The sequence below is a fragment of the Hyperoodon ampullatus genome (genome assembly GCF_949752795.1).
Source record: "Hyperoodon ampullatus genome assembly, chromosome: 1".
Taxonomy (NCBI): Eukaryota; Metazoa; Chordata; class Mammalia; order Artiodactyla; family Ziphiidae; genus Hyperoodon; species Hyperoodon ampullatus.
In genome coordinates, this window is record NC_136914.1 from 60,203,967 (window position 1) to 60,348,145 (window position 144,179).

The following is a 144,179-nucleotide window of genomic DNA, read 5'->3' on the forward strand; positions in this document are numbered from 1 at the left end:
GACCTCCCCACCCCATCCCAAGCAATTTGCAGAAATCTCAAGGAAGACATTGGATTTTCCAGAGGGTCAAAGTCATCTTCTCTATATCTTAAAGGATAGAGATACCCCAGTTGCATCTGGGTCACATTTATATAATGTCCCTTTCCTTCTTGATCTTGCCAACCACCATTTTCCTAACCATATGCTCTTCAGGAATGTAACCACAACTTTTGGTAAGGGTTGCTGTTCGTAAGGCAGCAGAGTACAGCAGATAGGAGCAGGGATTCTAGATCCAGACACGTTGCGTTTGGATCCTGGTTGTCACTTACTGTGTGGCCTTGGACAAGCTAATTCACCTTTCTGAGCCTCACTCAGTTTATTCATCTATAAAATGGGAGTGATTCTCTACCTCATAGAGCTTTGGGGAACATCAAACACAGTACCATATATAAAATACGTACAACAATTCACATAGTGTTCTCTGTGAACTAGCTAGTACCTAAGTCCTGCCTCAGTGCCTGGTAGGAACTCAATAATTGGTATGGATCAGTATTGTAAAGTGGCCTGTGAGTTCCCACCCTCTGCTCTTATCTACCCAGAACCCTGGGAGACTTGGCTCAGGGATGAGCAGAGCCCCATCTACCACCTGCCCTTCAGTCCTCTGGAACCTAACAGAACCAGGGGAGCCCCACATGGGGAGGCTTTCTCCAAGGGAGTCAGGATGGTTTGGTACAGCTCATCCCCCCTCCTGGAGCAAACTACCCAAGAACAGACCTCCCGGTAGGAGAGCGGAACTGTCCTCTTAAGGGGAAGACAGTATTTTAATAGCCTCCATGTGATAGGAAAACCGGTATTGCTGTTGAGGAGGTGCGGGCCGAATCTTTGAACTCAGGGGCTCTTCTTGAGTGAGGTGGGCAAAGTGGTGCGAACTCCTCAGCCCTCTGCCTTTGGCTTTGCCGCCTTCTCTTCTGGGTTCTGGCTGGAGTGCACGCGAAGAACTTGTGCTTTCCCAGTGTTCTCTGGCGGGGGGCGGGGAGGGGGAACACAGCAGGCAGGAGAGCATGAGGGGCCAGGCCCCTACCTGGGAGCTGCCCAGGAGATCTGGGGAGACCCCTTCTCCCCGCCAGGCCCTGGTGGATGTGTGCGTGCCTGGGTCAGGCCAGGCTTCTGCTCGGGCTCTCCTGGCAACCTGGGAGGGGTTGACTCCCTTCCCCCAGCCTCACCACCCTCTTCTACATCCAGGTCACAGATGTCTGAGCAGTACCTACTCTGTGTCAGACACGCTGCCCGGCACACAGGACCCTTTACAGTCTAGTGGGGGAGAACAGTGTACATCGAGAATACCTGTCCTCTCCTCTCCCCTCCAACCTTCCTTCCCCTTCCCCCGCACCCCGCTCTGGTCTAAGGTACCCCCTCCTCCCTGGTCTCCCTCATCCCCTCTGGGACCCCACAGTCCATTCTCTACACAGCAGCCAGAGGGGTCCCACCACACCCTGCTGAGAACCCTCCAGTGAACCCCATGCTCTCTTTATGAGACCACATGCCTGGCCTTTCCCACAGGCCGGCTCTGCCCACCTATCTCATTCCTTACCACTGTCCCCAACCCACAAGGCTCCGGCCACCCTGGCCTGCCTGCTCTTTCACCAACACACCTGGCAGGTGGAAGCCCTGCTCGCAGGCTCTCCCTTGACCCAGAGAGAGCTGGATCCTTCCTGCCTTTCGGCTCAAGGGGCCCTCTCCCCACCCTGCCAGTCCTCCTGATTCTGCCAATCGCCCTGTCATTTTCCTTAGGGCACCCATCTGCCTCAGGTGTCTTTGTGGTCTGCACTCCTCTCCCTAGGATGAAGCTCCATGGCGGCAGGAACTCGTCTCCAAATTCTCCCCCAGTGATCCCAGAAGCTAGCACTTAGGTACTAATTAAGGATCTGCTGAACGAATGAGTGGATGGATGGATGGATGGATGGATGGATGAAATGAGCTGCTTCTTTGGGCAGGGCCCCATCTCCAGGGGGTCCTTGTATCCCCTGAGGAATCTAGCCTTGGTGGGCCTCTGTGAGCCCCCAGTGACCTGCTATGTGGACTCTTACCTGGTTTTTCGCATTTTAATAGAGGTGGTGTCTTCGTCGTCTTCAGGGATTGGCTAAAACCAACACAAGGAGAGGCTGGGAAGGTCAGGCTGGAGCCATGCAGCCAGCCGAGTGGCAGGGTGGGCAGGGAGGTGGCGAAGGTGCCCCAGGGACAGGCAAGAGCCACCCCTCCTGAGAGCCAGCAGGTGTCTGTCCAGGGATGTCCCCACCCCAAGCAGGACCCCAACAACTGTGACTCCATCGCCCACTGTGGCCACAGGGAACCAAGACCCTTCTGTAATGAGCTGTAGAGAGGCCACTGCACCTGCCCTCCCTTGGCCTGCTGCTTCCCTGCAGACGGGAAGACTTCCTGTGTGAGTGGAGAAGACAGAAACTCTGCTTCCCTAATGAATTACTGAGGAGCATGGATAACATTCATATCTTGTATTGACTTTGCACTCAGCAAGCCTTTTGATGCACCCGATGTAATTTTTCCTCCCTATGATTCCAGGAGAGGGTATTTTGAGAAGGTGAACAGAGGCTCACAGATGGGAGGTGGCTTGCCTAAGGTCACAGTGAAGCTGCCTTACCACTGTGCCACCCCTGGTCTCAAAGTGGAAAAGAAAACCAAGTCCAGGGCCAGAACAAGCACCCACACCTTCAGCACATCCAAGCCAGCACAGCACGCCGCCCCCTTCTCACCAATCAGCCCACCCGCCCTCCAGCCACTCCCAAAGTTAACATTCCCTAATGCTTCCCATTTCTGACTTCCACTCCTGACTTTCCCCACCCTCTCATTTGCTTGTTCAAATCCTATCCATCCCAGCAGTGTCCCCAGGCGCTATCAGACATACTTAGGGGACTGTTGGAAATACACATCTCCGCGTTCACCCCCACCCTACTGTGTGACAATCTCTAGGCATCTGTCTTTTCAATAAGCTCCCTGGTGAATCTGAGCGCTGCTGGGCTTGGAAGTCAGATAAGCCTAAGTCTGAACCCCAGCTTTTCTGCTGCCCAGCTGCGTGATTTGGGGCTGTCATTCAACTGTTCCTGAGCCTCAGTTTTCTCATCTGTAAAATGGAGGTAATACTGCCTCCGTGGGTGGCTGTATGGACTAGAAATGTGTTAAACACCCAGCGGTGTCAGGCAAACATAGTGGGCACTCAGGATTGCTGGTCCCATGGCTGACACTCAGGCCCCACTCCCCCGCTGTGTGCGGACTTCCCTCATCTTCCCTTTCCCCAGCTCATCATTAATCCTTCTCTCCAGCCATGCAGAGGACTTAATACCGGCATAAAGGTACTTCTGCCTGCCTTGTGTCACCATTCCTTCTCTGCTTGTGTCTTCCCAAAGACCAAGAGCTCCTGGAGAGATAGATGGGGCTTACCCAGCCCTGTCTTGCTATAACTGACACAGGTCACCCCCTCAGCATCCCCACAGCTGGCCCCTGGAGTCTGGTCTGGCAGAGTAAGCTTTCAAGCCGCATAGGTAGAACTGCGGGGGGGGCGGTCCAGGGGAGAGCACGGGCCTCTTCCTCCAGGACAGGCTTAGACAGCCCAGGCTCTGGCCAGCACCGGGCTCCCTCCTCTGGCCTCCACTGGCCTCACCTGGGAGGACAGGTGGCTGAATGTTAGGGAGGAGAGGGGCAGCTGAGGGGTGCGAAGCCCACCTGTAGGGTAGCTGTTGCCTCTCTTGAAGTGGTTCTTGAATTTCCTGGAGCTGGTTCAGGAGTTTTTCTGCTGGGATGGAGACTAGGGCCTGGGGAAGGAGCTGAGCCACTGCTGTCTGCAGGAGGCCTAGTGCCACGTCTTTCTCTGTAAGCACAGGCGGGGAAGAATCCTCAGGGTCAAGACCTTGGCCCCCATCCTGCCGCCAGGTGGGAAAGTCAGGGAGCAGGGCCTCCAGCTCTCCTGCCCAGTGGGACCAGACGGCTCTCTCTAACCATCTCACATTCTGTCCTCGGGGGCCCGTGGGGAAGGCCACACTTCTCTGGCCCCTGTGTGTGCAGCGTGCCTCGGCCTTCCACACCTCTCTCGAGTGTACCTGGTTCTTGGTCCACCTGCCACCACGCCCCCTGGCCCCCTGGGAAGCCTGCTGGGGACCCGCCCTCCCCCCACCACTCTCCCGTCCAATCAGTTCTCTGACTCTCATCATTCCTCACCCTCCCACTTAGATACACCCTCCACCTCCCGCCCCAGTGAGTATGTGTACGTCCATTTACGTGTTCATGTGCACGTGTGTGTGTGCTCTTATGTACGTGCATTTGCATCTCTGTGCATGTGCGTTTCCCACAGTGGTAGATTAAAGGCCGAGTCTGCTAAGTATGGTCTTTGAATGTCTCCCTCCCAGGGGCCGAGGCCTGCGGTCAGTGTGGAGGAGGCGGTCCCCTCTACGGAGCAGGGTCCTGGAAACCCTGCTGAGGAATGTGGAGGAGGGAGCAGTGACATTGTCTAGCTGGAAGAGATTAGTTTGGGGCTCCAAAAAGGAGGAGAGGCCCCCATGTAAGGCCCTGGGGTGGGAGCCGAGTGACACCTGAGTCCTGCAGAAACAGTGGACACAGCCCTCAGCGGTCTCCACTCAGATGAGGTTCTGGGCCCGGGACTGTGTCCTCACCCTTGGGGGGCGCGTAGAGTAGCCAGAACTGGATAGCATTCAAGGAGTCTGTTTGCAGGATTTGAGAAAGCAGCTCCAGGATCTGTGGGCAGGAGGACAGGCCGGGGTCAGCTTGGCTGGACAGCGTGTTGTAGCTGGCTGCACAGCTGCCTCCCCCGTGAAGTGGTCTCCCAGAGCCCTTGCTTGGCTAGACGGGTCCCCACGATGGTCCCTGCCTTCATTCCGCATGGGACTTTACACTTTGTAGAAAGCTTTCTCTGCCTACAGCCCTGGAGGAAGATTCTTAACCTCCCACTGGGCAGATGAGGCATCTGAGGCCTCGAGAGAGGAGGACACCTCGCAGAATCACCTCAGAATCAGACACCTGGACCCCTCATCCCTGAGCCCTACTTGGGCTGGTTGTACCCCAAAGTCCCTCACTGGGAAGGCAGGGTCAGGGCTGGCCCGTCAGCTCCTCAGAGACGCACCGAGTCCCGAATGCTTGGGTCCTTGGTGTGGGGATTTCAGGGACCCCATGGGCCTCCCTTCCCTGAAGTTCCCAAGTTCAGAGATAGGAGATGTTAGCAAAGAGGTGGGGTGATCCCCGTGGGCGGCCTGAGGGTCGGAGTCAGCTGGTTCTGTGCCCTGCTCGGCCGGGGGCTCCTTCCCGCCCAGAGCCGTGTGCTCTTCGCTCCCAGCCGCCTTCTCAGCCTTCTCAGCCTCCGGCATCTCTGCTACTTCAGGGCCCTTTCCCCACAGCGTCCTCCAGTCAGGGATCGTCGGCGAGACCTCCAGCTGTGTCTTGGAAGGGCGATGGGGCTCCCTAGGCCAGGCTGCTGCTGGCGGCTGTGCCTGTGTGGAGCTGGGGCCCACGGGGGGAGGCGGAGCCCCCGGAGTCCTAGGAAAGTGGGGTTCCCTCAGCGCTTGGTGGTCAGTCTCCCCAGGACCCGAGGGGCGCTGTCAGTACCCAGCAGGTCTGCCTCATCCCTCGCAGAGCGGGAGCTGGGCCGGGCCTCTCCCCAGGCCTGTGACTGCTAGGCTGCCCACCCTCACCCCCGGGTACCCGCCCCCTGAGGTGACCCCCGCCCCCATCTGCCCGGGGTCCCTCTCCATTCTCCGCATCCAACTTACCTGCCCTGTGCCCCCTCCCCACAGGACCTGAGAACCTACTTCCAGGGAAGGTGAGGCCGCCCTATGGTGGAGAAAGCACTGTGTTCTAGTCCCTGCTATGCTGCTCCCTCTCCGGGGACCTGGGCCATGGGCTGTCACCCAGCAGGGCCTCAGCCTCCCCATCTGTGGAATGGGGTCCTGTCTGCTCTTATCTATTCCCTGAACTGTCGTAAGGCTCCAAGGGGACTGCGTGCTTTAAAGCACTGGTCACAGGGAAGGTGCCAGGATGCTGTCATGGTCTGGCCTCTCCTGGAGAACGTGTGCGCCTTTGAACAGAGACTCTCACTGCCTCGCCCACCAGCACGACCCCTGCGTGCCTCTCAGGCCCCCATGGGGCACTCGAACACGGAGGAGGGGGCTTTATGCTTCGCTGCAACACAGACCAGATGGCTCCAGGGTGTGGGGAGGTGGCTGCAACCAGCCTTGCAGGCTGCGTGGGGCAGCAGGCTGGGCGTGGTGAGGACACGCCAGGCAGGGCCTCCACCTCCAGGCTTCTCATTCCACCGCCGTGGCTCCCTTCGCTAACACGTCCGGTGCCGCAGCTGGACCAGACCTTGTGACAACGTGTCCATGCTCCCAGTTTGGCTAAATCATGGAACTAAGGTCCCGAGAGGGAAAAGGACTTAGAGAGGGAAAGGCTCAGACGGAAAGCTAGAGGCAGCTGGGGATTGGAATCCAGGCTTCTGACTCCCAGGTCTGGGGTTTTTGAGCTTCGTGGTCTCAGGCACAAGGCTCCCTGGGAGAAGCCAGGCTTGAAAGCAGTTTTCAAGGGTCCTAGTTGGATCCCTGTGAGCCTGGGAGCAGGTACCACCATGTTCTCTGCCCTCAGACTAGGGCCTCTGTAGGGTCCACAGCCCCCAACCTTCCCAGTGCCTCACCAGCAACTCCTGATCCTGTAGGATGAAGGTCTGGTCTCCTCCATCTCTGCTCGCAGGGTGGTTTCGTATGCCCTGGCAGGAGTGGCGGCGGGCCATGGCCCGGGTGGAAGCAGGGATGAGCCTACCAGTCTCTGCTGAGTACTTTGCCCCCTTCTCCTGCTGAGGCTCCTCCTTCTGCTGGGAAAAAAGCAGCCAGAGACTTTAGGCAGAGAGGGAGAAAGAGGAGAAAGCAGAGGGGACAAGGGGGAAAAGAAGAGGAGGAGGCCAGGGACCCAGGATATCAACCAGGCCAGCCCGACCCTGTCCTAGACCCCTCTTGCCAGTGGGGCGGCCCTTCCATTATAGCTATTGCTCTTCCTGCTGGAATTTCATTGAATGTTGGCTCCCCACCATGGTTCTTGGGTGGTCCTTGTACTTCTTCTTGGGTAGGCCCTCCCCATGCCCCTCCCCCCAGCCCATCAGAGATTTGAAAAGAGTATCCTGCCTTGGTGTAGGATACTGTCCCCCACAGCTTGCCATCCTTTCTTTGCCCTGGGAAACCTTCCTGAGCCAGGCCTGTGGGCACAAGGCCTAGGACCTCCTGCCCCTGGAACTCCAGTTAAAACTGGTAGTATCCTTCTCCCCATTTTAAAGATAAGAAAACTGAGACCCAGACAGCTTAGCTGAGTTGCCCTGAGTGTCACAGCGAGTTAGCTGCAGAGCAAGGATGAGAACTCTGTCGCCCAAGACAAGGGCAGGACCAGACTCAGCCACAAAGGTCTGGGCCTGTCCTAGGACCAATTTCAACCACCTTCAAGCTGCCTCCCACTTGTCCTTATTGGTTTAACAGCAAATAGCACCCAGGAGGCCACCCCCGTTCTGTCTGAAATTCTTCAGGGATTTTCCACTCCTTCTCAGATTAGACACGAAACTAAGTTCAGAAATGAGAAACAAGCTGATCTTGCCTACGTCCAAAGTCAGCCCTTCTCCCACCTTCTCCCTCAATGCTGCCCACTTGTACCCTGTTCTTTAGCCTTCTGGTCTCTAAAGATGCCCTGCATTTTCCAGCTTGTGAGCCTTTATGCTGTGTGCCTCCACTAGGTACGCCTCTCCCCATCTGCTTCTAAACTATGAGCCCTTCTTGGATTTCTCCACCTGGTACGTTCTGTCCTCTGAACCCTCACTGGGACCCTCTCCCTTGGGTTGAATTCATGGGCCCCTTCCCCTGTGCCAACAGTAGCGCCTCTCAGGAAGGCTCGCTCTACGCTGATCTGCTGGAAGCCACGTGGGAGGGATTTAGTTACAAAGGAGTGAGTCCATTTCATCTCCTCTCAGACAGCTGCTTTGTTCTGCACCCACCTCCTTGCTCTTCAGCTCATTCTCCTTGGTGAAGACGGCCACCCGGGAAGCCAGGTCTTTCAACTCCTTCTTCCAGGCCTCTGGAAGGAGGGGACGAGATCCGGCCAACTGATATCTGGGGCTCTCCTCCTTGCCCTCCCTGTACACTGGGGGTGGGGAGAACTGTAGGTGGAAGAGCCTCCTCTCCTCCCCGTCTTACTGCCCTGCATCTTAAAGGGAAGGGTAGTTTCACAGGGGAGGTGGTGCCCTTGAGGGAAGGAGTAGGAATCACACCACTGGTGGGTTGGTGGGTGTGGTGGCTACTGATATTGGTGTCCTAGCCTGTGGCTTTACTGGGAGATGCTGGAGAACGTTTGGCTACATGTACCAAGATGTTTGTGATTTAGTCTAGCTTTGCCTCTTTTTTTTTGCGGTACGCGGGCCTCTCACTGTTGTGGCCTCTCCCGTTGCGGAGCACAGGCTCCGGACGTGCAGGCTCAGCGGCCATGGCTCACGGGCCCAGCCGCTCCGCAGCATGTGGGATCTTCCCGGACCAGGGCACGAACCCGTGTCCCCTGCATCGGCAGGCGGACTCTCAACCACTGCGCCACCAGGGAAGCCCTAGCTTTGCCTCTTTTAGGAGCCCAAAGCCAGGACAGAGATTCAGTCGATATGCTGGGGCAGTGACTCCTGGCGAGGCTGGTGACGAGCACTGCAGCAAACCTTCCAAGCCCCTCCGCCCCTTCCCCGGGATCCTCCCCGCCCTTAAGGGAAAGGGAAAGGCTTGGCAGAGCAGAGGCCTCTGAAATGATGCCCTCCCCCTCCGCCCCCCAACACACTATCGATGGCTGATTGTTCTGATTGGCTGGTGCCTGAGCACACAGGTTACGAAATACAGTATTTCCAATACTGTTCCTGGCTAGAGCAGTAAGTCACATGACTGTTGCCCAAATCTGCTTGTCCTCTGCTTGTTATGACTCCTCAGACACATCAAAGCCAAGCAGGGGTGCATTTCTGAGGACCTGGGGTTGGGGAGTAATGCAAATGCAGCTGCCTGAGGAAATAAGGAAAACAGTGGGGTTCCCCATCAGACCCCACTGACCTAAGAGCAATGGCCCTTTCCTTCTCAGGCACCCACCCAAACCAGGCACAGGTATAACCCCAAGGTAGAGGGGCTGTGGCCCAAGTACCCACCAGAAGCAAGCCAGGGATCCCGATTGGACTGCGGGTCTCCAATGGGGGCCGAGATGGTGGGCATCCCGATCAGAGAGCGGGGTAAGAGTGTGGCTTGAGGTGAGGCGGCCAGAGAGGACTTGTCCCTGACAACACAGACAGGCTTCCTGGTGAGATCTGTGAAGGGTGAGAGGCTGTGGGAAGGGGGGCCTGAGTGGACCCCAAGAACTCCGGGGGGCTGGGAGGAGGCTGGTGATCAGGGGCAGCACTTGGCCCACTTCGTCCAGTAACCACAAGCCCCAGAGATGGCGAGAGCTGGGAGGGCCTCTGTAACCACTGCGACCTTACCCCTGGGGACACTTAGAATGGCAGCGAAAGGATGTGCTCAGGGTCACGCAGTGAGTCAGGCAGAGGTCAGACGGGAACCCGGGCTTCCTGAGACCCTAGTCCTGGGGTCCTTTCGGTGTTCTATGACAGGGCGGTGAAGTGCAAGTGTGAGCACACAGAGGCAGGCAGCTTAAAGAAGGGGATGTGGGGACGGGGGCATTAAGCCACAGTTTGTGATGAGAGGGGCCTGGACTCAGATCACAGAGAGAGACCCTCTGGATAAAACTTCATGCCATCTGTCGGGCTTGCTGGGCTGAGTGCAGGGCAGCCTGGAGGTGGTAAGAGACATTTACATGTGAGGACCCTCTGGTCTAAGGTTTGTGTGATGTTATAGCATCATTAGTTAAGCTTTGGGGAACAGCGTGGTTAGGACTTACCGTGGGTGCTCACTCTGTCTTCCTGAACACTTTCCTTTGGTGCCAGGACCTCTCACTCTCCTGGGTCCTCCTAGCTCACCAGCCGCTCGGCTACTGCTTCCTCTTCATCTCCTCAACCCCTTAGCCTTGGGGTCCCCAGGTTCATGCCAGGTTCTCATCCCCTGCATCTACATGGTCCCCTGATGATCCCATCCAGCATGCCACTTCAAATACCACCGCCATCTGAGCGGCTCTCACGTTGGCATCTCTGCCCCAAATGGACCTGACTGCCTACTTGATACCTCCCCTCGGACTTCTAAGAGGCATCGCACATGTTGCATCTCCCACGTCCCAGACCAAACCCCTGACCCTCCCCACCCTCCACTGGCCCCTTCTGTGGGCTCCCCTGTCTCAGCCAGTGCAACTCCAGTTTTCCAGTTACTCAGGCCAAACACCTGGGAGTCAGGCTGCCTCCTCTCCCCTCTCGTACTCTGTTTTGAATCTATCAGCAAATCCCGTTGGCCTTACCTTCTGTATATCTCTAGAGCAGGGACACTAACTCCTCCACTGCTACCTCCCCAGTCCAAGCCACCATCCATTCAAAAGCCAGTAGATCCCTTCTGCTACTTCTTTGCTCTCAACCTTCCAGTGGCTCCCGTCTGACTAAGTGAGATGGCTTAAGGGTGACCACGGTGAGCTCCAAGGCCCAAGCGATGTGCGCCCGGCTGCCTCTCTGTTGCATCTCCTTTCTCCCCACTCCTGACTCTGCTCCAGCCACACTGACTTCCTTGCTGTTCCTCCAACAGAGCCAGGATGCTCTTGCCTCAGGGCCTCTGTCCTTGCTGTTCCCTCTGCCTGGGACACTCTTCCCCTGAGATCTACATGGGTCATGCCCTGTCTTCCTTTATTCTTTGCTCAAATGTCATGCTTTTGGTCAGGCCTCCCCGTATAGCCTTGGCACTTACCACATCTGACACCTTATCTACTTCCTATTCTTCCCCACCAAAGAGATGGCTCCGTGAGGGCAGGGACTGTCTGTCTCGCTCACTCTCATAACCCCAGGACCTAAAAAACTGCTTGACCCATAGTTCACACTCATTAGATATTTGGTGGATGAATAGCGGAGTGGATGAAATGGCCTGAGTTAGACAGGAGAGTGCAGCTCTGCAGGAGAAACTTCCTCCCTTTCTCTGATTTGTAAAATGGGAGAATCGGCAATGACGTAAATCCCGTAGGGCTCGGCAGTCTGCCCTTGGACCCCCGCACCCTGCCCCTGACTCAGGTCGCGTCTTGGCTCGGCCAAGCGCGGGCTGGGTCCTCCCTTTCCTGCACGCCTTCCCCTGTCCCCACCTCCGGCCAGGCTCTGGCCTTCCCCAGCCCTACCTTGGATGTGGGTCACGTGCTGGAGCTGGGGGTGGAGCCGGGAGAAGAAGGGGTGATGGCTGAGGTGGCCGAAGCGGTGGGCACCGAGAGTTTGGGGCTTGGAGGTCCTCAGTGCCTCTCGGATCAGCTTGAAATCCACGATCCCTGGGATCATCAGTTCTTTCTGTGGCCCGCCGTCCGCGTGGCTCCTTGGCCTGCACCCTGACTTCTTCTCGGGTTTTGGCTCAGCCCTTGGCCTGAAGGAGAGGGTCAGGGAGAAGCAAATGGAGCCCCCTGGCAGCGGTGCCCACCTGAGCTTATTAGAATCCATTCCTGAGATGCTCTGAAATCTGGTTTCCGGGATTTCACCGCCACCCCCGTGACACCAAAGCTGACCCTCCCCCAGGGTCCTTTCCCAGCCATGCCATCCAGCCCCAGGGACCCTTCTGTCTTCCTACGATGCCTGAGCAGGGAGCCAGGACCCCAGTTTTCTCTCAGAAACCATTTCTAAAGCCAGAAAGAGAAGCCATAGACCCACCTACTCATCCAAATACCTGGACTGGAGCAAAGGTACATTATATACACCTCCAGGGCTGGGGGGCTGACCCTAGCATGGGCCTCTCCCCAAGCCAAACTGTTGGCAGCCCAAGAGAAGCCAGCTATGGGCTGTCACCCTCCCCCTTTGCCCTCAGGGGAAGTTTTGGCCCAGACTCAGCGTCCAGGGGCCAAAGCTGGCGCCAAGGCCAGATTAGGCCAGCGAGCCCTTTTCCCGTGGGGGCCCCTCCCGGGAGATGCAGAGGTGACAGGGCGGCTGTCAGGGCTGCGTCGCTGCAGGGAAGCCTCAAGCTTTGCTTCGCTTCGCTGGAGACAAGCGTCTCAGGTTCTCTGTCTTCCACCCGCACCCCTTCCCTCTCCTGAGGACGCTGTGCTTCTGCCCCTGGAGGAGGCGATGGAGTAGGTCCAGCGAGGATCCAAGGTGGGCTGCTGTCCGCCAGGGGCCTGGTGGGACCCCCTGCCTGCTCACTGTCTGCTTTCCCTTCCGGTGGTCCTGGCTGAAGGGAGTCCCTCTGGAGGAGTATAGATGGACTCTGGATATGCTAAGCAAGGCGTTTTGCCCCGGGACCCTCTGCAGATCTCGCTGACCAGGCCCCTGAGGTCCCTGTTCCGTCCTCGATTCGCCTGTAAGGGGTCTGGGACTTAAAGAAATAAAGCAAACCTTCTCTGAAAGTCGCTGTTAGCTGGCTTCCCCTACCCCCAACTAACAGGAGAAGTCAGCTCCTGAAAACCCCTGGAACTTCTGTGCTCCTGCCCCCTGCCTGTGACTCTCTCCCTACCCAGGAGGGGCCCTGCTGGTGACTTTGCTAACTCAGGCCTGAGAACCCACTGGGGGCCTGGCTGATGGCAGTGGAAGGTGATTTCCACTTGGACCCTCAGTTTGCTGAGTTCCTTTGTCTTCTGCCCACCCCGGCCCCCTCCACCTCCTTGGTCAGCAGGGAAGGCATTTGGGACCTTACCTCGTCAGTGGATGCTCTGCCAATTGGGTCCTCACTTCCGTAGCCATTGTAAGGCATCTAACAGAGTAAGGACCGGTGAATTTAATACTAGTGTTGAAGATGGATAACAGGAACTCTTGTTGACTGGTAGTAGGAGTGTAAACCGGAACAGACTTTAGTGGAAAAAATTGGCAATATCTTATAAAATTGAACATTTGCATGCCATATCATCCAGCAATTCCTCTTCCAGAAATATACCCCAGAGAAACTCTTACAGATATGCAAAGGGGGCTATGTGTAAGGAATTCAAACCAACATTGTTCAAATTAGCAAAAACCTGGTGACAATCTAAATGTCCAGTGGCAGAAGAATAGATAAATATGCTGTGGTCCATTCAGACGATTGAACATTACATTGCAACAACAATGAATGAACCACAGCTACACACAACAACATAGATGAATCTTACAAATGTGATGCTAAGTCCAGGAAAGCAAGTTGCAGGAGACCATGTAGCCTGAGATGCTTTTTAAAGATAAAGTTCAAAAGCAAGCAAAATTAGAGGACTTCCCTTGTGGCGCAGTGGTTAATAATCCACCTTCTAATGCAGGGGACGCAGGTTCGAGCCCTGTTCAGGGAACTAGATCCCACATGCATGCCGCAACTAAGAGTATGCATGCCGAAACTAAGGAGCCAGTGAACCGCAACTAAGGAGCCCACCGGCCTCAACTAAAGAGTACACGTGCTGCAACTAAGGAGCCGGCGAGCTAAAACTAAGGAGCCTGCCTGCTGCAACTAAGAGCCGGCACAACCAAAATTAAAAAAGAAAGAAACAAAAAGCAAGAAAAATTATCATAAATGTGAAAAAACAAGAAAAAAAAGCAATGAACGCTAAACACAAAATTCAGATAGAGGCTATTTCTGAGGGCAGATGGGAAGGGGAGGTGGAGAGGAGAGGAGTAAATATGATGTGTTGGCGGTGGTGTTCTAGTTCTTGGTTTGAGAAGTGCATTTACTGGTGATGACACGAATGAAAGATAATAGGTGTTAAAGCCAAGAATTGTGATTAATCTAAATCTATGGATCTGTATATATAGTGCTGGGGTTGCAGGTGCCAAGGATGGGGTTGAGGCAGGAAATCAGTGCATTCTGAGAATTAACCGTCTGAGTCATAAAACCTGCAAGGGACCCCAGAGATCCCCCAGGGCCAGCCTTCCATCAGGTAAGGGTGGAGGGGAGTGGACAGCACTGCCTGAGATCGGGTAAGAGGAGAGAGTTTGAGATCAAAGAGCAAGGAGCCAGGCATCCTGAGTCAAAGTCTCCTGATCTTTGCCTAAAGAGAAAACCAGTTGGCAGGGCTTCCTTTGAAGGAAGTTTGGACATCCTTAATGATGGGGGCTAGGCTCTAGAGCACTTAGATGCTGCAGGGTTGAGGACAGGGCATTGGGATGCCCCATACCCACCTGTCTACAGGAAAAAGATTCGATAGAACAGAGACTTTTAAATACTTTTGACGGTGACCATAGTAAGAAACTCATTTTTACATCATAACCCAATTCACACACACAAGTGTGCATGCATTTGTGTGTGTATGTGAAGCTGAAGCAATTCTTACCCTTGTTATATATGATGCATACTGATAGTTTCATCCTATTTTTTGTTTTCATTTTGTCAGTGTTAGATGCAAACTATTAAGTTGATTTTATAAGCCACTAATGGGTCATAGCCCACAGCTGCTGTGAAGAGGTCAACAGAGCCTCTAGTGCGCCAGGCCTGCCTTTTCCAGAGCAAGCCAGGCTGGGGCCCCACTGCATCTGACCCTGACCTTCCTTCCCTCTCTCCCTGGGCCCCCAGCTGGCCAGGCACAAGGGGCCTGAAGGCTGACACCAATGCAGAGACAGAACTTCCCTTTTCCCCTCTTGGCCCCTCTGGGTCCTCCCCCAGGCCCTGGGCTGTCTGGAGTGCCCATTTCCTGCCCTGTGGAGATCCCTGGACTCACGGAGGAAAGTGGCCGCTATAGCATGTGGGTGAGTAGCCCTTGCTGCCCCAGCAGGAAAGAGCAAAAGGACACATCAATGGGAAGGCTCGTCAGTTCTGTGGGTAAGCCTGTCGCTTTGTGACTGCATGAGCCAGTGGTTGCTAGGTTACCTTGCCCCACAGCTCCAGAACCCACTCCCCAGCACCCCTCTCCTCACCCCCATCCAGCTCCTCTTACCCTTCCTGGTGGGTCAGGAGGGCTCACTTGAGGACCTGCTCGCCCTCCCTCCAAGCTCCCTTTCTATCTCCCATTCAATGGGGACCAAGGGAGAAAATGAGAATCAGGGGCTGGTTTCAGCCAGTGAGCATCAGGCAGAGAGAGAAAAACTGGCCAAAAAGTTTGGTTGGGCTGGGTGCCAGCTCTGTCAGCCTCACTGGGCTGTCTGCCACCACAGAGAGGGTCTGTCTCCATGCGTCCTATTTCTGGGGATTGATTGGCAGAGAGCTGTCTCTTAGATGGAGAGGAGGAGGCTGCCAACAGGATCCAAAGCATCCCTGCAGCCCTACTCTAGGCAGGTTACCTGGGTGGGAGGACCCTGGGCTTTCAGTTCGGCAGGGGTTTCCATGGGATTCTGACACTCCCTAGATATGTCACCTTGAGTAAGTCGTCCGTACTGCCAGAGGTGTGGAGCAGTGGTAAGAATACTTGGTTCCAATTCCAGCTCTACTTCCTAGCTATGAGGCCTCAGACAATTTACCTGATGTCTCTGAAATACATCTTGATATCTAGTGGTATAAAACTTCATTGGAGAAAACTATTTTTTTTCTCCACTCTGAATACTTCTGACACCAGATGTATGGGTTTTTTCCCACACCAAGCATTTCCCCATTTCAGCAGGAACCAACTGGGTGTCCTACAAGTTTAACTTAATTCTGACACTGTCTGCCTGAAGACAGCATCAGACCCCCCAGGTTAAGGGCCCAGTCCCACAAGGCTGCCCCCATTTCAGACACTGAAACTGAGTGTCCCACTAAAACTAAGTTCCCTTACTGAGTTGATGATTAATCTCTCAATCCAAAACTTTATTCCCTTTCTTGTCTGCTCTGACCTCAATCCTGTGCTAACTGAACACTCATCGACCAGGGGCAGATGACTAAAACTGCTGTTGTCGATAACATGATAACATCGTTAATGTACTCAGGTTGCTACTATAGATATCATCATCAACAAACAAACTCAGATTGTTTCTCCAGGGAAGGTGAGATAACAGGCCCTTGAGCCATGGACCACCTGGCCAGAGAATCCAAAACCAGAGACATCCTGAGCCCCCAGAACCTGAATGTCACAGAAATGTCACCTGATGATGATTAATCCCAGCCGCTTTGTTCTTATCCTTCAAAACATCCCTCACTCAAAGACCAAATGGAGTGGATCTGAGACTTGTCTCCCACTCCCTTGCTGGTTGTGATGCTATAAAACCCTTACTTTGCTGCAAACACCCGCTGTCAGAATTTGGCTTTCTGTGGCTGCAGGCACATGAGCCCTTATTGGTAACACCACCAGTCTCAAGTCCAGGTTGTCATCTGTATTTCTGACTGACCAGTGTAAAGTTAGGGTTCTCACGATCCCCTCCTCAGGTTTGAAAGTTTGCTAGAATGGCTCACAAAGCTCAGGTAAATATTTACCTATGTTTACAGTTTATTGTAAAGGGTATTATAAAGGATACAGATGAACGGCCAGATGAAGAGGTACCTAGGTCAAGATCCCGTGTACAGGAGCATCTTTCCCTTTGGAACTGTGGTGTGCCACTCCCAACATGTGGACCTCTCACCAACCTGGAAGCTCTTCAAACACCATCCTTCTGGGTTTTTATGGAGGCTTCAATAGGTAAGCATGATTGATTAAATCATTGGCCATTGGTGATTGAGTCCACCACCAGGCTTGGTTTTGACTTGTTTTTATAGTTGTGAGGTTGTTTCCAGAGACAACATTGAGCAATCCCCTCAGGACCTTTTGCTGTCAACCAGAGACTTTGTAGTACTTCCCCTGGGGGATGTAGCCAGGATCAGAAGCAGGCATACAGCAATAAACAACTTGCTTTAAAGGACTGAAATTATTTGTATATTGGAGGGACTGGTAAGGATATTTGACCAAAATGAGTTTTTAATTGAGTCTAAGATGATGCAATAACAAGGCAGTGTTGAGTTAGATGTTTGACTGGGCAGCCAGTGGAAATGGTTTAAACATTTGGAGTACGTGAATTACATGAGAAGTGGATAGTAAGAGTGGGTATTTGAAATATGTCTGAATGAGTGGATTCCTTTGCAGTGCCCCCTGCAATATCTGTCCCTAAGTGGCAGGTGTTTCCTTGTACCCCAAAACTGAGTGTAGCAGTTCCCTCAAGCAGATACACAAGGACGAGCTTCAGGCTGCTTTTGCCCACCATGAAGCCAGTCGGCAGTGGACACCAGGGCTTTTGGAGGCTTCCCGACCCCAGTCACTGCTCCAACAGTTGGACGATCAGAGGGGACGTAAGGCAACTAGGAGTGGTCGTGTCACCCTGCCCTTCCCATTCCTCCTTTGTCAACCTATTGAAGTGTGGGGCTAGTTTGAGAATCTAGGTGTATTAATTTGCTAGGACTGCTGTAACAAAGGACCATAAACAGGGTAGCTTGAACAGCAGACGTTTATTGTCTCACTGTTATGAAGACTAGAAATCTAAGATCAGGGTGTCGGCAGGCCCGGTTCCTTCTAAGGGCTGTGAGAAAGAATCTGCCCAATGCCTCTGCCCCAGACTGGTGGTTTGCTGGCAGTCCTTGGTGTTCTTTGACTTGTAAAAGCATAGTTCCCATCTCTGCCTTTATCTCCACATGGCATTCTCTCTGTGTGCATGTATGTGTCTACATCTACCCTTTTTAAAGGACACCAGTTATATTGGATTAGGGGCCCACCTCACTCTAGTGTGACCTCATCTTGACTAATTATATCTGCAATGACCCCTCTTCCAAAGAATGTCCCATTCTGAGGTACTGTACTGAGAGTTAGGACTTCAACATATGAATTGTTGGGGGACATAATTCAGCCCCCAACACTAGGGTGGATATAAATAGCCTCAGCATGAATGTAACCACTCTATTGGTTACTGCTACAACCAACTCTATTTTGTGGGAAATGATCAGGTCAGAAAGAATCCCGTGGTTAAGGGAGAGGTACCCCAATCCTGCTCTAACAGGTTAAAGGTATAGCCCACTAGACATGGGTTAGTTTGTCTTGAGCTATGAATGTGACTTTTCCCCTGGGGCTGCTAGCTTGGTCACACATGGCAGCCTGCTGGTCAGGGCACAGGGTGGACTGTAGTTCTGGGAAGCTCCTTTTACTCTGTTTATCTCACTTTCCAAGAGTCCATCTTCTAAGCTCATGCCCTTGTTCTATCCTAGAACCAACTGTCTTCACTCTGCTGAGATGAAAGCAAAAGCCTGTACCTAGTCTGCCATTTGGATCTTCTTCCAGCCATGCTCTATACTATGTGGAGGAATTGTTTTAAAAAACAAATGTGATACGGTCAGCTCCTTGATTAAAAGGACCTCAATGGCTGCTTACTGCTCTTTCGATAAAGTTAGAAATACTATATCCTACAGGGCCCTGAGGTCTCAGGACACTTACCATCTCCATCTAGTTCTCAGTTGCATTTGTTTAAAAACAATTGAATTGGCCATACTCTGTTTCTTGATAGGGGTGCTGAACACTGATGTTCACGCCGTGAGTATTCATCAAGCTCTACTCTTTGATTTGTGGACTGGTCTGTTCATATAGTATATTCTGATGAAAAAACAAAACTTCAAAACAATTGAGTAAGTTGCCCAAAGTTCTGGGAGTTCCTTAGTCATATTCTTCTTTATGACCTTTTAGATCACTTGACAATCACTATGCAACTACGAATTTCTTTTCTCTCTCTTGGGAGAGAAAGATGGAATTAACAAAGAGGGGTTGATTCAGCAAGTTACATCATGGTCACAAGACAGATTATGCAAATTGAAACAAGAACACAACATGGTCCTACAATATGTTTGTGCTCTTTTTGTCCAGAAATTATGCTGGCTTGCTGTTTCCTGTTGCTAACTAAGGATAAAGAGTCATCACATGTTGCGTTTGCCTGCCATTCTACTTAAAAGTGCAGCACCCATGACATCCTGCTCCATGCCCCACCTTTCTATTTCCCATACTGGGCTTTGCTTCTTTTTCCATAGCCCTTGGCACCTTCTAACTTGCCATATAGTTAGTTATTCTGTTTATTTGTCTGTCTCCTTCCACTAGAATGTAAGTTGCATGACGGCAGGGATCTTTGTTTTGCTCAGTGATTCATTCCCCCACCCAGGATACTGCAACCTAACATTAAATAGTTGAATGGATGAATGAACGAGCCTGAGGTCTACATTCCCAAATGGTAACTCTCCCATTACCTGCTTGGGCCCCTGAAGTCATGTGCATTTGTACACCTGCCCTAGACATCTGCCCCTACTGACCTGCCTCTCCCTCCCCTCCCCGTAACTCTTGCCATGGTGCTCGCTGGCCTTCCTGAGCCCACCTCTGGGCCTCGGCATATACAGTTTCCTCAGCTGGAACACTCTTCCTGCATCTCTCTGCCTGGTTAACTCCTGCTCAGCCTCCCCTCTCAGCTCACGCTGTCCTTGATCCCTCTGCCTCGGTCCATTCCCCCGAGCATGGAGCATGGAGAACAACTGCCCTTAGTTTAAAAAAAAAAAAAAAAAAACTGGGGAAAATTTCTTTAATTTTGTAAGACATAAAATCTTTTCCATCTGCTTGCAGAGATGGACGCCCTCTCCTACCCTGACCCTGAGCTCGGGATATAGCTGCTGCCCGCCCAGCTGCCCAAAGCCCAGCTCCTCTGAGTGAGTCAGTCCTGGAAACCAGTTCTGCAGGGCCAGGCAAGGAGTAACCATGGGTCAAGGTTACTAATTGGCCCCCTGGTCCTCTGTTTACACAGGACTTATATTACTCTTCATTGCATCCCATCTGTGTCAACACTGAAGGGGAGGGAGAGGGAGAAGGTGCTGGCCTCCCAGGGCATTCTGGCCACACCATGCATCCTCAGCGCAAGACCAGGGCAGACACCCTCTCCAACAAAATAACTCTGTGATCAAGGGCCTCTCCTGGGACCCTGAGCACAGAGAAGTAGAGTTTCTAAACAGAGGCTTCTGGGAAGTATAACCCAAGTAGGGCATAGAGAATTCTAGACTGACAGAGTTGGAGAGCAGCTTCCCCTCTCTATCCAATTTTGAGCTCCGGAAATTGAGACCCAGAGAGGGTAAAGGGTAAATCCAAAGCCACACAGCATGTGAGTCTCAAAGCCAGCACGAGAACCTATAAGTTTCATCATGTTTTATGGGCCTGGGCTTCTAGAGCAGGAATTCTAGGTTCGGTTTCCACTAGCTGTGGGACCAAGGCATAGAAACTGATGAGAATGGATAGAATTTAGCAACTTTTATCTGGGGATGTTCAAAATACAGATGTTTGGGCCCCACCCCTCATTCACCAGGGAATGTAGGAAAGCCCTGACATGGGATTTGGAAAAGCTCCTTGGAGGTTCTGATGTGCCATGCTAGAAGGGAAGGACAGGCCGGATGATGCTGGAGTCCCTCCTAACTTGACAGATATTCAGCTGTAGATATTAACATGAGGCTTGTGTTAGTGTGCATTCCTGTTTTCAGACCTCAGTGGGACAGCTGGGCTCCCTAGAGGGAATCCCAAAATTTTAAGAAGTTTTGGTTGTCACAATGATGGGAGTAGTTCTGCTGGCATTTGGTAATGGTGATGGATGCTAGATGTCTCATAATGCAGACATTGCAAAGGCAGTCCCTCACAATGAAGAACTGTCCTGAGTCCTACACAGTTTTTTGTTTTTTTTTTTTTTTTTTTTTGCGGAACGCGGGCCTCTCACTGTTGTGGCCCCTCCCGTTGAGGAGCACAGGCTCCGGACGCACAGGCTCAGCGGCCATGGCTCACGGGCCCAGCCGCTCCATGGCATGTGGGCTCCTCCCGGACCGGGGCACAAACCCGTGTCCCCTGCATCGGCAGGCGGACTCTCAACCACTGCGCCACCAGGGAAGCCCTACATTTTTTTTTTTTTAACATCCTGCCAGAACAATCATGTAGGAGAAAAACCAGTTCATAGTCACATGGGCCAAGAACTCAATTTCACTTTCATACAAGAAAAAGTGGATTTCTTTAAAAACATGGTTTTATCGAACACTCTTCCTGGAACACATCTACCATGTTGAAAGTTGCAGGTAGGTTATCCTTCATTTTGTTTGGAGCTTTATCAACTCTTAATCCATCATTTTGGAAAATCACATCACCCATGGTAATGCTGCTCACATAGTACTAGAGTCAACAAGACAACACCTCTATACTGGACTGCATTTGTAGCTTTCCCGTTCAGAACAATTGTATGTAGTTGTATAAAAATACTAATTCAGCCTTATTTCAAAATGGCAAATATAAAGGAAAAAATGACAACGATATTAAATCTTATCTTCTCTTCAATGCATACTTATCCATCGTAAGTTCATGCATCTGCTAACTTCACGTAGGATTTTTTTCTGATGGCTTTCAGTTTTAAAGTTAGGACACTATATTGCTATGTAGGTAGGTAGTCACCCCTGTTTACGACATATATTTTGTAACGCCCATAAACAAGGGGTGTTGGGTTTAGTTGGTTTGGGTCTTACTGATCTACAAACACCAAAACTCTGCAGGAATATGATAGATCTGTAGCTCTTGGGTAAGCCTTGAAAAGGCCTAGGGTACACTCAACGGGGCAAGGGGCACGTTGAAAAGGCTAATCTACCGTCAGGATCAGGTCCTGATGGGGATTGAGCCAGACCTAGAGCAACGAGGTGAGAGAGAGCTGGGCTTGCTTTAGCCGGTCACAGAGCCTAGATTGGCATCTTATCTGAACTCCATCATGCACATGGTGGAGGAGGTTAGACTAATAGTTCTTGAGTGCCTACTGTGGATCGGGCCCTGTGCAGGGTACACATACCCACCCGCCCTCACAGTCCCAGGGTAGATGCTATTAAGCTTTGTTTTTCAACCAAGGAAGCCCAGGATCAGTTAAACCCACTCACCTGAGCCCACACAGTGATCTCTGGGTAGAGGCTCGTCTGCCTTCAAAGCTGTTCTGTCATCGCAGGCCCAGCTGGTTTCCTTTTGCCCAAGGAAGTTTGTATTTATTTGGTTTTTGATAAGCAGTCACTCTCTGGTTTTGATGCTTTGCTAGGAGTGATTGTGTAGCCTGGATAGCAACAGGGGGCTTCCTCAGGAAAGGTGGGCTTCCTTGGGAAATAACTTGTTTCTCAGGATCTGGCCTGGCCACTCTGACTTTTGGCTGAATTGGCACCTGGGACGTGTAACGCAGTGATCCACTGCACCTTGCTCTTTATCCCAGTGTGGCAACCTCTGGGCATGTGCTCCCTGCCCTGGCCGGCTCTTAGCACCCTTTTCCCCAGTGGCCGGTTCTGTCATGATCATCCCAGCCTGCTGTTGGGTGGTTTCCCGCCCCTCCTTGGGCAGGGCGTTTTAGGCTCCATGACCAGATGTCCTGCAGGGGGCTTTCCTGTGGGCCATTCCTTCCCAGGGGTGGTTTAGAAGCTGCAACTGTCCTGAGATCTGCCCACAGCCCTGTCCTAAGCTGAGCTTCCACAGAAAGTCCCCAGTTGGGTGGGTTGGGGGTGGCGGTGTCAGGGTCAGGAATGGAGGCATGATAGCATGTTCATGCTTTTTAGAGTGGGGACTGTGTGCTTGTGTGTAGAGGGAGGGGTGTCACTAACTTGGCCGTGGTTAGCTGCCATTTTAAGCAGAACCAGATTTGCCAGCATGGATTATTTTAAAAGAAGCCACGTGGGGAAAAAAGTCCAGACTATCTTCCTCCACATTCTGCCCCCTGCCATCCCCAGCCCTCTGTCATCAGCAGGTATTTCAGTTCTCCCTGGTCCCCCATAGACCTTTCTAATCCTCCCCCAATCTTTTTTTTATCCTGGAAGGCACCATGATGGCACCAAAGGCCAATTTGGGGAGCATTAGTTCTCCTCTTCACCCTCATACATTTTCTTCATCAACCTCCTTAAACCGTCCCAAACAAATGCACAATCTTAAAAAAAACACTGTGCTTTCTCTGCAGGCAGGGTGTTGAGGGAATTGCTTCTCAAGTTTTATTGCGCATATATCTCACCTGCGGATCTTGTTAAAATGTAGATCAAGATTTGGTAGGTCTGGAGTGGGGCTCCAGGAAACTGCATTTCTAATCATCTCCCAGGTGATGCCAGGGCCGCTCACTGGGAGACCACACCACGAGTATGGGAGCCCCAGCACCCCACCTCTGCCTTCCACCAGCCATCTGAGCCCCTCCTTTGTAGAACTTCTGAAGCCCCTGCTGTGCGAGCATCTGGGGGGAGAGGTGGACGTTTGTCCCCTCCTTAGCCATCACTCCTGCTTTGGCACATCCCTCTTTTCTCTGAACTGTAATTCTCTCTCATTTATATCCCCTTTGCTCTCTGCTCTCTTGCTTTCTCCCAAGGGCTCACCAATATAGCTAGGACATGTGAGTCTGATAGTCAGTGGGGACTTTGCTCCATTTTGTGATTCCCCCTGTGAAGGCTGAAGTTTTCTTTCTTAATCCTCATGCATCTTTTATCTATGGTCGTTTTCTAGTTGATGCTTCTCTTGTCATCCCTGATGTTAAGCTGCAGTCAGAGGGAGTTTGGGGAACAGGAGCAGTGGGCCTGAAGTCTCACCCCTGCCCCCCTCCCCGCACACACCCTCATCCAGGGCCCTTGGGCTCTGCCAGGAATTGCCAGGAGTCATGTTCTTTTCCCGGCCTTGGTTTCTTCATGCATATATTATGGGGTTGAACTGCAAATAGTTGAAGGCCCCTCTAGCTCTAACATTCTTTGATTCCAATTCATTAACAAACATATTTTAGGTCCTTCCTACAAAATCTGAAGACTTCACTTCCCATCCAAACTCCACTCCATTCTCCTGTGTGTCTTTGGGATGATCATTTACCTTCTCTGGGCCTTAATGTCCTTGTTTACAAGTTGAGAGATGATGAGAGTCACCTGATCTGGGCAAGTTAGGACATAAATATGGCCTTGGATGTAAAGTTGCCTTAGCATAGTTCTTGGCAAAGTAAGTATCTTAGCTTAGGCTGCTATAGCATAATACCACAGACTGAGTGGCCATAGACATTTATTTATCACTGTTCTGCAGGCTGGGAAGTCCAAGGTCAAGGTGCTGGCAAATTTGGTTTTGGGTGAGATCCTCTTCCTAGCTTGCAAATGGCTACAGTTTCACTGTGTGCCTGCATGACCTCTTCTTTGTGCATGGAGAGAAAGAGAGAGAGAGAGAGAGCGAGCGCCATGACAACATGGGCAAGTCATGAAACTGACTTAATAGTTAGTTCTCCTGGAAATGAAGGGTGACCTCTGTGATCCTGGTGGGTGCTCTCACTTGAATATCAGATGACTCCCAACATTGCTCACGAAAATAAAGTAGTATTGGTAGCATTTTTGCCCAACACCTATAGTCACTGTTATCCATTTTTGTGGGGAGAGGGGAGGATGGGGATAATATTTCCAATAAGGGCGTTTTCCTGTCGCTTTTCTTCAGGCATCGTTGACCTCGATGGAAGTCTCCAGGAAGGAGAAGGAGCAAATCTCTGAGCCACTCATTAAAATCGCAAAGGCCTCTCTAGAGACCCATCTTGAGTCATTGTTATGGATCAGTTTGCACAGTGCTCTGCAGGCTGACTCTCTCAGGGGCTCCAAGTGACCAAAAGTGACCAGCAAGTTGGTTTTTAAAAACGGAGACTGAAGAGGCTGGGTACCCTCTGGGGCGGGTGCGTTCCACCTTCTCGGAAGGCCTGGGCGCCGCCCCCGCCAGGCCAGCAGGCGGCGCGCACGCGCCGTGGGGCCCGGAGGAGACAGCAGGCCTGGCGCCCAGGCCGGGGCGTGCGCGTGACCGGCGGCGGAGCCGCGCACGCCGGGGCTGGGGAACGGGGCGGGCACAGTGGGAGCCATTTCCGGACGGGGCGGGGAGGGGCGGGGCCGCCGGCGGCCGGATCTCTAATCTCGGCAGCGGCGGCAGCAGCGGCAGCGGCAGCAAGAGACGCCGCCTGGGGAGCTTGCGCCCAGCGGCCCGCGAGTCGGTCTCGCGGTGAAGAGGAGCAGGGCCGGCGAGACAGTGTCCGAGGGAAGGAGCGCAGAAGCTGGCTCCCGGCTGAGGAGGTGGACGGGGCCGCCGCGGACCCGGAGGAAGGAGGAGGGTCCGGGCTGGGGAGAGGGAGGAGTGTCTGGACTGCGGGGGGTCCTGTTGCGGGGGGGTCCTGTTGCGGAGGGGTCCTGTTGCGGAGGGGTGAGGAGTGCTGGAAGGGCGAGGAGAGGAGGAAGGGCCAGGCCGGACCGAGGGGCTAGGAGCTCGGGGCGGGCTCGGGTTCGGGCTGAGGGTAGGGGCGCCGACCACCCGAGGTCTGAGTGAGTGCAAGGTTCGCGAGTGGGTGGGGGAGGGCGCCAGGGCCGAGAAGGAGCGGGGTCCGAAACTCCACTCGCCGGCGGGGTAGGAGTGGTCTTGGGGTGGGCAGGTTTGCTGGTCCTTCGCAGGGGAGGAGAGGGTTGTGGGGAGGGAGGGATGAAGTCGAGAACGAGGCCTACCTGTTTCTAAAGGGAGTCCACCGGAGGCTGGACCCTGGGACTGGACTGCTTGTAGCGTCTGCTCCTCGGCCGGGTTAGTTTGAATGGGCGGGGCTCCGGGCCTTCAGGCCCTGGTCCGCTGCAGGCTGGGCGTTTCCCCCGGTAGCTACCTGGGGGGATTGCTTTGTGGGAGGCTGGCTCTGGAAGCGTTTGGGCAGCTGTGGGAGGGAAGCAGAGTGCCAGCAGGATTCTGATTCGCTGCTTTGGGGTGCTGGGGTGGAGTGTGAAAGCTGGGAGTGAAATCTGAGCTCTTAGAGGGATAGAACCCTTTCTCTGAAGCTCTGGCGAATCTCGGCGGGCCGCCGGGACCGTTTAAACCGTTAGAAGTAAACAAACGTGGTGTTCCCTTTTGCAGAGGGGAGGCACTGAAAGGACGCCTGGAAGAGGAAGATGCCGAGTACGGACGTTCTGATGTTGGTGAGTCCTTTTTGCATCTATTCTCCTTGTTGTAAGTCACTTGTCGTTTACGTTTTTAGTCCGAAGGATGAGTGTGTAGATTTCACCTCTGATGCTTGCTTTTGGTAGCTAAGAGTTTCTTCCACCTTTTATTTTGGGTTTAATGATTAAGATGGATAAGTGACTGATTTAAGTGTATGTGTGTGTGTGTGTGTGTGTGTGTGTGTGTGTATATATATATATATGATGAATATGAAGAATCATTTTCAAAATTCTTGAAGTTGATTTTAATCTCTCCTTTCTTATACTACCAGAACAGTTTTAAAACTTCTATTAAATTTTGTCTGGATCTGCCGTGTATTAGTTTATAAGTATTTGTTTCCCAGACTAGAGTTAGGATTCCCTGGAAGGCAGATATCTTGTCTTATTTGTTTAGAGATGATAAACACCTGTCATGGTGCTTCTTGTATGGTGAGTTGTTTAATTGCTTAATTGAGCTGATTTGAATTTACTTTCTTCTGCTGTGCTGAGGGGTATGCCTGTTTTGGTAGAGGCTGTTTTTTTCTCCTCTCCTCTTGAGATCTTTCTGTGCTGTTTTTTCACTGAGCAGGGAAAATACAATTGCCAAATGAGTGTTTACCAAAATGACGTTTTATTCTTGGGACATTCATGATTCCATAGAGGCTCTTTATTGATTTTTATTTTTTTCATAGAGGCTTGTTAGTGTGAGGATTGTGAGGAGCCTGTGGTTTTCAAATAGCGATGTAGAAGTGTCTGCGTTTAGTTTTGAATAAGTCACTTATTTGAATCTGATGTCTTTTTGTGCAAAAAAAAACATTGATTTAAAACATTTCCTTTCCCTCTCTTTACAGTTCGTAGTTGGTAGCTGTCACTGGGAAACTGGTGAAAACTAACAGTGAGGTTTTTTTAATATCCAGTGCTGATGTCCTGTAGTGTCAAAACCTGTAAGGTCTGCAGGAGAGATTAAGAGGGCAACAAAGCTGTGATTAATTCTGGTTTGAGGTGGGGAGCAAGGATGATTTTTAGAGACATAGATAAATACTTGGTTTATCCACAGGTTCAGATGAAGAGTTTACCTAGAATAGTGTTTTTTGCCCCAGATTTCATGGATTGTCAGTAGATAATAAATTGTGTTGTGTAATTTCGAATTCTCATTACGAGAGCAATATGTTAGAAGAATTGGAAACTATTAATAAGCAAAAGGAAGCAACCCCCAATAATTCCACTACTCAGAAATAACCACTCTTAGCACCTTGCAGAATGATTTACAATAATTGGCAATTTCTGTTTTCTGTTTTATAAAGCAGTATGTATATGTAAATTAAGATTCCTGAATGTCAGTAGGATATAACTCCATGCCCAGCCATGTGCTTATTACTTCATGGGGCTGTGGGCTCCCTTTAACAGCCTGAGCAGTGAGTGCTTTTATTCAGAACGTTAACTTTGGAATCAGTTTGAAGTATTTCTCTAGCTATCACCACTAGTTTTCACTTCCTTATTTGAAAATCTAGATGTTTAGGGGTGTTGCTTTGCTCCTTGGTGTAAGCAATAAATTCATATAGATAACAGCTGGCCCTTGAATCATCACTCTCTGAAGACACTGTACATGTTGCTTGAGGTGCTCTCTCTGGAAAAGTTGTCCTTCTTTCTTTGACTGTCCTGTGCTAAATGGTAAAGAACCAATGACCAGGGCTGGGCTGTCAAGGGGGACACTAAACTGTAATGATCTGAGTTCAAGGTGTTTCTCTGTAGTTGCTTTGTACAGTATGATGTGTTAGACATGTTCTTGGTCCTCTAACGGGGAAAAAAGGACCCCAGTTAATAGAAGGTAACCTCAGTGTAGGGTAGCATATGGTAGAACCTCAGAATTACAAACAACCTTAGAAGTCATATGATGCAACTTCTTTCTTATATTGTACCTGAATCCTTTTTAGACTATCTCTGCTAAATGAATATCCAGTCATCCATACTTTCTCCTGGGAGAGTAAGATGGGCGTAAGCTAAGACATAATATGAGGTGGATTCAGGAATAATAATTTAAGTCTGATAGCTAACATTTATTGGGCACATATTATGTGTTAGGTGCAGAAATAGATATTCTACATACTCATTTAATTTTCCCAACAACTCTGAAAAATATGCTGGCATTCTCCTTTTATAGGTGAGAAACTAGACTTAGAGAGGGTACCATAGCAGTGAAGTGGCGGAGCTGTGTTTTAGCCACAGCTGGTTTGACTTCAAAGCCCTCTTTTTTTTTTTTTTTTTGGCTGCGTTGGGTCTTCGTTGCTGTGCGTGGGCTTTCTCTAGTTGCAGCGAGTGGGGGCTACTCTTCGTTGCAGTGCGTGGGCTTCTCATTGCAGTGGCTTCTCTTGTTGTGGAGCACGGGCTCTAGGCGCGCGGGCTTCAGTAGTTGTGGCACACGGGCTGAGTAGTCGTGGCTCATGGGCTCAGTAGTTGTGGCTTGCGGGCTCTAGAGTGCAGGCTCAGTAGTTGTGGCGCACGGGCCTCGTTGCTCCATGGCATGTGGGATCTTCCCGGACCAGGGATCGGACCTGTGTCCCCTGCATTGGCAGGCGGATTCTTAACCACTGCGCCACCAGGGAAGCCCCAAAGCCCTCTTTCTTATCTATTTTGTGATGCTGCCTCTGTGTCATATCCATCGAAAAGGATGGAGGTTGCTGAACTGTGTGACTGCTGAGAGCAGGTTTGTGTGGAGCAGGAGTGGGATAGCTCTGCCCTCTAGGGGACACTTCGGAAGAGTGGTGGGGATGCTTTTGTCTTGCAGTCTCCTCTTGTATGAACAGACGTTTTATTATACAAATCTTTGTGTTTCTCTTCCCTTACATTGCAGTTGGGGCGCTATATTGAAATTTTAAAAGTTATGTCTATAGGTATAATGTTATAATCTTTGAATTTCATTCCAGAATAAAGAGCATTACAAAATATTTGTTACAGAAGGGGGCATTGGGTCTGATAGGGTAGAAAGCCACTTTTGTGGACAGTATGCTATGGCAATAAAACTTGAAGATGGACTGGAGTCCATGTATGACAAACTTTGGATTCCAGACGAAGGTTCTTGGGCTGTCAGCCCTCAGTGCTTTCCTGCCTTTGATTTTGTCCTCATTTGATTAAGGGGTTTTGCCTGCCTTTTCCCATTTGTTCATTTATGCCACAGACTGTGATGCTTTCCACTTATGTCTCAGAGAGAATAAAATGAGTGAGTGTATTCATTCATCTGAGAATTGTGATGCTTTCAGAGGGAATTCAAGTCTGGAAATTTTTTAGCAATCTTTCTCCACTTTAGCAACCATTCTTTTCATCCATCTTCTCCTCCTTCCTAGTGCTAGGGGTCTGTATCGCTTTGTGAGTTGCCAAATACTCCTAGCTTTAACAACAAAAAAAAGGTACTTTATGAAGCTAAGTCTACTCCATAGACCCATCCAGATAGATGACTCAGAGTTACCGTATGCACTGTGGTAGTGCTGGGTGGGGTGTGAGTGATAAAAGTTGATCTAAGGTCGAGGTTCTCCGCCAGGGACAGTTTTTGCCCCAACCCCCATCCCCCGGACGTTTGGTGATGTGTAAAGACACTTTTGATTGTCATACTGGAGGAGTGCTAGAGGTCAGAGATGCAACTGATTGCCCTACTCTGCAGTGTAGTCCCTCACAACCGAGAATTACCTGGCCCGAAATGTCAGAAGCGTCCAGGTTGAGAAACCCTGGTCTAGGTTCCTTAACATAGGTAACAATATCTGTGCAGCCCTGGCATTCATGTGGATGGGGCAGTAGGTCTTTTCTTAGAGTTTAATGGGGCTGTTACAGTGATACTTGGGTTATTTTGCCCATGGATCAAGCTCTGCTACTTTGGAATATATATTGGAGAGCGTACAGCATGATATTCTGAAGCACAGTAAAAGTCCTAAGAAATGCTGTCTTTTGCAACATTTCTGCAGCACTGTTGATTTGGAAACAGTAAGCCTGTCTCAGTTTTGTTTTTCAGGTGTAAAAATCACATCTTTCCAGATATTAGAGCTTTATCTTTGACCCTTGAACCTTTTTCAAGGATGCTTTCTTTATGACTCTCAAATGGGATTTAAGCAATAAACTGAAAGATTGACACTAAAAGCTCATTTCTGTTATTTGAATCTGGTGTCTTACTTGTAGGCTTGTCTATAAGAAAGGGAGGATTCATTGGAACTGGTAGGACATTTCAATTTTTGTTGACAATTTGAGTGGCCATTGTAGGATGAGCACTGTTTTTGGCCTTGTTCCATTCTTGTAAATAAAGCAAAATATAATAAAAGATATGATAATTTCTCCAGCTTTTGGTCTAAAGGAAAGGAAAGTTATAAATAGATAAACCCCAAATCTCAGTCTTTGGCTTGGCTTTGTAGTCTGTGTGTCAGGAATTTTTATTAACGTTTACCTCTTAATTAGGCATTCCCAATCTAGTATTACATGTAGTTTGTACACATTGGTGGCAGAAATGGGAATCAGCCTGGGATTAAGACTTTTCCATAGGGAACTGATTTGTAGTAAATCAGTCCATATGTGGAAGCATACAGAATGCAATTACTGAGAGAAAAACCATGCTATGGGGTAAGGGGAGATAGGAGCCATTGGGGATGACGGAACAGTGCAGGCTGAAAGTAGTTTGTTGGGTCTATCAGGTATCTCCTGGTGCACTCCAACAGTGTGATTGCCCAGAGTTAAGGAACACCAACAGGGGTTGGTGAAACACTTCAGGGCTAAGAGCAATTGGCACCCTTAGGCCTGACGGAGCAAGAGAGGGAGTAATTTCTGGAACTTGAGAGAGCTTAGCGGAAAGAGAAGGTAACCTATGGGAATGCAACCACTTCCAACCAGTGGCCTAGCAGGAAGGGAATCAAGGGGAATAAACACCTCACATGTTTTCTTTTCCCACCCTCTGGTCTGCTGGAGCTTTTCATTGGTCAAACCCAACTGGAAACCAGAGGATACAGGAACCTGGGTGATTTAATTTATAGGACAGCCCCATGAAGCACATAACAGAGTTGAGGAAGGTTCGGTAGAGGAGTATACTGAAGTCAAGATCAAGTTAGTTTTGAAAGGTACAAGTGAGAAGATAGCGTTGGGGCAGTCTTGAAGAACGTAGGTCATGGAACGTTATAGAACAGGAATGTTCTCGCTGATAACAGAAGGATAGATTCAGAGGCAGAGAGTTGCCACAGCTTCAGAGCTAGTTTGTTCCCATAGTAGCCTTAGAATCTTAATTGCCGGAAGGGCCTTTAGAAATCCTGTAGTGCCACTTCCCTTCCCATGTGGGAATCCCTTCCACAATGCCCGGCCAGGAGTGGGTGCGGTATAGTTTCTCAGGGAGTCCTTTCCATTGTTGGACAGCTTTAAATGTTAGAAAGTTTTTATTTGTCCAAATCACTGAATGTATCAGGATTAGGTTTGGCTGAATATAAGAGAAAAATCTACAGAAATACAGATTTCTAAAAAGTAGAAATAAATTTTTCTAAAGTAAGAGAAATCCAGAATCAACAGTTGCTGACTGATACCGCCATTCCTAGGTCTTTGAGGAGGTTCCACCGCTCAGTGCATCCTCTCCAGGTCAGGATAGCTGCTTTGAGCTTGAGCTGTCAGGTGCGCGTTTCATTCAGCAGGAAGAGGAAATGGGAAGGAAAAGAGCTTGCCTGCTTTCTTAATTTATTATACAAACAGAAGAGTGTATAAAGCACATATCCTCATTTTAAAGAATAATAATGAAGAAAACAGTCATATATCTACCACCCAGGTTAAGAAATAGAGTGTTCCCCACCACCCCATGTGCCCCACCCTGGTTACATCTCCTTCCCTTTTCTCTACTGATACCACTCTACTATCCTGATTTTGGGGATAGTTATTCCCTTGCTGTTTAAGAAAAAAAATTGTGTTACCACCTAGTTCTGCATCCTGAATTTTAATTTTGTTTGTTTTTCAACTTGATACAGATGGATTTATATGTATTTTTTTAACCTTTAAGAAATTTGAAGTATAGTTAATTTACAATGTTGTGTTTGTTTCTGGTGTACAGTAAAGTGATTTGGTTATATATATAGATATATATGTGTCTGTCTATATTCTTTTTCAGATTCTTGTCCTTTATAGGTTATTACAAAATATTGAATGTAGTGCTATGTAGTAGGGCCTTGTTGTTTATTTTTTATATAGTCGTGTGTATATGTTAATCCCAAACTCCTAATTTATCCCTCCCCCCCGCCCCCCACTATCCCCTTTGGTAACTGTTAGTTGGTTCTCTATGTCTGTGAGTCTATTTCTGTTTTGTAGATAAGTTCATTTGCATGATTTTTTAGATTCCACTTATAAGTGATTTCATATGATATTTGTCTTTTCCTTACTTCACTTAATGTGATAATCTCTGGGTCCCTCCATGTTGCTGCAAATGGCATTATTGCATTCTTTTTTATGGCTGAGTAGTATTCCACTGTATATATGTACCACATCTTCTTTATCCATTCATCTGTTGCTGGACAGTTAGGTTGCTTCCATGTCTTGGCTGTTGTAAATAGTGCTGCTGTGAACATTGGGGTGCATGTATCTTTTTGAATTAGAATTTTCTAGGGATGTATGCCCAGGAGTGGGATGGCAGGATCATATGGTAACTCTATTTTTAGTTTTTTAAGGAACTTCTATACTCTTCTCCATAGTGGCTGCACCAGTTTACATTCCCACCAATAGTGTAGGAGGGTTCCCTTTTCTCTACACTCTCTCCAGCATTTATTATTTGTAGACTTTTTAATGATGGCCATTCTGACTGATGAGAGGTGATACCTCATTGTAGTTTTGATTTTCATCTCTTTAATAATTAGCGATATTGAGCATCTTTTCATGTGCCTGTTGACCATCTGTGTCTTTTTTGGAGAAATGTCTGTTTAGGTCTTCTGCCATTTTTTGATTGGGTTGGTTCTTTTTCTGATATTAAGCTGCATGAGCTGTTTGTGTATTTTGGAAAGTAATCCCTTATCGGTAGCATTGTTTGCAGATATTTTCTCCCAGTCCGTAGGTTGTCTTTTCATTTTATGGCTTCCTTTGCTGTGCAAAAGCTTTTAAGTTTAATTAGATCCCATTTGTTTATTTTTGTTTTTATTTCCATTTCTCTAGGAGAGAGGTTCAAAAAAAATAATGCTGCGATTTATGTCAGAAAGTGTTCTGCCTGTGTTTTCCTCTAGGAGTTTTATAGTATCCGGTCTTACATTTAGGTCTTTAATCCTTTTAGAGTTTGTTTTTATATATGGTGTTAAAGAATGTTCTAATCTCAATTTTTTACATGTGGCTGTCCAGTTTTCCCAGCATCACGTGTTGAAGAGACTATCTTTTCTCCATTGTATATTCTTCCCTCCTTTGTCGTAGATTGACCATAAGTGTGTGGGTTTATTTCTGGGCTTTCTATCCTGTTCCATTGATCTATATGTCTGTTTTTGTGCCGGCACCATACTGTTTTGATTACTGTAGCTTTGTAGTATAGTCTGAAGTCAGGGAGCGTGATTCCTCCAGCTCCATTCTTCTTTCTCAAGATTGTTTTGGATATTCGGGGTCTTTTGTGTTTCCATACAAATTTAAAATTTTTTGTCCTAGTTCTGTGAAAAATATACCATTGGTAATTTGATAGGGATTGCAGTGAACGATTTATATGTATTTTTGGTGATTTTCCTATATTGTCTAGTATTTGCGAGATTCATCCATGTTGTTGCATGTAGTTTATAGTTCATTCATTTTCATTGTTGTATAGCATTTCATTATATGATTACAATTTATTTAGCTAGTCCACTGATGATGGATATTTGGACTGTTTCCATTATTTCTTCTTGTAGTTCTATTAGATTTTGTTGTACATAACTTGATATTTTATTACTAGGTGCATCCAGATCTAAAATTGTTACATCTTATCTAGTGAGTTGTGATTTTTATCTAATAATGCTTTTTGACTTAATATAACATAGCAAATGAGCTTTTTGTCATGAAATAGGCAAACTATACGTGTTTGATGAATGAATGACTTGCCTGTTGTATAGGCAGAAACCTCAGAGCACTCATCCTAGCCTGTTCTCCTGGCACACTGTTATTTATGTGTCCTGTTATCCTACGAAGTGAACAAAGCACTTTTAAATTAAAAAAAAAAAGTGTGGAGTCTTCTTTTTGGAGGGATAACTTGTGTATAGTAAAGGGCACAAATCTTAATTGTACAGGCCAATGAACATTTGTATATGGATACATGTACTCACTGCCCAGATCAAGATGTGAAAAATGTCCAGCATCCCAGCAAGCTCCTCATATTCCTCCCAGTTGACACCCACCAAAGGTTGTCATTCTTCTCACTGTAGATAGTTTTGCTTATTTTTCAGTTTTATATAAATGGAAGCAAACAATATATTTTCTTTTGTGAATGTCTTTTGTTCTGAATGTTGATTGTATCTGTGAGTTTCAGCCATGGTCTGATGTAGCAATATTTTTAAGAATTATTGCTGTGTAGTTTTATGGTGTATAAAATATCAAAATTTATTCATTCTGTAGTTGATGAACATTTATGTTTCTAGTTTTTGGCTATTATGAATGACATTGCTACATTCTTGAACATGTCTTTTAGTAAACGTAAATACAATTGTTGGGTCGTGAAGTATACTGCCAAACAGGTTTCTAAAGTGGTTGTACCAGTTTATACTCCTATAGGGTTTTCTTAGTATATAACTTTTGGATTTAGCTTTGGGCGACAAGTCTTAACTTTTTGTTACCTGCACAGTGGAGAGAGCTTTAAGAACTCTTTCCTGAAGTAGTGTAGGTACTTCTAAAATGTGAAATGCCCTTTTCTTTGCGTTCTCGTTTACCTAGTCTGTAACTATTAATAAACATTTGATGGAAAAAAAAAGCGTGGTTCTTTTTGAGTATTAAAAGGGCTCTGTTAACAGCAGAGTTTAGATTTGTAAAACACCATTTGTAGCAGTTAATTCCAAGGCTGAAATCATAATCCTTTGGAACTCTTTGGAACCTAAGTAGTTGTGGATTATTTACGCCTTGTGCTCAGTAGTGGGAAGACCTTCTTTTTGGAGACTTTTCCTGAGAGGCATTTGAGTTCACTCCTTTGAATTGCATTTTGGTAGATGAGTCTAAAAAGGAATACATTAATCCTGCCTTGAGTTCCAGTCTTAATGGTGCTGAGTCTTTGAGACAGTTGAGGGAAATTGATAATTGTTTCAAATTCTAATGGGGAGGAATTGAGGACACATATGAGAATGCCATGGTGGACCTGCTCCTTGTTGAGCTGTATTGCAGCCAGGGTGGAAGAAAGCCTAGGATTAGAATATTACCCAGCCCTTTCTGATAAACTTAAGGTTTCAGATGCTTTCACATGAGTCATGACTGCAGCAATCAACAATAGTTTATCTGGATGACTGAAATCAGGTTTATGATCTGTAAACATAAGTAGGTAACTGGTTGAATCCTGTTTTGTTGGTAGGTAAGGGGACACTTGCAACCTTCTGATTGAATTAGATTGTGGAAGGCTGAGTTGATTTAACATCTGTCTTACAAAATTGAGGAGCAGCTCACTATTTACCTGCATTTATTACCATCATCTGTAGGAAAATACAGCATAGGCATGGAAATCAAACTACTTAAAGCCTCTCGCAGCTCTACCTTTGTGGCTTTGCCTGGAACATTGCAAAGGTCACTTTTCCTTGCTGCTAATTGAAAAGGAAAGGAAAATGTTTATCAGAGAATTCAGAGTCATCAAATAATTTGTGAAGTGTTTATTATCTGCAGTCATTTGCTCATTACCTTGCTGCATTTAATATTCACAACAACCCTGTGAATTGCTTTTTTCTTGTGAATTTTTTGTTGAATTATAACAATGGCATCTAGTTTTGTTTGCACATGAACAAAATCCAGTTGCATAGAGGTTCAAAAAGTGCCAAAGGTCACACAGCTAAGTGAGAGCTAAAGTTAGAGTAGAAGCCTTTGACACTCTCCAGACTTTCTAGGACACCACAGTGGCCTGTGTAAAACACTATTAACACGACTCTCAAAGAGTTCACAGGAGTCGTGATGAGATGTCAGTTCAGGACAATACTCAGAGGCGTCTGTCCTTTTCAGATATCCTGGGTAGTGGCTGGAGTATGTGTTCATGAAAAAACACAAAAAGTGTTTTTAAAAAGTTTCGTCATTTTTGCAGTTAGTAATTTTGTTTATAGATTCTTAAAAACTATACCTCTGGACAATAATGACCCTCTTTGTCTAGTTTATTCATAATTACTCTACAAATTTGTACGTTATTTTTAAGATACTTAGGGTTGCTTTCATTTGGAGTCCAAAGCTTTAATCTCTGTTTCTGGAATTGCAAAGTTTCTGCTATCTTTGGCCATATGGAAACTTTTTTTCAGCAAGACTTTTTTTTTTTTTTTTTTGGCCGTCCGTGGGCCTCTCACTGCTGTGGCCTCTCCCATTGCGGAGCACAGGCTCCGGACGTGCAGGCTCAGCGGCCATGGCCCACAGGCCCAGCCGATCCGCGGCATGTGGGATCCTCCCGGACCGGGGCACGAACCCGTGTCCCCCGCATCGGCAGGCGGACTCCCAACCACTGCGCCAGCAGGGAAGCCCCAGAAAGACTTTTTTTTAAAGAAAGTCTTTGAATCCAAACAATCTTAGGTGGTTGGTCTTAGCTAAGCGAACATTTGGTGAACGTAAATGGAATTGCTGAGTCATAATGCTTTTTTTTCTTTAAAGTATACAATCCAGTGGTTTTTAGTGTATTCACAGAGTTGTACAGCTGTCACCACAATTCAGAACATTTTCAGAAGAAACCCCTTACTCATTAGTAGTCATTCCCTCCCTGTCTCCTAGTCCTAGGCAACCACCAAACTACTTTTTGTCTATAGATTTCCTTATTCAGAACATTTCCTATAAATGAATCATATAAATACTACGTGGTGTTTTATAATTGACTTTTTTCGCTTAGCATGATGTTTTCAAGGTTCCTCTATGTTATAGCATGGATCAGAACTTCATTCCTTTTTATTATACTCATGAAGCTTTTCCTGAAGAATTGTAAGTAATGGATATATCCAGTGTTTCTATTTTGTTCTCAAAAATGTTGTTTGCTTTATATATAATAGGATAGTTTGTCATATTAAGGCTACTTCTATGATTCATTTTAGGGAAGGCATTATTATTCTGAGGAATATGGATCCCATGTATGACTGGCCTTCAGGATGTCCTGAACCCTTTGTAATTATTTGCAAGATTTTATATTCCTAAGCAGTTTTTGGTGGGGGAGGTTAGGGGACTGAGAACGTTTAGCTTTTGTTAAAAGATAATTTCCCAAAAAAGGTAACATCATGACACTCATACAGTTAGGAAATGAATACACACTTTATTTTACTTACAGTGTTCAAAGGAGAAGTCCAAAGAACAGACACATTTATAGATCAGGAATATTAAAATGAGTATGCAAATGGAGGCAAAACTAGTTTCTTCCATAGTGGAGAGGGAGGTCATTTGAACCTTTACTGGACGTGGCAGACTTTATATGTTTATAGATTAAGATCAGTTTGCATAGCTATCAGTTATCTACAACTTCCAGACTTGTAAAATAACTGCCATATAATCAGAATCAGAGGGATGTCCTAGACAATGTATGATTTTCCACTGGAAACACACATTTTCCCCTGCACTTTCAACAGATTATCCAAAAAGTCGGAAAGTCTTCCAAGTGTTAATTTTAAATTTAGAGTTTTACTTCAGTTTTAAAAAGCATCTCCTTTGTGACTAGATTTAGAAAAATGTTTGTATCCATTGAGTATCAGTCAGAGACCCAGGGATAGGTCTCTGGTTTATTCTTTTGAACAGGATTATTTGTTAGAAATCTCCAGAGAAGTAGCCTTTGCATCTTAACTTAGGTTACACTTTTGGACATATATTCAGTATTTCTCATCTCTAATATCAGCATGACTATTGAAGGGAGGGGATTTCTATAACTAGTTTAGAAAAGTCTAGCTTTTCTAAAAAAAAAAAAAAAGTCTAGCTATCTTAACTCTGACAAAGGTAGATAGATAATCCTATTAGTAAAAGAAGTACAGGAAGGGAGAAGCCTAGACAATTTCTTCCCCAGTTGTGGTATGCTCAGGGAAGTCAAGACTTCTCCTTTGTGTGTGAAGAGCGTAGGATTATTTCCACTAGACCTTGCTTATTCTCCAAGGGGTTCTCATTTCCAGTCTTTGGAGGATAATGAACTTCTTTTTTACTTTGAAAGGTAACTTCTGTGCACGTGTACAGTAAGTCATTTAGCTACTGACTTTAAGAGACTCTGGGAGTTCATAGCAAATTTGGCAACATGACACGTTCAGGTTTGCAGAGTACTTTTCCCCCACATCTTCCCTACTTCCTTCAGGCTGAGAATGTATTTACCGAGAAAACCCGTGATTGCCCTTACCTCTACATCCCTCAGCCTGTTCCTCTGCTTGTTCAGCTTAGTTTTATGCATTTCAGTCTTCTCTGCTCAGTTAGGCTCCCCATAGTACCTTTCTTGATAGACATCACAAAAGACGTGCTCAGAGTTGTTAGTTGACAGAATCAGCATCTGTCTTCACTTGATGCCTGGTCCTGACCATAAGTAAATGAATAAAAACTTTTCAGCAACCATTTGGCAGTCTTCGGGGCTGCCCACTTTTATGAACCCAGGAGCTTGGATTTTCTGTGAGTGCACTCCTAATGACTTGAGAACATTGCATGGCTGTCTCTCCTTTCTGAGGCCAAGATTGTGTCTCAGTGACGGGGTGCTTTGCCCAAATACTCCAGTGTTAAGTGTAGAGCAATTAGACTTTGTAAGTGCTTGTGAACTAGTACTGAGCATGTATATTTGACTCTTGAGGCATGGCTGGAAGGGAAATGTGGACAGTTAAGCTTTTTGAGATGAGCTTCTCAGATACTGGATCTTTTGACTTACATAGTAGAATTTTGGGGGGAGTATATGGTTTGCTCTTTACCTCCTAAGAAATGATGACTTGGTCCCTTTAAACATTTCTATATCACACAGTCACCTTTGGTTGGTTGGAATGACTGTTTGGTTTATTGCTCAATTCTTACTTCTTTAATGACCCAAGGGAGTTTTCCCTTTGAGCTTGTGATCTGTTTTTGCTGATAAACTTTAATGCCTTTTGAGGCTCTAAAGACAATAGTGTTTTCTTACCTGTTTACTTTGCACTTTGAAGTTCTGCAGAATGTAATATGAAAGAGAATCAGATTCAGTTAATTTTTTTTTCCATTTTTAGAGCAGAGGTAGAGTAAGAATAAATACTTAACTTTTAGGCTTTCTTCTGTTTTTTAACTTCACTCCCTTATCTGAGTCTCAGTCATTAGAGTACCATTTGATTTGAAGACATTCAGGCAGTGGATGAACTGGGTAAAACAGGTTTTTCTTTTCCTCAACAGCCCATTCCTGCTTTAAAGCTCAGATTTCTGGCTCTTCTGGAAAAACTATTGAGTGTTGAATTGTGCACTTGTATTAGAGGTGAAGAAAGTGGAAGGAAGAGGAAAACAAAATCCTTTTTTTCTCTGTAGCATTGCAGAGTGGAAGATTTTGATTTTCATTAGTATCTGGCCAAAGAATAAATATTAGCCATGAATAATGCGTTGATCTGTGGATTGATGTGGCTGGGCCCCAACTTTAACACTTACAGTAAAACTTGGTGGATGTCTTTTTACCCCCATCTAGTAATAGGTTAACTCAATTATTGGGTAAGTCTTTTATCAAAGAAGGGGATGGGGAGAGTAGGGGCCATGTTGTAGTGTAGAGAAAGGGTTCTTAATCAAGCAAGGATGTCTGTCACAATCACCTGGGGGATGTTTTTCAAAATATATATTTCTGGGCTCCACTCTGTACTTACTAAACCTCTGGGGTGGGTGTTCTGAAGAAAGCTCCTTGGATGATTTTGATGCATTCTACTGGTTAGCCCCCATTAAATCCTGGTGAAAGGATTGTTACTATTAAGGAAAGAAGCACCATCCAGTGTGGGTCTGGAAATGTCTTCTTTCAGTGATAGTCATTTTTAGAATGTTTCTTCTGGTATAAGTTGGTAATTAAGGACATTTAATGGGGGAAAATATCACTGCCTAATTGGCAGTTGGTTAAGTACAGTAATAGTTCTCAAAGAAGTTTTTTTGGGGGGAATGGGGGTGTGGATAGTGCCATTATGGGAAGTCTGCTTACAGAATCTTGTTCTCTCGAAGTGATTTAAGGACTGAAAGAGTTCCGTATCACTGGGGAGAGCCGTGGGCTAGTACTGATAGGAAAGTATCTTGTGATTGAAGAATTCTGAGTTTCCTGGACTGAGTCACTCCATCACGTCATAATCCTGGCCTCACAAAAATGTTAAGAGAATAAATCCTAAGTATAAAAAGCACTGAGATTGTGTTGAGGAAAATAACCTTAGTGTTAACTCCCTTCACTGCATTACAGAACCACATTCTAAATTTAAGGAAGCCAGGAGTGAAACCACTCTAAGACACTGGTTTTAAACCTGAAGGTCATGATCCATTTAGAGGGATGCAGAATCAATTTAGTGGGCCAAGCCTTTGAAAAAAGAAGGAAGAAATAGAGAAGAAATGTAAGTGTATCACAAGTAATAAGGTGTTAAGTATTATTTTGGAAATTTTTGTTTTGGTTTTATATCTTTCTGTTGCTGTGTGTGCTAGTTTGTGTAGTAAAATACATTTCTGCGGGACTGTATTGGAAAAGTTTGAAACTCGTTGGTCTAAAAAGTGACATGCCCTGGGACTTCCCTGGTGTCATGGTGGTTAAGAATCCACCTGCCAATGCAGGGGACACAGGTTGGAGCCCTGGTCTGAGAAGATCCCACATGCCACGGAGCAACTAAGCCCATGTGCCACAACTATGGAGTCTGCACTGTAGAGCCTGTGAGCCACAACTACTGAGCCTGTGTGCCACAACTACTGAATCCTGTGTGCCTAGAGCCTGTGCTCCCCAACAAGAGAAGCCACCACAGTGAGAAGCCCATGCACCACAACAAAGAGTAGCCCCCGCTCGCCACAACTAGAGAAAGCCCACGCGCAGCAATGAAGACCCAACGCAGCCAAAAAAAAACAAACCATAAGCTTTAAAAAAAAAAAAAAAGTAGCAGGCCCCAAATCTACCAAATTTGTAGACTGCTAATATCATGTTCGTGGAAGTGTCTTGCTCCCTTGAAGTGATTTGGGGGGTGAGAGGGTTCAGTATGAGAATAGTAGGCTACCAAGCTCCCATACATCCAGCAGCTGCCTCTTGTCTAGTGATGATTAGGATTCTTGAGTACTATTTTGATGTCCTTCAGGTATCTGCTAAAACCTAAATCTGTAGATTGAAGTGGGATGAATAAAAAGAGAAAGTCTGGTTAGTTTATTCATCCTTATTTGACAGTAGCTTCTTCAAAGTAGTTAATATTTTAAATCTTCACACTAAAGTTGATCTTTTTTCCTTTAATATTATACTTTTAAAAGATTTATGGTATTCTTTACTATCATTTTATATACATTCATTGGGCAAAGTATTTTGTTTTTTTCCTCTAGGGGAATACATTTCCAATTTTATAACAAAGTGTGAAGGAAAGAATGCTTTTTTTGTGGAAGTTTTACCAAAACTACTTTTCTGTTAAGCAAAGATTAGAGATAAATAGCCACAAACACCCACACATACCCACAGACACACATGTACACAGACACCTTATTTTGTGAATATTCTGTGTCCCTTCTAGATAAAGAAGTGAAGGCACAGATGGGTGAAATAATTTGCCTGGAGTTGCACAATAAGCTAGTGGCCTTCTTAGATGACCACTTATGGTTCTTGTATTTCCAGAGACACAGTGTAGAGATTAAGTTGAAATAGACAGAAACCTAAGTACTGTAATTATAAATAAATATGCAGGTGTATATAGACAAAATATATTTCTATAAGAAGAAAAATGTGGTGGGAAATAGTAGTTATAATTATATTAAGTTCTTGTGCCATCTCTGTCTAGATGTTTTTTCTGTAGTCATGACCTAGCAATACAATTTTGGTTTGTTGTATGTTACCATATATCCAAGGTATATTCTGCCAGGAACGTAAATTGTGGAAAGAAAATTCTTGGGATAGCACTGGATTGTAATGTGTTTAGTGATCCTCTGCCTGTGACACTGAGAATGAGGAATTGAAAGAGTACTAAATACTGGCAGGAGGTGTGGGTTCCTAGTCTCCACTCTGACACAAGCCCGTCTGCGTGAGCTGAGGTACACTGTGCTGCTTCGGGGCCTCTGTAAAATGAAAATGTGGGCTTGATCTCTAAAGTTCTCTTCAACATTTAGATTGTATACTTCCCCAGGGCTGGAATATTGCATCAGAACCCAGCCTGGGGTTGGTGCTGGTTGCAAGGCCCCAAGGAACTGCCTCATCCTTTTTTCCAAGGAGATAGCACACGTTACCCCACAGAGCCCTACAGTGCAGCGAGTTAGTGTTGTGAGGTGCTTCTTTGTTGGGACTGAGCCTAGGTTGTTTGTAGTAACCTAGAAGGACCTTGGAATGAGGCCAGGAGATATAATTTCTGTGACCAACTGGTTGCCCATTCAAAAAGCTTGCTAGGACCCATCCAAGTACAGTATCATTCTGTCACTGGAGTAAGAGAATATAGAAATATATCTCCTTGAGAGGTGTTTCTCTATATCTCCTCTTAAGGAGATATATTCAAGGACTCCCATTATCTTCTCATAGCAATTACAAAGAAAATATACTTTTGCTGAATATAATTTTGTAAATGTTAGCAAGGAATGCCTTCATATCTTAATAAGCTTTTTAAAAATGGAATTAGTTTGCATGTGCTGATTCTTTGCTCTTTCCCTAATACTAGTTATGTTACTTTTTCAGTCAGTGCTGTGATAATATCTACAGTCATCTTTTGCAGTTGGTAACCTCTATTTTCTGGGTGAACTAGGAACTAGAATCACCAGAGGAAAAGCTGATCTGTATGATTGTTCTTCCGTCATCCCATTCATACACACCATTCAACCATTTGGTTTGATCACAGCTTTAACACTAGAAGATTCTCTATAATAGTTGAAATTATGACATACCTTCAATGATGGTAGACTCCTCTGGTCTTTCTCTGGTCTCGACCAGCACTGCCACTGCTGTGCAGGATTGAGATTGTTGATAGCAACAGTGGGCTCTAGGGAATGGCCACCAAGAACTATGAGGGGGTTGCAGATAAACTGTGTTTCCATGGATAGCCCTCTGGGAACCCAGTACTTGTCTAATGCTAGTTACCTTATACCGCAGCCTAATTGCTAAGTGTATAAATGTTTTCAACAAACATTAGTTGAGCACCTGTCCTCCTTCTGAGCTTTCATGCTGCTCCTCGAACATTGCATGTAGATATCCAACAGGAACATAAACCTACAGCATTATCTTGTTCTCAGAATCTCCTCTACCATCTTTAGCTTCCCTTCCTCTTCTAGTCTGCCATGGTTAATGCTGTCACTACTTACCCAGTCTCTCAAACTTGAAAATCTGGAATTACCTGTATTTTTCCCACTCCATACTTTCTATATCTAATAAGTTATCAAACACTGTTCTAAAAATGTTTTTCAAATCCATACCATGTTTTGGCTCAGATACCATACTGCTTAAGGTGAAACCCAGTTTATTTCTCCCCTGGACTTTTTGTTTTTAATTTATTTATTATTTTTGGCTGTATTGGGTCTTTGTTGCTGTGCGTGGGCTTTCTCTAGTTGGGGCGAACGGGGGCTACTCTTTGTTGTGCACGGGCTTCTCACTGTGGTGGCTTCTCTTGTTGCAGAGCACGGGTTCTAGGTGCGCGGGTCTCAGTAGTCGTGGCTTACGGGCTCTAGAGCGCAGGCTCAGTAGTTGTGGCGCACGGGCTTAGTTGCTCTGTGGCATGTGGGATCTTCCCAGACCAGGGCTCGAACCCGTGTCCCCTGCACTGGCAGGCAGATTCTTAACCACTGCGCCACCAGGGAAGTCCATAAATCTGTCTTTTTAATGCTGCATAGTATGGGTACATAAAATGTATATATTATAGTTTATTTAACCATTTATCAATGGACAGTTATGTTATTTATATTTTTTCTTTTGCTGTTACAAAGAATACTGAAGTGAAAGTCCTTGAACATGTACATAGGTGCAATTATATAGATACCAAAAAGAATTTCTGGGTAAAAATGAATATACATTTAAAATATTAATAGATACTGACAAATCACTTTACACAAAGTACCTATCAATTTATACTTCCAATCTCTATGCTTTTTTTTTTTCCAAGACCATTTAAGATCTGGACCTAGTGTATTTCTCCCAGCCTCAGTTCTCTTGTAACTTGATGTGTTCACTCATTTACTTGGTCACTGTCAAGCCACTCTCCAAGCTTTTATTCAGTACAAATTGTTTGCCAGGCACCATGCTATATGTTGAGGATTTAGTGCTGGAGAAGACAGATATGGTCTCTGCCCTCATCTAGCCTGTGCTCTTACTACACAGACCTTTTTGCCATTCTCAGACTCTTTTTATGCATTTGCAGCTATTATTCTGTCTTCCTGGTATGACTTTTCTTTTCTTTTAACTTTTCTGCCTAGAGAATTTTTTTTGATCATTGTTAGATTTTATCCTCTGTCATATCTTCCTTAATCTCTCCTCAGGTAGAGTTAGATAGGCCTTCCTTAGTGATCTCTCTTAGCACTTCATTTACATCCTTTTTATAGTGTTTATCCTGAAGAGTTCCAATTACTTGTTTATATATGTGTGTGCCCATGTGTGTCTGCATGTGTATGTATGGACCTCTCTCATTAGATTGTAAGCTCAGTAAGGGCAAGAACTTAGGATATATACCTTAATGTTCCCCCAGCTTAATGCCTTAAACACTGGAGAAGCTTCATAAATGTTGAATAAGTGAGTGAATGGCAAACTGAAGATGAACTTATTTTGTACAGGACACTCGGTGGCTTGTGAATATGACTGGGATCCGGTCAGTCTTCAGGGACCTAACCATGTTGTAAAGGAGATGAGAAACAGATGAGTAGACTGCAAGGCACATTGTGATAAGCTCTATGTAGCAGCACAAATGAATGCTTGATGACAATTTAATGGGGGAGATTAATTCTCATGAGTTGGGTATTCTGGTAATTTTTCAGGGGAGAGGATTTTTTCTTGCTTGTGCTATGTATTGTGAGGGATACACATAATGATAAGATATGGTTCCTGGCTTTAAGAGTTTTCATCAAATCGGGGCTTAGGGCAGAGATTGGCAGGCTATGGCCTACGGGCCAAATCTGGCCTGCTTCCTGTTTTTGTATAGCCCATGAGCTAAAATGATATTTTAACTTGAAATTGTTTTTATAAAAAGAATATTTTGTGATATGTGAAATTACATGAAATTCAAATTTTAGCATCTGTAATTAAATTTTGTTGGACCACAGCCACATTCGTTTCTTTACCCACTATTTTGTGACTGCATTTGCGCTACAGCAGCAGAGTTGAGTAGTTGTGACAAGAGACTTTTGGCCTGCAGTGCCTAAAATACTATCTGGCCTTTTACGGAAACAGTCTGCTGCCTTTTGTGTTAGAGGACGGGAAAGATTCAAGTAGAGAAGAAGAGAAAGACATTCATATTGAGAAGATTAGTTGAGTGGGACAGTGAATACTGCAGTCATCTAGAAACTTTAGAGCTGAAATGATGATCTAGCTTAACCTTTTATTTATTTATTTTATTTATTTTTGGCTGCGTTGGGTCTTCGTTGCTGTGCACGGGCTTTCTCTAGTTGTGGCAAGCTGGGGCTACTCTTTGTTGTGGTGCGCGGGCTTCTCATTGCAGTGGCTTCTCTTGTTGCCGAGCATGGGCTCTAGGTGCGCGGGCTTCAGTAGTTGTGGCATGCGGGCTCAGTAGTTGTGGCATGTGGGCTCAGTAGTTGTGGCTCGCGGGCTCTAGAACGCAGGCTCAGTAGTGGTGGCACACGGGCTTAGTTGCTCCGTGGCATGTGGGATCTTCCCAGACCAGGGCTCGAACGTGTGTCCCCTGCATTGGCAGGTGGATTCTTAACCACTGCACCACCAGGGAAGTCCAATTAACCTTTTATTTTACAGATAGAAGATCAAAAACTGTCAAAATCCACTTGTCTGTTAAGGGGCAGTGTGCACTGGAGTTCTAGAGCAGAAGCAGGATGATAAGATTATTGCTGGGGTAGGGCCAGATCATGAGTGGCCTTGCCCTTGAAAAATGAGTTGAAGAGCAAACTAAGAATAGACTTCCTTTCTCTCTTTGAATGTAATATTTCTTTTTTCTTTTGTATTTCTAGAAGGCCTTTGAGCCCTACTTCGAGATTTTGGAAGTGTATTCCACAAAGGCCAAGAATTATGTAAACGGGCATTGCACCAAGTATGAGCCCTGGCAGCTAATTGCATGGAGTGTCGTGTGGACTCTGCTGATAGTCTGGGTGTACGAGTTTGTCTTCCAGCCAGAGAGTAAGTATACTGTCCCCCCTGTAAAGATACAGTGGAGTTACACTAGCTTTGGAACTGATGGCTAATGGACTGTACTCATTTCTTGCCTGGTTGGTTTGGTTCTGATTTTTAAAATCTGTTTAAATAGAAAGGACATTGCCTTCTGACTGGTAAAGCTTTAATAGGACTTGTGTAACTGTAACTGTTATGTTGATTTTTCTGGATTTGCAGTTTACATTAAAACCCCTGAGAGATTAGTCCTGGTAAGGATCCACAGAGTATGGCTTAAACCCTCTTCACTTCAGCTTCTTGCCTAGAACATAATTGTGTCACCTGGAGTTCCCCAAGCATGAGTTTGTTGCTTTCACTTTAGGCCATTGTTTCAATAAAGATTATGTGACATTGGAACAGCACTCATGCAGTGACCATTGGAATGTCTGCTATGTGTCAGGCACTGCCAGGCTCTAGGGATATCTATACAAGTAATACAGGGTCCGTGTCCTCTTGGAGTTGAACCTCTGCTGTCAGGGGACAGTACACTTTGAGCTTCCTGGGTAGTGACTCCAGGAGCCAGACTGACATGGGAAGAGGAGGCTGCTTCTCAGGGAGTATGGAAGATGAGAAGTCTATTAGTGATCAGTTAGAACATCCTCCATCCTTCCTCAGATCCTGCCCACACTCCCTGCACCCCTCCCTGCCTCCCACTGCCTGGTTGTGTGGATCCTCCATCCTTCCTCAGATCCTGCCCACACTCCCTGCACCCCTCCCTGCCTCCCACCGCCTGGTTGTGTGGCACCTCCTTACAAATTCTTTTCCCCTGCAGGCTGTGGTTTGTAAGTACATGGTAGGAGAGGTGATGGGTGCTCCGTACACTCCCCTGCACCCCTTCCTCACCCTTAGTAGGGTATCTGAGTTAATAACATTGATGAGAGTTGCTTGCCATTTCTCATTTGTTTTAAACTTCCATAACTATTTGCTTCCCTGGTAACATCTGTTTGAAGGGGCTCTTTAACTGAATACTGTTTCTGCTTTTCTTCCTCTTCCCCCAGAAAAGTCAACTTAGAGGCCAGATTCTGTTTCCTCTCTTTACCATGCAGACAGCCATCCAGCTGTTCTAGTAACATTGCCGAGTTATGGCCGAGTCAACATTGCACTTAATTAAAATGGAAATGAGACGTGACTGCCCTGTCTGAAGTTTAGCTCACTCCAGCTTTAAAAATCCTGTCTTCAATTTCTGTTCCTAGTCCGTGCAAGATTTTCTCATAAACTCTGACAAATTAGACAGACTAACCCTTGTGCTTCGTTTGCTCCGTGGTTTGGAAACGGACGCAACCCCTGTCCCTTCTGCTCAGGCTTATTCCTTTCCTGGGAAGCATTTGATTCAGTGCTGCCCACCATCCTGTCCAATTCCAGAGGCCTCTAAGGAGTAGCAGTAAATGTACTTCTCTCTTTTTTTTATTGTGATAGAATATACATAACATAAAATTGATCATTTTACCCATTTTTAAGTGGACAGTTCAGTGACATTAAGTGCATTCACATTGTTGTGCAGCCATCACCACCATCCTTCTCTAGAACTCTCTCATCATTGTAAGCTCTGTACCCATTAAACACAAACTTCCCACCACTCCCTCTCCCTGGCTCCTGGCAGCCACCATTCTGTGTACCTTTCCTTTTAAGACGGTGCATTTGTAAATCCAAACTAAGGCCAGAGATCTTGAGGTTTATATTTCTTTGCTGTGATTAGTATTAGCTTTAGGTATTTACTTCTGTTTTCCATTGTGCAGCCCTCGGTGCCCGTGTGCATTTTGCTTAACCAGTAGTTGAAGCAAGCCATCTTAGGTCTCAGGTACTTACTTGCCTTTAGCGTTCAAAAAAGAATGTGCTGGCTTCTGAGTACACCATGAGAAAATAAATGGGAGCAGTGTGTTAATGGTCTGTGGCATCTAAATCTTTGTGAACTCCAAGCCATTGTGGTTGTTTTATTTTTTTGCGGTACACGGGCCTGTCACTGTTGTGGCCTCTCCCGTTGCGGAGCACAGGCTCCGGACGCGCAGGCTCAGCGGCCATGGCTCACGGGCCCAGCCACTCCACGGCATGTGGGATCTTCCCGGACCGGGGTACGAACCTGTGTCCCCTGCATCGGCAGGTGGACTCTCAACCACTGCGCCACCAGGGAAGCCCTGTTGTTTTATTTTTAATAACATTTTTTCTTATTATAAAAGCAGTACATGTTCATTGTATAAAATTAGGCAATATAACTAAACCATAAGAAAAAAAATTCAAATCTTATTACCTAGAGATAACCACCATTTATGTATCTGTATCTCTTTCTATATCTGAATCTGGTTGAATCATATAAAATGAAGTTTTTGTCAGTCAAAAATTGTTGAATATTGGCAATTTCATATTGCTTTAATACGTATACACACACATTTTTTATTTTGTAACTTCCAACTTAAATTTTAGACACAGATAGAAATGTCTTCCCTCCAGAGATGGGAGGTAATTTTGATAGCACTGCCGATTTCTTCAGCACCTTGCTCATGTAGAAGTATCCCATGTATTACTGAACATCCAGTCACTTTTAGTATATTGCCTTAGAGGAGTCTAAGGTCCGTCTAGTGATAAATTTTGCTGATCTTCAAATTCCGGGTACCCTTCTGAGGGAGGAGGGTAATTGCGGAACACAGGACGGACATGGGTAGATAAGAACTGGAGGTGGCAGGAGGGTGGGGCAGGGCAGGGCTGGAGCCCTCTAAGGTGTGATCTCTCCTTTAATCCTGCTCCATCCTTACTAACTCATGTTGACTTAAACTGTGGGACCGTCTGCAGTTCATCAACAGAAATCTGAGTTCTGTGGTAGGAGGAGGTTTCTAGCCATGGCACCTTGAGCAACACCCTTAAGCCTGTTGGCCTGTTTCCTCACAGTAAAATGAGCATAATAATACTGCTTTACCCAGTCTCAAAGAGTGATGGGAGGATCGAGTGGCATAAGTGGTGTGAAAGGGATTTGTAAACTGTAAAGAGCCACGCATTGTCGTTCTTACACCGGCATTTCTTATTGTATTACCTTAAAACATTCTCGTTACTTTTTTTTCCTGTACCTCTGGGAAATTTTACTTTTGAGATTATCTTTTTAGGTCTTGACCACATAATCTTTTCATTCTCGATTTCTCCACCTCTGGTCTGTATTCTGTTCTTTTTACCCTGTACCATATTATCTCACAACTTTCACAAAATTAGTGAACTCTTTTCTCCTCCACCTAGTCACATTAATGTACTTTTGGACACCTGACTCAGCTTGCTGATTTTTAGACCTCTTTCTACCTCATTAATTAATTACTTCATCTATTAAATAAGGAAGTGGTTCTGAATCTTTACAGCTTTAACGTTGTTAGAAATAATCAAATAACAAGCAGCTTAACTATCCAACACTAAGTTATGCTCATTTGATGGACTACTGTGGTAACACTGAAAAACACGTTTAGGAAGAATTTTTAATAATGTAGAAAATGCTGTAAATGAGAAGAGGATATGATATTGTACATACAGTAAGATCTCAGGACTGAAAGGAAATACTCCAAAATTTAAACAAAAAGTAACAGTGGTTTCAGTCCCTTTGTCTTAGTCAGTCTGTGTCTTAGATACTGGGTTTTGTCCCAGACATTTACAGTGTTGACCTCAGTGCTAGGCACTTAGGGATGCAACCTAAGCAAAAACAACTAGTAAAGATGCAAGGCATCATATAATAAATACCCAAAGAAGGTACAGACACATTCTTTGGCTGTTGAAACACCTTCTGGCCAAGGAAATTGGAATTTCCCAGATCTCCTAGGAAAGCAGTGAAGTTCATTCAGTTCATGCCTTATATCTTTGCAGATATAGAAAGCCTATGTGTAGATTCCTTAGAAACTCACTTGGGATAACTGAAAATTCCTGTGTGCATTTGAAGCAGTGTAGAGGCCTGGGAGTCTAGGACTAGAAAAACAAAGACTTCAGTTAAATCCCCGCCCCATCACTGATTCGATCCGTGGCCTTGAGCAAGTTATTAATGCTTTGATCCTTAGCTGCCCTTGGATAGCAGGTAGTGCCTTCTTTGCCAACCTCAAAATCTTGTTGTCAGAGTCAGTTGAGATATACTGAACGTGAATTCATTAAAAGGCACGACTGTCTATTTAGATGCCATGTATTTATAACTATTGTAATTGATAGGATCAGAATTCCATATTTGTCCTGTGTACTGCCCAACAGAATGGAGTCTGATTGGTGTCCGTGATATTTGAAGGCCTTTTTAGGTCCAGAAAATGTTGTTGGGATGTGTGTTGAATGAGAGACTGGAGCATAGATCCTGAAGAAAAGCATGGGTTGGGCATTTGTTTTGAGGGAGAGGAGAGAAATGTTGGGCATCCGGAAACGTTGGGAAGGTAAGGAGCTCTGCAATATACTTGACCCAGCAATTCTCTTTCTGGGAATTTATCCTGTAGGTATACTGTCACGTACACATACGGTGTGTGTTACAAGGTTAGCTATTTCAGCATGGTTTGTGATAGCAAATATTAGAAACAACCTAAGTTTCCATCAGGAAAGGGCAGGTTAAATAAATTAGGGTACATCCATCTAATGGAATACTCTACAGGTATAAAATGAATGAGGAAGCACAGATCTTTTTTTTTTTTTTTTTTTTTTTTTTGCGGTACGCGGGCCTCTCACTGTTGTGGCCTCTCCCGTTGTGGAGCACAGGCTCTGGACGCGCAGGCTCAGCGGCCATGGCTCATGGGCCTAGCCGCTCCGCGGCATGTGGGATCTTCCCGGACCGGGGCACGAACCCGCATCCCCTGCATCGGCAGGCGGACTCTCAACCACTGCGCCACCAGGGAAGCCCGGAAGCACAGATCTTTAAAAGAATATTGCTAAGTAGAAGAACAAGGTCTAGTACAGTGCTGGAGTATGCTACCTTTTGTGTAAAAGAGACAAATAAGAACATACCTCTATTCTTACTTGTATATGTGTAAAGAAATTCTAGAAGGGTATCTAGAAACTAGTAGTAATATTAACCTGGGGGTAGGATGAGGGTCTGGGGGATAGATGAGAGAGCGAGTGTGTTTATTTTTTTATTTTTGAACCATGTAAATGTATTACTTATTCAAAAATTAAAAGGTTTTTTAAAAAAGGAAAGAAACTACCTTTGCCATCTGAGGGCAGGTGAGATTGTGGAGGACATGTTGAATAGTTCATACATTATGACTATCAGGTCATATAATCTGTGGAAATTTATTTGGATAATAGAACCATTTGTTTCTTTTAGGTTTATGGTCAAGGTTTAAAAAGAGATGTTTTAAGCTTATCCGGAAGATGCCTATTATTGGTCGTAAGGTAAGCAGAATCCTGTAGATTTTCCCTACCGCCTCCTACCCCCATGGTCATCAGACCTCTTTCTTTATAGTCACTGAAACTAGAAGTTCAAGGGAGCTGGGTGAGTTTTGTCCCCCACCTCCAAGAAACATTCGACAATGTCTGGAGACATTTTTGGATATCACAAGAGGAGGTGGGTGCTGTCGGCATCTAGTGGATAGAGGCCAGGGACGCTGCTGAACACCCTCCAGTGCACAGGTCAGCCTCCACAGCAGAGGACTGGCTGACTCAAAATAGCAGAAGTGCCAAGAATGAGAAGGCTGACTCCGCCCTTTCTCCAACGTATCTGACCGAAGGAGAAAGATGTTATTCAGGAGAAATTTGAAATTAGACAACCTGACAGAAGTGACATGAAGCTTTGGAGCAATATTTGGCTGAATTTAGACGCTTATCAGGGATTGAGTGCTTACTTGGTTTAGATCGGGGTTGGCAAACATTTCCTGTAAAGGGCTAGGTATGAAGCATTTTAGACGTTGCAGGCCATACCATGTCTGCCACAGCTCCTCACCCCTGCCCTTGCAGAGGGAAAGCAGTGATAGTACGATGGGTAGAGGAATGAGCCTGGCTGTGTTCCAGTGAGATTCTCTAACAGGCACAGGCCAAATTCAGCCTGTATGATTTGGCCTGTAGTTTGCTGATCCCAGGTTCAGAAACTTAGAGCAGAGCCATTCTCTTGCTCTTTGTTCATATCTGTAGTCTAGTATGTTCCCTTCACTGGATCCTCTCTATCCTCATCCACGCTCAGGATAAGGCAGTCACGTCTGTACCCTTCCCACAGATTCTTTATCACAGGTGAAAATAAACAGGGCAGGCCCCACTGCAGGCTCTAAGGAACGCACATGATCCTTGATGGCTTCATCTTCCTTGCTTCCCTGCCCCTCAACTTTGCTGCAAGCTTTCTTTCACTTCTGGCTTTCAGTTCCTTTTCCCCTTTCCTGGCCAAACCAGAAAAGATGGCAGTTATCTTTTAGCCTTTGACTGAAGTCCATTCAGACCACTGTGCTAAGTCTCCCAGAACTTTGTATTTTCAGGTTCATTTCCTGTGGGGAAGTGAAAGTAATAACTGGGGTGGAGAAGGAGAATGAGGGCTTTTATTTGACCTCTAATCATATTAAGCCCTAAAATTGAATCTACTTTAGTCCTTAGAAAATGAAGGGTAGGAGAGAGGGAAGATAGAAAGGATGGACTGATCACAAAGGATAATAGCTTTTCCCCGTATTATTCCCTGTATTTTTTCTGCCTTTATTCATCACACTTTTCCCCTTCAGTTTCAGATTTTGAGACATATAAATGCTGGGGTTCCAGAACCCATTAAATGTATATGATAACAGAATTGGAAGGTACTTAGAAACTGTATAATCACCTTTTAATTTTTAGATGCAGATTTTGAGGCGCAGAGACAAAAGTTACTTGTTTTGAGTGAGTGTGTGTGTCCCTCTGTCATTCATTGAGCACCTGCTCAGGGTCAGGTACTATTCTGGGTGCTGGGGACACAGTGGTGAACAAGGCCAAGTCCCTCCTCCATAGAATCTATATTTCAGTACTAAGGAAAGACAGAAAATGAATAAGTAAACAAATACTTAAGAATTTCACTTTGAAATAAATGCTGTGAAGAAATTAAAATGCAGTGGAGATTCTGAGGCAAGAATTGGGGTGAGGATGTGCTTGCTGTGCTTTCTAACATGCCTCTCTATCATTTTTGTCTGTTTTATTACAACAGCATCATCTATGCATGGAAGCTCAGCTTTCATAGTTCTGGTTACATTTATGCAGCATAATTCTTTATTTACAACTTGAAAAATACCTTCATGTCCATCACATGCCCTGGCATTGCCCAGGAGTGTGGACCATGCTTCCTGCCAATATCTGCGTGTTAGACTTTGCAGACATGTTTTAAAGGAGAGGCTTTCCCTGTGGTTTCATTGAGGGCCACGTCTAAGAAGACCTTCTTGGATTCTAATCATCCATGACACTTTTCATTACCTTTTAGTTTCTGTGATGCTAAAAATAAGCTCAGGAGAACAGGACACACACACACCCCCCCCACCCCCGGCCTAAGTTTGTTTTGTTCACTGTGTATCTCTGGCCCACAGTAGTAGTTCAACAAATATTTATTAAGTAAATAAGTGAATGAATGAAAGAAAATGTCTGATGAGGATGGAAACAAAATAACCATAGCTGATAAATGATGTAGCAGAAAGGACTTGAGCTCCTCCTAGCACTTAAGAGTCAAGCAGTGCAAAGCTGTCAACCTGAGGAGACAGGTGGCAGCCTCCCTGGCTCTTCCCAGCATGTCTTGTGCTTCTGTGTGGGGATTTGTGTAGGGCCTCCAGATTTCTGGTGTGCTCTGGGCGTGCCTTGGTAAAGGAGCTCATCCCTTGCTCAAGCACCAGAATCTATTTTACTGCTGCTTGGCCTGTTTTCTGGTTACTGTTCATGGTTCTACCTTAGTTTCTTTGGTGCACACACTGTAGCTGCTGCCAAGGGACGAACAAGGTCCAAATATCGCCCTCAGAGAAGTGCTGACTTTAGCAAATGCAAACCAAGTAAAGCATTGGTGAGGTCAACGTGGCAGAGGAAAAGGGTGGGGGTGGAGTAGGGAATTGAGTGTCTCTTTGACCTTCAGAGAGAAAGCTGACTTTTCAGACTTCTAAGAGACTATTGCCCAGGCCAGAAAATAGCTGAATGGTCAAAATGTCACCACACCTTTTTAAGAAAAAATACCATCCTTATTCTGAAGCACTTGTGCAGTGCCCAGCATTGAGCAGTTGGTTTGGTGTTGTAACTGGTTCTTCTACTCTCCGCGCTGTATTCTTCTAGCTCCCTATTAACTTTATATTCCTTATCTTTGGAGATCCAAGATAAGTTGAACAAGACCAAGGAAGATATTAGCAAGAATATGTCATTCCTGAAAGTGGACAAAGATTACGTGAAAGCCCTGCCCTCTCAAGGAATGAGCCCGGCTGCAGTTCTGGAGAAGCTCAAAGAATACAGCTCTATGGGTACGATTCTCAGCAAATATATGCTCCCTACTTCCTTAATGTGACTGGTTATTTGGTCATCATTTGATGTTTGCAGAGGTTAAGAAGAGTTCATCCCTGGTGCTTCTATATTCAGGAGGGCCCACTCCCCGTCTCAAAGGCTGAATTTCGTATTTTAAAAACTGAATTTATATAGATTCATCCTTCACCCATAAAGCAAACAAATCTCAGAGATGGTGGAACTTGGTTCCATTTTCTTTTCTAAGCCTGAATAAAATAGACCCGATTTGTTTTTCAGAAAGAGAAAATATCTAACAAAATGAAATACAGATTCATTATAGAAATTGTGAAATCCGTATAGAGGCACAGAAGAAAATAAGTCAGTATAATTTCATCCTCAAAAGATAAACACAGATGATATATATGTATAATCTCAGAATGTTAATAGTGTTTTGTGTAATAAGCACACACACGTACATATATGTATGCATGAGCACGTGTGGGAAGGATAAATGAACGTAAGTAGCTTAATGTTTAAGAGTACAGCCCGGATTCACTCAGCCTGGATTCACATCTGGTTCAGCCACTTAAAATATGGCCTTGGGTTGGTTACTTAACTTCTCTCTGCCTCTGTTTCTGTCTCTCTACTATGAGGATAATAACAATGGTACTTATCTGAAAGGATAATTGTAGAGATTAAATGAGATTATGCATGTAAATATATGATACCTGGTTTATAATAAGTACTCAATAAATGTTAACTATTATTAACACAAACATGTTTGTTACAAATTAAGATCATATTACAAATACCTTTTAAAAATAGGCTTTTTAGTTTGGCATAATTTTAGATTTATAGAAAATTTGCAAAGATAATAGATTTCCCACATACCCCTTACCCAGCTTCTCCTGATGTTAACATCTAAAATAATCATGGTACATTTGTCAAAACTAAAAAATTAACATCGGTACAGTGCTATCAACTAAACTACAAATTCTATTCCTGTTTCATCAGTTTTTCTATAATGTCCTTTTTCCTGTTCTAGGATCTAGTCCAGGATACCATATTACATTTTAAAATTTCTAATTGACATCTGTTGAATTTTTGACATCAGATGGTACAAAACTAGATACAGTGCAGGATTTATATATGATATAAAGCAAGGATTAACATTCTCTGAGGCCTGTGTATTAAAGATTTCTATGATTATGAGGGCTGGTTGGCTGCCCCATATTTCCTTCCCTTCCATTTTTAAGTCACTGTCCATTGCCATACTCTGTAGCCCCAGTAAAAGAACAGGAAATAAAACCATATATCCTACTTTTGAAATGCTGGTGACCTCTGGTCTGAAGACATACATGGCACAGACCAGTGTCCTCTAAAGAAAGAGGGAAAGTCAAACTGGTCACAAGCTGGCAGATCACGTGAGAATGAGGGGTTTGTCGGGATATTCACTACTCAGTCTTCTGCTCTCATTGGAACTGCAGATCTTGGCTTTATAGAGCCCATGGCAACAGTTTTCAGTTAGGGTGCTTCTGTAATTCTCACTACCCATTTTCAATAGGGCACAGCCATGTTGTCATAAAAGGACCTGAGACACCCACATGAACAGATTTGTTGGTATTGTAGAGTGTCTCCCGGGGAGCACCTCAGACAGGAAGTGGAAAGTCGGACCTTACATTCTGGTCAGGAACCTGTCCTCTGAGCCTTCTCCCAGTGATGGCTGTGTTCCTGATGCTGAGTGCTGCAGCAGAGGTTGCTGGAAGCAGGTGGCTAATTCTGTATGGGTTTCCAGGCCTGTCTGAAGGAGGGGTCCCTGAGGACAGGATGCCAATGGTTCATATCTCACCATGGTTTGTCTAGTCAGGGATTCAGTTTCCTGGCTCCAGCTCTGGTGATAGTATACTGAAATTCTGCACCTTCGCCTTACTCTTTTCTGCTAACTCTGCTCATAGCAGTTCCCACACTTCCTTTGACTGGCCAGGAAGGGAGAGAAGAAGGAAGCCACTGCCGAAAAAGGTCAAGCTGAGCCACACAGAGAACAGAAAAGGAGTACAGATAAAGGAAAATTGTTCTGCTGTTAGAAGGCAGTTGGGGATGATGACATTATTATTGGACTATCTTTACTGTACCCAGATGCTGTTCGTACCTTTTTCACACTGTTGTTGATGGTAATTGTTGACCGTTCATCTTTATTTTGCTGTGATAGCTCTTTATTGGAGTTCTTTTTCTTGATTTCATGTAAGAACACCTTTGGGTTTCCACTCCAACTTTTTTTTTCTTTTGTATGCAGAGGAGTTTCTTCCTATTTCTTCTTTATTAGAACCTGTCTTCCCAAAGGCTCCTGCTTACTGATCCAGTAGTCTTCCCTTTCTCTGTAGATGTCTTGTGGCAAGAAGGGAAGGCCTCCGGAGCGGTGTACAGTGGGGAGAAGGAGCTCACTGAACTCCTTGTGAAGGTGAGCGAGTGCCCAGTACTTGCAGGGAGTGTGTGGCCCTGCCACTTTAGATTACTGCATTTTTTTCTCCTTATTTTTGTAATTAAAAAAAATTACTTAATGAAAGTTTATTGTTAAAATAAACTAAAGAGGTTTAGCAAGTGTCTCTTTACCCAGACATAGGCGAATATGCATAATATTGATCAAAGACATCTTCAATCTGTAAAAAAAAGTAAAATGTTACTGTGTTTCCAGGCTTCATAGACGCCCTGTGTAGAAGGCAGATACTAGGGAAGGTAGTCCATCATTTGAGATTATTAATGACAAGATATATTTTGTTGGATCAGAAGAGACAAGGGATGGAAACTGGGTCATAATTTCCTATACTACATGAGTCTCAAATCACATGATCTGAGAATGAGCAGTGGTCTCAATTATAATTCAAATAATTCTCATTTTTTGTTGACTTAAAAATTGCCTTTAGCTTCTTCCACTTCTAATCAAATTTATTTTTTAAACCCCACTTTGTCATATAAAATTGGCATTGGACTGCTGTTCTCTAAGGTCTTTGTGTTTGATTATTCTGACTATGAAACTGTGCATACCTTACTAAATATTATAGGTTTTGCTCAGCTGTGTCTTGATGTAATACCCTGACCTTACTTCTACGCTTAAGAATGTTTCAGTGGCTTCCCATTATCTACAGGACAAAACTCAAGCTGCTCATGCAGCAGAAAATACAAGTCCCTTCGTGAGCCAGCTCCCACCTATTTTTTTCAACCATTCCTGTTATTTTCCCTCATGAATACTAACCATTGCCTTTTCTCTTCACTGAGTACACCTTGCTCCTATGTTGTTTTCCTTTCCCTTCTGTTCTAAGTGATGAATTCCTATTCATGTCTCAAGGTTCCACTGAACAGATAACCTCCAGACCACTCAGGATGTTCGTTATTCCCTCTTTAAGGCCCCTTAGCCTCATGTACGTACGTACATCTGGTATCACACTTAAAATAGTTGTGCCAGACACTCTACTTAAAGTGCTTCGCGTGCGTTATCTTATTTACTTATGGCTAGAACCCCATCAGATAGGTACTATGATTATCCCCTTTAGCATGAGGAAATTGAGCCTCAGAGAGGTTATCTGACCTAAGAATACACAGCTAGAAGTGATAGGTAAAGCTAAGATTTCAAACTGGGGCTGTTTGGTGTTTTAGTCTGTGCTTTTAACCGCATTTATACTTCCTCTCTTACCACATTGTAAAATAATTTTTATGCCTGTCTGTCTCCTCCACTATATTTTGATCTTCTTTAGATTGGGGAACATATCTTACCATTTTTCCAGTTTCTAGTGTTGTGTCTGATACCTAGAAACTTTTGTTTGTTGCGTGATTCTTTTTTTTTAATACAGTGTAATTGTCTTCACATCTGCTTGCATTTCTCTGCAGGCTTATGGAGATTTTGCATGGAGTAATCCGCTGCATCCAGATATCTTCCCAGGACTACGTAAAATAGAAGCAGAGATTGTGAGGATGGCTTGTTCCCTATTCAATGGGGGACCAGATTCCTGTGGATGTGTAAGTATATGCAGGTGGCATCCTATAATCTGATTTGTTTAGCTTAAAATGGAAGAGTTTATTCAAAACATTTTATTACACAAGTAATACATGATTATTTTAGGAAGATCCAGATTAACAGCGATTTTTAAAGGTTATGATTTTGTAATTCATGGAGTATCAACATTTTGGTAAATATAGATATATATTTTTTTTTTTGTGGTACGCGGGCCTCTCACTGCCGTGGCCTCTCCCGTTGTGGAGCACAGGCTCCGGACGCGCAGGCCCAGCGGCCACGGCCCACGGGCCCAGCCGCTCCGCGGCACGCGGGACCCTCCCGGACCGGGGCACGAACCCGTGCCCCCCGCATCGGCAGGCGGACTCTCAACCACTGTGCCACCAGGGAAGCCCTAGATATTTTTTTATCTTCAGTCTTTTATTTTGAAAAACTTTAAACTTACATTAAGTTGTCAGAATAGTTTAAAGAACATCCTAGATTCACTAAATATAAATATTTTGTCATATCTGCTCTCTCCTCCTCTTTCTCTCCCTCCCTTTCTTCCACCCATCTACCTACCTACCCACTTATCTATATAATTTTTTCAAACCATCCTATACTTTTTTGATATACTTGTTTTGCTTGAGCTGGATGTTTATTATTTTGCTATAAATTGAATCTCGGTTTAGGAGTAAAGGAAGAGGGTGTCATTGTATTTAAAGATGCACATGAGGATTCCTTCTTTCAACTATTCTTTCCAGTAGATGTTTGTTAGTTTTCCTAAACTGTGATTGATAAACTTCTGTTGAGGTTTGGTACCACAAACTGATATTGCCTTCTCTAGAAAAAAGTAAATTTCAGCTTATCAAGATAGTTAGATTTAACCCAGGGTGCTGTAATGGTAACCTAGAAGTGCTAATCCTATCATACCAAATACTTTTGTAATCATTAGAAAGTCTGCACATTTAATTTTGAAGGGCCCATCCAAAGACGAGAACATTTTATAGTTACTTTTTTGTTTTTTTCCCAATAAGTAGCATTGGGTTTTACTTTTAAGTTGGCACCATGAAAAATCAACATGTTCAAATACTCAGTAGCTAACAAAACTGGTATTCCTGGCATTCATTTTCCCCCCAAAAGTTCCAAAACTGTTAAAAACCCAACCATAATCTAGCAGTGGGTTCCCTTACGGCATTTAGATGAACGGGATGATGTAGAGGGGAGATGCCAGTATACGTACAGTACGTGGGTATTCTTCTGTGCCATTAGACTCTTTATGAACTTTTTTTAAAAGCCTCACTAAATATTTTTTTTTAATAATTTCTCTGAAGATCAGTTGCTCAGTTTACTTTTTTTTTTTTTAATGGAGTATAGTTGCTTTACAGTGTTGTGTTAGTTTCTGCTGTACAACGAAGTGGATCAGCTATATGTATACCTATATCCCCTCCCTCTTGGACCTCCCCCACCCCACATCCCACCCATCTAGGTCATCACAGAGCACCGAGCTGAGCTCCCTGTGCTATACAGCAGGTTCCCACCAGCCATCTGTTTTACATGTGGTAGTGTATATATATCAATCCTAACCTCCCAGCTCATCCCACCCTCCCCATCCCCCTGTGTCTACATGTCCGTTCTCTACATATGCGTCTCTATTCCTGCCCTGAAAATAGGTTCATCTGTACCATTTTTCTAGATTCCACATATATGCATTAATATATGATACTTGTTTTTCTCTTTCTGACTTCACTCTGTATGACAAGCTCTGTGAACTTTTAAGAGACCACAGGTTAATTTAAACAAGCACAAAAACAGTTTGGCCTTATCCAGTGAAGTTGAAGATACCCATATCTTATGACTCTGATATGCCACTACTTGGGATATATTCTAGAAAAACGTACATGTGTGTATCAGGATAGATGTATATTCATAGCAAAATTGTTCATGATAGCTAAAAACCGGAAATAACTCAAATGCTTATCAACAGTGGGGTGGATGAATCATAGAATAGTGTGTGTGTCAGTCTATTGTAGCTGTCACTCAGAATGATACTCAAATTACTCCATTTTTGGCCAGTGGGAACTTCTTAATTTTGGCTCCTGGGTCTTTTTGCGTGACTCAAGGAGTCTTTGCGAGCTTCCTCTCTTTCCTTCTTCTTTCTTTTGCACAAAATATTTTTATTTGATGAAATATTCCAGGTTTACCTTTTACATTTCCTGCTCCAGACCCAGAATCAGCCATTCGTTCAAGGAGCCCTAGTTCATTTATAGCCATGTAAAATATTTACATGGTTCCTAAGTCAAATTTATGGAATAAGACAGTTTTAAAAATTAACCAGAATAAAACCTGGAGAGACAAATAGACTGTTAAGAGACATGAATGATAGAGTGAGAAAGGCTAACACACCTCTAGTTGGTATTTAAAAGCAGCCAGAAAACATAGATAACCTGTAAAGGTTTAACTTTTAGAACAACTGATATTCTCAATAGCAACAATGGCTGGGGCAGTTGGGGTTAGAAGAAAGATGGGCTATGAGTTGAGAATTGTTGGAGCTGGGTGATACATGCAGGGGTTTTATTAATTCCCTCTTTAGCTGTGTATAATCTACTCTTTAGTTCTTCCATTGGGTTTTTAAATTTCATTTACTGTGTTTTTCATTCTTGAGAATTCTGTTTGGTTCTTTTTTTTTTTTTTTAATTTGCTTGGTTGTTCTTTGTAGTCCCTTTCCTTGTCTTATGCTTTATTTATTTAAATATATTACACATAATTATTTTATAGTCTGTCTGATAATTCCATTATTCATGAGCCTTCCTGTCTGCTTCTGCTGGTTTCACTTAACTCTGTCTTGTATCCTTATATTTGTGTTTTTTTTTTTTTTTTCTGTGAGTCACTCATTTTCTTGGAAACTTAACTTTGAGGCCTAGATTGAAGTTAAGTTCTTCCAGAGAAGATTTGTATTTTTGTATTTACTTCTGTCAGTTACTGGGGATTTGCTGGGAAGTGCTGCCACACTGGAGCCAATTTAAGTCGGATTTTCAGCTCACAGTTTTGTACTATGGAAGTCGTCTGAACTCAGACCACAAACTCAAATAAAAGCTGTCTTGGCATACATTCTTGAGAGATCCTTATTTTTCTTTACCCTGAGCATCTGGGTTGAGAAAAGTAATTTTTCTTGCTGTTCTCTTCCGTATCAGTGGGGTTTATTTCTTATACTGCTAAGAGTGTGGGTGAAGTCTCTGTTTTCAGCCATCCCCTCTTAGATTCCTTATCTTGAGCAGGCCCTACATTTATTTCCTGTTTATTTGTCCAAGTGGGAGTTTGAGGTCTAGATCTAGGAGTTGGTAATAACCCTCAAAGTTAAAACCAGCTTTGACATTCACTTATCTTGTAGGATTCTTGATTTTGCTTTGTTTGGGGGTTCAGTGTGTTCCTTTATGTTAACTCAGTGGTGGATGTAAAAATATTTTTTAATGTTTTATCAGGCTTTTTTAGTCGTTCTAGTTAGGAGGGTTGCCCAAGTATATTAATGTATATTGCTGGAAATAGAAGTTCCATGATTGTTTTTTTCCATGTGGGAGACCTTTGTATACTTGAAAGCCTCTTTCCCCCTGAATCGTCTCTTCACCGCAGTTTTCCTAGGATTCTCAGCTTTTCTTAGAGAATATGATTTCACAGATTTCCACCCATGCCCGGCCTTCCTCTCTGAACGCCTTTTGGTTATCTATGACTAGCCAGGTGGACACAGTTCTGCAAATGTAGAGCAGCACTGAGCTTTCAATCTCTTTCTTATCTGGGTTCACTAAATTTACCTTAAACCTTTCCTCTAAGTCAATATTTTTATTCTCAGCAGTGTTTAGTCTGTTTCTTGCTGTTCCTAATGTATTTAGTAATTCTGGAATCATGCTACTTGGTACTTTGGGGTTTTTTTCAGGTCTGTGGTTTCATTCTGTTGTTTCAGTGTCCAGTCTTTCAGCTTTTGTTTTCTTGAATTCATGTTCTTATGATATTGTCCTACAGTGAGAAACAGGAGGAATTTCCTTCTGAGTTGGCCTTTATTTTGCAGGCTACCTTTTTTTCTTTTTATATGTTTGCATAGTTACCATGCTATTTCTTTCATCTTGGCTCGTGCTTCAGTGACTGTCTCTAGACATATTCTGTTTGTTCTGATGCATGATGGGTCACTTCTTGTCTGAGAGGCAAGGCTTGGGTAAAGCTTTGTTCCACCTGTATTAGGATATGTAGGCCTCTTCTGAGATTTTGTTAAAAGTTACCTACGAGGGGGCTTCCCTGGTGGTGCAGTGGTTGAGAGTCCGCCTGCCGATGCAGGGGACACGGGTTCGTGCCCCGGTCCGGGAAGATCCCACATACCACAGAGCGGTTGGGCCCGTGAGCCACGGCCGCGGAGCCTGCGCGTCCGGAGCCTGTGCTCCGCAACGGGAGAGGCCACAACAGTGAGAGGCCCGCGTACCGCAAAAAAAAAAAAAGTTACCTACGAGAGTTCACTCTGCCTAGCTGGAAGAGAATAATACTCTTTGGGCTTTATTTCTTTAGCAGCTCATCCTGTGTCCCTGGAGTCTTCACTTTAGAGAGTCAGTCCTGGTGTTCTTTCTCCCCAGGCTGCTTGTTTCTCCCCAGCTGCTATGTCTGTCACCCACTCATCTGACAACAAAGAAACTGCCTCCATTTGCTTCTCTGAAGATTTGGGGGGTGTTAATGAGATTCTCAGGGTTTTGCTGACTTACCTGGACAATTTCCATGTCTTGGAGGAGGGTCTAAGAACTGGGTTTTACTCTTTGCTGTGCTTTAGAAACTTGTTTCTTTTTCTCATCATCAGTATTTGAAGTTTATTGTGTTAGATTCCCTCTCTTTCCTTGTTTGGTTGTTGTTATTGCAGGGTTTTACTGCTTTTTTCCTTTATTCTTGCACGTACTGGGGGAGAGAAAATCTGTGAAGTAGTTTCAGTCTTCCCTCTTAATCCAGAAATCCAACTCTGGTGGGGGGGGTTTGCATTGCTACAGTTAAACCATGCCTCTCCCATTAGGACCCTTTTTAGTGCTGTGTCAGGGGTCAGGAGAAGGAAAGACAGAGTCAAAGATCCCCAGTCTCTTCTGATACTTAGACTTTTATAAGAGAACTAATTACCTCTGGGATTGTGTGAGTGTCTGTCTTTCTCTCTGTATCTCTCTCTGTCTCTCTCTTGATGAGCCACTTCTGGTGAAGAAAGTTCAGAGTTCAGAGGTGGGAAACAAGAAGACATGGCCAACTGGCTGGGCAGTCTTTAGCCTGTTCCCAACTAAGGTATTAAGCTCTTCTCATTCTTTATTCTTCAGCCTTAAACTGTCCTTTTATTAGCTTCATTTGCCCCAGTTAGAATGGGTGAGAGGTGACTTTATATACTGAAAGAAATTAGGTTGCCATGGGAAACAGTCTTGGCTTGTGCAAATGCCGTCATGTCCAAACAGTATCTAAAAGAAAAATTTCCAAATAGGACCTGTTCTCTTGTTTTCTGACTTAGATGTCATATATTAGAGTGAGAGGCTTTAAAAATGTTGAAAGATGTTGACTAATGTAATAAGTAGTTATTGCGGCCTCTGTCTTCTTACTTCAGAATTAGATTTCCATTTTTTGGAGGGGTGGTGCCAGGGGTAGAAGGAAATGGGAGAGTAGCAGCATATTTGAACACAGAATTTAGGGATCAGAAATAAAAATTGGAAGTAAAATTTAGGTGTTCCTGCTTTTACAGTCCAAAGTACACTGGTGTTTGCCTAACAGATAATGATGTTGATTGGATTAGTTATTGGACTGAAAATAGGACATGTGAAGTGAGTGAGTGACTAGGGGTTTGGAAATATTTCTGCTTAGGTCATTGCTGGACCTTAGTGAGAGATGAGTGCACTGAGGACTTGATCCTTTCCCGACTTGGCTCCTCATGTGATGTTCTGAGGTTTTACGATGGACCACAGGACTTGCCGCGATTTGCAGCGCTGACCTCAATTGTAAGCAGAGAAATGCAGAGACCTACAAACAAGTGTTCTGTGCCCGAGTTCAGTGGCTTACTGTGTGCATGACGGTCACGTTTCCTGAAGGCTTCCTCAATTACAAAATGACTGACTCTTCTCAGCTAATCTTCCATATAATTCCTGACTACTGGGATTTTTTACTTTTTATTTTTATTTTTTTGGCTTCACTGGGTCTTTGTTGCTGCGCATGGGCTTTCTCTAGTTGTGGCGAGTGGGGGCTACACTTTGTTGCGGTGTGCGGGCTTCTCGTTGCGGTGGCTTCTCTTGTTGCAGAGCACAGGCTCTAGTCGCGTGGGCTTCGGTAGTTGTGTCTTGCAGGCTCTAGAGTGCAGGCTCAGAAGTTGTGGCGCGTGGGCTTAGCTGCTCTGCAGCATGTGGGATCTTCCCGGAGCAGGGCTCGAACCCATGTCCCCTGCACTGGCAGGTGGGCTCTTAACCACTGTGCCACCAGGGAAGTCCCTCCACTGGGATACTGTATCCTGTGGTATTTTTGTCTTATATGTGGATATTACTTTAGGAAATTTCAGTCATTGCCTGCTCTCATTTCATCTCATGTTAAGTTACACTAAATATGAAAATGTAGAAAGTTTTACTTTTTATCAAAAGATGGATGACATTGAATGAATCACTTAGTCTCTCAGTTTTGGGGCTCAGTTTTCTTACCTGTAAAATGGAAAAGCTTTCTAAGATTATATGAATCTTTGGAGATGATAAATCTAAGAAAATATCCATCTAGCTCAGTGCTATGGCTTTTTTTTTTTCCTGTTTGTTTTGAAATTATTTTATTCTTAGATGTTACCAAAGGATAGCCAGATGGGTATGACATGCCTGTATTGGTCATGGTTTACTGAGAGTCAAATCAGGCATTAAGAAATGTTAATGGAGGGTCTGGTCGGTGTCAGCTACTAGCTAGGTGCCAGGAATATTGTCTTGAACAGAACGGTCCCCACCTTCATGAGTTTTGTAGTCCAGTGAGGAAGACAAGATGAATGAAATGACCTCTGAGTATTTTTGTATCAACTCTGGTAAAGAAATTCACCTGTATCAGAGGTGCTAGGCCTAGCTTCAGGAGAACATTTTTCTTCACTTTAAAAACATTAGGATTTTTTTTTTTAATTTCAGGTAAGTAAGTTAACAAACTTCTAAGTTAGAGGCTTCTGGTTTTTCCTGTGTTTCAAACTTGTCAAAACCACAAGTTTACTTTGGAATGTCTGAGTGTCTCTTCTTGGTCTTCTAATGTATTGCAGAGCTGACTAGAGTTGTAACTTCACAGTTTCACATTCTTCAATGGGCATTAAAAATTTAAATCAAAGTCAGTAATCCTGATGCTTTTGGATGGGGTAAAATGCCCTATGCTTTTGGATGGGGTAAAATGCCCTATGCTATCTGCAACTGGACGAACAACAGAAATGTAGGCGGGCTGTGCACAGATGGGATCTGGGCAGATGTACATTTGTTCATACAGTGTGGAGCTTCTAATCATTTAGCAGTTTTTATTCTTCTCCTGAACCAAGATTGGGCTTAGCCAATAAAGTCAAATTTTCCTTCTGGCGGACAGAAGCATCTGCTCTGCAGCATGCATCCAAGATCTCACCTGTTTCTGCATCAGATACCCTCAAGATCAAGGCAGGAAGTGCATGCTGATAGCTATCCCTAACTCCCTTCCACAGATGGCTTCTCTTTTTTATTACAGGTGACCTCCGGGGGGACAGAAAGTATTCTGATGGCCTGTAAAGCTTATCGGGAACTGGCCTTCGAGAATGGGATCAAAACTCCAGAAATGTATGTACAGTTCCCTTGGTATCCATGGAGGATTGGTTCCAGGACCCCCATGGATACCAAATCCTCAATGCTCAGGTCCCTTATATAAAGTGGTATAGTATTTGCATATGGCCTATGCATATCCTCCATATAGTGGTGTGTGTTTTTTTTTAATTTATTTATTTTTGGCTGCATTGGGTCTTTGTTGCTGCAGGCAGGCTTTCTCTAGCTGCGGTGAGCCGGGGGCTACCCTTCATTGTGGTGTGCAGGCTTCTCATTGTGGTGGCTTCTCTTGTTGTGGAGCACGGGCTCTAGTGCACAGGCTCGGTAGTTGTGGCGCACAGGCTTAGTTGCTCTGCGGCACGTGGGATCTTCCTGGACCAGGGCTCAAACCCGTATCCCCTGCATTGGCAGGCGGATTCTTAACCACTGTGCCACCAGGGAAGCCCCTCCATATGGTTTTAAATCATCTCTAGATTACTTAGAATACTTAACGTGTAAATGCTGTGTAAACAGTTGCCGGTATGCAGCAAATACAAGTTTTGCTTTTTGGAACTTTTTTCCCCCTGAATATTTTCCTTCCTTGGGTGGTTGAACTCATGGATACAGAGGGCTTGACTGTATGTGTGGCTGGGTTTTTTCCCCTTTTAGGTTTGTCTGTGTGGAATACTGCTGTGTGAAATAGCCTGATAATCTGTTTTCTGATTCTTGTCTTCCTCTGGTAATTCCAGTCCTCTTCTCTCCCGTCCTGTGCCCTTGACCGTTATCCTTCACATTCAGCAAAGTCCTAAGTGGATCTGCTAGTTAATATTGAAGGTCATTCTCTTTCCCAACCACCCAGATTTATACATGGTGTGTATTGCAAGCAAGAACAAGATCCTTTTTCTAAAAGTTGACAGAGTTATAGGACTACATCTTTGAATTCTGTGATGCTATAAGTTTATCTCGCGCCTAAGGAAAGCTCTCTACTTATCTCAGTTCAGTGAAAGTTACTTAAATATAATAGGCTGCCTCGGGGTGCTCCCTAAGAAAATTTCAGCCTGACACCTGTGTTCTGGGAGGAAAGTTTTTAAAAATCTTCTTGAGATGTACCCATATTGCCACCCCATGGACATAATTTTGATACTTGGTTGCATTTTTTTCCTCTAGTTTCCCTCCTTGTACAGTGTGTTTATACCACATCTCTTAGGTTAATTTTTTTCCACAAGTGTCAGTGACTAAGGGTTTTGTTGTACATGATTCACACCTAGCCTAAGAGAGTAAGTCAGGCTGCCGTCTCTCTTCATGCATGAACCTTTGATGCTTGGTACTTATTCAGTGATAGCGATTTTTCTGCCTTAAAGGGAACAGATTAATTGTAAGAGAGGAGTAATTGAGGGAAGTCTGAAAGCAAATGACTTGGTTTCCTTTTTCAATACTGTTTGAAATGCTGCTCCCAAATATGTAGGAAAAATGGGGATTTTAGTTTTTCATAGGATCATGGTCTTTCAGAGATGGAGAAGACCACTGATCTGATACTTGACCACTGCTTTAATATCCCTGCTGAGCAATCTTATGTTTTCTGCTTGAACACGTGTTGTGTCAGGAAGCTTGCTCCTCACTGAGGCACCTGCCTTTAGGTAGGCAACCTCTAGAGGGTTCCACCGCTTGTTGATCTGATCCAGATTCCCTGTCAGCCCTGATTTATGCTTGGGATCCCTCCATGTGGCATTATTTCCAAGTTCTTCCTGCTGCCAAAATGATTTGGTAGCAGGAAGAAGTAGGGAGAAGGTTTCTCTAGAAAATCAGGTGACCTCTTTTTGTCTGTGCTTAAAAAGAAAAATAAAACAATATAAACAGTTTTGAAAACTGGACTAAAAATAATCAGAAGTTTCTTCCTGCTGATTTAGATTAACTGCTAACCATGTTGTCTCTCGAACCCTGTTTTGATTTGAATTTCACTGTTTTCTTCTTCCTTGTCCTTTAGTGTAGCCCCCCAGAGTGCCCATGCTGCATTTGACAAAGCAGCCAACTATTTTGGGATGAAGATTAAACGGGTTCCACTGAACAAAGTGATGGAGGTGGATGTTCAGGTGAGTTCCTCTGAAGGGCTGTTGTCTGTCTTGGGCTGCAAGAAGCAGGAAGTGCTTTTTCCAGTGTCACACACAGACAGGCTCAAATGCCTCTGATTGTAGGAGCCAGGGTTGCAAAAACTGCCACTGGCAGTGGTGAGTCACTGCAGCTTCAGTCTTTTCATGAACTCTAATAGGAAGATGAGACTCAATTGAGACTTTAAAGACCTGGGTTTTGCTTCAGCACCATCACTTTCTCTTCTATTTGTAAAATGAGCCAGGACTAACTTGCCCTAAGACTCTCACTGTCGTTTTTGATTGGCCTGAATTAGTACCATTGCCATTATAATAGTAATTTTTTTTCAGAAGTAAACTGTACAATTTATTAGCACTAGCATTATTCCCCCCCCACCTTAATTGAGGTATTAACTAATTAATTGACAAGTAAAAAATTGTGTATAAGGTATACAACTTGGTGTTTTGATACATGTATACATTGTGAAATAATCACCACAGTCAAGCTATTTAACATCTCCATCACCTCACGTACTTACCATTTTCTTTTTTCATGGTTAGAATACTTAAGACCACCCTGCAGATCTCTCAGCAGGTTTCAGCTGTACAGTGCAGTATTGTTCAGCAGAGTCACGTGGCTCTACATTAGATCTCCAGAACTTACTCATCTTGCATAACTGGAACTTGGTACCCCTCGACCAACATCTCCCTGTTTCCCTCATCCTCCAGCTCCTGGCAACCACAGTTCTACTCTTTGCATCTATGAGTTTGTTTTAGATCCCTCACATAAGTGAGATTGTGCAGTATTTGTCCTTCTGTGTCTGGCTTATTTAACTTAGCGTAATGTCCTCCAAGTTCATCCACATTGTCGCCAATGGCAGGATTGTTTAAGCCAGAGTAATATTCCTTTAGTAATTATTTTTATGCCTTGCATTTACACAGAAGAACTCTGTAGTTTTCAGAATGTTATCAGAATCGCATTTGAGCCTCATGACAACCTGGGGAGGTCGTAGGAGCTGTCAGTGTTATTGCAGCCGAGGAAACACACTGGCTGAAGTTAGGTAGTTTCCTCAAGGCTTCACTGCTAACAGGTGGGGCGAGGACTCACATTTGGCTCTTTTGCCTCTTAGCCGAATATTCTTTTTTACCCTCACAGTGATTCTGCTGTTTTTGCATTGGGCTCTCAGACTGTTTCCCCCAAATGTTTGTGTCCGGCCAGCACGGCAGGGCGGTGGTCTTCTTCCAGGTTGGAGAGGTGAAGCAGGGGTGCTAGTGGAACTGGAACTCGAGGCTGGTAGCCTAGATTGCTCCTGGTGGCAGAAGAGAGGAGGAATTGTGATGTGGCTTCTCACTTTCCTTTCAACTTTAAACCCTTAGGCAATGCGAAGAGCCATCTCCAGGAACACTGCCATGCTCGTCTGTTCTGCCCCCCAGTTTCCTCATGGTGTGATAGATCCTGTCCCTGATGTGGCCAAGGTATGTGCGAGAATGGACTACTAGGCAGGCAGACGGAGATTTTAAAGTAGAATCTAATGGTGCAGTACTTGGCAAAAAGAAGCGATTTTGAGTTTAGATTCTAGCCCAGTGGTGATGAACAGCTCTCATCCGCCCTGTGATAAGCTGCACAGCTCTGCCGAAGCCTCTGAAAGTGACTTCTGCTATGGGGGAGGGATAACACAAGGAGGAAGGCTTTGTTTAAACTGGACATTCTGAAGCAGTACTGACATTTTGATTCAGATCAGGAAATAATCTCCATTTAGGGCATGCCTGCCAGAGCCCACCATGCTGCCCCAGAGCACCCCTCCCTCCTTCCCCGCCCCCAGCCTAAGTCAGAGTGCTTCTCATTTCTTGCTGGATTTTGCAGGTGAGTTTGAGGCCCCGCGTATTTAAATATAAAATAGAAACCACATTCAGATGAATTATTTTGAAAGACAACCACATTTGAAAGACGAGCTTTATTAAAAATGTCAAAAATAGCCAGGTTTTTAAAACATGGAAGACAGTACATAATGCCTTGGGCCTGTATCCCACCATTCCACCCGTGTCTTGCAAACTTTTTGTTGTAGGGCTATAACTGATATTGTCTATGGTCTTTGGTTTTTGGAACTAGCTGGCTGTCAAATACAAAATACCTCTTCATGTGGACGCTTGTCTGGGGGGTTTCCTCATCGTCTTTATGGAGAAAGCTGGATACCCACTGGAGCAGCCATTTGATTTCCGGGTGAAAGGTGTGACCAGCATTTCAGCTGATACTCATAAGGTGAGTGAGGGAAGAGACCACATGTTAATCAAAGTAGACAGTTGATTATTTGGACTACTACCAATAAAATAAATCCGTTAAAGCATTAGTTTCCCCCATTAATATAAAATTAAATCTGGCTCTCTGCTCTCACCAAGGCAGCTGATTCATATGACAAGGTACAGTGCTAGAGGTGACCAGCAGTAGTGAAAAGGAACCTGTTATCTTTATGTCACAGCTAAGAGAATTTCTGTATCCAGTGACTGTATGTAACTGGGACATGCTAGTGGAGTGGCCCTTATACAAAGGTTCCCTGAAGCCTTGGGGGTGGGGGGAGGAGGTGAGGTTGATAACCAGAGCTCCTAAGAGGAGGTATGCTGATGCTGCAGCCCCCATGCTCCTGGGGCTGCTCTACCTGCGTGACTGGAGTTTATCACTGGAAGAGTCCTTTTGAAAAAGGGATGAACTTTGTGCTCAGGAATGTTTGGCTTGTAATGTTTGAAATGTCCATGCCTGCTGTCCCTGGTGGACTGAGGCAAAGTGCCCTTTTTCTTACTGTCCATCCTTGTGTGGCTCAGGGGTTAACATCAGTCACATTATTAGCTTCAGTGAGTTAATTAGGAGGGCACACTCGTGAAGTACATAGTTCATTTTACAGCTGGATTAAGTAGCTTCTAGATTTTGAGCACCATGGTGTTCTTAAGAAGGAAGCATGATACTAAGCAAAAAGGATGGAAAGGGAGTCAGATCGTGATCTTAGTTGCTACAAGTGACCTCAATTCCATCCTGTCCTGGCTTCCAGTGGAAATTTATCTTTGCTTCCATCCTGACCTACCTCCCTGGGGTACTGTCTTAAATAAGGAAAACTATGCTGCGTGACAGATAGGAAGCAAACCCATTAACTAGACAAGATGTTGTTTTTCCTGGGCCTCAGATTCCTCATTCCTAAAATAGAGAATTTAAACCCCATGAACCCCACCCCCGAAGTTTCTTATACTCTTTAATAAATAAGTTGGAAATCGTAATGTGAGTGGGAACACAGGGAAACAGACGGGGAATCTGCACGAAGAGAGTTCTGGGGCAGGTCTGCCGCATGGAACTGTACACTCACCTGTCTGCTTCTCCCCCTCAGTATGGCTACGCTCCCAAGGGCTCTTCAGTGGTGTTATACTCTGACAAGAAGTACAGGCACTATCAGTTCTTCGTTGACACAGACTGGCAGGGCGGCATCTACGCTTCCCCAACCATTGCGGGCTCACGGCCTGGTGGCATCAGTGCAGCCTGTTGGGCCGCCCTGATGTACTTCGGTGAGAGCGGCTACGTTGAAGCTACCAAGCAGATCATCAAAACCACTCGCTTCCTCAAGTCAGAGTATGTCTGGAAGGTTGGGGGGCTCTGCCGTGTCCCTTGCTCTGTCTGCTATAGGCTCAAGGCAGCTGCTAGGCCAAGTGCCATGGCTCCAGCCCGTCTGCAGGCCCCGCAGCTTAGGAGTGTGGTGTTGGCCTGGGGGGGTAAGCTCCCTTGCCGTGCTGTGACGTGGAGGCCACACCCGGGCTTCATCTGTAGGCCATTTTGTCTCCAAGGATGTCCCTAACAACTGGCAGCTCTTACCAGGTGCTGATGTACAGCTTAATGGTTAAGACAGTGGTTCTCAAAACTTGAGGTTGAATCCTAAGCAGTCACATGGAGGGCTTGTTAAGATGCAGATTGCTGGGGCCCACTCTTAGAGTTCTAACTCAGTAGGTCTGGAATGGGAGTCTGAAGATTTGCATTTCTGAAAGTTCCCAGTGGACACTAATGCTGCTGGTCTGAGTCACACTTGGAGAATCGCTGGAGTAAGAGAAGAACTGGAGAGGGGGAGGGCGGAAGGGGTGGTGAAATCTGGGGTTAAGGCTAGAACCAGCTTGTGTGCTTTGTCTAACACACCTCTTCGTGTGTCACCTGCCTGGCTCTCCGTGTGTCACCAGGATTGGGGAGGCCTTTTCACGATCTTGAGGGTGAATGAAAGCAGCCAGTAGGCACGGCTCACTTGAAAAAGGCCTGCATATGGTCCTGTTACACCCATCTGCTGAGAAGTGCTGTACCATTTCTTGCTTTAGGGATTACATGGATGACTTTATTATTTTTATTTTTTTATTTTGTTGCTGCACCCAGGCTTTCTTTAGTTGCGGCGAGCGGGGGCTACTCTTGGTTGTGATGCATGGGCTTCTCATTGCAGTGGCTTGTCTTGTTGTGGAGCACAGCCTCTAGGCGTGCGGGCTTCAGGAGTTGTGGCCCGCGGGCTCTAGAGCGCAGGCCCAGTAGTTGTGGCACATGGGCTTAGCAGCTGCACAGCATGTGGGATCTTCCCGGACCAGGGCTCGAACCCGTGTCCCCTGCATTGGCAGGCGGATTCTTAACCACTGAACCACCAGGGAAGCCCTACATGGATGACTTCTTTTAAAGAGAGATGGGTTATTTTTCCAGGATTTACAAAAAAGTACATTGTTTATCCCTCAGGTACCCCTGGGGGGCATATCATAATTTGGGGGTTGGGCAGACAGGTTAAGAGCCAACAATCTTGAGTCACTGGATCTAGTGGGGGTTGAGCCTTAAAATATTTTTAATATTTAGGAACCACTGATCTCAGTCTAGTCACCTTACGAGAAAACTTAAGCCCCCAAAGGTTAGATTTGTTATAAGGGAGACATGAGATGACCAGAAGAATGTACGTGCCTGAATTTCCTTTCTGTTCCTTTTGTTTGTTTTAAGACTGGAAAATATCAAAGGCATCTTTGTTTTGGGGAATCCTCAATTGTCAGTCATTGCTCTGGGCTCCCATGATTTTGACATCTACCGACTATTCAACCTGATGAATGCCAAGGGCTGGAGCTTGAACCAGTTGCAGTTCCCACCCAGGTGAGCTTGAAGATTTTCCTTTGCTCCATGACTGCTGAAGGACTTGGGCAGCAAGGTGACCTGAAGTAGAGGGAGTGACTGCTAGAGCCCAGCACTGTAGTGGCAACTGTAGGATCTTAGGATGTCTGTCTTGCCATTTGGAGTTATTCGACATCAAGAACAAGACTGTTAGCTTTAAACTCTGGCAAACTAGGTGGCAGCCTTGAGACGAGTGGTCGGTCATGAGATCATCTCCCACCGCCCCCCACACACTTGCTCTCTTTCTGGGCTCTGTTCTGTCCCATCCGCAGGTGCTCTCATGACCTGAGTAATGGAGGGCCTCTAATCAAGGGCCTGGAATCATTCAGGTCTGCCGCTGTCGCCTTCCATAGGCATTTCTAACCTAATCTTCCAGGATGCCTTTAAATAAACACTCTGCTTCAACAGACTAGGTCTCCTAGTGTCCTCCACGCATCCCCCAATCCTGTCATGTGTCTTGCCCCTGCCAGTCCCATCTGGATTCCGGTTTTTCCTCTTCACAATCCTGCTGTACCCCAATCTCCCTCCAGGGGCAGTCAGTTTCTTCTTTGCCCTGAAGACCTTTGAGACCTCAGCCATATGGCCCTAGCCCCATGAGGGTTTACCACCTAAGATAAAAGCGTCCTGTGGGTTGTCACATGATTGAAGGAACAGCAGTGGACAGTTTCTGAGGGGAGGGGCAGGACAGAACAGCCAGCTGTATTCATCTTGTCAGCGTGGTTCTTGGTCACGCTGAGGGCATGAAGCCCTCTTGACAGCCCGTGTACTTGAGAGCCCTGATGCCCACGGCTGGGAGCACTTTGACTACACTTGTCACGAGCAACATGAAGAAGCAATCAATCAGTCAATTCCTGTATTGGGGGCTGCTTGGTTTCAGAACCTTTTTTCCCCTCTTTTTCCAGGATTCGTCTCACTTTGTCTTTCTTCTCCCATAGCATTCATTTCTGCATCACGTTGGTACACACCCGTAAGCGAGTAGCGATACAGTTCCTAAAGGACATCCGGGAATCCGTCACTCAAATCATGAAGAATCCGAAAGCAAAGACCACAGGAATGGTAGGGACACTTGGGGTTTTTTTCTTCCTGTGGAAGTTTAGGTGGTGTTGGTGGGCTTGAAAGAATCAGATGACCTCCAGTCTGTTCCTGCCTCTGTCCCTTATCCACAAACCTCTTTCCTTATTAGTCGGAACTGATAATCTCTGCTCACCCATTCCCAGGGTTTGTTTTAGTCTCAAACGAGGTATGCTAGATATAATAAGCACCTTGTAAATTTGAAAGTGCTGTACAAAGGCAGGTGGCGGTAGTGTCCATTTAAAAAGAAAATTTTGACACAGGAAAGGCAATAAGCCTGTTTCCTCCAGAATTTTCTACACCAAATCCCATAGGACAGTTCTTTAGGCAGAAAGGCAGCCTGGCAAATGCCTGTGAAAAACATCCTATGCCTTTCTGCTCGAATAGTGCCTGGGCTGGGGAGGGGGGCGTGGTGGGAGAAGGAACGCACGACCGCTATCTGCTCCGGACCCCTCATCTCTAATGACACTCTTTGACTGGGTTTGTAGGGTGCGATCTACGGCATGGCCCAGGCTACAGTCGACAGGAACCTGGTGGCAGAATTGTCCTCCGTCTTCTTGGACAGCCTTTTCAGCACAGACACTGTAACTCAGGGCAGCCAGATGAATGGTTCTCCAAAACCCCACTGAGCGGGGATCCTCCGTGGCCCCGAGGTGCATCTGGCCTTCAGAAGGTTCTCGGGGTGTGGGACAGGCCACTGGTTTCAGCATCTGGTCTTCGCTCCACAGAGCACAACGAAGCAGACCGTGAGACAGCCTGGTCCTCAGGGTTCTTGTTTCCGTCCTGTTGTGGTTTTTAATGTGAAGACTCTAAAGGATTCCATGACGTAATTATTTTGCCCTTGTTCTAAATGTTACCCTGGAAATTGTTCTAAACATTTCCTTCTCTAACCTCTCTTGCTTTCAGCTTCACTTAATCACGGTGTGGCAGCTCTGACCTGTCCTGACTCCTTAGGGAAGCTGGGCTACAGTTTACGAGATAGGAAAAGGTTTGCTTTGTTACCTCAGGCAGGTGGGCTAGTCAGACAGGAAGTGTTCCATAACCGATGTTTCCCTCGGTGGGGGTGAGGTCTGCTCTAAGTAGGAGGCTTTTCCAGTCCTCCTCCGTGAGTGGTTAGCTGTCTCAGGGTCCCTTCTATTGCAGCTTGTGTTGTCTCTTGAGGACACAGGTTGACCAGCCATTGTTCTTGTGATGTGGGGCCGGCGCAGTCCAGCAGATCTGCTCAGTCCACCAAGGCAGGGGCTGGAGCAGTCGCTGGTCCTCGGCGGTGCCTGCAGTTCCCATTTGACACTTGGTTGTCATCATCTTTGAAGATTCTTGTTGGAAATTATGCTCCCACTGGTTTGTTCCTGTTTCCATGGATGAGGAAAAGAATGCGGTTTCAGAGAATCGAGGACCTTCTGGGGCTCTGGCGCTGCCTCTCTGAATTGGCAGTGTTAGAGCACACCTGAACTCTCTCCTGGGCTGGTGATGATCGGAACCAGGCCCTTTTCTATACTTTTCTGAGGATCCGAGTGGGGTGAGCACCCAAATTCAAATGTGTCACCAGAGTTGGTAGCAGTCCTCCCCTCCCTGCTGCTCTAAGCCATCAAGCATGTTTGTCTGCCTGAAGGAACAGCTCGAAGCACCTTCACAAATTGCCTTGACTTACCCGAGGTGGGTGTGAGGAGGGCGTGAGAGAGCCCCCAAGGCAAGGAAAATGTCTCTCCATTCTGTGTTCTTCCTGCCTCTTCCCCCTTTATTCAGCTCCCAAAGGTACGACGGCAGTTAAGCCTCAGGTACTGCAACCTCCTCGGCCCTGGCTAGGATGAGGTAAACTTTCTGGAATAGGAAGACATGATGGCAAGTGTCAGTTGTGGCCTAGGGCCTGGGATTCCTTCGTAAGACTGGTTGCTCAGGGTGGCGCAGGGACAGGACCCAACCCTGCGCCCACTCCCCACCCTCTGCCTCCCACATGGGGGCCCTGATCTAGGTTGAGCCACTGTCCTACTCTCATGCTGACACACCATGTGCCTTCTTCCTCAACGGGGACGGGCTACTCCTGACCTGGGCCAAGGGGAACTGCATCAGTCCTTGAGGCTTTTACCTGGGGGGGGTAAGTCAGGAGGAACTTTCCTTTGTCCCTCTACCCCTCTCAGGGACTCCTGAACATTCAGCCTCTTCAGGCTGGTCTCCTCTAGCCTTCTTTGCTGGGAACGCTGGCCGGGAGAGCCACGACGCCCGGACTTCCTGCCAGATCCTTGGCACGGTTGTCTGAAGTGTTCTTCAGCTCTGTACTTCCTCCACACTGACTGTGACCAGCTGGCCGTGTCGTTGCAGGGCTGGTGTGGTGTGTTTCATCCTGTCTTCTGTGGGTTCCGAGGATGGTTGGGGCGTGTTTGTGTTAGAGGCTCAGATCCTTCGGACGTGAGAGTCACATTCCCCCTGGTGGCTGAACTGCTGGGCACCTCCTGAGAGACAGACTGTGCATGAACCGTCCCTGGATCTCCAGCGTGTTCAGGTTGGATAGAGGAAGTCCAGGGGCCCAGAACCACCCGGCAGGCACCACTGTGGTTTGTGAGCTGCTAAAATGGAGAAGCACGTGTCCTGCAGAGTGTGCTGTTGCCTCCGGTGTCTCCCAGGACCTTCCTCTGTGCTGTGACATTGCTTGGGGGGGGGGGGGTGGGTGGGCGGGGCGCAATGGTGTTTTTCGAAGGGACCTGCTGTTGCCACTTTAGGTTATGATCAGGAGCGTTAGTCTGACCCAACACGTGTGGGCTTTCTATTCTGTACACCTGTGCACATGAGTAACAGTCTGGCAGAGGTTGGTGGAATGTCTTGATGATGTCTTGTTGCTAGCAGGTGTCACATCGGCCTCTGCAAAAACTGTACTCTCATTTCTGGGTTAGAATTAAGTAGTCGCATGAATATACTGCCATGTCACTTTTTTTTTTTTTTTTTTTTTGCGGTACGCGGGCCTCTCACTGTTGTGGCCTCTCCCGTTGCGGAGCACAGGCTCCGGACGCACAGGCCCAGCGGCCATGGCTCATGGGCCCAGCCACTCCGCGGCACGTGGGATCTTCCCAGACCGGGGCACAAACCCGTGTCCCCTGCATCGGCAGGCGGACTCTCAACCTCTGCGCCACCAGGGAAGCCCTGCCATGTCACTTTTAAGATGACGAGTTTTATACCCGGAAAATGGTACCGGCCTCTTTTAGATCTTTTCTGTCTTTAACTTCCCCCTTTTCCATCTCAAGGCTCCCTTCCTAATTGCAGCAATAATCTCTTAAGAAGCAATTAAGTAATAAAATTCCCCAAATTTTAATCATGTGGATGATTATATTCATTTGTCTATTTAGGCACACAGGGAAGATACCTACTGGAGTGCTGGCAGCTCCAAACGGCTGCTGGTGAGAAGCGCCCCTCTGTGTTGAAATGGTTGTGTGTGACCACTGATACCAGAACCAGTTCAGACATGGATGAGCAGCAGTTCTGCTCAGTTCCAAGCACCTTCCTGGTAGCTCCACCAGGAGTGGTGGCCACACCTGTTTAAAGGTCTGGAACTCACATCTTCAGTTCCTCAGGGCCAGGGCCTTAAGTTTCAGTCACCTTCCTCATCCACACCTGCTTATACCTTACTGATGGATTGAGCCATCTGGGGTGGTCTCTACCCCCCAGCTGGGCAGTGTGGATCCATTTCACCAAAGGACACTGATTTCAAGCCCTACATTTGGTTTGGGAGCTGATGGAACTCCTCCACTGGGCCTCTTGTCCCATTATGAATAGGAAGTGAGAAGTCTTTCTGAAGGGTTAGTCAGGCTCTGAAGTTCTGTCCTTCAGGTAACCCAGGTTTTCATTCTGGCTCTCAGCCCATTCACACTTTGCCAGAATCAAGCCAAGGAATACCGCCTTTGCCATATAGTCTCTGCCAAAGGACTGGGTTCCCTGAGCCCCTACTTGCTTTGGGGTAAACCCTAGAGAAAAAGGGGCCAGGATATGTTTGGTGAGGAGGCGTGGTCCACCCAAGAAGTGGTGTCCTGATGCTCACAGCTGTGAGCCCCTTTGCCTTCTCTGTGGGTCTTGACAGCAACAAGCAGCTTTTAACTAGACCCAGTGACAGAAGTAATGACAGAGGCCTAACTTGGTAGCCACCAGCTATAGCCTGTAAGCAGAAGTCAGGCGTTGAAGAGCCTTTTCTTGAGCTGGAGTTGTAATTGCCTTACTTTTTCTTGTGTTTTTTTTTTTGGTCCATAATAGCTCCTTAACATCCTCCGCTATAATTTCAATTATTTGCATTAATTTTAGAATAAACATGTTTATTTCTAAAAAGTGTTGCTTGTGTCTTTGTACCACATCAGGGTGCTTCATATAACTGTAGTGCCCTCCAGGTTGGCATTTTTCAGTCTTTGATCCATGAAAGTAAGCAGAGGCAGAAAGGTGACATAACAGTCCATACCATCATGTCTAGTGGCTTGTCCCCTGATCCACAGTCATTAGGTCAAAGCACATTTAGAAGAATTTATGTCAGAAGTGAAGCAGATGGGGGAACCACTGTCTGAACCTTGTTGGTTCGACATTAAGCTTTACTGAGAACTTGTTACTAAATAAGGTATCAGACAGAGAGAGATCAAGATGGCAGAATATAAAAGGACATGGAGCTCACCTCCTCGCATAAATACATCAAAAATACATGTACATGTGGAACAATTCTCACAGAATACCTACAGGATGCTGGCAGAAGATCTCATAACAACCAAAGCTTCAAGAAAGATCACCATATAACTGGGTAGGATGAAAGAAGAAAAAAAAAAAAAGGAATCAGGATGGGACCTGCACCCCTTGGAGGGCGCTGTGAAAGAAGAAAGGTCTCCTCACCCCAGGAAGAGAAAGGTCTCCTCGCCCCTTCACCAGCTGGGTTACCAGCCGGGACAGGGAGCTTCAGCAGCTCAGAGGAGAGTGCAGCCAGCCGGCTTGCAGCAGGGAGAACAGAGAGAGACCAGCACAGACAGTCCCGGCCACCTCGTTGCACTCTGCAGCCCAGATGCGCATCTGCTGGAGCATGTGGGGCTGGGTGCTGAAATGTGGGCTTCAGCAGATAGACCCAGGGAGAGGACTGGGGTTGGCTGCACAGAGATAGCCCAAAGGGGCTGGAGTGTGGTCCAGACTGACAACCAGGGGTGTGCACAGGACAGAGTATGGGTGGGTCACAGAAGCCCCATTATTAACGTGCACACCAAGGGAGGGGGGGCCGAGCCATAGCAGCCTCATTCTTGGTGCTTACAGTGGGCACAGCTCCCCCTCTACAGCTCTGGGGGCATGCGAGTGCTGATGGGTTGCCCATATGCAGAGGCAGGGCTGAAATCTGAGGCGTGTGACTTCAGTGGATTTATGTTGCTGCAGGCAGCTTTGTACCTTCATTGCCTGTGGGACACCTGAGCAGATTACTGGTGCTCCTGTAGCTATGGCAGGTCCGGCATTAGCTGCAGGCTTTGTGGGTCCCGTGCATACAGCTGCATGGCCGGGACCTGAGCTGACTCCTTAGCTCATGGCGGGTCCAGGTGTGCAACTACAGCGGTCCCCATGCCTGACTTTGGCAGATCCGTGCTAGTGGCTTTGTGAGCACAGCACCTGAGGTACACCTAGTAGATTGCCTGCATTCCCATGGCTGACTCGGGGCCGAGGGCAGTGCCCACAACAGTGTACTTTGTAAGGCCACACAACAGTTGACAGTCAACACTACAGAGCGCATTTCCTAGTGGACAGCTCCGCTGGAAGAATACTAAGTGGCTCCTCTCTCAGCGGGAGTGCTCCAGTCCTGCCTACCTCACACCACAGCTCAGAAATGGATCTGGGGCTTCTTCTCTAACAACTGGGGAGCAGACCTGCCCCAAACAGGGCTGTGACAACCACAGAGCAAAGAGGAGGCCCTGCTGAACATCCAGTGCAGGCTCTGGTCACCACAACACCTATCACACCTATAACATCCAGCACACCCTGAAGAAAGACATGGCAGGCATCCATACTAAAAAGTTCTCGCACCAAAAATATTAGGCCACACAGGGATGCTCCCACATAAAAACAGCCCTTCAAGACCACAGTATGTAACTTTGTCTTAAATTCACAGAGTCAGAGAAATTTAAGTGAAATGAAAAAGCAGAGGAACTACTCCCAATTAAAATAAGAAAATCCCCTGAAAGAGCAAACAATGAAACAGACTTCTACAGACTACTAAACCCCCAGTTCAAGAAGGAGGTAATAAAGGTACTGAAAGAATTAAGAAAGGCTATCAATAAATACAAATCACTGTAAAAAGGAACTAGAAACTATAAAGGGGAGACAATTAAAATTATAAAACTCACTTGCCAAGATGAAACCCAACCTAAAGGCAATAAATAGCAAACTAAATAATGCAGAAGAATGAATAAGTGATCTGGAAGATAGAGTAATGGGAATCACCCAATTAGAACAGCAGACAAACAAACAAAAAAAAAGCAATATATGAGATCTATGGGATAATATAAAGCATGTCAATCTACACACAATAGGAATCCCAGTAGAAGAAGAAAAAGAGGATCAAAAATGTATTAGAAGGGCTTCCCTGGTGGTGCAGTGGCTGAGAGTCCGCCTGCCGATGCAGGGGACATGGGTTCGAGCCCCGGTCTGGGAAGATCCCACATGCGGAGCGGCTGGGCCCGTGAGCCATGGCTGCTGAGCCTGCGCGTCTGGAGCCTGTGCTCCACAACGGGAGAGGCCACAACAGTGAGAGGCCCGTGTACCTCAAAAAAAAAAAAAAAAATGTATTAGAGGAAACCATAGCTGAAAATTTCCCAAACCTAAAAAAGGAAACAGATATCCAGGTATAGGAAGCACAGAGGGTCCAAAACAAGATGAACCTGAAGAGAACTACACCAAGACATATTATAATTAGAATGGCAAAAGTGAAAAACGGAGGATTCTAAAGACAGCAAGAGAAAAACAAGGAATTAATTACAAGTTAACCACCATAAGACTATGAGCTGATTCCAATACAGAAACACTGCAGGCCAGAAGGGAGTGGCAAGATATATTCAAAGTCCTGAAATGGAAAAACCTGCAACCTAGGATACTCTAACCAGCAAGATTATCATTTAGAATAGAAGGAGAGAGAATTTCTCAGAGAAGAAAAAACTAATAGAATACAGTAATACTAAAATCTATCCTAAAAGAAATATTGAAAGGTATTCTCTAAATAGAAAAGAAGAATCTATAGGAAAGAGAAAATCACACAACTGGAAAGTCACTTAAATAAACCAGTACAGAGATTGAGGAAAAAAAATCAAAAAAATTTTTCTGAAAGTGATGATAACCACATTGAACAGCAGAAGTATAAACGAGATGTAAAAGGACATCAAAATCATAGAGTGGGGGAGGAAAGTAAGACAATGTAGATTTTTCTTAGAATATGCTTGAGCCTATATGGCTACCAGTCTAAAGCAAGTAGATACAGTAATGGGTAAACGTACTTGAAAACAGGGTAATCACAAAACAAAAACAGAACAGATTCACAAAAAACGAAGAGAACAAAAAGCATAATATAAAAGAAAACCATCAAATCACAAAAGGAAAAACAAAAAGAAAAAGAAACAAGGAAGAAATACAAAATCAATAAGAAAACAAGGTTTAAAATGGCAATAAAAAATATCTTTCCATAATTACCTTAAATGTCAATGGACTAAATGCTCCAATCGAAACACACAGACTGGCACACTGGATAATAAAACAAGAGTCTACAATATGCTGGCTATAACAGACCCACTTTAGGCTGAAGGACACACACAGATTGAAAGTGAGGGGATCGAAAACAATATTTCATGCAAATGGAAATGACAATAAAGCAGGGGGTAGCAATACTCATATCAGACAAAATAGACTTTAAAGCCAAGGCCATAAAGAAACAAAAACACTATATAATGATAAAGAGATCAATACAAGAGGAGGATATTACACTCGTTAACATATATGCACCTATTATAGGAGCACTTAAATACATAAAACAAATGTTAAGAGACATAAAGGGAGAAACTGATGGGAATATAATAATAGTGGGAGATTTTAACAGCCCACTGACATTAATAAACAGATCTTCTACACAGAAAATTGATAAGGGAAAAGAGATCCTAAATGACACAATAGAACAGTTAAACTTAATAGATATTTTCAGCATATTACATCCAAAAACTAGAATACACATTCTATTCAAGTGCACATAGAACATTTTCTAGAACAGGCCACATACTGTCTCATAAAACAAGCCTAAACAAGTTTAAGAGGATGGAAATTTGAAGTACCTTTTCTAACCACAATGGCATGAAACTAGAAATCAACCAGAGAGAGAAAGGAAAAGACTTATATGGAGACTATACAACATTCTACTAAACAACCAATGGGTGAACAATGACATCAAAGAGGAAATTTTTAAAAACCATGAGACAAACAACAATGAAAATTTAACCATACCAAATCTCTGGGACAAAGCAAAAGCAGTCCTAAGAGGGAAGTACAGAGCCATACAAGTCTTCCTAAAAAATAAGAAAAATCTCAAACAACCTAACCTACCACCTAAGAAAATTAGAAAAAGAATAAACAAAACCTAAAGGTAACATAAGAAATGTAATAATAAAGATCAGAGAGAAAATAAAATGGAGATGAATAGAAATTTAAAAATTCAAAAAAACCAAGAGTTGCTTTTTTGAAAGAGTAAACATAATCGACAAACCTCTGGCCAGGAACACCAAGAAGAAAAGAAAGAGGACCTAAGTTAAAAAAATAAGAAATGAAACAGAAGGAGAAACAAATTTCTGAGTTGTTTTGTCTCCTTTGCTGCACATGCTATTATCGCCAGTCAGTGCATTGTGATGCACAAGGGCTACTAGGGTGAAATGGAAATTTCTCTTTTAGGAAACAGGAAATAAGTTAGGAATAAAAGAATGCTCATCCAGTGAAAGGAGATGGTGTCTCTCTGGGCATCGGTGTTGACTGAATGCAGAGAACCTGTAAATTGATTCAGGAGTTTTGGAAACTAAACAAAAAAAAATCACTGAGGGACCTCCCTGGTGACACAGTGGTTAAGAATCTGCCTGCCAATGCAGGGGACACGGGTTCAAGCCCTGGCCCAGGAAGATCCCACATGCCGCGGAGCAACTAAGCCGGTGTGTCACAACTACTAAGCCTGCACTCTAGAGCTCACGTGCCACAACTACTGAGCCTGCGTGCCACAACTACTGAAGCCTGTGCACCTAGAGCCCGTGCTCTGCAACACGAGAAGCCACTGCACCGCAACGAAGAGTAGCCCCTGCTCGCCGCAACCAGAGAAACCCCATGCACAGCAACAAAGACCCAACACAGCCAAAAAAAAAAAATTACGGAACATCCTCAGGATTGTCAAATTCTATCCAGAACTGAAACCAGCCGTGTGGCTGACAGGGTTTTGGTGCTCCAGCCGGGTGACTCAGGCCTGTGCCTCTGAGGTGGGAGAGCAGAGTTCAGGATATTGGTCCACCAGAGCCCTCCTGGCTCCACGTAATATCAAACAGAGAAAGCTCTCCCAGAGATCTCCATCTCAACGCTAAGACCCAAATCCACTCAACAACCAGCAAGCTACAGTGTTGGACAGCCTATGCCAAACAACTAGCAAGACAGGAACACAACCCCACCCATTAGAAGAGAGGCTGCCTAAAATCATAATAAGGTCACAGACACCCCAAAACACACCACTGGACGTGGCCCTGCCCAGCAGAAAGACAAGATCCAGCCTCATCCACCACAACACAGGAACTAGTCCCCTCCACCAGGAAGCCTACACAACACACTGAACCAACCTTAGCCACTGGGGGCAGACACCAAAACCAACGGGAACTACGAACCTGCAGCCTGCGAAAAGGAGACCCCAAACACAGTAAGTTAAGCAAAATGAGAAGACAGAGAAACACACAGGAGATGAAGGAGCAAATTAAAAACCCACCACACCAAACAAACGAAGAGGAAATAGGCAGTCTACCTGAATAAGAACTCTGAGTAATGATAGTAAAGATGATCCAAAATCTTGGAAGTAGAATGAAGAAAATACAAGAAATGTTTAACAAGGAACTAGAAGAACTAAAGAGCAAACAAACATTGATGAACAACACAATAAGTGAAATTAAAAATTCTCTAGAAGGAATCAATAGCAGAATAACTGAGGCAGAAGAACGTATAAGTGACCTGGAGGATAAAATGGTGGAAATAACTACTGCAGAGCAGAATAAAGAAAAAAGAATGAAAAGAATTGAGGCCAGTCTTAGAGACTTCTGGGCCAAAATTAAACGCACCAACATTTGAATTATAGGGGTCCCAGAAGAAGAAGAGAAAAAGAAAGGGACTGAGAAAATATTTAAAGCAATTATAGTTGAAAATTTCCCTAATATGGGAAAGGGAATAGTCAATCAAGTCCAGGAAGTGCAGAGAGTCCCATACAGGATAAATCCAAGGAGAAACACGCCAAAACACATATTCATCAAACTAACAAAATTAAATAAATACAAAGAAAAAAATATTAAAAACAGCAAGGGAAAAACAACAAATAACATACAAGGGAATCCCCATAAGGTTAACAGCTGATCTTTCAGCAGAAACTCTGCACACCAGAAGAGAGTGGCAGGACATATTTAAAGTGATGAAAGGGAAAAAGCTACAACCAAGATTACTCAACCCAGCAAGGACCTCATTCAGATTCAATGGAGAAATTAAAAGCTTTACAGACAAGCAAAAGCTAAGAGAATTCAGCACCACCAAACCAGCTTTACAACAAATGCTAAAGGAACTTCTCTAGGCAGGAAACACAAGAGAAGGAAAAGACCTACAATCACAAACCCAAAACAATTAAGAAAATGGTAATAGGAACATATCAATAACTGCCTTAGATGTAAATGGATTAAATGCTCCAACCAAAAGACACAGACTGACTGAATGGATACAAAAACAAGACCCATATATATGCTGTCTAGAAGAGACCTACTTCAGACCTAGGGAAACATACAGACTGAAAGTGAGGAGATGGAAAAAGATATTCCATGCAAATGGAAATCAAAAGAAAGCTAGAGTAGCAATTATATCACACAAAATAGACTTTAAAATAAAGACTATAACAAGAGACAAAGAAGGACACTACATAATGATCAAGGGATCAATCCAAGAAGATATAACACTTGTAAATATTTATGCACCCAACATAGGAGCAGCTCAATACATAAGGCAAATGCTAACAGCCATAAAAGGGGAAATCAACAGTAACACAATCATAGTAGGGGACTTTAACACCCCACCTTCACAAATGGACAGATCATCCAAAGTGAAAATAAATAAGGAAAAACAAGCATTAAACGATACATTAAACAAGATGGACTTAATTGATATTTATAGGACATTCCAACCAAAAACAGCAGACTACACTTTCTTCTCAAGCATGCACAGAACATTCTCCAGTATAGATCACATCTTGGGTCACAAATCAAGCCTCAGTAAATTTAAGAAAATTGAAATCATATCAAGCATCTTTTCTGAACACAACATTATGAGATTAGAAATCAATTACAGGGGAAAAAACGTAAAAAACACAAACACATGGAGGTTAAACAATACGTTACTAATTAACCAAGAGATCACTGAAGAAACCAAAGAGGAAATCAAAAAATACTTAGAGACGAATGATAATGAAAACATGATGATCCAAAACCTATGGGATGCAGCAAAACAGTTCTAAGAGGGAAGTTTATACCTATACAAGCCTACCTCAAGAAACAAGAAAAATCTCAAATAAACAATACAACCTTACACATAAAGGAACTAGAGAAAGAAGAACAAACAAAATCCAAAGTTAGCAGAAGGAAAGAAATCATAAAGATCAGATCAGAAATAAATGAAAAAGAAATGAGGGAAACAATAGTGAAGATCATTAAAACTAAAAGCTGGTTCTTTGAGAAGATAAAAAAATTGATAAACCATTAGCCAGACTCATCAAGAAAAAAAGGGAGGAGACTCAAATCAACAGAATTAGAAATGAAAAAGGAGAAGTAACAACTGACACTGAAAAAATACAAACGATCAGGAGAGATTACTACAAGCAACTATATGCCAATAAAATGGACAACATGGAAGAAATGGACAAATTCTTAGAAAAGCACAAACTTCCGAGACTTAACCAGGAAGAAATAGAAAATATAAACAGACCAATCACAAGCACTGAAATTGAGACTGTGATTAAAAATCTTCCAACAAACAAAAGGACCAGATGTCTTCACAGGTGAATTCTATCAAATATTTAGGGAAGAGCTAACACCCATCCTTCTCAAACTCCTCCAAATAATTGTAGAGGAAGGAACATTCCCAAACTCATTCCATGAAGCCACCATCACCCTGATACTAAAACCAGAAAAAGATACTACAAAAAAAGAAAATTACAGACCAATATCACTGATGAACATAGATGCAAAAATCCGCAACAAAATACTAGCACACAGAATCCAACAACACATTAAAAGGATCATACACCATTATCAAGTGGGATTTATCCAGGGATGCAAGGATTCTTCAATATATGCAAATCAATTAATGTGATACACCATATTAACAAACTGAAGAATAAAAACAATACGATCATTTCAATAGATGCAGAAAAAGCTTTTGACAGAATTCAACACCCATTTATGATAAAAACTCTCCAGAAAGTGGACATATAGGGAACCTACCTCAACATAATGAAGGCCATATATGACAAACCCACAGCAAACATCATTCTCAATGGTGAAAAACCAAAAGCACTTCCACTAAGATCAGGAACAAGACAAGGATGTCCACTCTCGCCACTATTATTCAACATAGTTTTGGAAGTTCTAGCCACGGCAATCAGAGAAGAAAAAGAAATAAAAGGAACAAATTCGAAAAGAAGAAGTAAAGCTGTCACTGTTTGCAGATGACATGATACTATACATAGAGAATCCTAAAGATGCCACCAGGAAACTACTAGAGCTAATCAATGAAGTTGGTAAAGTTGCAGGATATAAAATTAATGCACAGAAATCTCTTGCATTCCTATACACTAATGATGAAAAATCTGAAAGAGAAATTAAGGAAACATTCCCATTTACCACAGCAACAAAAAGAATAAAATACCTAGGAATACACCTAACTAGGGAGACAGAACACCTGTATGCAGAAAACTATAAGACACTGATGAAAGGAATTAAAGATGATACCAACAGATGGAGAGATATACCATGTTCTTGGATTGGAGAATCAATATTGTGAAAATCACTATACTACCCAAAGAAATCTACAGATTCAATGCAATCCCTATCAAATTACCAATGGCATTTTTTACAGAACTAGAACAAAAATTCTTAAAATTTGTATGGAGACACAAAAGACCCCGAATAGGCAAAGCAGTATTGAGGGAGAAAAACGGAGCTGGAGGAATGAGACTCCCTGACTTCAGACTATACTACAAAGCTACAGTAATCAAGACAGTATGGTACTGGCACAAAAACAGACATACCGATTAATGGAACAGGATAGAAAGCCCAGAGATAAACCCACACAGCTATGGTCAACTAATCTATGACACAGAAGGCAAGGATATACAATGGAGAAAAGACAGTCTCCTCAATAAATGATTCTGGGAAAACTGCACAGTTACATGGAAAAGAATGAAATTAGAACACTCCCTAAAACCATACACAAGTATAAACTCAAAATGGATTAGAGACCTAAATGTAAGGCCAGACACTATCAAACTCTTAGAGAAAACACAGGAAGAACACTCTTTGACATTAATCACAGAAAGATCTTTTCTGATCCACCTGCTAGAGTAATGGAAATAAAATCAAAAATAAACAAATGGGACCTAATGAAACTTAAAAGGTTTTGCACAGCAAAGGAAACTATAAACAAGACAACCCTCAGAATGGGAGAAATATTTGCAAATGAATCAATGGACAAAGGATTAATCTCCAAAATATATATAACAGCACATGCAGCTCAATATTACAAGAAACAAACAACCCAATCAAAAAATGGGCAGAAGACCTAAATAGACATTTCTCCAAAGAGGACATACAGATGGCCAAGAAGCACATGAAAAGCTGCTCAACATCACCAATTATTAGAGAAATGCAAATCAAAACTCCAATGATGGGCTTCCCTGGTGGTGCAGTGGTTAAGAATCTGCCTGCCGATGCAGGGGACACGGGTTGGAGCCCTGGCCCGGGAAGACCCCACATGCCGTGGAGCAACTAAGCGCGTGTGCAACAACTACTGAAGCCCACGCACCTAGGGCCCCTGCTCCGCAACAAGGGAAGCCACCACAATGAGAAGCCTACGCACCGCAATGGAGAGTAGCCCCCAGCTCATCACAACTAGAGAAAACCTGCGTGCAGCAACAAAGACTCAATGCAGCCAAAAAAAATTAATAAAATAAATAAGTTTATTAAAAAAAAACTGCAATGAGGTATCACCTCACACCAGTTAGAATGGGCATCATCAGAAAACCTACAAACGACAAATGCTGGAGAGGGTGTGGAGGAAAGGGAACCCTCTTGCACCGTTGGTGGGAATGTAAATTGATACAGCCACTATGGAGAACAGTATGGAGGGTCCTTAAAAAACTAAAAATAGAATTACCATATGAACCAGCAATCCCACTACTAGGCATATACCCAGAGAAAACCATAATTCAAGAAGAAACATGCACCCCAAACTTCACTGCAGCACTATTTACAATAGCCAGGTCATGGAAGCAACCTAAATGCCCATCAACAGACGAACGGATAAAGAGGATGTGGTCCATATATACAATGGAATATTACTCAGCCATAAAAAGGAACGACATTGGGTCATTTGTAGAGACATGGATCAATCCAGAGACTGTTACAGAGAGTGAAGTAAGTCAGAAAGAGAAAAACAAATATCGCATATTAACACATATATGTGGAACCCAGAAAAATGGTGCAGATGAACTGGCTTGCAGGGCATAAATTGAGACACAGATGTAGAGAACAAACGTATGGGCACCAAGTGGGGAGAGCAGCGGTGGGTGGGGGTGGGAGTGTGATGAATTGGGAGATTGGGACTGACATGTATACAATGACGTGTATAAAATGGTTGACTAATAAGGACCTGTATAAAAAAATAAAATAAAATTCAAAAATTCAAAAAAAAAAATCTTCCAACAAACAAAAGCCCAGGACCAGATGGCTTCACAGGCAAATTCTATCAAACATTTAGAGAAGAGCTAACACCTATCCTTCTCAAACTCTTAGAAAATATAGCAGAGGGAGGAACACTCCCAAACTCATTCTACGAGGCCACCATCACCCTGATACCAAAACCACACAAAGATGTCACAAAAAAAGAAAACTACAGGCCAGTATCACTGATGAACACAGATGCAAAAATCCTCAACAAAATACTAACAAACAGAATCCAGCAGCACATTAAAAGGATCATGCACCATGATCAAGTGGGGTTTATCCCAGGAGTGCAAGGATTCTTCAATATAGGCAAATCAATCAATGTGATAAACCATATTAAGAAGTTGAAGGATAAAACCCATATGATCATCTCAATAGATGCAGAAAAAGCTTTTGACAAAATTCAACACCTATTTATGATAAAAACCCTCCAGAAAGTAGGCAAAGAGGTAACTTACCTCAACATAATAAAGGCCATATGTGACACACCCACAGCCGACATCATTCTCAATGGTGAAAAACTGAATTCATTTCCACTAAGATCAGGAACAAGACAAGGCTGTCCACTCTCACTGCTATTATTCAACATACTTTTGGAAGTTTTAGCCACAGCAATCAGAGAAGAAAAAGAAGTAAAAGGAATCCAAATTGGAAAAGAAGAAGTAAAGCTGTCACTGTTTGCAGATGACATGATACTAAACACAGAGAATCCTAAAGATGCTACCAGAAAGCTACTAGAGCTAATCAATGAATTTGGTAAAGTTGCAGGATACAAAATTAATGCACAGAAGTCTCTTGCATTCCTATACACTAATGATGAAAAATCTGAAAGAGAAATTAGGGAAACACTCCCACTTACCATTGCAACAAAAAGGATAAAATACCTAGGAATAAACCTAAGGAGACAAAAGACCTATACGCAGAAAACTATAAGACACTGATGAAAGAAATTACAGATGATAGAAACAGATGGACAGACATACCATGTTCTTGGACTGGAAGTATCAACATTGTGAAAATGACTCTACTACCCAAAGCAATCTACAGATTCAATGCAATCCTTATCAAACTACTAGCGGCATTTCTCACAGAGCTAGAACAAAAAATTTCACCATCTGTATGGAAACACAAAAGACCCCGAATAGCCAAAGCAATCTTGAGAACAAAAAAACGGAGCTGAAGGAATCAGGCTCCCTGACTTCAGACTCTACTACAAAGCTACAGTAATCAAGACAGTATGGTACTGGCACAAAAACAGACATACCGATTAATGGAACAGGATAGAAAGGCCAGAGATAAACCCACACACATATGGTCAACCTTATCTTTGATAAAGGAGGCAAGAGTATACAATGGAGAAAAGAGAGCCTCTTCAATAAGTGGTGCTGGGAAAACCGGACTGCTACATGTAAAAGAATGAAATTAGAACACTCCCTGACACCATACACAAAAATAAACTCAAAATGGATTAAAGACCTAAATGTAAGGCCAGACACTATCAAACTTTAGAGGAAAACATAGGCAGAACACTCTATGACACAGAACACAGCAAGATCCGTTTTGACCCACCTCCTAGAGAAATGGAAATAAAATCAAAAATAAACAAATGGGACCTAATGAAACTTAAAAGGTTTTGCACAGCAAAGGAAACTATAAACAAGACAACCCTCAGAATGGGAGAAATATTTGCAAATGAATCAATGGACAAAGGATTAATCTCCAAAATATATATAACAGCACATGCAGCTCAATATTACAAGAAACAAACAACCCAATCAAAAAATGGGCAGAAGACCTAAATAGACATTTCTCCAAAGAGGACATACAGATGGCCAAGAAGCACATGAAAAGCTGCTCAACATCACCAATTATTAGAGAAATGCAAATCAAAACTCCAATGATGGGCTTCCCTGGTGGTGCAGTGGTTAAGAATCTGCCTGCCGATGCAGGGGACACGGGTTGGAGCCCTGGCCCGGGAAGACCCCACATGCCGTGGAGCAACTAAGCGCATGTGCAACAACTACTGAAGCCCACGCGCCTAGGGCCCCTGTTCCGCAACAAGGGAAGCCACCGCAATGAGAAGCCTACGCACCACAGTGGAGAGTAGCCCCCGCTCATCACAACTAGAGAAAACCTTTGTGCAGCAACGAAGACCCAATGCAGCCAAAAAAAAAAATTAATAAAATAAATAAGTTTATTAAAAAAAAACTGCAATGAGGTATCACCTCACACCAGTTAGAATGGGCATCATCAGAAAACCTATAAACGACAAATGCTGGAGAGGGTGTGGAGGAAAGGGAACCCTCTTGCACTGTTGGTGGGAATGTAAATTGATACAGCCACTATGGAGAACAGTATGGAGGGTCCTTAAAAAACTAAAAATAGAACTACAATACGACCCAGCAATCCCACTTCTGGGCATATACCTTGAGAAAACCATAATTCAAAAAGAGTCATGTGCCACAATGTTCACTGTAGCTCTATTTACAATAGCCAGGACATGGAAGCAACCTAAGTGTCCACTGACAATTGAGTGGATAAAGAAGATGTGGCACATATATACAATGGAATATTACTCAGCCATAAAAAGAAATGAATTGAGTTATTTGTAGTGAGGTGGATGGACCTTGAGTCTGTCATACAGAGTGAAGAAAGTCAGAAAGAGAAAAGCAAATACTGTATGCTAACACATATATGTGGAATCCAAAGAAAACAAAAAAACACAAAAAAACCGTTCTGAAGAACCTAGGGGCAGGACAGGAATAAAGATGCAGATGTAGAGAATGGACTTGAGGACAGGGGGAGGGGGAAGGGTAAGCTGGGAAGAAGTGAGAGAGTGGCATGGACTTACATACACTACCAAATATAAAAAAGATAGCTAGTAGGAAGCAGCCGCATAGCACAGGGAGATCAGTTTGGTGCTTTTTGTCCACCTAGAGGGGTGGGATTGGGAGGGTGGGATGGAGACCCAAGAGGGAGGAGATATGGGGATATATATATATTACATATATATATATATGTATAGCTGATTCACTTTTTTATAAAACAGAAACTAACACACCATTGTAAAGCAATTTTACTCTAATAAAGATGTTAAAAAAAAAGAAACAGGAGAAATAATAACCGATAACTGCAGAAATACAAACAACCATAACACAGTACTGTGAACAATTATATCCCAACAAACTGCACAACCTAGAAGAAATGGAAAAGTTTGTAGAAAATTACTGTCCATCACAATTCAATCAGTAAGAAATATATAATTTAAATACACAGATCACTAGAAGTGAAATTAATATCTAATAAAAAAAGCTTACTATGAACAAAAGAGCAATACAAGATGTCTTCACTGGGAAATTACACCAAACATACAAAGAACTTATACCAATCCATCTGAAACTCTTACAAAAGACTGAAGAGGACATAACACTCCCAAAATCATTCGGTGAAGTGACCACCACCCTGATATTAAAAAAAAGACAAAGACACGAGCAAAAAGAAAATTATAGGCCAATATCTCTAATGAATATACATGTAAAAATCCTCAACAGAATATTAGCAAAACAAATCCAGCAACACATTAGAAAGACCACAGACCGAGGTAAAGGTGGATTCATCCCAGGCTCAGAAGGATGGTACAACATATGCAAATCAATCAGATGGCATGATACTAAACACAGAAAATCCTAAAGATGCTATCAGAAAACTATTAGAGCTAATCAATGAATTTAGTAAAGTTGCAGCATACAAAATTAATACACAGGAATCTGTTAGGTTCCTATACACTAACAATGAAAAATCAGAAATTCAAGAAACAATCCCATTAACCACTGCATCAGAAAGAATAAAATACCTAGGAATAAATCTACCTAAGGAGGTGAAAGACCTGTATGCAGAAAACTATAAAATATTGATGAAAGAAATCAAACATGACACAAACAGATGGATATACCATGTTTTTGGATTGGAAGAATATTGTGAAAATGACTGTACTACCCAAAGCAATCTACAGATTCAATGCAATCCCTATCAAATTACCAATGGCATTTTTCACTAGAACAAAAAATTTTACAATTTGTATGGAAACACAAAAGACCCCGAAGAGCCAAAGCAATCTTGAGAAAGAATAAAGGAGCTGGAGGAATTAGGCTATATTAACTGATTTCAGACTGACTTCAGACTCTACTACAAAGCTACAGTAATCAAGACAGTATGGTACTGGCACAAAAACAGTAATACAGATCAATGGAACAGGATAGAAAGGCCAGAAACAATCAATTAATGTCAATTAATTACACACTTATGGTCAATTAATCTACAACAAAGGAGGCAAGAATATACAATGGAGAAAGGACAATCTCTTCAATAAGTGGTTCTGGGAAAACTGGACAGCTACATATAAAAGAATGAAATTAGAACACTCCCTAACACCATACACAAATATAAACTCAAAATGGATTAAAGACCTAACTGTAAGGCCAGACACTATAAAAGTCTTAGAGGAAAAAACAGGCGGGGGCTTCCCTGGTGGCGCAGTGGTTGAGAATCTGCCTGCCAATGCAGGGGACACTGGTTCGAGCCCTGGCCTGGGAAGATCCCACATGCCACAGAGCAACTAGGCCCGTGAGCCACAACTACTAAGCCTGCGTGTCTGGAGCCTGTGCTCCACAACAAGAGAGGCCGCGATAGTGAGAGGCCCGCGCACCACAATGAAGAGTGGCCCCCGCTTGCCACAACTAGAGAAAGCACTGGCACAGAAACGAAGACCCAAAACACAGCCAAAAATAAGTAAATTAAAACAAACAAACAATAAAAAACAGGTGGAACACTCCTTGATGTAAATCGCAGCAAGATCTTTTTTGACCCACCTCCTAGAGTAATGAAGATAAAAACAAAAGTAAACAAATGGGACCTAATTAAATTTAAAAGCGTTTGCGCAGCAAAGGAAACCATAAACAAGATGAAAAGAAAACGCTCAGAATGGGAGAAAATATTTGCAAATGAAGCAACTGACAAAGGATTAATCTCCAAAATATAAAAACAGCTCATGCAGCTCAATATCAAAAAAACAAACAGCCCAATGCAAAAATGGGCAGAAGACCTAAATATCCATTTCTCCAAAGATGACATACAGATGGGCAACAAACACATGAAAACATGCTCATCACTAATTATGAGAAAAATGCAAATCAAAACTACAATGAGGTATCACCTCACATTGGTCAGAATGGCCATCATCAAAAAAATCTACAAACAAGAAACGAGGAGAGGGTGTGGAGAAAAGGGAACCCTTTTGCACTATTGGTGGGAATGTAAATTGATACAGCCACTGTGGAGAACAGTATGGAGGTTCCTTAAAAAACTAAAGAGAGAACTACCATATGACCCAGCAATCCCACTACTGGGCACACATCCAGAGACAAGCATAATTCAAAAAGACTCATGGACCCCAATGTTGACTGTAGCACTATTTACAATAGCCAGGACATGGTGGCAACCTAAATGTCCATCAACAAAAGAATGGATAAAGAAGATGTGGTACATATATACAATGGAATATTACTCAGCCATAAAAGGAATGAAACTGGGTCATTTGTAGAGATGTGGATGGACCTAGAGACTGTTATACAGACTGAAGAAATGCAGAAAGAGAAAAACACATATCGTACATTGATGCATATATGTGGAATCTAGGAAAATGGTATAGATGATCGTATTTGCAAACCAGAAATAGAGACAAAGACACAGAGTTCAAATGTAAGGATACCAAGGGGGAATGGGGGAGTGGGATGAATCGGGAGATTAAGATTGACATATATACACTACTGCTACTACGTATAAAAGATAACTAATGAGAACCTACTGTATAGCACAACAAAATCTACTCATTGCACTGTGGTGACCTAAAGGGGAACGAAATCCAAAATAGATGCGTGTGTGTGTGTGTGTGTGTATACACATATATGTATGTGTATAGTGATTCATTTTGCTGTCCAGTAGAAACACAACATTGTAAAGAAACTATACTCCAATAAAAATTAATTTAAAAAAACTAAAAATAGAGTTACCATATGATCCAACAAAACCACTCCTGGGCATATAGCTAGAGAAAACGCTAAATCAAAAAGATACATACACCCCAATGTTCATGGAAGCACTATCTACAATAGTCAAGACATGGAAGCTATCTACATGTCCATCAACAGATGAATTCATAAAGAAGATGTGCTATATATATAGACATATGTATAAATAGATATGTGTGTATGTATATCTGCGCAATGAAATACTACTCAGCCATAAAAAAGAAAGAAATTATGCCATTTGCAGAAGAGATGATCATACGACATCACAGAGAGAAAGACAAATATCATATGGTACCACTTATATGTGGAATCTGAAATATGACACAGATGAACTTATTTGCAAACCAGAAACAGACACACACACAGAACACAAACTCATGGTTCCCGCAGGGGAAAGGGAGGAGGAGGGATAAATTAGGAGTTTGGGATTAGCAGATACAGACTACTATGTATAAAACAGATAAACAACAAGGTCCTACTGTATAGCACAGGGAACTCTATTCAATATCTTATAAGGAATGATAATGGAAAAAGTACGACAAGGAATGGAGATACATAAATGTTTAACTGAATCACTTGGCTGTACACCAGAAACTAACACAACATTGTAAATTAACCATACTTCAATCAAAAGAAAAAACCCAAAACAAACAAACAAAAATAGGTCATACACCACGATCAAGTTGGATTCATTCCAGGCTCACAAGGAGGGTTCAACATACACAAATCAACCAGCGCAACACAGCACATCAACCAAAGAAAAGACAAAAACCACACAATCATCGCCATCGACGCAGGAAAAGCATTTCATAAAATTCAACATACATTCATAAAAACTCTTATTGGAGCGGGTATGGAGGGAACACATCTCAACATAGTAAAAGCTATTCATGACCAACCCACGGCCAACATAATACTCAATGAGGACAAGCTGATAGCCTTCCCACTAAAATCTGGAACAAGTCAAGGACGCCCACTCTCACTGCTTTTATTCAACATGGTATTGCAAGTCCTCACCACAACACTCAGACAAGATATAAAAGGTATCCAAATTGGAAGGAAAGAGGTACAATTCTCTTGGTATGCAGATGACCTGATACTACACATAGAAAACCCTAAAGACCCTACACAAAAACTACGAGCGCTGATAAACAAATTCAGCAAGGTAGTACGATACAAGACTGACATATGGAAATCTGTTGCATTTCTTCACACTAACAATGAAATATCAGAAAGGGAAAGTAAACAAAAGAATCCCGTTTAAAATTGTATCGAAAAATAAAATACAGAGGAATAAACCTGACCAAGGAGGTGAGAGGCTTATATGCTGACAACTGCAACACACTGATAAAGGCCACTGAAAATGATTCAAAGAAGTGGACAGCTATCTAATACTCCTGGAGTGGAAGAACTAGTATCGTTTAAATGGCCATACTACCCAAAGCAAACTACAGATTTCATGTGATCCCTACCACACTACCCATGACATTTCTCACAGAACTCAAACAAATAATCCTAAAATGTACATGGAACCATAAAAGACCGAGAATTACCAAAGCGATCCTGAGGAAAAAGAACAAAGCTGCAGCCATAACCCGCCCAGACTTCAGACAACACTACAAAGTTACAGTAACCAAAACAGCATAGTACTGGCACAAACACAGCCATAGGGATCAAGGGAACAAAATATAGAGAGTCCAGAGATAAACTCACACACCAACGGTCGATTAGTCTTTGACAAAGGAGGCGAAAATATACAATGGAGAAAAGACAGTCCCTTCAGCAAGTTATTGGGAAAGCTGGACAGCCTCACGTAAACCAATGAAGTTGGAAGACTCCCTCATTCCACATACACTCAAAATGGCTTAACAACTTAAATGCAAGACATGACACCACCAAACTCCTAGAAGAGAACCTTAGGTAAAACATGCTCTAGCATAAATCCTAGAAATGTTTTCTAAGGTCTGCCTCCCAAGGCAATGGCAACAAAATCAAAACTACACAAATAGGACCTCATCAAACTTCTCATCTTTTGCACAGCAAAGGAACCATAAACAAAACCAAAAGACAACCTACGAACTGGGAGAAAATATCTGCAACAGGGTGACCGACAAGGGCTTCATTTCCAAAATATATCAACAGCTCATACCACTCAATACCAAAACCACAAACAACCCAATTTTAAAAATGGGCAGAAGACCTCAACAGACACTTCTCCAAAGGAGACATACACGTGGGCAATAGGCACATGAAAAGATGGCCAACATCACTAATTACTCGAGAAATGCAAGTCAAAACTCCAAGGAGCTGTCACCTCACAATCAGGCAGAGTGGCCATCATCAAAAAGTCTACAAATAATAAATGCAGGAAGGGGTGTGGAGAAAATGGAACCCTCCTACCCTCTTGGTGGGCACATAAATTGGTGCAGGCACTATGGAGAAGAGTATGGAGGTTCCATAAAAAACTAAACATAGAGTTACCATATGATCCAGCAATCCCACTCCTGGCCATATAGCTGGAGAAAACTCTAATTTGAAAATATACATGCACCCCAATATTTAAGCAGTACTATTTACAATAGCCAAAACTTGGAAGGAAACTTTATGTCCATTGATAGCTGTATGCATAAGGAAGATGTGATACATACACATACATACATACATACATACACACACACCCCACACACTGGAATATTACTCAGCCATAAAAAAGAATTAAATAATGCCATTTGCAGCATCATGAATGGACCTAGAGATTACTTTACTACTTGAAATCAGACAGATACAAATATCATATATTACATATGAATATAAAAAATAGCACAAATGAACTTATTAGAAAACAGAAACACTTACAGTAATAGAAAACATATTTATCATTACCAAAGGGTAAAGTGGGTAGGGATAAATTAGGAGTATGTGATTAACAGATAAACACTACCATATATAAAATACAAAAACAACAGGGATGTATGTATAGCACAGTGAACTATCTTCAATATTTTGTAATAACCTTTAATGGAGAAGTATAAAAAAGATATACATACTTCTGTATATATATGTGTGTGTGTATACATATGTACTCATAAACATATATATAACCAAATCACCTTGATTTACACCTGAAATTTACACAGTATGGCAAATTGGCAAATGAACTATGCTTCAAGTTAAAAAAAAAAAAAAAAAAAAAGAGATCTCCATGTGTTGGATCCTGCAGGCCGGGAAGAAGATTTAGTCGTAGGTCCCACCATGCATACAAATGTCCAGCTAACCTTTATCTTTTCAAGATGCTCCCTCAGTCACCTCTGCCTCCAGAATCCTAATCAGGTCTTGGAGGCAGAACTGAAATGAAGCCTTCTGATTCGCCCTTGTGAATCACTTTGTGTTCTTATCTCTGCATCTGGCGTTAACTTCATTCATGCTGCCTAGTAATAGTTAACTATTTTTCTACTTATTTCCCTGAGGCAGTAAAGGAGCTTAAAAGGCAGGGTGCTCTGGTCCCCTTTCCCCCTAGTGGCCTGAACTCTGTCTTGCACAGAGTAGGTGCTTTAAATGCCTGTTGACTCCGATTTGGATTGACTTGTGGAAAAGAAGATTCTAGAGCCTGAGGCCAAGTGAAACAGTGTTTTTATTTGAGGCATAAAAGCATATGGGCTTCTGTCACACAGGATGAGGATGGCTTTAGGTTACTGGTTTCTAAGATAAGACTTTGTTTATCTTAAACACAGCTTCTATCACAGCTTCTTGAGAATGAATCAGAAAGAGAGCAAGACACAGCCAGGAAAGAAAATCATTACTGTTGCTGTGAGGTTGTAAAGAAAGGGAAGAACTTATTCAAATCAATGTACATGTCACAGAGCCCCAAGGAGGACGAGAGTGGTGTGGGGAAAAACGGTCTAAGTCTTGGCAGTGATGTTGGCCTCTCCTTCCACGGCAAGGACTTGCCCCTAAATGGAAGTAGCGGGGTTAACTTGGCCCTTCTGACTGCGCCAACATCTCAGGGCTCCCCAGTTCCCTCTCTGGATCCCCAGTTCAGTCCCCCCTTTCCCCTGAAGAACTCAGAGAGGAAGGGCAGGGTCTATGTCATGGACACTGCTACTTGCTCGATGAAGCTGGCCAGGTTTATGTCCCGTTCTGAAAGGCCCGCACACTCATGAGTGCTCAGGGTGATGTGGACCTGAAACAAAACCAGAGATTCGGGGCCAGCTGATTCCACCGACTGCACCTGAGAGCAGGAGAGAGTCACCAGCTCCTGGGCTCAGCCACAGCAAGAAGTGTAACCAGACACTAACCCCTCTCCTGGGGGCTGCCTTCCTGATGAGTCTTTAACATCAGTGCAAAACTGTTTTCTATTACACCTCCATAAACACTGATAACCACATCATAGGATAAAAAAAGAAAGATCCAAATATCAAGAGCAACCTAAAAGTCAGAGACAAGACCCCAAACCAACTCCTAAACACTGTCCATTTACAGATCATCACTTCCAGCCTTAATGTTTTTAGAAAGAGTCCAGCATAGCTCTTGGTTCATGACATGCATTTAATGACTGTTTCCATTCATTCAGCAGACAGGCTGATCTCCTTGGTGTGCATGGGTATTCTTAGCTCAAGTTTATTACTTTTTCATTCTTCCGTATCTCCAGAAAATGTCAGCCCTTTAGAGCTATTAACAGTGAATATGCCTGGTTCCCACAGCCTTTCCCTCTTTAGGATTTGCCTTCTTAATGTCTATTTAACCCACTAGTTGTCTCACTAGTGTTTCAATTTGCTTTTCTTTAATCTGTAGTGAGACTGAATGCTTTCTAGGGGTGTTTATGTCGATCCTAGGAAGGAGATGAAAGGAACAGGAGCGGACAGTCGACCTATGGGTGAGGAGAGCCCACAGGTAAGTCCAAGGAAGGGGCCTTCAGAATGAGTTGGAGTTCTAGGCATGTATCACTCACCTTGTTGTACACGTTAAACCATTCAGGATGGTGGTCCAACTTCTCAGCCTGAAGAGCCACTCTTGTCATGAAGCCAAAAGCCTGTTTAATGAAGTGAGACTCAGGTTAGTGTCCTGAAAGAGAGGACTGCTGGGCCCTCTTTTATGGCCAGTGTAAGGCCCAGACGCAGGAGGGTTGCCTCGCTCCCTACAAGGAGATCCTTCTAGCTTTCAGCATTCCGCCTAGCACCCTGCCACTGGTTCTGAGGCTGCAGTTTGAGGGCGTCCTTCTGCAGTAGGAAGTCTTGTTACCAGGACCACTAACAAGGTGGAAACCCCAGAGAGCTTCTGAGTCTTCGGCAATCTTTTGGTCATCTACTAAAATGTCTTCAAATGTGCATCCGCTTTCCACTTGAACTGTCTTCTCTAAGGATCGTTTCTAAAAGTTCCAGGTATGGGGAGCCCAAGACCCATCTCCACCCTCTCCAATCCCCAAGGAGGACACTTTCCAAGTAAACTGGATTAGCGGAGCATCTGACAGTCTTGGCTAACAGAACTTTAAGGGAAGGAACACGTTCTGGAGTGTGACCCCGATCAGCCCCAGTCTCAGGAAACTCTGACCCACCCTGATGCCATACCCGATTGAAGTCTTTGAAATGGAACTGCTTGAAGATGGCATCCCGGCCTTCCAGCTCGTTCCACCCCACGGCCCGCAGGTTTGGCAGCAGCTGGTCCCTCTCCTCAGCACTTAGCCTGTGTGCTTTGCCAGCCTAGGAGAGGGAAAACACAGAAGACCAAGGACATTCGTTTTTTTCACAGGACAAAAGAGAGGGCTCTGGACCTTTGGGGAAATTTAGCCAGCCTCCACTGGCAGTTCTGGTGGCGCAGTCAAAGGGCAGCTGGTTTAAAGCAACAGACTGGGAGGAGGGGCTCTGGCTGGTGCACTGATAGGTTCTTAGAGAACAGAGGGTCCTGAGGTGTAATGCAAATCGCTGGGGCAGAGAAACACTCCTTCCCCACCCCTGCCCCCAAAGCCTTACAGAGGGCACCCCTCCGTAAAAAAACCAGGTCTCTTTTGTTCATGGGGGAGCAAAAGTAAATCAAGCCCCTACTGCTGCTGTGTATTGAAGAGGAAACTGAGGCCTAGAGAGGGGAAATGACCTCTCTTCTCTCACCCCCCACCCTCAGTCAGCAAAAGCACAGGAATCCTTCTCGAGGTGGGTCCATGTGTCTGCATCCCTGGGGCTGGGCAAAGGAACCAGCACTTAAAACATGGTCCAGGCGATCCCTAGCCACACCGCGGTCAACAACTACTGGTACTACCTCCCAGTGGGTATCCCACCACGCTCCCAGGCAGCCTCTGGTTCCCAGCTGCCAGGCCTACATTTCTCAGGTTTCCACCTTCTTTTCTATTCTGTCAGCTTGGGAAGCTGGAGCCACAGAGCTCAGTCCCCAAAGCAGAAGTAACTTGGCCAAGGGCAAATGGCAAAGCCATTGCCTCAGCCTATTTTCCTATTGTGCAAAATGCCCTCGAGGCAGCCCAAACTGGCACAATTCAGGCCATGAGTGGAACCCTCTCTTGGAGAACAGAAGAAAGCAAAGGTCAGTTCCAGCCTCTAAGAAGATACAGGTGGAGGAGCTTAAGGGATCCCAGAATTGAGGCCCCTGAAGTAGAACTACCCAAGGCAGGAAAGTGAGAGTGCTAAATTAAATCAGTTAGGTCTGGGAAGAAAATGCGAGGGAGGTTAATTTAGCTTTTATGAGGCAGCCTGCAAACTGAAAGCCAGGTGGGCTTGGGGCACTCATCTCCCCTGGCTTGATGGGTATAAAGGCACAAGAACTTCCACTTTAGGAATCAGCCAGAGGAGCCAGGAGACACTTTAATAAACTCCATTGTTATTAAAGGAATATCACCTGCATTTTTAAAAAGAGACTTCCTGGGGCAAGTAAGCTTATGACAGGCCTTCAGGTTTGGGGTAGAACTGGAAAAACATTTCAGGGCTCTGATAACCGTTTTCTCCCTCCTGAAAGTGTGGTTTCTCTCTGGACCAATCTGGCTGGCTCTGTCTCCTCTACTGGGCTCTGGAAGGCCAGCGAGAGCCGTCGAGATCTGCATCACCGCCCAACCCCAAGACAGCTGACCCTGTCTCAGTGGCTGGTAAGCCTGGTCCGTGTATCCAGGCAACCGGGTGACCACATGGCAGCCAAGGCATCAGAACCCACCATTTAGTTCTCTGGCTCTGAAAGGAGTGCGCAGGTACTAGCGGGCTCCTAGGAGGCTCCTTTTTAGAGTCTTCTGGAATCCCCTACATTTCACAGCCTGGGGCTGAACTGACAAGTCCCTCTGAAATCTGGGATCAGAGAGGGGGCAGGGGTGGTGTTTGCTTAGTAAATCACAGGTCAGGCCTGGACTCAGCCTGCGCCTCTGGGAGTGTGCAGAGGGGTTACTGATTAGCCACGCCCTGCGGCTTTGGGCCTCACCATCAGCTCACCCACCACCTCCCCTCCATCTGAGCCGTAGCCTTCAAAGTGCCCTCCCAGGTGGCACCGCAGTCCCGACCGCTCCTAACGCTTCGGGGCCTAACACTTCTGCTGTTTAGTAAAGCTTCCTGGGTCTAGAAGCTTCTCCGCAGGCTCACCTTCACCTCCGTAGCTGAGCACAGGGCCTGAGACTCCCTTCCAGGAAAGCTCAGCCTGGAGGGCGGGTGACCCTGAGGAACCATGTCCCCATTGCTGGGCATAGGCCTCAAACTAGGAGCCAGGGGCCGGCTCTGAGGTCGGGGGACAGCACAGAGGGCTTAGCAGAAGAGCAAGCGAGAAGGGCAGTAAACAGGCAGACAGAGGCACACGCAAAGTCAGTCGCCCCTCCTCGGCATCCCCCGCCCCCCTGCCCCTACCCCAGCCCCCAATACAGGACAGAACCTCGCCACCAAGGGGAACTATGCCCTGGGCTCACTATGCGGCCCCTCCCCACCCCCGCCCAGAAAGGTCTCTAAACCCTACCCGCGGCACTGAGGCCCCGCGCGGGCTCTGGCCTGGGCTCCCGCCTAGCTGTAACCCGGACCTGCCACCGCCCCTCTCCCGGCTTCAGCTTCCCAGGGGGCACCACTCGTGGGCGGGGGTGGGACAGAGACCCCGACTCTCCCAACCGGGCGCGCGGCTGCTCTGCGAAGGCCTCGGAGGGACCCCCCCGCCCCGTACCTCCCGGCGCTGTCCTCTGGCCTGGGCGGGGACCCAGCGCGGGCCCATGGCTCTCCTCCGCCCCTCCCGCGCGCCCCCTCCTAACCCGGCCGCCCCGACGGCGGCGGCGCGTGATCCCCCCACTCCCTCACCATGCCGGGGGCGGACGCGGGCAGCAGCTGGTGGCGGCGGAACAGACGAGAGAGACGCCGAGCCCACTGGGAAGCTTTCGCGCGGGGCGGTGCTCGGGCCGCCCCGGGGCGGGAGCGCAGCCGGGAAGGGGCCGCCCACTGGTAATCATTAACTACAGCTGGGGCTGCCTTCCAGCACTTTCCTCCTTGCCGATGTTGCAGGGAGCTCGGGGATTAAGGACCCAGGCTCCAAAGGCGGACTCCAGCAATTGCATCGCTCTCTGCCACTTACCAGCTGTGTGACCCTGGGCGCGAGATTACTAACGTTTTCTTTTTTAAAAAACACCTTATTGAGAAATTGACCCACACAGTAAAGTGCACATATTTAAAGTGTACAGTTTGATGCGTTTTGACATGTATGCATCTGTGCAACCATCGCTACGATAAAGATCATGAACATAGCCATAACCCCTAAGTTGCCTCCTCCCAACTCAAGACAACTGTTGACTTGCTTCCTCACTATAGATTAGGTTGCATTTTCTAGAATGCTATGTAAATGGAAATCATACAAATTATACTTTTTATATCTGCCTTCTTTCACTCAGCAGAATTGCCCATGTCGTTGCACATATCAATAGTTTCTCCCTTTTTATGGCTAAGTAGACGTTATTTTATAGTATTATATTGTAATGGATATGCTACAATTTGTTGGACGTTTGGGTTGTTTCCAGTTCTTGATTATTACAAATAAAGCTGCTGTGAACTTTTGCATACAAGTGTTTGTATGGATATATGCTTTCATTTGTCTTGCGTGAATACCTAGGAGTGGAATGGCTAGGCCATATGGCAAGTATATACTTATAACTTGTTAGAAAACTGCCAGACTGCTTCTGAAAGTGGTCAGACCATCTTACATCCCCACCAGCAGTGTATGAGACTTCCGGTTCCCTTGCACCATGCCCCCCCAGCTGCACGAATACTTGCTATGTCAGTCTTTTTAATTTTAGCCAATCTAACTGGTATGCAGTGGTATCTCACTGTGGTTTTGAGTTTCCTAAATGACTAATTATATTAAATACCTTTTCATGTGCTTATTTGCCAATGGTCAGTCTTCGGTGAATTGCCTGTTCAAATTTCCTGCCCGTTTAAAAAAAAAAATTGAGTTTTTTGTTTTCTTATTGAGTTTTCAGAGTTCTTCATTCTGGATACAAGCACTTTATCAGATATATGATTTGCAAATATTTTGTTTGCTTTCTCACAATGTCTTTCAAAGAGCAAATGTTCTTAATTTTGATGAAATCCAATTTATCAAAAGTTTCTCTTATGAATTGGTATTTTGATGTTGTAACTAAGAAATCTTTGCCTAACCCAAGGCCACAAAGATTTTTCTCCTATGTTTTCTTCTATATTTTATAGTTTTGAGTTTTACTTTTTAGAATTTACAGTGCTTTTTTAAAGTTGGTTTTCGGAATTCTATATATCTCAACTTTAATTGCTTGTCAGTTTTAGATATTGCAAATATCTCCTCCCGTTCAGCCATCTGTACACTAACTTCTTGCATGATGTCCTTTGTTGGCAGAAATCTTATATTTTGGTATAATAAGACATGCATTAGCTTGGCAACGTTGGTGGGTAGAGGGCAGAAGAGAGTTTTCAAAGACAGAAAGGAGGATTTGGGCTCTGCTAGGGTGTAGACAGCTGGAAAGAGTGTTCCACAGTAGCAATGAGAAAAGCCTGGAGATAATATACAATCATCACTTTTCTTCAGCTGCCCGGGGAGCTGAGGTCACCGGGCAACCAAGTAGTCTGAATTCCATAGGAGGCAGGATGCACCTGTGCCAGGCGTGCCCGCCAGGCGTGGGGCGGGGAGGGGAGGGGGAAGACACACAGCCTCCATAAAAGTGGGTGAGAAGAAATCAGCTGAAATGTTAACATATTGTTGGAAGCCAGGTGTGTGCTGGCATACAGTCTGGAATAGCTGGGGCCCCGAGACACCATGGGGAGAGTTTGCACACACGAACAGCTTTTATTTATGGACCTCCACTGAGTGCTCAGGAGAAAGAGCGGGGGAAGGGCAAAAGATGGGAGCAAACCCCGCCTCCCCTTCCCTCCCCCCCAGCCAAGCAGGGAATTGGCTGCTGCTGTGGGAAAAGGGCCAAACTTGAAGTCCTCTCCAAAACCTTTGTCTTAAAGGAGCAAAAGCTGTAAATCGCTAGAAGAGGGCCAACAAATCCTGTCACTCCCAGAACCCAGATAAATATGCACTGTGGCTTCATTTATATATATATATATATATATATATATGAATATATATGAAAGCATATATCCATACAAACACTCGGAGGGGGAAAAAAAATCCCTCTGCCCTGGGGTAGGGGCAGGAAACAGTTCTGGGCCTGGGATCCTATACCAATACAACTGGAGGTCAGCTACCTCTGGGGAGAAGCAGGAAACTTGCACACAAGTCCAGCCACAGATATAAGGCAGTCTGGCTGCCATGCGGCTGAGCGGGGGGGGCGGATGGGCAGGAACACTGAGAAAGCTCCAGCACCCAGGGCAACAGAGAGCCCACTTCCAGCCCCCTACCATGAACCTAGCGTTAGTAGTGTACCACTGGGAGAAGGGAAAGAATGTGGGGAGTATATGGAGAGACACCTTCTTCCTGTGGGATTGTTAGGGAAATGCCAATTGGTACTACAATGAGATCCCACTACACACCTCTTAGAAGGACTAGAAAAAAATGCCACCTGATAATACCATGTGTGTGGATGAAGATGTGAGGTCACTGGAACTCCCGTGCGTTGCTGGTGGACATACAAAATGGTTCAGCCCTTTGGGAAACAATTTGGCAATTTCTTGTGAAGTTAAACATACACTTACCTTATGAATCAGCAATCCCACCCCAAGAGAAATGAAAACAGGTCCACGGGGGAAAAAACCCTATATGCAAATGTGTATAACAGCTGTATTTGGAAATAATCCAAATGTCCATCAACAGATAAATCAATAAACAAATGTGGCCCATTCATGAACTGGAATACTACTCAGCAATACAAATGAATGACTGCTGACCCCTGCAACAATATGCATGAATCTCAAAAGCATGCTAAGTGACAGAAGCCACACTGAAAGTTAAAAAAAAAAATCTGCTTACAAATATTACACATCTGATGATAGGAAGAAATTTCCACACATTAGATGCTGTTTCTCTACACATCGAGCCTTGTGTACAGAACCCACCCAGCTCCTCCGTTAACCACATGCTTCTCTGCCAGGGGCTGTGGGATGCATTCCCATCACAACTTCTGGCCCTGCACCTCTATGTCACCTCACAACGCTGGGTGGCTTGGCACAGCAGGAGTTGGGGATATTTCTGGAAGGCATTCCTATAACCAGAACAGCTAGCAATAACTAATCTAGACATGGATGTAACCTAGAATCATTCATTCATGTATCCATCTAAACCCAAAATAACTCTATCCCCAATACAACTTGCCCTTAGTATGATCCCCAAACATGCCCAATGTTTAACACAACCCAACATGAGGGGTGTGACATAGGGAAAGTTGGAGAGTGACAAAAGACAAGGGGCTTAATCTATTGCACTTAAAATATCTTTCTTTTGCAAATTTTGCAAAACCATGTGACCATGTTGGTTCCTGGGTGGATCCCCTTCAAAAGAAAGCTCAGGTTTTATCTGCTTCCCCATAAACCCACCCCTGCCAGGGAGCCTTCCTTGAGGAACCCACCCAGCTCCTGACCATCATTTATTTGGTCTCTTTCCTCAATACTTCCTGTTTTTCCTTTTCTTTGCTCCTGAAAGATGAAAATTGGCATCTCTGAATCTCCTACAGTGTCTGGCACTCTGCTCTGTACATAATACCCTCTCAACAGATGGTTCCCAAATCCATGCTTGTGTATTGGTTTTTAGTAGCTGAGATGGCTACCGAACAACACATACACCATATTCAACTATCTAAAATGACAATTTGGAGACACTAACATTAATGTAGAACTCATTTTTTTTGCCAGTTCCTAGGCTAAGGATCTCAAAAGTAAAAAACAAAAACAAAAAAAAACTTTTTTAGAAAGAAAACATGCTAATAGTAAAAAACAACAACAATGAGAACGAGAATAATATGGTTGGGCATAAAGAGGAAGATAAAAGCCACCTTTCTCATCCCCTTCTGCACCCACCCAGGGCACCACACAGAGGCAACCATGGGAACTAGGGCAGTGTCTGTGCTGAGGTCAGCCTCCTCCATTTGACTGATTATGGGATCTTAAGCAATATGCCTAACCATTTGGAACCTCAGTTTCCCCAATGGTAAAATGGGGATGGGGGTGACAGCCACCTTGTAGGGCTTTTGTAAGGATTAAATGAGATATTCAATGACAAGGGCCTGGCATTGCCACCTGTGTCCTCCTAACTGCACGCTGGAGGTCACCTGCATACAGTTTCTCTTCCCACCGATGCCTTTCTGCCTCCCTCTACCTGAGGACATTCTCTGCCCAAGATGGCACTCTGTTCTGCAAGTGAGAGGTGTTGATACCCTCCTCTCAACCAGTGGGAGCCGGGCTCAGTGGGTAAATATCCACATGCTCACTCACCCCTTGGTGGAACCATTCTGTGCATGCCAGTCTCTCAGGGGTCCCCAGCGGGATCAGGCCCAAAGCCTTAAGTGATATCCTGTTCACTACTGCATAAGTTCTTGGCTTTCCTTCCTCTCCACTAACCTGCCTGCTGCCTCCTTTGATTTTTCTTCATTCAAGGTTGTCCTTTTCTTGTTGAGTTGTAAGATGATAACCCGTCACTTACCACATATGTAATTATTTTCTCTGAATCCCACTTGCTTTTCAGCTCAGTGATGTAGAAAAATGTTTAATTTTTAGGTGAATCCTCCTGATTTTTTCTTTATGGTTTCCGAGTTTCGGGCCTTGCTTAGCAAGGACATTTTCAACCCAAGATGAACAAATATTTGTCTCTACTGCCTTCTAATGCTTTGACAGTCAGTAAAAAGTGTTTAGATTATTAATCTCTCTGGAATTTACTTTTGGGCATCATGTGAAATAACAACAACTTATTACTTTATTTCTCAAGCAGATAAACAACCATCCCATACCATTTTTAAAATACATTAACTAGTCCATCTTTTCCCCACTAATCTGACTGCTACTTTTGTATTATGCTAAATTCCCATAATCCCTGTGGCTTGGTTCTTCGATTGTTTGTTCTGTTCCTTTGATCCATCACTCCACCCTGTTTTAATTACTCTAGCTTTATACCATGTTTTGATATCTCGTAGGTCAAATCTCATCTCATTTTTCTTCTTTTTCAAAATGTTCTTGGCTATTCTTGCATGTTTACCCTTTCAGATGAGCTTTAAAATCAGCTGGTCAGGTTCTATAAAAAATCCCTTTAAGATTCTGATTGGGAATGCACTGAATTTATAGATTTAATTTGGGAAGAATTGACATCTTTGTATTACTGAGTCTTCCCATCCTGGAGCATGATATATCACTCCATTTATTCAGGCCTTCTTTATGTCCTTCAGTAAAGTTTTATTGTGTTTCTCATATAGGACTTAGACATTTCTCATTAAGTTTATTCTTAGGTATTTTATAGTCTGGGTTAGCCATTGTGCATGGGATAGTTTTCCCGTTACATTTCTTCTTCTTCTTTTTTTATTAGATCTTTATTGGAGTATACTTACTTCACAATACTGTTAGTTTCTGTTGTACAAGGTGAATCAGCCGTATGCATACATATATCCCCATATCCCCTCCCTCTTGAGCTTCCCTCCCACCCTCCCTATTCCACCCCTCTAGGTCATCGCAAAGCACCAAGGTGATCTCCCTGTGCTATGCTGCTGATTCCCACTGACTAACTATTTACATTCGGTAGTGTATATATGTCGATGCTACTCTCACTTTGCCCCAGCTTCCCCCTCCCACCCCAAATCCTCAAGTCCACTCTCTATGTCTACCTCTTTATTCCTGCCCGGCCACTAGGTTCATCAGTACCATTAAAAAAATATTTTTTTAGATTCCATGTATATGTGTTAGCATATGGCATTTGTTTTCCTCTTTCTGATTTACTTCACTCTGTATGACAGACTCTAGGTCCATCCACCTCACTACAGATAACTTAATTTCGTTTCTTTTTATGGCTGAGTAATATTCCATTGTGTATATGTGCCACATCTTCTTTATCCATTCATCTGTCAATGGATACTTACGTTGCTTCCATGTCCTGGCTATTGTAAATAGTGTTGCAATGAACATTGTGGTAAATGTCTCTTTTTGAATTATGGTTTTCTCAGGGTATGTGCCCAGTAGTGGGATTGCTGGGTCATATGGTAGTTCTATTTTTGGGTTTTTAAGGAACCTTCATACTGTTCTCCATAGTGGTTGTATAAATTTACATTCCTACCAACAGCGCAGGAGGGTTCCTTTTTTTCACCACACCCTTTCCAGAATTTATTGTTTCTCGATTTTTTGATAATGGCCATTCTGACCAGTGTGAGGTGATACCTCATTGTAGTTTTGATTTGCATTTCTCTAATAATTAGTGATGTTGAGCATCTTTTCATGTGCCTCTTGGCCATCTGTATGTCTTCTTTGGTGAAAGGGCTATTTAGGTCTTCCACCCATTTTTTAATTGAATTGTTTGTTGTTTTGATAGTGAGCTCCATGAGCTGTTTGGATGAGATATTTTGGAGATTAATCCTTTGTCTGCTGTTTCATTTGCAAATATTATCTCCTATCTCCTATTATCTCCTATTTTGAGGGTTGTTTTGTCTTGTTTATGGTTTCCTTTGCTGTGCAAAAGCTTTTAAGTTTCCTTAGGTCCCATTTGTTTATTTTTGTTTTTATTTCCATTACTCTAGGAGGTGGGTCAAAAAAGATCTTGCTGTGGTTTATGTCAAAGTGTGTTTTTCCTACGCTTTCCTCTTAAAGTTTTATAGTGTCTGGTCTTACATTTAGGTCTTTAATCCATTTTGAGTTTATTTTTGTGCACAGTGTTAGGTAGTGTTCTAATTTCATTCTTTTACATGTAGCTGTCCAGTTTTTCCAGCACCACTTATTGAAGAGGCTGTCTATTCTCCATTGTATGCTCTTGCTTCCTTTGTTGTAAATTAGGTGACCATATGTGTGTGGGTTTGTCTCTGGGCTTTCTATCCTCTACCATTGCTCTACATTTGTTTTTGTGCCAGTACCATGTCTTGATTACCATAGCTTTCTAGTATAGTTCTAAGTCAGGGAGCCTGATTCCTCTAGCTCCGTTTTTCTTTCTCAAGATTGCTTTGACTATTCGGGGTCTTTTGTGTTTCCATACGAATTGTAAAAATTTTTGTTCTAATTCTGTGAAGAATGCCATTGGTAGTTTGATAGGGAATGAATTGTATCTGTAGATAGCTTTGGGTAGTATAGTCATTTTCACAATGTTGATTCTTCCAATCCAAGAACATGGTATATTTCTCCATTTATGTCATCTTTGATTTCTTTCATCAGTGTTTTATAGTTTTCTGAGTACAAGTCTTTTGTCTCCTTAAGTAGGTTTATTCCTAGGTATTTTATTCTTTTTGTTGCAGTGGTAAATGGGATTGTTTCCTTAATTTCTCTTTCTGATTTTTTGCTGTTAGTGTATAGAAATGTCAGAGATTTCTGTGCATTAATTTTGTATCCTGCAACCTTACCAAATTCATTGATTTGTTCTAGTAGTTTTCTGATGACATCTTTAGGATTTTCTATGTATAGTATCATGTCATCTGCAAACAGTGACAGTTTTACTTCTTCTTTTCCTATTTGTATTCCTTTTATTTCTTTTTCTTCTCTGATTGCCGTGGCTAGGACTTCCAAAACTATGTTGAATAAGAATGGCAAGAGTGGAAATCCTTGTCTTTTTCCTGATCTTAGTGGAAATGCTTTCAGTTTTTCACCATTGAGTATGATGTTTGCTGTAGGTTTGTCATATATGGCCTTTATTATGTTGAGGTAGGTTCCCTCTTTGCCCATTTTCTGGGGAGTTTTTATCATAATTGGGTGTTGAATTTTGTCAAAAGCTTTTTCAGCATCTATTGAGATGATCATATGGTTTTTATTCCTTAATTTGTTAATATGATGTATCACATTGATTGGAGTATATTGAAGAATCCTTGCATCTCTGGGATAAATCCCACTTGATCATGGTGTATGATCCTTTTAATATGTTGTTGGATTCTGTTTGCTAGTATTTTGTTCAGGATTTTTGCATCTATGTTCATCAGTGATATTGGTCTATAATTTTCTTTTTTTGTAATATCTTTTTCTGGTTTTGGTATCAGGGTGATGGTTGCTTCATAGCATGAATTTGGGAGTGTTCCTCCCTCTGAGATTTTTTGCAAGAGCTTGAGAAGGATCAGTGTTAGCTCTTCTCTAAATGTTTGATAGAATTCACCTGTGAAGCCATCTGGTCCTGGACTTTTGTTTGTTGGAAGATTTTTAATTGCAGTTTCAATTTCATTAGTTGTGATAGGTCTGTTTATATTTTCTAATCCTTCCTGGTTCAGTCTTGGAAAATTGTACCTTTCCAAGAATTTGTCCATTTCTTCGTGGTTGTCCATTTTATTGGCATATAGTTGTTTGTAGTAGTGTCTTATAATCCTTTGTATTTCTGTGGTGTCAGTTGTGATTTCTCCTTTTTCATTTCTAATTTTATTGGTTTGCGTCCTCTCCCATTTTTTCTTGATGAGTCTGGCCAAGGGTTTATCAATTTTGTTTATCTTCTCAAAGAACCAGCTTTTAGTTTTATTGATCTTTGCTCTTGTTTTTTTTCATTTCTATCTAATTTATTTCTGCTCTGACCTTTATGATTTCTTTCCTTCTACTGATTTTGGGTTTTCTTTGTCCTTCTTTCTCTAGTTGCTTTAGATGTAGGGTTAGATTGTTTATTTGAGATTTTTCTTGTTTTTTGAGATGAGACTGAAATGCTATAAACTTCCCTCTTAGAACTGTTTTTGCTGCGTCCTATAGGTTTTGGGTCATTGTGTTTTCATTGTCATTTGTTTCTATGTATTTTTAAAATTTGTTCTTTGATTTCTTCAGTGATCTCTTGGTTATTTAGTAGTGCACTGTTTAGCCTCCATGTATTTGTGGTTTTTACAATTCTTTTCCTGTAATTGATTTCCAGTCTCATAGCACTGTGGACAGAAAAGATGCTTGATATGATTTCAATTTTCTTAAATTTTCTGAGGCTTGATTTGTGACCCAAGATGTGGTCTATCCTGTAGAATGTTCCATGTGCATTTGAGAAGAAGGTGCATTCTGCCACTTTTGGGTGGAATGTTCTATAAATAACAATTAAATCTATCTTGTCTATTGTGTCATTTAAAGCTTGTGTTTCCTTATTTATTTTCTGTTTGGATGATCTGTCCATTGGTGTAAGTGGGGTGTTAAAGTCCCCTACTATTATTGCATTACTGTCAATTTCCCCTTTCATGGTTATTAGCATTTGCCTTATGTATTGAGGTGCTCCTATGTTGGGTGCATATATATTTATAATTGTTATGTCTTCTTCTTGGATTGATCCCTTGATCATTATGTAGTGTCCTTCCTTATCTCTTGCAACAGTCTTTATTTTAAAGTCTATTTTATCTGATACGAGTATTGCTACTCCAGCTTTCTTTTGATTTCCATTTGCATGGAATATCTTTTTCCATCCCCTCACTTTCAGTTGGTATGTGTCCCTAGGTCTGAAGTGGGTCTCTTGTAGGCAGCATATATTTGGGTCTTGTTTTTGTAACCTGCCAGTCTGTGTCTTTTGATTGGGGCATTTAATCCATTTACATTCAAGGTTATTATCAATATGTATATTCCTATTTCCATTTTCTTAAGTGTTTTGAGTTTGTTTTTGTGGGTCTTTTTCTTCTCTTGTGTTTCCCACCTAGAGAAGTTTCTTTAGCATTTGTTGTAAAGCTGATTTGGTGGTGCTGAATACTCTTAGCTTTTGCTTGTCTGAAAATGTTTTGATTTCTCTGTGGAATCTGAATGAGATCCTTGCTGGGTAATCTTGGTTGTAGGTTTTTCTCTTTCATCACTTTAAGTATATCTTGTCACTCCCTTCTGGCCTGCAGAGTTTCTACTGAAAAATCAGCTGATAACCTTATGGGGATTCCTTTGTATGTTATTTTTTGTTTTTCCCTTGCTGCTTTTAATATTTTTTCTTTGAATTTAATTTTTGTTAGTCTGATTAATATGTGTCTTGGTGGGTTTCTCCTAGGGTTTATCCTGTATGGGACTCTCTGTGCTTCTTGGACTTGGGTGACTATTTCCTTTCCCATGTTAGGGAAGTTTTCCACTATAATCTCTTCAAATATTTTCTCAGACCCTTTCTTTTTCTCTTCTTCTTCTGGAACCCCTATAATTCGAATGTTGGTGCGTTTAGTGTTGTCCCAGATGTCTCTGAGATTGTCTTCAGTTCTTTTCATTCTTTTTTCTTTATTCTGCTTCTTGGCAGTTATTTCCACCATTTTGTCTTCCAGCTCACTTATTCATTCTTCTGCCTCAGTTATTCTGTTATTGATTCCTTCTAGTGTATTTTTCGTTTCAGTTATTGTGTTGTTCATCTCTGTTTCTTTGGTCTTTAGTTCTTCTAGATCTTTGTTAAACTTTTCTTGTATTTTCTCAATCCGTGCCTCCATTCTATTTCTGAGATTCTGGATCATCTTTACTATCATTACTCTGAAACCTTTTTCAGGTAGATTGCCTATCTCCTCTTCATTTATCTGGTCTTGTAGGTTTTTACATTCCTCTTTCATCTGTGACATATTTTTTGCCATCTCTTTTTTTTTTTTTTATGAGTGGGATTTTGTTCCTGTCTTGCTGGTTGTTTGGCCTGAGGCCTCCAACACTGGAGTTTGTAGGCTGTTGCACAGAGCTGGGTCTTGGTGCTGAGATGAGGACCTCTGGGAGACCTCACTCTGATGAATATTCTCTGGGGTCTGAGGTTCTCTATTAGTGCAGTGGTTCGGACTTGGAGGTCCCACCAAAGGAACTTCGGCCGGACCCCCAGCTTGTGAACCAAGATCCCGCAAGCCACGCAGGGTGGCAAAAAAAGAAAAAAAGAACAATAACAAAGTAAAAAATAAAATTAGACTAGGAAACTAATATGTCAGAAAAAACATAAAAATAAAAATATAGATGAAATAACAACTGGAAGGTAAAACAGAACCACAATAGTAAAAAAAAGGAGGAGAAAAAAAAAGGTGGAAAAGGCCTTGGCTGTGGAGGGCGGGACCTAAGCACGGATGAAGTTTGGGTGGTGGGCGGGGCCTATGCTGAGGACCCACAGGGCTGGAAAAGGCCCTGGGGGGTGGAGGGAGTGGGGCTTAGGCTCAACAGAACAGAAGGGGCCCAGCTGTGCCTCCCGTTTCTGGTCTCAGAGGGTGGAGGACCCCACCTGGGAGCCCAGCAGGCTTCCTGAGTTCGAGTGGGCGGGGCAAAGCCCGCTGCTCCTCTCTGGCTCCTCTGGTTTCGGAGAGCCCCTCCCACCTGCCTCTCTGTTTTCTCCTGGCCTCCCTCCTACATCCCCAGGACCAACCCGGCCCTGAGGGGACCTCTGAGGGCTAGGACCAGGCCGACTTACCCTGCCGACTGGGCAGGGGAAACGCTGGGCCTGCTCCCCTTTGATCCAAGCCTCTGAGGGTCCCTCCAGGCATGGGAACCCTTCCCCCATCTCAGCCACCCCTCAGTGGCGCAGGTCCTGTTTGGCCTCCACTTCTCCTCCCCCCTCAGTCCCTCCACGTCCTACCGGTTCTTTTGGGGGTTCTTCCCATTTCCTTGGGTGTCAGGGTCCCCCACCCGCGCGCGTCCCCAGGTACCCTAGTTGCAGGGAGACACGAACTCTGCGTCTTCCCACACCGCCGTCTTGACTCCTCCCACCCCCATTACATTTCTAATTGGCTATTGCTGGGTGTATAGGAGAGGTGTGAATTTGGATGCTATCTTGCCTCCAGCCATGCTGATGAACTCTATTTAGTTCTAATATTTTTCTGTGGTTTAGAAGAACTTTGAATCAGTCACGCCTGTCCCATATGGGACAGGATGGGCCTTCCTTAAGAGCCGAAGGCTCTGTGTACCTGGATGGCAGTAGTTGAATGCACTGACCCTGTAGGGCTGCTGTGGGAACTGCTGCGTGAGCAGAGCTTTTGAACAGATGGCCCTTAGATCCCTTCCAAATCTAAGCTTTTACGAATCCATAATTCTGGTCCGTGTGTCTGTTTTCATGCACTGTCTCTCCAGTTGCATGCTAATTGAGGGCAAATTCCCCTCCCTCCCTCCCTCCTTTCCTTCCTCCCTGTATTTGTTTGATTTCCACATACCAAGCACTGTGCCAAGTGCCAGGAAGGCAGGGAAGGAGAAGTTGAGGGGATGGTTGCAGGTATCAAATGCTTCACACCCTTGGGAAGCAAGCAGTGTCACTTAAAATATTCTCAAATGAATTCAGAATGTGGTAGAGACTCTTCACCCCCAAATGACTGGAAGGGCAGTATATACTCTGGGAGCTCCTCCCCCACCCTGTCCCCTTAGGGGTTCTCAGTTGGGATGGTGGTGACAGCAGCAGTTTTGTCCCCCAGGGGATAGTTGGTCTTTTGCCATCACATCCCAGGCTCAGCTGAGCACCTGGCTCAGACAGGCACTTAGTAAATGTTATCAAATAAAATGAGGCATGAAAGACTGGTTAGGAGCAACCCAGGGGTCCTGGGCACTCTCGGAAGTGGCCACTGGTTTTTAGGATGAGGTGGCCCCCAAGGTGTGCTGGCCAGTGAGCCACAGGGTGCTCACTCCCTTAAGTCCACTCCATTCTGGGACGGCTCCAGCCGTCTGAGCAGAAGTTCTCAATGATGGGCAAGGGCTTAGACACATTCAATTGTCTAAGGGCCCCGTGTGACCAATGGCTACCATATTGGATAGCCCAGGTTTAGACTTTAGATATAGAAAGTCCTAGTTTCTTCTTTAGGGGGACAAAACCTGTCATCTAGGTAAGATGAGTCCTTCCCAAGGACAGAAGGGAGTTTTTGGCTACAGCAGTAGAAACCAAACAGTTCAGTTCTTAACGAGTCTCTGCCATACTGAGACCCAGTGTCTTCTTTCAAGGACCCTTTGGTCTAGAGAAGGAGATGGTCACACCACTAATGCAGGTGACAAGTGCTACCTCAGAGGGATGTGGCCGGGCTGCAATAGAGTGACACAGAGTAACTCCACGTGTGGGTGATGGTGAAGTGGATGCCTTGAAGATTCACTAGGAATTGGCCAGGCAGAGACAGGGTGTGTGTGTGTGTGGGTGGTGGTGGTGGGGGTGTGGGCCCTTCAGGCAGAGAAGGCAACCTGAGCAAAGGTCAGGTGGCCTGAGTCCAGGTGTGGCCTGTTCCTAAGAGGAGTCCTCAAAGAGGCTGCCATGGGAGCCCTGTAAGAGCTGGGCCTGGAGGGGTTGGGAGAGGCTGATGGTGACAGGCTCTGCATGTTTCTGTGGTGGGCTTCCCTCCTACAGCCTAGTTCAGAGCTCTGCTCAATAATGCGGGGGAGGGGAAGTGGGATGCTGAACTTGGACTGGGGTGGTGGGGAGGGGATCAGTTTTGCTTCCAGCCATCCCTGCAATGTTTCTTTCTAACAACAGGGGGCAGGACGACCTCAGAAAACGATACCCATTCTTTGGGTTTTAGGCAGCCAGGTGAAGTCCTGTATTAGGTGAGACCTTTCAATACTCAGTGGACATTTACTGAGCCTCAGGCTTCGTGTTGGTCTCTGAGGGCACTAAGACAAACCCCACCCATTGCAGCCTGTGTCCCAGGCCACATGGACTGCAAGACAGCTGTGGTCAGTTCCGCCAGGGTGGAGGCCGGAGAAGTAAGACCAGCTTCCTGAAGGAGGCGACTCTTGGGCTGAACCAAGATGAGAAGTTGCCCTCTTGGCTGCCAGGGTTGGGAGACATGCCATCCCAAGGGGAGAGAGCACGACACATGAGGTGTGGCAGAGATGGCAGTGTCTGGCTGCTGATGGCAGTCCCAGGTCCTGGAGCATCAGGTACAAGGGGCAGGGGTGCTGGGACCAGCAAGGCGTGGTGCAGCTGTGGGAAGCACTCTTGCAGGGCCCTGGAGCTGTACTAAGAAGCTCCATCCTGGGGCAACAGGGAGGATGAGACAGAATTTTCTTAAAAAAAAAAGTTTTCATTATGAAAATTTTCAAATATATACCAAAGTAACATCATATAATGAACCCCCATGTGCCTTCCAACAATGATCACATTCTTCCATTTTTTCATCTTTTCTCCCTCCAGATTAAAAAAAAAACTAAAAACCTTTTTATTAGAGAAAATTTCAAACACACACAAAAGCAGGGAGCTAGGATAATGACCCTCACAGACTCACCACCCAGCTCAACAGTGAACAATTTGCCAAGCTCGTGTCCGCTCTGGCCCGGCCCACCTCTCCCCCCACTCAGATTACTTTGAAGCAAATCACGTATCATTTCATATATAACTATTTTGGGATACATGTCTAAAAGTTAGGGACGCTTTAAGAGCACGTAATTGCACTACCATGTTCACATCTGAACAAAGTTAATAGTCATTCTTTGATTTCATCCCATACCCAGGTCACTGATGCTGCCACAGTCACTTCTGGTTGACCTTGTAACACATCCTTAGGTAAGGGTCACTCTTCCCCCACACTTCCCTCCCCACCCGCCACCCCCCCGAGTCCCTGTCTGTTATCAGGGTGGGTGACAGAGGGCATTGGGGCCTCCATGGAGCATCCTTCTTTCTGGGCGGCAGCCATCAGGAGGGCTTGCCGTTGGGAGCAGTGGGCACACAGAGCTCTTGCCTGCCTCGGATTGCAGATCGGAAAGCCAGGTGTGTGGGGAGCCTCCGGGGCTGGAGGTCAGTGAGCCCATGGTCAGGCCCACTCTGGCTGACATGGTGTGAGTCTCGGGCCCTTTCTGGGCCCTGGTTTCTCCAGCTATGAAATGAGGCAGTAGTACCTGCCTCATGGAGTGGCTGTGAGGCTCCAGGGAGGTCATCTCTGGAAACTCATAGGCAAACTCTGAAGTGCCACGCCTGGTGATGAGGAGGACGTGGCTAGCTTTATTCCTCCATTGCCTCTGGATTCTGGGGCTGAGATCTGCTGTTCCTTCCCACCCCAAGGTCAGGTGGGCAGAGGGGGATGGGCGCGTCCACCCAGAGACCCTGCACTGCTGCCCTCTGGGGCTGCAGACCCACCTACTCCATGGACAGGTTTCTCAGGGGGAGGCCTTAGGATCATCTTCCCCATGTTAGTTCCCTTTCCTCATCTTTCCTGATAATCACCCTTCTGCGCAGCTCCTGCCCATTTAACAGTTCCACTAGTCCCAGCCCTCCTACCTCCTACCTGCCCTGCATCCCAGGGAAGCCCATCTGTCTTCATTAACCAGAGATTTTGGCTGCCAGTGTGGTCCAGAGCTGGGGCCTGCGAGGAGCGAACCCTCCTGACCTATAAGCCCCCCAAGGCCTGCGCACCCTGGGCTGGAGCTCTGGGGCCATGGCTTGAAGGAAGATGAACACAGCCTAACTGGTGTCTCTCTGTAGCCCGGTGGCCCAGGGAAACCAGGCAATCCATGTTTATTGATGTCTGAATCAGACTCCTGTACACCCAAACCAGCCCGAATCGTCAGGGCTGCTCCCCCAGGAGCCTCAGTCATGGCTGCCCCAGGGCCACAAGGGACATTAGGGTGCTCCCTTATTTGTTCAGTAGATGAAGAGATAGATGACATAGATGACCACAGGTGAGGGACTTGCCCAAGGTCACTGCCTGCTGGTGGTACAGCGGGCCAGGGTCCAGGTCTTCTGCTTTACTGCTTGGGGCCTTCCCTTTACAGTGGGCCACCCAGACATGGGAGGAGCTGGGCAGGCTTGCCCCCCACCCAAAGATCCTGGTGGGGCTCTGCGGGGCTGGACCCTGCTAGCAGACCTTGGGCTCTTAGAAGCCCCTGCAACGTCAGAACCTGGGGATCCTTAGGGCTCACCTAGCCCAGCCCCATCCTCATATAGCAATTGTGGAATAGGGCCCAGAGAGGGGAGCCATCTGCCTGGTCACCAGGCCACTGAGGATCTCCCCCTCGTCTGGGCCACCCTGCTCCTCCTCACTGTCCTCCAGAAGTACCTGTAGGTCGAGGGAGGGAGACAGCCGCCCCCACTGCCTCTGGCTCAGCCCCCTCCTCCTGCAGGAAGGACTAACAGGACAGCATCTTTCTCCCCCTCTAGGTATCGAACCCACCTCAGTGCTCCCCCTGGACCCTCCCAGCTCAGCTTTGGGGTGGATGTGGGCAGCTGCTGCCCTGGTTAGAGCACTGGATAGGGAGTCCAGAGACCTGGGTTCAAGTCCTCTCTCTGCCCATTGCTGTGGGATCCTGAGTAAGTCACTTCACTTCTCTAAGCCTTCGTGTTTTCACCTGAACGATGGTAATAATTCTACCAGCCCTGCCTTGATCAAGGGGGTCAAATCTGAAAGAAAACACTAGACAAATGTAAGGGGTGGGCCTGTTCTGAGCTGGCCAGAGAGAGGCTGAGAGTATCAGTGAGTGTCCAGAACATGGTTCCTTCCTGGGCCTCTGAAGACTATGAATACTGACTCCAGCTCTGTTGCTGATTTGCTGTGTGGCCCTGGGAAAGGGGCCTAACGTCTCTGTGCCTCATAAAAACATGGAGATCAATGTTTCTCCATGCTGTGGTATTGACTTCCTGGCAGCAAGGGGAAGCTAAATACAGAAGAGCTTTAAGATCCTTGGAAGAAAGGCCATCTATAAACGTAAGAGATTATTAACAGCATCCAATAATCACGCTGTCTGCTAACAAAAGTAATGCCGCCCTAAAGTCAGGCAGGGAAACCAGCCCAGTCAGCATGGAGGCAGCTCCTAGCTGGTCTTCCTCTCGGGCTCTGAGGGCTAATAACCCTCTGTGTTTATGTGGCGCTTTGCCTCCTCAAACCAACAACTAATTAGTCCCTCCATGGGTGCGCCCAGGAGCCAGGCAGGAATGGCATGGGGTGATGAGAGCTGAAGCTCTGGGAAGTGGGGTATAGCCTGGCCACCCAGCTGGTTAGGGAAGGGATGGGTTGGGAACAGAAGGATCTTCCGGTTCTCAGCGCCTACTTCTGCCGCTTGTGAAGTGAGCAGCTGGGCAGAGAGCTTGCCCCCTCTGGGCCTCAGTTTCCTTACCAGAGCTGCCAGGGCAGGAAGGGGTGAGGTATCATGGGGTACGTGGCTAGGTCGCCTGCTGGCTTGCCCACCGCCCTTTCCTCTCTGCCCACCTTGATGCCAGGTGCCAGCACCGGGAGGGCGCTCAGGGCCCCAGCAGCTGTAATTCTGAACCCGGGATCCAACCGAGCATCCTCTCTATGGCCAAGTCCTCTTCGTGGAGCCCAGGAGCCAGCAGGCCTGCCAGGAGACTCTCTGAGCCTCAGTTCCCTCATCTGCCAAGTGGGGCTGTAATTCCCATTCTGCCAGCTGTGGATGTCCAGACCCTGGGCTCAGTGAGCCGGGCGGGCATTATGACCGGGAAGCCCTCCCGCAGGGCTCAGCCCCCCACCCTGGACCAAATGTGTGAACGTGAGGCTCGGGTCTCTGCCTGTGGGGAGATGCAGCCGCCTCTGTCTTCCCTGCCGCTGTCTTCCTCTCATCCTCGCTGAGGCCTGCGGGGACTTTCCTGGGGTCCCCAGCTCCTTTACCTCCTCTCTCTTTAGACGATTGCTCTCATTCTGTCTGCCTTTCACCACACAGCCTATTTTTAACTTTCAGCATTGTGGGAGGGGAGGAAGGGCGCAGGCAGGGTGTTTTTTTCCTCCCCTTTTTCTTTGTCTCATTTCTTCTCCGGCCCTCCTCCCGGGGTCCCCGCCTGTTCTGCCCTCCCTGCAGCCCTCCTGTCCTGTCCTCTCGGCCTCTGCCTCCCAGCGCTCTGTCCTTCTCCCCCCCACCAACTGCTGCCCCCTCCTAGGGCCCCCCTCCCCCCAAGGCTTCTCCTGGGTGGGAGCAGTTCTCGGGGAGTGCCCCGTCTTGTCACCGTCACACTTGACTGCTGGTGGCTAATCTAGAGGCCCCTTTGTGGCAGCAGCTGACACAGTGATCGCTCCCTCCTTCTGGAAACCTGGTCTTTTCTTGGTGTCTAAGACTTTGAATGCTTCTAGGTCTCCTCCCCCTCTTCTAGACAAGCTTTGTGGGTGCCACTCCATCCCTGCCATTAGCTGCTGGTGGTGGCGGTGAAGCAGGCAGCTGTGGAGGTCTCTGCCCAGCGCCCGCCCATCTTCTTTGGCCACAACACGCAGATTTTCCTCGGACCCCTCCCACCCCTTACCTTGTCTCAGCCCGTGTCGTTTGAGTAGGTCTGATCCAGCTCTGGGTTTTAGAGACACATGTGTGACCAGGCCTGGCCAGTGGAGCCCATCCTGGGTTCTACCTGGACCGGGAAGGAGGGTCTTTCCTCTTGGCAGGAATGTGGGACGTCGAGTGGGAGCTGCCAGGGCGCCTTGGCCGCCACAGGGAGAGGCTGCCTGAGGAAGATGTCAACGGGGAGGAAAACAGAAGCACATGATGGAAGGAGAAGAGAGAGTCCCAAGCCCTCAACTGAGCACCTGGACCCAACTGTTTCTGATGTTTCCATCATATGAGCCAATGTATATTTTTTTCCTAAAGCCATTCGGAGTTTGTTTTTTGGCACTTGTAACTGCAAGGGTCCTGACTGGCCCGCTACCCTGGCTTCTTGTCCCAGTTCACCACCGTCCCACTCCCTGACCCTTTCCTAGGCTCCCTCCTTCCCTATGGCTGAGAATCCCCACATCCTCGGCCCACACCACACTTCTGGGTATCAGCATGTATCTTCAGCTGCCCTGATGCTTTGGATGCGAAGCCTTGCAGAGGCACTTGAAATGCAGCCTGTCCCAAACTGGACTCATGCTCTGTCCATCTTCTAGGACTTTCTGACTTGGGGATTCATGCTCCCTTCATTCCATCCATCCACCCATCCATCCTTCCTCCCTCTTCCCTCTCTCCCTCCCTTCCTTCTTTCCTTCTATCCCTCATTCGTTCATCCCTCCATCCATCCACCTCCTCCTCCTCATAGCTACAACAATGATGATGATAGTAGCTCATGTTTACGGAGGGCTTACTTGGTGCCAGGTACTGTTCTCATCAATGCACAGGTACTCATTTAATCCTTAAAACAAGCTTATGACATGTTAGTATTATTATCGCCGTCTAGAGATGAGGAAACTGAGGCAGAGGGGTTAAGTGATTGACAGTGAGGAAGTGGAGAGCCAGGATTTCTTGTTGCTCAGGACCATCCTGGGAGTTGTCCTGCATGTCCTGGGCACTCTTGGAGTGGCCGCTGGTTTTCAGGATGGGGTGTCCCCGGGTGTGCTGAATGCCTCTGGCCACAGGGCGCTCACTCCCTTAAGTCCACTCCATTCTGGGACGGCTCCTGCCGTTCTGGATGATGGGTGGGGGGTGGTGTCACACACATTCAGCCGTGTGAGAGCCTTTGTTCAGCTAAACACCTCTGCCCACTTACCCTCGACAGTCTGAAGTCCCCCATGCCCCACCCTCCCCGACGATTCAAGGCAAAGAGCCTGGCCCTGGGGGACCTGGGGGGCTCTCGGTGCCTGCTGCTGCCCCTCACGCCAGGTGGTTGCACCCGGGTAGAGACCCATCTGCGCATGCACCACGGGAAGCTATGGCTGGGGATAACTTGAGGGGGACCAGGGACCCGGAGCCCACCTTGTGGTCCACGGTGATGAGTCTCTGGGCATCTGCTGGACTCGGGGCTCCTGTGGGACCTGGGGGAGCATGGGCCTGAGGCACAGGGCAGGCCTGGGAGCCGGGGTCCTGCTCTGAGCCAGGCCGTCCCGCCCCGGCCAGCAACACTGCCTTTGGGCCAACACCACTGTCCCATTTTGGGGAGGAGATGAGGGTGCTGAGTATGTGCTGGGGCTGCCCAGGAGGGGCTGAGGCAAAGGAGGAGACCCCTTCCTCTGTGTGTGGGGGATCTGCCAACACCCGGAAGGGCTCTGCCCCAAGAGGCCAGCGTAGTGGCCACAGAGGTGCACCAGTCACATGTCCCTGAGAGGGACACGGTTGGCGCACCACTCCCAGCACTGCATCTTCAGGACCTGCTGCGGCATCTTACCCAGCCTTCCTCTCCCAGGCTGCCTACCTGGCTAATGGCCGAGCATGTTGAGGGTGCTAGACCTGGACCTCGTTTGCCCAACACAGGACCCCTCCCTTGGGTGGTCTTTGCTTGGAAACCCCCTCATCCCAGCCAAGATGGTCCCTGGGCTGTGCTGAGTCTGGGGCTCAGTTTCCTTGTACATAAAATGGGAAAATTAAAACCCACCTTGGATATTTGAGGATGACCCAGGAAAACGTATGGAAAGTGCCTGGGACAGCGTCCGGCTCAGCGTGGCTTTCCCTGGCCATCTGAGATGCCTCTCCCCTCCCCTCCCCGACTGAGGGTCTGGCTCAGGGCTGAGCACCCAGGGGATGTTTAAAATCCAGGTGTTGAAATGTGGGGAAAGAGCAGAAGGGGGCTGCCCAGGCGGGCTCTGCCTCGGAGCCAGTGATAGTTATGTCAGCTCACAACTGCACTCAGAAACACCGATTCAGCACTCACTTCTGAGTGCAAAGCTCTGCGGGGCTGGGCGGCCGGGGTGCAGCCAGAGAGAGGGGAGCAGGGAGGCGGTGGGGGAACGAGGGAAAGAAGACACACAGACGCAGAGGGATAGAGGCTGAGAGAGAGAGGAGACGAGAGATACAGAAAGAGACCCGGAGGGAGAGACTGGCAGAGAATGAAACAAAGACAGAGCGATGGAGAGAAATTCAGCAGAGAGCCAGGAGAGAGGGCTGCACACTCAGGAAATGGAGAGAGACAGAGAGCAAAAGAGAGAGAGAGAGAGAGAGAGAGAGAGAGGTGCCGGCCAGGTCCCCTGTCCCCTGACAGAGTGACCCTCCAGAGGGCCAGTGGGAGACTTCCTTTTGAGCAAAGGCCTTTTGAGGCTGTTGTTTTCCTGGTCACAGGCCATACCCATTCATGATCCTAACAAGGGCTGGTGAGGAAGCCTGCAACCCGGGGCTAGCAGCCGAGGAGTGGGCTGTGACCTGATTGATGGGGGCTCTGTGGGCCCTGGAGCTTCGTGGCAAGCGGGGCCACCAGCCCCTGAGAGGGGCCACCCCTGCCGCGGCCCGTGTCCTCTGGCCATTCAGGGAACACCACTGAGCGCTGGAGCCCTGGTGGGAGGGCTGAGGTGGCGCACAGAAGGGACATTTGTGAACGCCAGCCCCGCGGTGAAGGGAGAAGGAGGGGGTGAGTGACCAAATGTCTGAGTCTCTCTGGGATGGAAAAGTCCCCTCTCATCATTCTACCGCCTCAGCTTGGATGCCTCCAGGGTCAGGCAGCCCCCCGCCACCCCCAAACAAGAAAGCCTGCTCTGATGCTGAGAAGGGCTCTGCTAGGCTGACGCTTTCCCTCTGGTCTTGGCCATGGTGTGTGTGTGTGTGTGTGTGCGCGCGCGCGCGTGTGTGTGCACACACATGTGCTGGGGTAAGCTGTAAGCTAGCACATGAGGTCACAGGGTTGCCTGTGGGGAGAGAATTCTAGGAACTTTTCTCCACACCCCAAAGGGAAGCAGGAGTGTGTCTCTTTGGATCCCTTATTTGATCTCAGCCCTCTATCACCCCAGAGAGACTTCTGACAGATTTGTTTATACTGAGATGCTAGGAAATTACGTTGTAACTTCCTCTAAAGAGGGCAGTTTTTAACCCAAAGGGACACTTCACTTACGGTGGAATGACAGGCAGCGTGAAGCTGGTGGGGAGAGATTTAGATGGGAGGTGCTCTCTCTGGCTCCCATTTCCCACTGGAATCTCTTCCTCTTTATCTTAACTGGAGGTTCTTGGCAGGTGGGGGCCATTTCTTCTGTTTCTTCGTTGTCCCCCCTCAGGGTCAGTGAGCCCCTCCGCCCTCACCCCCAGGGCTCCCTGTGAGTGGAAGGGATGGAACAGTAAGCACAGCTTTGTACCCATGGGCAACATCACCAAGCAAGACCCCAACCAAGTCCTGGCTGTGGGTGGCTTGCTGTGTGATCTTGGGCAAGTCATTGCCCTCTCTGGCCTCTACTGCCCACCTGGGTAAGGCAGGGTTTGGACCAATGGTCTTTGAAGGCCCCTCCAGCTGTTGTGATCAAAGGTTCTGGGTCTTTGACCCTCCTTGGGTTGCCGGTCAGCACCTGGGCTAGGGTCTGAGTGCAGCAGGACAAGGTGGATGGACTCCAGATAACCCAGTGGCCCTAGGCCAGCCAGGCAACCAGACTCCTCCATTCAGAAATAATGGGCGAGATCTTAGAGCTGGAGGCCTATAGATTCTCTTGTCTGACTACCTTGGTGACAGATAGAGAAACCAAGGCCTGGGTACAAGGGTGGCTTGCCCAAGTCCCTCTGCATATTAGCCTTGGGTAGGAACTAAAAATAGGCCTCCTGCAGCTCTGTGCAGTCGGTTGGGTCTTAGGGGTAAATCCTAATGGGCTCCCTGATAGAGGTGAAAGCTAAGGTAGGCTCCAAAGGAAAGTGTGAGTGGAGAGTTATCGTCTAGGGAGAGGCTCCAGGGGAAGGGAAAGGGGTTGGATCGTTTATCTGTCCTTGGCCTGTGTGCCTCCTGCATCCTGGGGTTCTAGAAGCCCGGGAAATGGCTGGTGTCTGAGTTGGCCATTCTGCACTTGGTCCCTGGTGTGCAGTGATGGAAGACACCTCCCCCTGTGCTGTGGGCTGTCCCTGGACCAGCGGCTGGACTGGGCTGGACATGGCTGTAAATCACCCATGGAGCCAGGCTGGTGGAGATGGTTTATGCATCTCAGGCATCTACCTTGCAACTCAGAAGGGGCAGTACCACATCATTTTAACGAGGTTTCAAATTTCCTTGTCACCCAGGACGTTGACAGGTATGGCCATCTCCACCTGGCTTATCCCAGGCCCCTCCAGGGAGTGGGTGCAGAAGGCAACGGGACCACGGGTCCAACTAACCAGACCTGGGAGAGAGGTGGAACTGGCTTGACTTTGGGCATGCCACCCACTTCCCACTTTGCCTCACTCTGCTTTCCAGGCATCTCTCCCCTTTGGCAGCTGATCTCACTGTCCTTGACTATGCTGTGTGCATTTTCCTCTCCAGATCTCCACTCACACTGCTCCTGCCACCCAGAGCACCTCTCCTTTCCTTTCAACTATCCAGATTCCTCTTTCAAGGCCTAGGTGAAGACCTCTGCTTTCAGGAAACCTCCTGTGGCCAGCCCAGCCATAACCCTTAGACCTCTGGGGAGGTGATCCCCATTTGCTTGCTAACTCCAGTGGCCAGGCTGGGGGCTGTCTGGAGCATGAGGACAGAAGGACTGGGGAGGCTACATCCAGGCGCAGCTGGAAAGAGGTGTGTGATTGATTAGTGATGTCTGCCAGAGTCAGGGAATAGAAGACTAGTCCCTCATGTTTGCTTCCCTGCAGAGGCATCTGGGCCATGTGGCCATTTATCTTAACAATTGTGCACGTGTTGACGCTAAACTTCTCTCATTTCCTTACCCTCTGTCTACCCAGGGGAGACACAAGTTCCTGATGGCAGGCACCCTGCCCACGCTTTCTCTGTGTCCCTCATAGTGCTAGGCACCCGTGAAGACTCGACAAACCCTAGACAGATGGAGGGGCAGTGAGTAAAATGCTGTCATTTTCCCTGGAGCTGGGAAATAAGTCATAGGGCATCAGAGCCATTTACAGAGGAGAGAGCTGGGGGGCCCAAAGTGGGAAAGCATTTTCTCAAGATCCCAGAGGGAGTGAGTTCTGGGAAGGTCTTTGCTGGGCACTAGAGGTTGCTGTATTGCTGAGGGGTGTTTCTCAGACCGGTGGGGCAGGGCCCGGCATCCAGCCAGGCATCGGGATCCCTAGGCTGCCTCCCTGGCCCCTGTAGATGCTCCTCTTTTTCTCATCTGAGACTCTGAGAACATTCATTAGTGCAACATCCTCCCACATGTGGGAGCCATGCCTGTCATTATCCCCATTTTACTGATGGGAAAATGGAAGGAGCATGGGGTCCATGGCTGGACCCCAGGGCCCAGCCCACCCAGCAGGTTGGTGGTGGCTGGAGTGGCTCTGGTTCCAAACATAGGTGGTCTCAGCTCAGGTCTGTCCCCAGGCTGGTCAAAGAGGCAGGTCTCCTCTTATGGATGCTGATGCAGAGGGTGTGAGTTAGAAAGTCACTTACAGGCCATTAGTTCTGAGCCCCTTGTGATCCAGACGGAGAAAATGAGCCCCAGAAAAGGTCGGGGGTTGACCCCAGGCCACACAGCCTGTCCATTTCTGACAACCAGGTCTCACAAGGAATGCAGAATAGAGGGTGAGCCGAGCTGTGTGTCTGGGCCCTTGCTGGGGTCCCACTCTGCCCGGACCCTAAGACACTGAAGAGAGGGACCCGCAGCACTCCTGCTCTGGCAGCCTGCCCTGGCCAGCGTGGCACTAGTACACGCCTTGCTTTTCTACCAAGTCAGATACTTTGACATCCTTCCCATCCTGTGAGAGTAAGGAGAGCAAGCCCTAGGCCTGGGGAGGCCAAGCAGCATGCAGACCAGGCTACAGGCCTGGGGCTCAGAAGGGATGCCTGGGGCACCCGGTCTCCGAGCCTTGCTACCTCATCCCCGAAATGAAGTGGGATCAGGGCACCTCTGCAGGCTAATCTAGCTTCAAGTTCTCACTATGGTACAAATGACTGATAGTAGAACCTTTCCTGAAGCCATGTTGGCAGGAAGGGGGAGGGAAAGGCTGAAGGTGGGAACAGGGTGCTGGGGTTCTGAGATATGGGTCATGATGTGGTCCAGAGAACAGGTCTGGGGGCCAGACACTTCCCCTGCTTCTGAGCTCCTCCCAGGCTGGCCTTCCTCTTCTCCCTCCTTTCCCTCCGTCTCTCCTGGCCTCCTCTGTTCTCCTGCTGCAGCTGTTAATTCAGTCCTTCCCTCAGCGTGGAGCGCCGTAAAGAGCTGGCCTTCACCCAGATTTGCATTGGTAGTTTATTGATTTAATTAAGCAGGGGCTGTAAGCAGCGCCCCCCTCCGTGGTGTGAGCCGGGCAGGGGCTGGGCCGGGCACCTGTGGGGCGGCTGACGGGCACTAGAGACCCAGGGAGGCTGCTGATATCAGGGCAGCCTGATTCAGGGACCTGTGCTTCTTGTGACCTTTGTCCCTTTTGGACTCTATCAGAAGTGACATCGCAAGTGGCAGTGACAGCTTAATCAAGCCCAGAGACTCTGCCAGAGAGACGGGGCCTCATTGGACAGTGGGCAGAGTGAGCCCTGGCCCCAGCTCAGCAGTACCTCCTCCTGCAGATGCCCCGCCCAGCGCCCCGGGAAGGCTGTTCTTTTGTCCTCTAAACAGAGCCGTAGTTCCGGAGGCCTGTGGCGTGCTCCCCGTGCCCAGTCTTGCCTGGCATCTCCAGATGCCATCGTGGAGCAGGCATTTGCTGTGTCTGCAGAAGAGGCAGGAGTGACTTTAAATGACCTCCGCGCTCCCCACCCCTCCCTGACCAGGGAACTCTGGCCAGGGGGACCGTGTGGCCTTCCTCCCAGCTGCCTTCTCCTGGCCTCCATCTTTTGGGATGTAAGTAAAGTTTGGAGTCAGCATTATCTGAGGTCACTTCTAACTCCTTGGTCGTCCTTCCTCTTGTGCCCAGGGAGCTGTTCTTATGCCACGAGGCACTGGGCTGGGGGATTCTCACACTTCCAGGGTCAGCCAGTCCTCATTCCAGCTTTGGAAAGTGGGCAACCTCATCCCTACCTTAGAGATGAGCAACTCAAGAGAGGGTGAGTTACCTGCCTCAGGCCACACAGCTCTTAAGTGGCAGAACTTCTTGGTTGGAGCCCAGCCAGTTTTAGGAGGGGTGACAATGATGTTGATGGATGTTTCCCGTGGCATCCTCCCCACCCTATTGCCACATCAGCCCTTCCAGTCAGTCACAAGACACCTCCTTCCTCCCCAGAGCTGGAATAAAAGGTCTGCATCAGGGGAACAGGAAGGACCCCGGGGGACAGAGATGCTGCAGGCAGGCAGCCTTTGGTCCTGTCCTTTGGAGAGGAAGATGGAGACCCTTGTGGCCCAAGTTGGCCACATTTCCCACAGGGAGCCAGGAGGCTGAGCAAGGGGTGGGGCTCTGCAGAGTGGCATCTTTGCAGGAGTGGGACTGTGTGCAGGGGACAAGCCCTGGTAGCTCAGAGCCTGATGGACCTGGCAGGGTCCTTGAGGCCCATTGCCCGGATAAGAACACCGAGGCCCAAGGTCACAAAGTCTGGGTGGCAGTCTCCCAGGGAGAGTCCAGCCTGGACTCTGCTGACCCTTCCCCCATGTAGAGCCCTAGCCACCAAGAACGAGGTGGGCACCGAGCGGGTGCAGGAGGGCACGCGGGCACAGGCACCTGCTCCACAAGCCTGTGTCAGCAGCGTCTGTCTCGTGAGTTCACAGCTGCTGGTGAACACCTGTTCCGTCTCCCACCCTGACACCTCCTGCCACCCCACCCGCTCTGCCTCTTTACAGCTTTCTCAGTTTCTCTGTGTCTCTGATTCTTTCTCTCTCCTCTCTTGCTCATTCTCTGAGTCCCTCAGAATTGGTCACCTCTGCCCCATCCACTGGGCAATGCCAAACTCTCCAGTGCCCAGGACCCAGGGGGAGGTGTCGAGTCGAGCGTGACAGGCCAGGCTTGGGGACTGCAGGGCTGGGGGCTTTGCCATTCCCTGGCTGACCACCCTGAGCTTCCATCTCCCCATCTGTAAAATGGGAATAACAGTTCTCACCTCAGAGGGCCATTGTGGGATTGAGGGCTGAGGACAGTGCCCGGAACCTTCCAAGGCTCCCTCTTCTCCCCACCTGGGTTCAGAGTTACTGCCACGGTCATCCAACCTGCCCATTCCCCAACTTGGACGTGCCCAGGACTCCTGGGCAGCCCTGAGAACGTACAGATTCCCAAGCCCCATTCTCCCAGCTCACTTGTGCCCAATTGGTTCCACCGTGCTGTATCCCTGCCAAGTTGTCCCTGAAAAGCTGTCATCTACCTCTGGTGTGTCATGATGGTTAACAGGGTAGGCTAACAGACTGGGGTCCTGGAGCCACCACTCAGTTCTCCCAGCCTCAGTGCACGTCTGTAAAATAGGAAGAACAAGGCACCCTTCATAGGCTTGATGAGAGAGCTCCTGTAAAGCCCTCGGCATAGGGCCTTCTGTGGACATCAGAAGGCTCAACAAATGGGGCTGGCTATTCTTGTTGAACTCCGCCAGGGGCAGGGAGCTCAAATCACCCCACCCCGCCCGAGGCTGCTCAGAGAGCTGGGATGGGATAGGAGGGGGTGCCCATTCTAGATGACACCTTGGCGTGTTGAAATGCTTCAGTGCCCCAAGGAATCCTTGCTTCTGCCTACTTGTCCTTTTTCTCCTTCTAGAAGCCTCCCCCACCTGCCCACACGGCTGACTTCTTCCTCTGGCCTCTTGCAGCATGACTGCCTAAGCCCACACCTGGCATCTGTTTCCTGCTGGTTTGCTCATGCTCTCTCACCTGGGGTGTCGCAAAAGCCTCCCAAGTGGCTGTCCTGGCTCTCCCTTGCCCTCTCTACTCCATTCTCCATCTTCATCTGGAAAGATTAAAAAAGAGCATTTTATTGGAGCATTTCTTAGTATAAAGTGCTCAAATCTTAAATGTGTAGTTCAGTGGATTTCTGCATGTGTATACACCATGTAAATGTCCCATCGATTGACATACAGAACAATTCCAACAGCCCAGCAGGTTCCCTGTGCCCCTTTTCCAGTCAATAATCTCCCTGGAGGTAACCAGTATTCAGACTTTAATTCCCAAAGTTAATTTCATCTATCCTTGAGCTTCGTTTAAATGGAAGCACATAGCATACAGTCATTCTGTCTGCCTTTCATTCAGCACTGTCTGTGAGATCCAGGCACACAGTTGCCTGTTATCAGGAATTAGTTCTTTGTCATTGCTGTGTAGTATTTCACTGAATGGGCATGTCATCAATTATTTCTCCACTCTCCAGTAGATGGACATTAGAGTTGTTTTCAGTTTTTGGCTGTGATGACCATTTTTGTACACATCCATGGCGGTCATTGGCTTTCATTTCTCTTGGGTAAATACCTGTGAGTGGAAGTTAGATCATCACACAGGCATGTGTTTAGTTTCAGTAAATACTGCCAAACAGTTTCCCAAGGGGTTGAACCAATTAACACTCCCACCAGCAATGTATGAGCCTTCTGGTAGCTCCACATTCTTGTCGACCCTGGGAGTTATCATTCCTTTTTAATTTTAGCCATTTTGGTGGGAGAATGATGGCATCTAATTGCAGCTTTAATTTGCATTTCCCTAATGACTGATGAGGTTGAAAACTTTCCACATGCTTATTGGGTAGCCAGAGATCGTCTTTTGTACACTAAGTCTTTTGCCAGTGTTTTTTATTGGGTTGTCTGTTTTTTTCTTGATGTGGAGATTTTTTTTCTTTGTTCCTTTTAAAATTCTGGATTTGATTAATCTATTGGTTATATGCACAGGAAATGTGCTTTTCTATCTTCATCACCCACTTCCCGTCCTCTCAGAACCCCTCACCTTGCCACCACTGAGCCTTTGAACGTGGGGTGCCCTCTGACATGTGGAATCTCCCCCTCTTCTCCACCTCATTGGGGCTTGCTTTTCAAGACCTAAATCAAACTCCACCTCCTCTAGGAAGTTGGCCCTTCTTGCTCCCTGCTCCATAGTTAATATCCCCTGTGTTTTGTATGCATCAGAGCACGTAGCCTATTGGAGGCAATAAATGTATGCTGAGGGGCACCTAGCTTCTGTGTGTACCTCTGGGGCAGGATGGTGTCTTGTCACAGCTGCCCTACACCTCACACGATGCTGGTTCTCAATCAACTCTTGTAGTAGGTTTTCAAAGGTAGGATGGAGGCATAGCCCAGTTTGCCTGCAACGGTCCCAGTTTATACCTATTGACACAGCGTGGTTATGATGGCCCCTCCTGGAAGCCCTGAGGGGAGGGGAACAGGAGGGGGCGCCAAGGGAACGATGGGGAAGAGAACATTTGTTGCAGGGACAGACCTATGTCTAGTGCTGACCTGCTGCCAATATGCTATGTGCTCTCAGGTAAATCTCTTAACCTCTATGCCTCAGCTTCCTCTTCTGTGAAATGGGGAGAATGAATCTTTCATCCCCTGTGTCTCACCGGGTGGTTATAAGGATAGATGAGATGCCAGATGCGCATGTGACAGGAGCACAATGCAGATGCACCGAGAAGCCACTCCTGCCCTCGGGGAGCCTCTACCTGGGAGGGGAGATGTCAGGCACCCCCGCCCCGCTGCAGTCATGTGAGAAGGGAGGGGCCCTGGGAGAGGGGCACTGGGCAGGCTCAGAGGCAGCAGAGGCATGTCCCGGTGGGGGCAACCTGGCGGGATACTAACATCCGTTAGATCCAGGTGGTGGCTAAATGTCCTTTTTTGATTGTTCAAAACATTTCATAATCATACAAATTTTTAATTAAAATATAAAAGCATAGGTTGGGTCCTTCCGATCCTGTGGGTGCTTGTGAAGAGCCCCCTTCTGTTGCTCCTTGGAGCATCACCTATCGATGGGGCCGGGCACTGTGAGGGGCTGCCACCTGCACCACGTGTACGACTCAGCTCTGACAAAGGAGGACTCACGCCTCGTGTGATTAGTCCGCATGCTCCCTCGGATGCCGCCTGGCTGAGGGCAGGTGTGCTCGGGGTTGAGGGACAGTGACTCAATGCCCGGGCGCTGCCTGCCGAGAGCCAGGTGCCAGGCCTGGGGAGGGGGCGGAGGTGGGAAGTGGCAGAGGCGAGCTCGGCTGACTTCCAGAGTCAGAGTCAGGGTGGGGCCCCTTAGAGGTCACAGTCTCATTGTACAGATGGGGAGACCGAGACCCAGAGGGCAGACAGGACTTGATCCACGTCACATGGGAAATTCTAGGGGCCAGACTTCCCCACTGACTCCACTTCCCACCTGCCCCACGCTTGCCAGGGGCCAGGAGGCATTTTTCTGAGTTCTGCTCAGGTTTCAGAAGCCTGACGCTACCTAGTAAACCCACACACGTGGGGCGACCTCTGTGTCTTGGCGCTGGGCGTCCCTGAACGGAGAGCCTCGGGGTCATGGGGAGTCTGGAAGGCCAAGCGGGCCGCTGCGGTGCTGGCGCTGGTCACCTGGCTTCGGAGACAATTATCAGCATCTCTCCCCAGCTCCACAGTCAGGGCCTAGAGGTTGGTGCCCTGAAATTGGCCACGACGGTAGTACTGACACCATGGAAACCGACAAGTGGTACAAGGCAGAGTGGTTCCCTGGATGCTGAGTTGCACATTTACCAGCACACCACTGCCTGGGCCCCATCCCCCTCCAACACGCAGCTCCACTTTATCTGTTCTTTACACTGGGTTCTGGGTGAGATTTCATTTGAAGGAAGGTTTAAAATTTTTTTTGAAAATCATTGTTTTGAACCATTCTGTTCCTTTTCATCTGTCCTGGGTGTGCCAAGAAACCTACATGTTATGGACTAACCTGGGCTAATGTGTGTGTCCTGAACTGACCCTGATTCTGGGCTATCCTGGGCTAGTGGGTGTTCCAACCCAACCCAAGTACTCTGGGCTACCAAGTGTCTCTGGGCTAACCCTGGCTAATGTGTGTGTTCTGGGTTAATAGGTGAGTCTGGGCTAAGCTGTGAGCGAGTTCTAGGCTAGCCTGGGCTGACACATGTGTTCTGACATAACCTGTAGGTTCTGGGCTACCCCGGGGACTTGTTCCAGACTAATCTGCAGGGCCTGAGGGAGTCCTCATTCCTCTCCTGGAGACAAGGACAAGGATCAGAGCTCTGGTCCCTATGCCCTCCTATTTTTCAGTGGTGGGAAAGAGGCCCTCAGTTTTCTTTCTGATAAATGAGAACAACCAGAGGCCAGCAATGAACTTGGAGCTCCGTCGGGAGCAGTCACCTCAAAGGGCCTCAGGGGGATCAGAGCCAGCCTCCTCCTGGGCTCGTGGGGGAGGGGGAGGCCCAGCCAGCCCCTGTGTGGGGCAGGCAGGACTGGGCTGGGCAGGTGAGGGACAACGGGGCCATTGTGGGCTCTGGGGAGGAGGACAGGCAAGAGGAGGGCTCCCTGCCCTTCCTGACTCTTCCTGCAGAAGGAAGGTGGGGACCTCATTTAAGATTTGACTCCATCCCCAGCCTCACCAGCAACCACACCCTCAAGGAGGCCTGGCATTCACGCACAGCTCTGTGTCAGCCAACGTCACCCCTGGCCACCCATGGTTTTGGGGGATGGAGGATCATCTCTCCAGTTGACAGATGAGGCAACTGAGGCTCTGAGAGGAGAAGAGTCAGGACAGGGTCCCAGGTGCCCCTGGCTTTGATGCCAGTTCTTCCTAGACTCTGTGGCACCTCTCAGAATCCCTGTCCACGTGACCTCCCTCTGCCCTTGGTCCAACTTCCTCTGCCTCCCCCGGGGCACCGAGGCAGGAGCTACTGTGTCCCCTCTCTTGGTAACTTCCCTTCTGCCCCAGACTGAGGGCCTGCTTTCTTGGGGCTCTGCTGGGCCTGCTGGGAGACAATTCCCTCCAGCATGTGTGCCCTGTGGATGCCACCACATCGTGCTGGCCAGATACAGCGACAGCAGCATCATTGTCCCTGATGCCACTGAGAAGGCCAGTGCTGACCTCAAAGTGCTACCCATACCCTGAGTTAGGGACACCCCTCAGCCATCTTCCCCATTGGGCACATCTGTCCTTCCCACCTTCCTCCAATCAAATCCACTCATTCCATCCGTCCTTTAGTACCTAGTTCCTGAGCCCCTCCTGAGGGTGGGTGCTGTGCACGCCAGGCAGATGCCACCCCTGTCCACCTGCAACTTGCGATTCCTGAACCCACTCCAGCCTTGCTTCTGCCACTCCCGCTACGTGCAAGACTCTCTCCTCATCCCCTCTTCCAGGAAGCCTTGCCTCACGTGGCCCCCTTGAAAACTGCTCCTTCACTCACTGGGTGCCCTCCTGGCAACCCCAGATCACTTCCTAGGATGGATGGATCTGGAAACACTCTGGTCCATGTGAGAGTTGGGTCCACTCCAGGCTGAGATCCTTCAATCCATCCCCTGCCTCTGGGAAGGCCAGCACTGCTATCAAGGCCACCACAAAGGCCCTTCTCCCGTGTTGTCTGGGCTGGCCGGGGCTGGCACAGGGGCCTCTACACCCACCAGTTGTGCAGGACAGAGCAGCACCTGGGGACCGTGGAGAGGCAGGCCGTCTGAGCCTTGCCTTTATGGGTGGGACTTTTTGCACCAATATCACCAGCCTGACCTAGCGTTTCTGTTTCTGGTGTCTCATTCACCCCTCATTCCCCATTTGGCCAGAGTTAGGGATGGGTGGGCAATCGTGTATGGAGGAGTCCAGGGTCCTGAAGGGTGGGCCTGCCCACCCTCACCCCCAGCTCCCACAGAAGAGGGGCTCCTGGTGGCCCTCAGGATAAAATCCTGACCGCCTCCAGAGGCCTGTGGGGTCAACAGGGTCTTACCCCTGCCTGACCCTCCAGTCTCGGCTCGTAGCACGCACCCCACCTCTGGGCCCACTCCCCCGTCCTCGGGCTGCCTCCCCGAGCTCCCCCCTACCACGTCTTTCTCTTCACCTCTCCCTATCCTCTCTTCCTCCAGAAAACACAGCCTCAGCTTTGAAGAGGAGGCGGCACAATGACTTCTGAGCTCGAGGTCGTAGGCCTCCCGGGGGGAAGGAGGGAGAGGAGGGCTGTGGGGAGGCAGAGCAGGGGAGGGTTTGGAAAGGCAGAGAGGAAGTCCGGGAAATGAAGTTTGGGCTGCGTTGTAGAGGGCTCTGGATGTCAGCACAGACAGGGGTTGCTTCATTCCACTGGGAGCCATTTAAGGTTGATGAGCAGGAGACGGACATGACAGGGCAGGCCTTGGGGGTCACTTTGTGGCTACGAATAGGAGAGGGGCGGACCTGGAGGTGGAGACTAGGTTATGTCCACGCTGGGATCTGAACATGGATTTAGATTTTGGGGTGACCTTGGGCTTCAGTTTCCTTTTCTGTTAGGTGAGTAATCATCCTAACCTTGTGGAAAGAGACCGTTTTATGTGGGCCTTGACCTGCCTCATGTTCTCTGGACACCAAGGCCTGCAATTCTGACACTGGCCGCTAGGTGGCAGCCAGCTCCCAGGAGCCCCACCTGCAGCCCCAAGCCTGGGCCGGGGGGCTTTCCCCCTGAGGGGACCAGGCTCAGTGCTGCCTCATCCCAGCCCGCTGTTTTTTGGTGGAATCTTCTCTCCTTACCCACCCACCAGCTCCAGTCCAGACAGAGGCCTCAGGGGCCTTGGGGCCCAGAGGGGAGGCCATGAATGAGAAACTCGCTGTCCACACTGCCCATGTGGGAGCCTCTGGGACGGCTCTGTGCCAGGCACAGAGAGTAGGGGACAACTTGTGTAGGGTTGCCAGATGTAGCAAATAAATACACTATTTGGGACATAATTATGCTAAAAATTATTCATCATTAATCTGAAATTCAAATTTGTCTGGCAACCCTGGCCCTGTGGCACCGGCCATCCTGGGGGACAAGCCCAGTCATTCACACATCCGCACTGAGCACAGGGCTGAGGGCTGTCAGAGAGGAAAATGACACAAGGTGGGCTAGACCCAGCTTCAGGTCACAGTCACCTTCCCCTGGATGCTTCTCCATCTATCTGTCCACCCATCCATCCACCCATCCATACATCCACCCACATCTCTGAGTCACTCCTTGAGGACTGGCTAGGCTCTGAGGACACAGAGACTACCAGCCACTGTCCTCACATTCTCATGGGCTCTATTTCCATCTTTGTAGTTCCAGCCCACCTAGCTTCTCTCTGGAGCCTTTGCAGAGCCTGGTGGTGGAGCCAGATGGCATCCACCATTCCTGCCTGCTCTGAGGGCTGTGCCCACCATTCTAGCTGGACACATACACTCCACTTGCCCCCTCACCGGACTGGGGTGTTCAGAGGGCTGGGGTGGCTCGGAGTGTTGGCAATTGCACCTTTACCGGGTAGTTGTGCGCATGAGTGGGACCAGGAAGATCAGGGAAGGGAAAGGGGAAACAAGGGCTGAGGGAGGCCCGTTCTGTGGGCAGGTCCAGAGGAGGGGCCTTCCACGTGGAGACACCGTCTGTCTCTCCTCACCTCCCCGGGGAACAGGGGGCTCAGGACTCAGAAGGCCAGCTCAGGGATGCCTCCTGGAGACCAGCCTCACCTCCTGCTCCCACGATGTCAGATGTGGAAACTGAGTCCCAGAGAGGGGCAGTGAGTGACCCAAGGCCGCACAGTGTCCTGTTCCCGACCGAGCATGTTGCCCTGTGTCCTCCAGTCCCTGATCTGCTCTGGCTCTCGGGCTCCATGAGACACCTTCTGTCCCCCAGGAGTCCCCAGCAGGCCCTAGACTAGGCCACCTGCAGTGATGCAGCCTGGTGCCTGAAGAGCTGTCCTCATCAGCCCTCCTCACTGGGAAGAAGATTCACGAGGCAGGTGAGTTAGTTTAAAGGAACCTGCAGTCTTTTTATCACCTTGATGGCTACAATGGATTTTGTTTCAGGGAGTATCTGTAAGACTTTAATTAAATCAGGAACTCAGGCCCCGCCAGCTTCCTTGCTGCTTATCAGCTTCTTAAGGCCGTGATTCATTACCCAGGATTATTTTTTCCCTGAAATAATCTTTAAAGGCCTTCTATCAGGGAGATTAAAGCCATAAGTCATATACGCACACGTGGACGCTTTCTTTTTGTCGGCACACGGTGGCGTAGAGCCACCAGAGGACTGGGCCACGTGCTGCCCTGGCTTCCTTGGTGCCTGGGGACCCTCTGCTGTCCAGGCCAGGGAGAGGAGCAAGTGGGTGTGGCCCCCTGGCTGGGCGGAGTTTTGGCTGGGGTTGTGAGTGCTGGGGTAGCCTGGGTGGGTGGGAAGTAGGAGAGAAAGGAACTCAGCATCGGGCTTCCCCTTTCACCAGGGACGCCTGACGTCCTGCGTTAGAAAGGCCAGGCCTGTCACACATCACCCGCTACCCTCACCAACAAAATACAAAGGAAAGCAAGGGACAGAGAGACTGACTGAGCTGCTCTCTCGACCTGCGGCTTACCTTTTCCTCTTACTCTTCATCCTTTGCTTGGTCACTTTTCTCCTTCCTTCATTTAACATTCACTGGCCCTGCAGTGGGTCACTGTCTCTTCTGGGTGCTGTGCAGGGCAAGATGGATGAGAGGCCTTTTAGGGATACAGACAAGTAGTGAGTGATGACACTACATTTATTTCTCTCTTCGTCTCTTTGCCTCCAGGTCCCCTCTTCCCTATCTTTCTCTGTCTCTGTCTCTCAAACCAGAGAAGCAAGGCTTTCTTTTCTAGTGAGAGGCAGGATTGTTACTGGAGGTAGTGGCCCTGGACTCATCTTGAATTGCTCACCGTGACTCTCCCTGGGCCAGCTTCCTTGGGGCAGAGTGGTCTCAGTCCAGGTTCCCAGGCCCTTGAGGATGAATGAAGTCCTTGGTTCAGCCTCTAATGGGGGATAAGGGCAACCAGGGGCATGGAGAGAAGAGGGTGGCCTGCCGGGAGGATGTGGCGATGGGGCCTTGGGTCAGGCTGCAAAGAGCCTGGGCCTGGAGCATAACCTGCCTTGCCCTGGCCCCCAGGCTCTAACTCCTAGGCCTCAAGTGCCTGTCTCATCTCCTTTGGGGGTGAACTATGAGGTGCTGAGACTCAGCTCTCGACAGACTCTTCCCATCATAGCCCTTGTCCACGGCCAAGTTCAGTGAGTTGCTAGTCACACCACAAGTGTCATGGCTTTGGAGATGCCACAGTTTGTGCAAAGTTGCTTGGAGTCACAGGTGCTGGCACGGATGGCAGGCTCCCTTGGCCTGTGGCTTTTGTGTGCGTGGGGGCAGGTGGGAGCCCAGGAAGTCTCACGTGGAGCTTCCAGGTAGGTCTAAACTGGGACTCGAAATCACACCACACCTGCTGCATGCTGGCCTGGGAGCAGCCCCAGGCACCGGTGGCAGGAGTTGATCTGCAAGGGGGGTGTACGTGTGAAGAAGAAATTCCATGTGTGGATGTGGTGGACAGGGACGGGGTGAGGGGACCCGGGGAGCTGGGAACCTGGGGTGGGATGCCGCCCCTGCCCCTAGCACATGACTTTCCTTCCGTACTCTTCCACCTCCAGGCCTTTGCACAGGCTGTTTCTGCACATCTCCACCCCCATGTCTCCTGGGGTCATCCACCCATCTCATGCCACAGATCACCCAGATGAGTCCGGGTTTACCCCCCTGCGTGCTGTGCACGCCCCCAGAGGCCTGGAGTTGATTTGGGCAGGGACCTGGTGGGGCGGGCTCCCTTTTGGGGCTGTTGGCCTCACAGGGCAGGACTGAAGCAATCGGTTCGCTCCTGGGCCCCTTTGCCTGGCACAGGGCAGACCCATGATGAAAGTTTGCCAAAGGAGAAGACGCGTTGAGGGAAGGGTGCGTGTTCCCTGAAGGGATTTGGAGACATAGAGTTCCCAAGAGGGGTTGCTTCGCGTCCCTGGTGATGCAGCATGGCCCAGACCTGGGGACAGAAGCATCCCTAGTCCACATCTGCCCAGAACACAGAGGTTGCTGTGATGCTGAGAACCAGCCAGGCTGGCCCCAAGAAGGGATCAGATCTGACACACCAGCTCCTTTCTCGTGGGGCCACAAGTGCGGCCGGGGCATGAGCACGCGGGAGAGCCTCCTTCCCTTCCCAGCCTCCCCAGCTCTTCCTGGGGTGAGATGGGGCTGCAGGTGGAGATGGTGAGCTGGCACGCTCCGGGGGCTGCCACCACTGTGACCTCCTTCACAGTGAAGGCTGGCCAGGCTGGTGGACATTTATATTTATATTGATTAGTGTCACACAGGATGCCTTCATTTTCTGAAACGAAACTCAGAAATGTATGCAGAATTTTTCAAATCCGGGCCATCCTGATTTTCTGTAACATCAGCTCCCAATAGTGTGTGTATGTGTGTGTGTGTGTGTGTTGTGTATGAGCACAAAGCCCCTGGATTTTATTAGACAGTGATTGAGTTTCAGGGGCTCTGGGCTGACCTGTGGTTCATTCAAAAGTTGGGGGTGAAGGCTGACCATGGAGAGGCAATTAGCTCGTAATCTCTGGGAGGGCAAAGGTCTCTCCTTATAACAATAGCTTCTGCTTATCGGGCACTCAGCTAGCCCTCTGTGGGGAGTGTTATATGTGTATCGTTTCTGGACTTTACAACAACCTTGTGGCATAGCTGTTACTGCCCCATTTTATAGATGAAGGAACAGAGAGGCCAGGGTGCTTCATTCGCTCATTCACCCATTCACGCATGCATGCATGCATCAGAATCTTTATGGCGGGTGCACTGTGTGCTGGGTCCTTGCCGGGAAGTGAGGGAACTGGCCTGAAACCCAGCCCAGCTGGGACCAGACCTGGTCATTTGCTCTATTGCAGGCCTTTCCCTGTGCCACTCCTGCTCAGAAGGAGGTGCTGCAAAGGTGCTTGATAGAAGCCTGAGGATTGGCTGGGTTCACAAACCAAGGAGATGACAGTGCAGGGAGATGGGGTCCTGGGGGTGCTGGTCTGGTCACAGCTCAGAGACAGGGCCACTTGGGACTGCCCGGAGATGCTTGGAATCCAGCCCTGGTCTGGTCCCAGCCCCGAGCCACCCTCCCATGCTTCACTCCCACAAAATCCTGCCTAAAAATGGAAAAACTGAACAGTCCTTTATCTTTCTGCGTTTCCTGAGCCCTGATTCTCCCAAATCCTCTTGGTAGCAGCCCAGCCCCCTTGGTCCCTGCCTTGGATACAGCACGGTTGAGGTTCTCAAGACCTTTTTGTCGTCTTGTGTTATATCAACACAGCAGAAGCAGTGGCAGCAATGCTGATACAATAATAAAGCTGCTTATTTGTGTCAGGTTTGGTTTCATATCCCTGATCTCATTTTGTTCAATGACCCAAGGAGGGAGGTGTTTTTATCATCACACCCATTTTCAGCTGAGGAAACTGAGCAAGGACTTTCTTTTCCCCGTGGGTGTTTCTGTGCCAAAATTTGGCCAGAATTCACTTGATACGGGGTGGGGGGGGGGCAGGAAAGCTGAAGCCAGCAGAGGCTTGTAGATGGAAGAGCAAACTTTTGCAGTCACAGTCTTGGCATTGAAGCCTCAAGTGCTCTGGGCCTCAGTTTCCTCATCTGTACAGTGGGGCTAATGAGAGCATACCACCACCACCCCACGTGGCTCTTGTGGGATGAAGTGAGATGCTGTGTGTGTAATGCCGCTGGTACAGTGCCCGCACAGAGTAGTTCAGGATAAAAGAGGATGAGGAGGAGGAGAGAGGAAAGGGGGCGAGACAGTGACTCCCTTGCTGCAGAAGCTAAGCTAAGAAGCGTGGGAAAATGTCCCTGGAAATTCCTGGTCCCAGCTTTCCCAGCCAGAGGGAGGAGGCCAATGGCACCATGTGCTAGGCCTGGAGCTAGGGATGTGGGGATAGATCACCTCCCTGAGGTGCCTTTCTGCCTTTATGAAATGGGACAGGCTGAGCCACCATCGTCCGCCTTTCCAGGGCCTGCCAGAAGCTTGAACTATGTCACAGATGTGAAAGCTCTCAGAAAAGTTCCCAGCATTGCTCAAATCAGAGGATGATTGTTGTTTCCAGTACTACCAATAATTTACTCTGTTTCACCTCTCAAATGATAGAGAAGAGACTCCTGCCAGAGGAAGCTTCCACCCCGAGATGATTCATCCCCTCACTGTGAGCTCCTGAAGCCTGGTGCTGCACCATTCCACCTGCACCCCGCACCTCCAGCCCTCTCTGCTCCGAGGATCCGATCTTGGTTGTCTCTTTGAGACCCTGGGATCCGGTACGATGGCTCCTGGAAGCCGTGACACCACCAGCTTGCTGGGCGACTGCTGTAACCTCAGGGCTTTTGTCAAATGGCTGGGGTTGCTGGGAGGGTCCAGTGTGGTGGTGTATGGACATAGAGGCTGGCATGTAGCACACAGCAGGTGCTTAAGAAATAGTACGCCCTCCTTTCTCAACTCCCCAGTCCTAAGTCTTCCCCTTCTGGAATGTCAGCTTCTTCATCTACAGGATAAGGTGGTTGGAACTTGAAAGGATGGCAAGGCATGAAGCCATTCTTGGGGCTACCCCACACTCTCCAAGGGGCAAGGCAGACATCACTCATCAACTGGAAGCAGCCTCAGAATCCTTCTTAACCTAGGATCCAGGAAACCTCAACAAATCAATTCATGCAGGGTTTGAACTTCTAAGGGCTAGAACAGTCTTGATGTGGGAAGGCTCAACGATTCTACAGGGGAGAGGACCTAAAGCTTGCAGTGTGACAAGAGGAGGAAGAAGAGGTGGAGGGGAAGGAGGGGAGGAAGATGACAATCCCTCTGTAAGCATAAGACCTGTTGCTTCCAGAGGGTGCCCTGAGATATAGGAGGGCCTGCCTGGCAGGCAGGTACACGTTGGGGGCAGGGAAGCCCAGGCCTTGGGCTCTGCACCCGTTGCCCTTTCCCAACCCTTGGCTCCAAACAGGCTCAAATGCACGTCTTCACCACCATTCTTTACTGAGGGCTCACTCTTGC

The 144,179-nt window shown here is 46.4% G+C and overlaps 3 protein-coding genes across 3 annotated transcripts; 1 reads left to right on the plus strand and 2 right to left on the minus strand.

Moving 5' to 3' along the window:
* Positions 1 to 912: 912 nt before the first annotated feature.
* Positions 913 to 12,841, minus strand: TBATA (thymus, brain and testes associated; the record flags this gene model as incomplete). Its single annotated transcript, XM_079697376.1, has 9 exons — positions 913 to 998; positions 2,067 to 2,119; positions 3,715 to 3,859; positions 4,659 to 4,740; positions 6,686 to 6,862; positions 8,024 to 8,103; positions 9,197 to 9,352; positions 11,302 to 11,537; positions 12,795 to 12,841. 9 exons carry the CDS (start codon positions 12,839 to 12,841, stop codon positions 913 to 915), a joined length of 1,062 nt encoding a protein of 353 aa, XP_079553502.1.
* Positions 12,842 to 25,907: 13,066 nt separating this feature from the next.
* SGPL1 (sphingosine-1-phosphate lyase 1) lies at positions 25,908 to 75,716 on the plus strand (the record flags this gene model as incomplete). The annotated part of the gene is made up of 14 exons (XM_079707834.1): positions 25,908 to 25,934; positions 46,302 to 46,467; positions 51,755 to 51,822; positions 54,716 to 54,863; positions 57,225 to 57,301; positions 58,726 to 58,854; positions 66,542 to 66,630; positions 68,576 to 68,681; positions 70,053 to 70,151; positions 70,786 to 70,935; positions 72,047 to 72,285; positions 73,666 to 73,812; positions 74,766 to 74,886; positions 75,390 to 75,716. The coding sequence occupies 14 exons, from the start codon at positions 25,908 to 25,910 to the stop codon at positions 75,528 to 75,530; spliced, it is 1,707 nt and encodes a 568-aa protein (XP_079563960.1). The 3' UTR covers positions 75,531 to 75,716.
* A 24,591-nt stretch (positions 75,717 to 100,307) lies between these two features.
* PCBD1 (pterin-4 alpha-carbinolamine dehydratase 1) lies at positions 100,308 to 101,243 on the minus strand (the record flags this gene model as incomplete). The annotated part of the gene is made up of 2 exons (XM_079723338.1): positions 100,308 to 100,406; positions 101,175 to 101,243. The coding sequence occupies 2 exons, from the start codon at positions 101,241 to 101,243 to the stop codon at positions 100,308 to 100,310; spliced, it is 168 nt and encodes a 55-aa protein (XP_079579464.1).
* Positions 101,244 to 144,179: the final 42,936 nt, after the last annotated feature.